The 144,179-nt window shown below is 37.4% G+C and overlaps 3 protein-coding genes and 1 long non-coding RNA gene across 12 annotated transcripts in view; 2 read left to right on the top strand and 2 right to left on the bottom strand.

Annotated features, from left to right (window-relative positions):
• The window catches only part of LOC137008950 (endonuclease G, mitochondrial-like), a 6,013-nt gene extending 588 nt beyond the window's left edge, over positions 1-5,425 (bottom strand). The window contains exons 1-4 of one of the 2 annotated variants that reach the window (XM_067370766.1): positions 5,300-5,425; positions 4,209-4,279; positions 3,454-3,669; positions 1-1,810 (exon numbers count right to left, since the gene is read on the bottom strand). The exon at positions 1-1,810 is cut by the window's left edge and continues 588 nt beyond it. In XM_067370766.1, coding sequence (XP_067226867.1) covers positions 557-1,474 — 918 coding nt within the window. In that variant the 5' untranslated portion in view covers positions 1,475-1,810; positions 3,454-3,669; positions 4,209-4,279; positions 5,300-5,425 and the 3' untranslated portion in view covers positions 1-556. The remainder of the gene's footprint in view (positions 1,811-3,453; positions 3,670-4,208; positions 4,280-5,299) is intronic. The other variant, XM_067370757.1, reaches the window with a different exon arrangement.
• Positions 5,426-34,562: 29,137 nt separating this feature from the next.
• LOC137017189 (uncharacterized) lies at positions 34,563-99,349 on the bottom strand. 8 transcript variants are annotated; one of them, XM_067381181.1, is made up of 7 exons: positions 99,201-99,349; positions 80,698-80,841; positions 80,199-80,600; positions 79,994-80,101; positions 69,290-70,037; positions 38,946-39,163; positions 36,481-38,508 (listed from the first exon to the last, which is right to left on the bottom strand). In XM_067381181.1, exons 5-6 carry the CDS (start codon positions 70,001-70,003, stop codon positions 38,957-38,959), a joined length of 921 nt encoding a protein of 306 aa, XP_067237282.1. In that variant the 5' UTR covers positions 70,004-70,037; positions 79,994-80,101; positions 80,199-80,600; positions 80,698-80,841; positions 99,201-99,349; the 3' UTR covers positions 36,481-38,508; positions 38,946-38,956. The 8 variants fall into 8 exon arrangements, 5 of the variants coding, with proteins under 5 accessions (XP_067237282.1, XP_067237281.1, XP_067237283.1 ...); XM_067381180.1 differs by lacking the exons at positions 80,199-80,600; positions 80,698-80,841; XM_067381182.1 differs by lacking the exons at positions 80,698-80,841; positions 99,201-99,349 and having other exon boundaries at positions 80,199-80,671.
• Positions 99,350-100,881: 1,532 nt separating this feature from the next.
• LOC137003767 (uncharacterized) lies at positions 100,882-104,936 on the top strand. Its single transcript, XM_067364053.1, has 4 exons — positions 100,882-101,043; positions 101,803-101,872; positions 102,559-103,117; positions 104,657-104,936. The coding sequence occupies exons 1-4, from the start codon at positions 100,882-100,884 to the stop codon at positions 104,934-104,936; spliced, it is 1,071 nt and encodes a 356-aa protein (XP_067220154.1).
• A 15,226-nt stretch (positions 104,937-120,162) lies between these two features.
• LOC137008944 (uncharacterized) lies at positions 120,163-122,056 on the top strand. Its single transcript, XR_010892832.1, has 4 exons — positions 120,163-120,245; positions 120,404-120,509; positions 120,827-120,939; positions 121,511-122,056. It is a non-coding gene; the product is annotated as an uncharacterized lncRNA (long non-coding RNA).
• The last annotated feature ends 22,123 nt before the right edge of the window (positions 122,057-144,179 follow it).

The raw sequence follows: 144,179 nt of genomic DNA, 5'->3' as shown, positions 1-144,179 counted from the left end.
TATGTACAGTATATGGGATTATTAGTGATTCAACTGCAATCTTAGTCAAACTTTCCCTCTTCTGATCTTCAGATGGTCCATTCATCTAAACTCACTCATAACGGAAGATCAAACACAACTGTTCCAGCATCATCAGGATAATAGAGTAATTTACTGAACACATCAGATATATGTACAAGCAAACCATCTGGTGGTTCCCAAGGGTGATAACGACAGGGGGAACCACAGGACCAGATTTGTGCTTTGGAGAGTGTCAATAAGCTTGTTGACAAGTGAATTAAAGACATGTTGATCTGTTGAGTTTTGTTCAACACTGATTTCTGCTCACTTGCGTTTTGCAAACCGTCTCATTTGAACAAACAAAACATCCATTTAGTACTTTAGTTTCACATAACAAAGTTGACAAACTAAAAATGTAGTTGTTGACAACATGTTCTGTCAGATTAATTTAAACTCTGCTTACATCATGACACGATTATGATACATCACCATAAAGCGTTAATTATAACAACCGAGTTAATAACAAGGATATTAGACGGGGCCGGTCCTGGTATCATCATATTTTTTCACTTATTCTGACTTTAATGTTAGCACTACTTGACTCTCCTGTTTCACCTTCTCCTGTAATTGTCTTTATACAGTCCTTCGTTACCACATTGGGGTTTTCTTCTGTGAATTTCAGCCCAGAGAGTTTCTCTATTGTCTTAATATACTCACGATGCTTGATTTTTACAACGTTTTTTTTGTCATTTTTTTCATCAGCTACATCGTCTTTATTCACTTTGGGCATCACATAGCATTCCGGCTCTTCTACTGTCCCATCCTTATTCTCCACAATTATCACCTTAAAGAAGTGAGTTGGCGTTACTTTCCCTGCCTGCTTTTTCAGTGTACTGAGGTCAGCACGATCATAGAAATCCTCCACCTTAGTAACATATTTTTTCTTTGTTTCTTTCAGGTAAAGTGGTCCAGAGTACACATGGACATTACAGACTTCATCATTCATAGCTTTTTCTCGACAGTAATTCTCAATAGTTTTCCAAATGCCATTGTTTAAGTCTTTTTTCTGTGGTACCATGTTGCTCATCAAAAAAGTGTCATTATAGGCTTCCTGACACCACCTGTGATTGGCCGCTGCAGCAAGATGACCTTGTACATAGTCTTTCTCCTCAAATTCATTCTTTCCAAAGCTCCCGTGCTCCTTACAATTTTCCTTCAGAGTGTCTTTGTTCAGTATCTCATAGACCCATTCAGCGTTCTTGGTTTTATCGTTGTATGACATGACATACGATTTTCTTATCCTTACTTCAGAATACGAAGGACATCCGTTGACTAATTTATAGGATGACTCGTCAGTTGAATTTGGATCAACATCAGAGTCAGAATAATCACCAGACATTTCAAAGAAAGGGATCAGAATGAATTTGCTCAAACACTCTTCAGAGCTCTCGTCACTCATCATAACTCTCTTCATCTTAACCCCTGCAACGTCTTCTGCTTGAATCTAAATCAGTTTCTTGTGTTGCTTGTTTGATATCAGCTGCTGGCCAACAACTACTGTGATTTTTAAATAACAAATCTCTTTCCAATCTTTCTTTTAGTTTTCTCTAAACGGTCAACACCATAAAAACAACAACAAATCCTTACTTATATAATCTAAAGGGTTTCTCCCCACTTTTTTACCATTTCCATCAGAAGGCTGGTTTTGTACACAGTTCAAACTTCAAACAAAAGTTTAAACAAATCTCTCTTGACTCTGGTTTTATTGCTTCTTCAAGAGCTTTAGCGAAGGATCCTCTCTTCTTCCTGGCTAAAGCAATCAAACAAACAAACAAAAGTGTCAAAATTCTTCTTAATTCAGAACTTATTCTAACTTATTCCCCCAGTTTCACAGACAAGGCTTAACCCATTTTAGCCCACCGGCAACTATAGTTGCCACAGTGTATGGTTGTCATTTTCCTTTTGTAAGTTTTTTTCTAGATGTTTTCCATGTTTTATTTCTCAATGACATGCAAGAAAACATCCAAATAAAGGATTTCAAGAACAAAAAAAAGGTATTCACTTCCTTCCTGTGACATGAGGCTGTCAACTTCCTACCCCTACTTCCAGGAAGCATAGTGAAGGCAAACCCTCCCAAAGAAAAGTAATTTTCATGTTAATATAAAAAAATGTTTGTTGACATATATATATATATCTACGTAATCATGAGGGTCTCTAGAATAATCCAAACAAAACAAATCTTACAAAAGATCTATAGTTTTTTGTATACTTAGTCAAAAGTCCAAGCGGCAACTATAGTTGCCGGTGGGCAAATGACTTGTAAGTACATACATTATGGGGAAATGGGGTATACTGTGTTTAGTGGGTTAATAAATCAAGGTTATTGGTCTTGTTTAGTGCTTTTTGCTTTCATAATATTTTATATTGTTATATATTATATATTGTTATTTGTTAATTAATTTATTTTTTAATTTATTTATTTTTTGTTTGTTTGTTATATGTGACCCTGGACTACAAAACCAGTCATAAGGGTCATTTTTTTGAAATTAAGATTTATACATCATCTGAAAGGTGAATATATATATATATATATAAGCTTTCCATTGATGTATGGTTTGTTATGATATGACATTTGGCCGAGACTCAACTATTTGAAAATCTGTAATCTGAAGGTGCAAAAAAATTGAAATATTGAGATAATTGCCTTAAAGTTGACCAAATGAAGTCCTTAACCATGTATATCCATTTACAAAAAGAATTTTTTATATATTTACAGTGGAAAATGTACAAAATATTTTAATTGAACATGATCTTTACTTAATATCCTAATGATTTTTGGCATTAAAGAAAAAAAAATCAATAATTTTGACCTATACAATGTATTGTTTGCTATTGCCACAAATATACCTGTGTGAATTATGACTGGGATTGTGGTCCAGGGTCACATATAGATGTCATTTTTTCTAATGAATAATGTAATTTAACATTTTAATTCACAATGCTCTGTTGTAGCAACTTAACGGCTACGCTTTTTTCTGCACTATGTTCCACCACTTTAAGACTAATGGATTTGTTGTTTGTTGTGTTTTCATATTCAAGAGATTATAAGCTAGATGCAGCTTTTTTGTGTTCGCATTGAATGTTCTTCGACTTTGATTGATCTGTTGAAAGCAGCTAATTTGAGTTAGATGCATAAATGTTGTCCTCCTATACAAATTTTACATTGAGGGGTGCATACAACATATTTGCCCACCGGCAACTATAGTTGCCGCACTTTCAAACACGTTTTTTAAGAAAAAAAAACAAAAACCTGGGAAAAATAAATGCAGAACATGTTCACATAGGACACTATTAACAGGACTATATGCATGAAACCATTCAGAAAAATTTGGGCACAAATGGGTTAAAGGATTAGTTCACTTTTAAATAAACTTTTCCTGATAATCTACTCACACTCATGTCATCCAAGATGTCCATGTCTTTCTTTCTTCAGTTGAAAAGAAATTAAAGTTTTTGATGAAAACATTCCAGGATTTTTCTCCTTATAGTGGACTTGAATGGGCACCAAACAGTTGAAGGTCAAAATTTGTTTCACTGCAGCTTCAAATTGTTCAAAACGATCCCAGATGAGAAATAAGGGTCTTATCTAGTGAAACCATCACTCTTTTTCTGAAAAAAAATTAAATTAGTTTTAACCAGAAATGCTCATCTTGAACTAGCTCTCTTCTTCAGGGTTTCTGATCCACACATAGGCAGCGACGTCATTACGTCTTTTGAGGTCCAGAAAAGTTTTAAAGACATTGATAAAATAATCGATGTGACTGCAGTGGTTCAACCTCAATGTCATAAAGTGACGAGAATACTTTTTGTGCGCAAAAACAAAACAAAAATAACAACTTTATTCAACAATATCTTCTCTTCTGAGTCATTCTCCTTCTATGTCAGAACACCGACTCAGTGTTGTCCGACGCTGAACACGTGAGGAGCAGCACGACGCATGCGTGTGATTCTGACACAGGAGCCGGATAATAATGGATTACTGGTAATGGCATTGTTTTGTCTCAAGATGTAAAAGAGTTATGTTTTTTTTTAAGGCATTTTTATAAAAGGTGCTTAAATATCCAAAATTAATGAAGGCCTAGTCTGGCTTAAGCTAAGCACTGTCTGTGAAACCGGGCCATTAAACAGAAACAGAAAGATTTACTCACTTTAATGGGTTTGTTGGGATCTGTCAGATAGACAGTAACTTCTGTGGCTCTGATTTTACCTCAATTATGTTCTACAACAAACACAAACAGAAAAAAAAAACATATTTCATAATGTACATAATGCTTCTTTTCTTTGATCATCTCTTTCTGATTTTTTTTGCAATAAAGTATGTGTTTTGGTAAACACTGTTAAAAAGACAGTGAGTCAAAATGAGTCAAACTGCCCAATGAAATGAAACACAGATCACCATTATAATGACCAAACTTTTCAATAAAACTTCACCATCTAAACCTCTGTTAATTCTGAACTGTAGACAAATGACAGAAATATAGTCAGTCTGGTTTATAATAAGAGAGATTTAATGTCTTTCAGTTGATTTTGTCTAAGGCTGTGGCAGGAAGTTTTAGTTCTTGTGTTTCTCTTTTCTTCAGTGATTGTGCTCATTATCATCAGGTGTCTTCAATAATCAAACATCCATCACTCAATCAATCATTTATGAACATGTGAACACTGAACTGTGTTAATTTAACACCAGGGAATTTACTTTACAAATAGCACCATTTCATTTCACATTTTATTAAGAGTAATATTTACTATTTGACAGCTGCTTTTATCTCACAAATGTTTCTTTGGTATTGCATTGTATTTGTTTATTTTTATTTTTGAATTAATTTATATTGTGTTTTTTTTAACATTACTATCAGCTTTTAGAAACCAAAACATTTTAATAACAAGCATTACATTTGAACTGCGTGTTCATAGTAAATCTTAAACAATATTCCATGTGAAACTGTTAAGCCACCATTTAATATATAAAATGTGGATTAAAAGAATAAAAGTAGCAGTAGAAATTATGAACTTTCACTTTCAAGATTAAAGGGGTGGAGCAGAATCAGATATTTCTATTTTTAGAGCATCCGTAATTCACCCATAACAAGTGCAAGACATAAAACAAAACATTCTGACTAAACCAAGATTCGTATGTTCCAATAGAACTAACATTCCAAGAATGTTCCATAAATCAGAAATGATTAGTTAGGTTTTAATAAAAGTCAAATAACAAATACATGCACATGTAAAAAAGTCAAACCTGATGAAATCTGTGTTCCAAACAGCAAACCAAGTTTTCTGCTGGATGTTAAATAAGAGATGTGTTTTGATTTCTTGAATTCTTCTTTGTTCTTTTGCCACTGCAGTGTGAGCTTAAATAGCCTACTGACGTTACACAGCATTCATGTTAGCCAATCAGAAAAGATCTATATGTTACAGTCATCAGACTTCTGCTCTATCTTTCTGGTAAATCACATGACTTTCAATACAGAGATCACAGTGGAGGGGTGGGGGGACCAATGAATGCTCACTGCATGCATAACTGTTTGTTCCTCTTTCCTATAGTGATTTTATTCTTTAATATCGGGTGTTCATCTTCAGTATTTCTCAATCATCATTTAATAACCTCATGAACTCCAGCACTGCTTCGCTGTTTTTTTAACCCTCTGGTATTGCTCAAAACTGACCGAACACCTGAAATGTAAGTTTTTTATTTTCAGTAAAATTAGTGTAGTATATATTTGTTCAATAATATTTTATCTTTTTATTTTGTATTTTGAGAGCATATCATGGTATTAATATATGTAATAATTATGATAATTTTTTTGTTATTATTTTATATTACTTTTCTATTAAAGGAGTATTTATATAAACAATGCATTTAAAATCCAATTTTTGAAGGCAGATTAGTGCAATCTGGTGGGGAAAAAAAAACAAAAAAACATCTGCAATTCCAATGGTGTAACCACTAGATTCCTATATAACTCTATATAACAAGGCTTATAAACTCTGTTGTTTTAGACATAAATACTTATTTGTATAAATACAGTTACAACAGCCAGAGAAAGACAGCAAGAGAATATAACACACACGGTGTTACTTTTACCATAATTTCAGTTATTTAATCAAGATATTAATTGTTAATTAATAAACTGATGAAACAGAAAATACTCAGTTTGCCTGTTTAAAGTTTGTTGCTGTCCCAGTGAGCAGCGGAGAGATCGAGGTGGCTTTACTGACATCTAGTGGTGAAAATGTGGTTACAAATTATGTCAAAATAATTTCCAAGCAGCTTTAGAATGATAAACAGAAAATAATGATTAAATGAAGCAAATAATATTGGTGAGGGGCCATATTTTACACCAGGGTTTCACCTCTAATATTTCTGAGAAAGACTCTGGGGTTTATATGAATCATGTATACAGTACAGTTTATGGCATTAACATAGATGGGAATGTCTGGGTGAAACAGAATGCAAGGCTGGTGCCAAGATCCTGGACACAGATGATCTCTAAGAAAACAAATGACTTTCTGGAAATTAACATTTGACATAATGCTTGTTGCACATCATGACACATGACACATATTCAAGTTTGCTGAGGCCCACTAATCTGATTTATTTTGAATTTACTGAATTAATTGGGTGTAATAATTTCTTCAGTTAAATTAATAAGTTCAATTTTACTTGGGGCCCACAAAACACCCCTGGATGTTGGAGGTGATTTGGGAAATAGAAAGGAGACAGCAGTGCAGGATGTAAACAGAGTTTATTTCAGCTGATCTTGTTCTAGTACAGGATATGGTGACATTTTTATATTCTGGTTTCATTTTCATTCTAAAATTGTACAAACATTCACGGACCCAGTTTCAACCTGCTAATTGCAAAACAGTTAAAATACAGAATGAGTACAAGCACTGTTACGTCCCCAGCTAGTCTAGGGTTTAGGGGACAAGTAACAGAATAAATATGGTGTGATGTGTGGAGGCAGCAAGGTGCAATTCCCAACACCAGGGCTTTAACAAAAGACCAAAGGCAACTCAATATCAAAAACAAGTTCCTTTATTATACAAGTGTGGGAGGATTAAAGCTTCAAGAGGGGGCAAGGCCAAAATAAACATAAACCCTCTAACTATCTACAAAGGAAAAGAAACCAAAATACAATAATACGCTAACTCCCTAACTAGCTTAAACAAGAGAAAACAAGTTATAAAGAAAATGGCACCCACCTCTCTACTAACCCTTTCCCAAATAATTAACAAAATAAACTTAGATAAAGGAAAACAATAACAAGAGTATATACAAAAAAAGATAACTTACAAAACATAAGGGTTTTCTGTTAGCACCAAGATACAACAAAAAGTGTCAACCCAATGACACTAAAGGGAAAAAAAAAAACAATTCAATCAAGATATAAATCAAAAACAACTAATAAGGCTTTCTGGGTTGGAAAAAGAAGCCTCACGATGCAGCCTCCACACACACACACCCAGCTCTGTGCAATGGTGCTACTTAACCCTTTGATGCACAAGCTATGAAAACCCCTTCTAATGCGCAACATGGGTCAAAAATGACCCGTATTCATTTCCTATGTAATTTCAATCATGGTTGAGTGTTTCTTTGCTGAATCTTTGAAAGAAATGTATTTTATCATTAATTTATTCCAGGTATTCCTTAAATATCTTGTTTTTGATTGACAAAAATTATGTTCATTTTTTCTTTCTTACTTTATAAACAAACACAGTTTTTGTCTGTCTACATCAATTTTACACACATGGGTCAAAAATGACCCGTATTCATTTCCTATGTAATTTCAGTCATGACTGAGTGTTTCTTTGCTGAATCTTTAAAAGAAATTTATTTTATCATTTATTTATTTCAGGTATTACTTAAATGGGTCAAATGGGTCAAAAATTACCCATATAGAAACCTTTGCAAATTTTCGCAAGAAGGAACATATTTACTGCAGACAACTGTTCATCCGCCACACATTTCATGTCTCAACATGGCTGCTTTTGTATATTTGATGGATGAAAGACATATTATATTTCATATAATAGGCTGTATATTATATTTCATAATTTGTATTTTTTGTCATAAACCAATGCTACTGGTCACCTTTTACATCTATCAGTGTTCCTGAAAAGTAACAGTTTTGAACAAGGTTTCTGTCCAACAGTGAAAATATATAATAAGTGAATCGATCAACAGTGATTTTGAATTTCTTTATCTAGAGTGTTAGTATGGCTGGTCCTCAACAGAACTGAGGTAGATGATGACATCACTGTAAAAAAAAGCTGAAAGTGTACTTTGCGAACAGTCAAACGCAATTTAAATGTGTATGTGCAGGGTTGCACATACACAGTTACAGAAATCCGGCGGAAATTATAAAAAGTTACAAAAATCTGTATGCTGACCCTCACGTACACATAAAAAGTGAAGTATACTTTGGCCTTTAGAAAGGTAATGACACACACATTCAAAAAAATTCATTCAAAAAGAAAGGAAAAATTAAAATAAGGATTTGGTTATTGAGTAATAGATGGAATAATGAATGATAAAATTAATTTATTGTAATATATGCGATATAGAAAATAACTAATTCGGGTCACTTTTGACTCATGTTGTATTTGTCCAAAACTGTTACATTTCAGGAACGCTGACAGACATAAAGGATGACCAATTGCATTGATTTATGACAAAAAATTAAAAATTATGAAATATATAGCTTAATATATTAAATATAATAAGACTTACATCCATCAAATATACAAAAGTAGCCTTGTTAAGATGTAAAATGTGTGGCAGATGAACAGTTGTCTGCAGTAAATATGTTCCTACTTGCAAAAATTTGCAAATCTTAAAGATTTCTATATGGGTCATTTTTGACCCATGTGTGTAAAATTGATGTAGAAACTGTGTTTGTTTATAAAGTAAGAAAGAAAAATAAACATAATTATTTGTAGAAAATCAAAAACAAGATATTTAAGTAATACCTGAAATAAATAAATGATAAAATAAATTTCTTTTAAAGATTCAGCAAAGAAACACTCAGTCATGACTGAAATTACATAGGAAATGAATACGGGTCATTTTTGACCCATGTGTGTAAAATTGATGTAGACAGACAAAAACTGTGTTTGTTTATAAAGTAAGAAAGAAAAAATGAACATAATGATTTTTTACAATCAAAAACAAGATATTTAAGGAATACCTGGAATAAATGAATGATAAAATACATTTCTTTTAAAGATTCAGCAAAGAAACACTCAACCATGATTGAAATTACATAGGAAATGAATACGGGTCATTTTTGACCCATGTTGCGCATTAGAAGGGTAGTGATACAAAAATGATTTTTATTAAAAAAGTAAGAAAGAAAAAATTAAAATGAGGATTTGTGATGATCAAAAACAAGTTAATTGAGGAATACCTGGAATACTGAATGATTAAAATAATTTCTTGCAAAGATATAGAAAATAAAAACTCAGCCGGGTCATTTTTGACCCATGTTGTGCATCAAAGGGTTAAATCCCCACAGCTTCCTCTCCTCCTCCAATCACATCGGATAACCAATTATTGATCATTGGAGTCAGGTGGCAGCCATTACTTCCTGCTTATGGAAGGAGAGAGAGAGAAAGAGAGAGAACAGGAAGAAAAATAAAAACAAAACAAAAACATACGTCCTTGGACGTAACACCCTCACCACAAAAGATTACAGCCAACAGGTTGTAATCAAGTTTACAGTTATACAACTGAACAAGTCTTAATTTCCCAGAACATAAGTTCTAGACAAAGCGTCTGCAACAACATTATCAACTCCCTTTTTATGACGGATATCAATGTTGTATTCTTGCATAATAAGAGACCAGCGCATAAGACGTTGGTTGGAATTGGACATTCTCAAAAGAAACACCAGGGGGTTATGATCAGTGTAAACTGTAATGGGGTCATTACTTCCACCCAAATACACCTCAAAATGTTGGAGTGCTAACAATAAAGCCAATGCCTCCTTCTCGATCGTACTGTAATTCTGTTGACTCTTAGAAAACTTCTTAGAGAAAAAAGATACAGGATGTTCAATGCCCGCTTGATCTTCCTGGAGCAGAACTGCACCGGCTCCGGTAGCGCTGGCATCCACCTGTAACTTGAAAGGTGATGAAAAGTTGGGAGCAGAGAGAACAGGAGCAGTACAAAGAAGGTCTTTAGCAGCATTAAAAGCACTTATACACTCTGATGTCCACACAAATTTCTTAGATGTACTTAAGAGGTCAGTAAGTGGTGAAACAATGGCAGCAAAGTTTCTGCAGAAGCCACGATAGTATCCGGCCATCCCCAAGAAACGCCTCAACTCACGCTTGTTAGTTGGTGTAGGAAACTCAACAATTGCAGAGACTTTAGCTTCTACTGGTCGCACTTGACCCTGTCCCACACACTTTCCAAGGTATACAACTACAGCTTTGGCAAATTCACATTTTGCTAAATTTAAGGTTAGTGAAGCATCAGCTAACCGTCCAAACACTTTGTCCAACTTGATCAAGTGATCTTCCCATGAGTTGGAGTACACCACAACATCATCCAAATAGACTTCAGTATTCTGCAGTCCTGACAATACTCTGTTCATGAGTCTTTGAAAGGTGGAAGGTGCATTTCGCATGCCAAAAGCCATGACAGAGTATTGCAGGAAGTTATCAGGGGTGACAAATGCTGATATCTCTGAAGCACGAGGTGTTAAGGGAACTTGCCAGTACCCTTTTAGCAAGTCTAATTTTGTGACGTAACGGGCACTACCAACTCGATCTACACAATCTTCCATTCTTGGAAGAGGGAAGGAATCTGGCTTGGTCACAGCATTAAGTTTACGATAATCGGTACAAAACCTAAATCTGATTCCACCTTTAGGTACCAATATACATGGGGAACTCCATGGACTTTGACTAGGCACAGCCAGATCATGATCAAGTAGATATTGAACCTCAGATTTCATAAGGTCACTCGGTAAGGATGTTGCTTAATTGGTTGACTGTTACCGACGTCAATGTCATGACATAGTACAGTAGTTTGAGAAGGCACATCAGCATAAAGGCTGGGATATTTACCAATCAAGTGGCTGATGGCTTCAAACTCACTTGCAGACAAATGGGAAAGGCATGTATTCAAGTTAGCCAACACAGCAGAATTCTGTAAACGGGCACACAAAGTTTGAGCATCTTTTGCCAGCAATCCATCTTCCTCGGGGCAATATGCTGAGGGCAAAACAACCGTAGACACAGGCACTGGCTTAGGAAAACTCACTTCACTCACATCCCGTGCAACATAAGCCTTCAACATGTTCACATGACATACCCTGCTTTTACGCCTCCGGTCAGGAGTAGAGATGACATAGTTGGTATTACTTATCTTCCTCTCTACCGTGTAAGGTCCAGAGAACCTAGCCTGCAATGCTGAACCAGGGACAGGAAGCAGGATGAGCACAGACTCGCCAGGCTGGAAAGTACGCGTCACACTCTTACGATCATACTGCACCTTCATCCTAGTCTGGGAGTTGGAAAGATGAGCTTTAGCAATCTCACAGGCTTTGTGAAGTCGTTCACGGAAAGAACTGACGTAGTCTAGAATAGACATGGGTGAAGAACTCTGTGAAAGCAACTGCTCACTGATCAACCTGAGAGGACCTCTTACAGTGTGTCCAAACACCAGCTCTGCTGGACTGAAACCCAGCGACTCCTAGACACTCTCTCTTGCAGCAAACATAATCAACGGTAGACCTTCAACCCATTCTCAATACAACCTACCGGTACATCCCTACCAGTCTCAATACAAAATTTTCGGAGCATCGACTTAAGAGTCTGGTGAAATCGTTCCAATGCACCTTGGGATTCCGGGTGGTAGGCACTGGCCAATTGATGCTTAATACTCTTGAACTACGGTCCTTGCTTTAAGAGTGCGAAGAGGAACCGCTTCTGGGTAACGCGTCGCCGCACACATAATGGTCAGGACATACTGATAACCTGACTTTGACCTAGGCAAGGGCCCTACGCAGTCAATGATTAATCGCTCAAAAGGCTCACCAAGAACTGGAATCGGATTAAGTGGAGCAGGCTGAACGATTTGGTTTGGATTCCCTGCCAATTGACAAGTAGGACAGGAACGCACAAATTTGGACACAGATGACTTCAGACCCGGCCAAAAGAAATACTTGGAAATTCGATGAAAAGTTTTAGTCACGCCTAAATGGCCCGATAAAGCATTTTCATGAGCTAATTGCAACACTTGTGAACGATACCCAGAGGGTAGAACAATTTGGTGAACCTCTTGCCAATTCAAATCAGAACACTGAGGCTTCCACCTACGCTTCAGTACACCATCCTCCAAAAAGTAAGCTACACCAGCGTCAGGCACTTGCATAATGTCCACTACAGAATCCCTACAAGAGACTAAGGATGGGTCAGAAGTCTGAGCTGCAATCAAATCCTCCTTACAAACCTTTAAAGAAAGGTCTGGCGATGCACTTGATTCAGTAGGTTCTGGAATAATCTCAGGTACAACTCTCAGCTCACACTTTTCACAGTCAGGCTGAGAGAAGAAAACAGTGTCCGATAAGTCAACAGTATTTTCAAATTTCTTTGACTGTGCACGGGTCACAACACAGGCAGGAAATACAGCAGAGAATTGGGTAGAGAGATCAGGCAACTTATCAACACTAGGTTGGTGTACTACAATGGGTCTAGGGAAAACCTTACCACCAGCCAGCTCGTTTCCCAGAATAAGACTGACACCATCTACAGGTAACTGTGAACACACTCCCAGAATAACTGGTCCTGTGACAAGGTCAGACTCCAAATACACCCTATGGAGAGGAACATTAACACATCCCATTTCACATCCACGGATTAACACATCACTACCTGTATATGACTCTGGTGAAAAAGGTAACATTCCCTCCAGAATTAGTGACTGCATAGCTCCTGTGTCCCGTAAAATTCTGACTTGCTGTGTCTCAGAATCAGGTGAAAGAGAAACTGAGCCAAAGGAAAGAAAAGGCTGGTAAACAATAGCATCATCATTTAACTCTGGTACAGATTGTACTAGTGCTACATTTTTAGGCTTAACACTTTTCTGTTTCCAAGCCTTACACTCCGAGATTAAGTGACTTGGATCGAGACAATAAAAACAGACCCGCTTGTCCCCTGCACGCTTAGGACTAGATTTACGTCTACCTCCAGCAGACATCTCTGATCTAGCAGAACGAACAGAAGCCTGAAAAGGTTCTGAGCCCTCCATAACTGAAGATTGACCTTTAGCCTGACGTACAGAAGAAAACACATTACGATGGGTCAACACAAACTCATCCGCTACAACAGCAGCATCAGATAAGACTTGCACCTTCTGTTCATTCAAGTGAACAACAACATTTTCTGGGACACAAGATTTAAAATCTTCTAACAAGATCAACTCCTGGAGCTGCTCAAAAGTAGTAATCTTGCTAGAAAAGCACCACTTTTCAAAAAGTGCCTTTTTCTCTCGTGCAAATTCAACATAAGTTTGTCTGGCTGTTTTTGCGTGTGCTCTAAACTTTTGCCGATAAGCTTCTGGCACCAGTTCATATGCTCGTAACACAGACATTTTTATAGCGTCATAATCTAAAGATTGTTCAATAGGTAATGCAGCCGTAACTTCCTGTGCCTTACCTGACAGATTGCACTGAAGTAGTAACGCCCACATATCCCTAGGCCACCGCAGTTTAGCAGCAACACGTTCAAACGCTATGAAATAAGAGTCCACTTCAGTCTCTCTAAATGGCGGAACCAGTCTAATATATTTACTAACGTCAAAATCAGATTGTGACTCAGAAGATGAATCAGAGGAACTTTGATTAAGGGTCTGAGCAGAATCGGCTATTGGCATTACCGGTGAAGAAACTGAAGGTCTAGCACGAGGTGATGGAATAGGCCTACTACGTAACTTAAGAGCCTCCATCTCATTCCCATGCCGCTCACTATCCCGCGCTCGCTCAGCTTCTATCACTCGAAGCCTGATGCGTTGAGCCTCACATTCCTGACGTTTTAACTCAAGATCTAATTCTTTCAGCTTAATTGCCAATATAGCATCAGAACCAGAATCTTTTGAGTCTATGTTGAGAACAGAATCAAAGCCAGCAATCTCTGCAGTCTCAGATTCTTTCCCAACAGCCCCATCTGATGCAGCCAAAATGCCAGCTTCTCCCCAAATAATTCCTCTTTGATAACTTGTTTACTCACCTCTTTAGGTATACTAATATTAAAGAAGTCTGCTATGGAGATTAAATCTTTTTTACGACAACGGTTATATACTTCTACAGTGGGAAGTAAAGTAAACGAGATTAAATCAAACTCCATAACCCAAGCATTAACTTCTCCTCCCACGACAAAGAGCAAAAACAGCCAGGCAAAACAAAGAGAAAAAGGACACTTACCAATTAAAGATCCGATCACCCACCAATGGAGTAGTTCAACGCTGTTGCAAACAACAGGATAACAATCTGTTACCACCTGTTAGACGAGCCCCCAAATTCTGTTACGTCCCCAGCTAGTCTAGGGTTTAGGGGACAAGTAACAGAATAAATATGGTGTGATGTGTGGAGGCAGCAAGGTGCAATTCCCAACACCAGGGCTTTAACAAAAGACCAAAGGCAACTCAATATCAAAAACAAGTTCCTTTATTATACAAGTGTGGGAGGATTAAAGCTTCAAGAGGGGGCAAGGCCAAAATAAACATAAACCCTCTAACTATTTAGGAAGAAACTAACTAATCTACAAAAGAAAAGAAACCAAAATACAATAATACGCTAACTCCCTAACTAGCTTAAACAAGAGAAAACAAGTTATAAAGAAAATGGCACCCACCTCTCTACTAACCCTTTCCCAAATAATTAACAAAATAAACTTAGATAAAGGAAAACAATAACAAAAGTATATACAAAAAAAGATAACTTACAAAACATAAGGGTTTTCTGTTAGCACCAAGATACAACAAAAAGTGTCAACCCAATGACACTAAAGGGAAAAAAAAACAATTCAATCAACAAGATATAAATCAAAAACAACTAATAAGGCTTTCTAGGTTGGAAAAAGAAGCCTCACGATGCAGCCTCCACACACACACACCCAGCTCTCTCTCTCTCTCTCTCTCTGTGATTTTATTGGCGTGTCGCAACCAACTTGTTCAGGTGCATACCGCCACCTACTGTACCGGGGTGTGCAACTTCAAGGCTTCATGTACTTAAAGAAGATGAAAAAAAAAAAAAAAAACTGTATTATAATCCTATATTCTGTGCTCTAACCTTGCATCTTTAAGAAAATTAAATAGAGCTTTACTACATTCCCACATTTTCTCATCTGCCCCCAAAATCCCTTTCAAACTCCATTCTTGTTCCAACTTGTATATTTTATCTTGCAAGATCCTCCTTTCTACATTATATTTTTTGCACCTCATAATGATATGCTCCACATTTTCTGTAACATTACAGTCATCACAATTATCTGACATGCATTTTCCCATTAAAAAAAGGGTTGCTTTTAAGCCAGTATGTCCAAGTCGTAATCTTGATAAAATCACTTCTTCTCTTCTGAATTTCCCTTTAAAAACCTTGACATTAATTGATTTCTGAATATTATAATAATGTCGTCCTTTGTTATCTATATCCCACTTTTTCTGCCATGCTTCTCTCACTTTTGTTTTAATTAATGATTTGGCCTCACCTTTACCAAATGGGACTTTCATTATTTCCTCGTCCTTTAATTTCAGTGCATTCTTTGCAATCAAATCTGCAATCTCATTGCCCTCCACACCAGTATGTGCTGGAACCCAACAAAACTGGAGATTAATTCCAATTCTCTCTATATTTAACATAATTGTGGAAATCTCATTATGTAAATCCTCTCTTATGGTTTCATTTGAATTGAAACTATTAAGAGCTGCAACAGAGTCTGAGCAGATAATGACTCTTTGAGGTCTTACTTCTTCTACCCACTGCAATCCTAAAATTATGGCTACTACTTCAGCTGTAAAAACGGATAGATTGTCATTAATTCTTTTGCATATGGTTATATCAAACTCTGGTATGTACACTCCTACTCCTACATGATTATTCCTCAAATCTTTTGAACCATCAGTGAATATTGGTATATACTGATAGTAGTTCTGCTTAACATATTTTTGAACCGAATATCCAATGTTATCAGCATTCCTTTCACTCCATTCTTTCTTTAGCTCTAAAAGTTTAAAATCTACACTGGGAACTGGGAATATCCATGGAGGAACATTACCCCATACCATATTTGGGCCGTATTCAAATGTCTTTAAACTGTATTCTTTCACTACTGTATTAATATTCCAACCAAATCCTTTACCTTTTTGTTCTTGCAAATACTCCCAGCAATCACATAAGACCTCTGTAGCTGGTTGTTCTTTCCCAGATCCTTTTAACTTAACCCAGTATGTCAGTGACAGCTGTATTCTTCGTAAATATAGTGGTAATTCTTTTGCTTCTACAAGTAGCGCATTAGTAGAAGTAGTTTTAATAGCACCAATACTAATTCTAAGAGCTCTGAACTGTATTCTGTCTAGTTTTTCCAGTACACTCTTAGCTGCCGCTCCATATACCATGCACCCATAATCTATACATGATCTTATTAATGCCCTGTATATATCTAGTAATGACTGCTTATCTGCTCCCCAATCATATCCTGAAACTGATCTCATAAGATTAAGTACTTTAATACATTTAGTTTCAATCTGTTTAACATGTGTTCTCCATAGACATTTCTCATCAAACCATAATCCTAAATATTTGAACTTTGATACCCTTTCCATATTTTGACCATATAATTTAAGCTGTATATTTCCTAACTTTCTTTTCCTGGTAAAGCACATGTAACATGATTTAGCAACTGACATCTTAAATCCCCAGTCATATGTCCATCTTTCAATTTTAATTATAGCACTCTGAATACTATTAATCACATGTCTAATATTTTTCCCTCTTTTCCATATAGCCCCATCATCTGCATATAATGCGTACCCAATACCTGTACCAACATTCTCAAAGATGTCATTTATCATGATGTTAAACAGAATTGGGCTAATAGCACTACCTTGTGGAATACCATTCACTATATTAAAATCATTTGAAACATCATCTCCAACTTTAACACAAAATGTCCGATTTGATAAAAAGTCTAAAATCCAGTTATACATCCTTCCACCAATACCCATATTATGTAATTTAATCAGTAGTCCTTCTCTCCACATTGAATCATATGCTTTCTCTATATCAAATTATACTATAACCATGACCTCTTTCATACTAATTGCTTTTTCAGCTTCATTACTAACTTTCACTAGAGCATCTATTGTAGATCTACCTTTACGAAAACCACTTTGTTGCACACAGATCAATCCTTTCTGTTCTAAATAATAGGACAGTCTGCGAACTATTACTTTTTCCATCCATTTACACAAGTGAGATGTTAAAGCTATAGGCCTGTAATTTCCTGCATTGTCTGGGGTTTTACCAGGCTTACTAAAAGGCAATATCAAAGCATTTTTCCAATTATGAGGCAATTTTCCTTCTCTCCATATCTTATTAAAAAGCCTTTGTATAATTTCCATAAACTCGTCTGGTAAATGTCTAAACATAGCATAACACAGTTGGTCTTGCCCTGGAGCAGTATAACCACTTTTCTCTAAGGCCATTTTCAACTCATGCATTGTGAATTCCATGTCAAGAGCTGATCCATCAGAGTCCTTTTTCCTTAATACATCAGAACATTTCCTAATAATATCCTCTTTCCGTTGTTTATGCTCTTCATCTAAGTGACTTCCACTATGAATACTTGCAAACTTCTTACCTAGTAAATCCGCTTTCTCCTTATTTGTTATTGCCAAGTATTCTCCATCTACCAACACAGGGATTTTAACAGATTTCCTTTTTCCAGTCATCTTTTTAATCATTGACCATACGTCATTCAAATCTATTTCTCTACCAATAGCTGAACAGAACTGCCTCCATGCATTCTTCTTTGATGACTTAATTATTTTCCGTGCCTTAGCTTTCTTTCTTTGATAATCAATCAAATTGTCTTGACTCAGATGCTTCCTTAGTACTCTAAATGCACTATTTCTTTCTTTTATTGCATTTTTACATTCATTATTCCACCATGGAACCATTTTTCTTTTTCCCTTCACTATGCTTTTTGGTATACAAGTTGATGCAGCATTAATAATTGAACAGCTCACTGCACTAGTACAGGTATCTACATCTACTTCCATTGCTATAGTTTTAGCATATTCCTTGCAGCACACTCTAAATTTTTCCCATTCCGCTTTAGAAAAACACCATCTCTCTATTCTGTAACCTTCCTGTATATGTAGTTCAAAATTAATTGTGCACAGTATCATATAGTGATCACTCCCTGTGTTAATGTTATTCAATATTTTCCATTCACATGAATTGCTCAAATTTCCAGAGACTAACGTAAGATCTAGACATGATACTAAGTTTCTTGTAGCATCTACCCTAGTACCACTTCCATCATTAATGCAAACAAGTGATCTCTCATCCATTAATTCTTCAACTAATTCTCCATTTTTATCTGTGTGATTACTTCCCCATAGATTATTATGTGCATTAAAATCTCCGCACCATATTTCTCTTCTGTTAACACTTGGAATTATATTTTGAAATATTTGCATCGATAACTTATTGCATGGATTATAAAAATTTACTAGTTTTATGTTTCCTCTGGGACTACATATATCTACAACTACACATTCATATTCATTTTGAACATTTATCCTTCTATATGCTAGAGTATCTTTAATGAATGTTACACATCCTCCACCTTGTGATCCTATTCTATCACATCTAACTGAACCATACCCTGGCAAGACAAATTCCAAGTGTGGTCTTAACCATGACTCTTGAATACAAATAATATCAGGCACAACATCCATATCAGTTATAATCTTCTTAAACTCTTGCCCATTCGCAAGTAAACTCCTGGCATTCCACTGGATGATATGAAATACCATGATTATATTAATCACCTTGAGACAATCCATCATAGTTAGTAGGGTTCAGCATCTCATGAATCATTTCAGCCTTAATATCTTTTATCCCCAGTAGCTCTGCAGCTGCCTGCACTATTGTTTTAATTCTGTCACTTTTTCTTTGCTGCTGCATTGCCACATTCACAATCTTACATATGAACGCCACAAAGCTGATTTTATCTATAACTAGAGTATCCTCGTTAATCTTTTTACAACATGTGATTATTTCTGTTTGCTTTTGTTTTTCTGAATGAGATGGGATCTCAATTGACTGTCTTCCCACAGGCAGGTTTGTGTTACTTGCTACACATGTATCTCTAGATCTCGCTAGTTCACTTTCCTTGACCTTTTTAACTGCATCAGCATATGAAACTTGATTTATTATCTTGTACTTCTGTACTTCTCTAGCTTGTCTTTGAACAGGACAACCACCATAAGCAGCACTATGTTCACCTCCACAGTTACAACATCTGGTTTTTGCATTTTATCACACTTGCCAAATTCATGTTCTCCCCCACATCTAGCACATCTCAATTTTCCTTTGCATTGTCCTGCAGTATGTCCCATTCTCTGGCATTTAAAGCATCTCAGTGGGGCAGGGATATACTCCCTAACATCATAACTCAAGTATCCCATTTTTATTTTCTTGGGCATAACACTATCAAACTCAAGGAGAACTGACAGACTATCCTTTTTCACCCCATTTCTTATCATTTGTAATCTTGTAGCCTTCATCACTTTACCTCCTTTCACTTCCTGTATTATCTCTTCCATTGTCATTGCCATAGGTACATCATAAATAACGCCTTTAAACTTAGCTGCGTTTCCTGGTATATGACCACTGATTCTCTCTCCATTCAACGTTTCTGCACGGAGGAACTTATCTCTTTGCTGCAAAGTCAAACAATATAAAAAAATAATAAAAATGGGAAATATTCGATAACTAAAAGATGTAAAATAAATCAAAACTGTATGGTGCATGTCCACAAAGCAGAGCAGAGCAAGCATTTTCAATTCACTCCTACAGCATATATACACCCCCTAGTGGTAACAACTGGAACTGCTAATTGTATTCAGTCTACAACAGCAAACACTTCCTTAAAACATGTCATAATATTTCCACATGAGAATATTTCTAAACAATATTGATGTTTCTGGCTGTGTGTGCTGGACACTTGCTGGCGCTATTTGGCTCAAGTCGTCCTCTTAAGATCATGAGAAAACATTTTTGAATATTGTGCATCTACATGTAAATTGCTCACACATATAAGATTTTTAACAACTTGTGATATAACTGCACACTTAAGCCGGGCACACAATGTATGATTTATAATAGTGGTTTACGATCTGACATGTTCGTGACTGAGAGCTGCACTTACATGCAGGATTGAAATGGTGTCTAGCAAAGAAAAACAATATTTTATGTTGATCATGGCTTGTCTTGAAAAGAAAAATGGAATAAAATGAAGTCAATGAGTGTGGAGCAAGTGGTGGTTTGTTGTTGTTGCACTAATAACGTCAGCAGGTTCTGCGCTCCTGTTGGTGTTTGATTTGATGGTTAAACATCTGCAGGACTGCGTCTCAAATCTTCTGACACTGCCAGAATTTCATCTGAGGGGAAATCTGATCGCACTGCTCATTAATCATTGGCTATAGGTGAACATGTCAAACTAGAAATCAAAGATTACAGATTTTGGCCTAGGATCAGAAGACTCTTTTAGAATTTTCACAATTTGTCTCCTGCAGCCAAATCATGGCTAACATCGTCCAGTGTGAACCCAGCTTTAGTCTAACTTTGCCTGTTTTCACCTACAGATGGTCAGTTCATCCAAACACACATAGCATTTCGACTCTCCATCATCATTCTCCACAATTATCACCTTAAAGAAGTGAGTTGGCACTAATTTTCTTCTATTCTTCTATAATTCATCTGCTCTAATATACGTCTACAGTAAAGTGGTCCAGAGTACACATGGACATTGCAGACCCCAGGTTGCTCTATGAGATCTCGACACCAATTCTCCAACACTTGGCCCGTGTTTAAGATCATATGCTGTGATGTTATGTTTCTGTTCAAATTAGCATCATTAAGGGCTTCCCAAAACCACCTGTGATTGACAGCAGCACCAAGATGACCTCCTTTAGGGATCTCCAAATGCTCCTTGCACACACATTTGTTAGCTAAAGTTTCCTTGTTCAATATCTCATACACCCATTCAGCATTCCTGGTTATATTGTTGAATGACATGGCGTACAATTTTCTTTTTCTTATATCAGCATCTGAAGGAGCTCCATCTATTAATTTATAGCGAGACCTGACCTTTGGAACGTTTTGTCCTTCTGTTTGTTCACTGCAAATCATTTCTGAGAGTGGGATACGTATGCAGATGGTTTCATCTATAGTTGTATTTTCTGATACTACAGTGTGATGTCTGAAAGCATTAGAGTCTGCAAATGGTGTCTCAGTGCCATATGTTGTGGGGTTTGGTCCAGAATGCTGCTCATCTCCCTCAGCAGGACCCATTGTCTCCATCACATCATTGCTTTGATTTCTTTCCCTTTGGGCTTTGCCACAATCTTGCTCAATATCAACAGTTGACTGACGACCATCTACCCATTTTTAATTCTCTTTATCATCTGCTACACGCAACTTATAGTACCCTTACGAAAAAGAAGTTTACTTCAAGTTCATTTTATCAAGTATACTTAAGTAATGTTAAAGTATATTTTTAAGTATACTTTATGTAGTAAGTATACTAGTATCAATGTACTAGTAGTAAACTTGTAAGTGTACTATTTTAATACCGCTTGGGACTAAATTGGCCCAACTGAAGTATACGTTTAAGTGTACTATAAGTGTAACAGTAGTAAACTTTAAGTACACAACTAGTTCACAGTTTCGTTTCTCATTTGTACTGCATCTGTACTACAAGTGAACTTATAAGAATACTAGTAGTTTACTATTTTAATACTAGTAGTACATTTTAGTATATAAATTTAAATATACTATCAGTAAACTATTAGTTTAGTGTACTTGTAAGTATACTTGTAAGTTTTCTTTAAGTGAACATAACATCACACTTATAGTTTACTTTTTATATATTATTTGTGGCAATTTAAGTATACTACTATGTTCCTATTTGGGTATTATATTTTATACTTGAAATACCTTTAACTGTACTTGAACTCTTTATATTTTAAAAACATTTTATTCTAGCTTCATGAATCCTTTTTTATCAACACTTAAATGTGGGTAAGTTTTTTATCAACACTTAAATGTGGGTAACATTTTAAATAAAAAGCTGAGAAAATTGCATTTTTGTCAAAGACTACGTCCGGATGGGATTCAGAAAGATGATCAAACACAGGTAGAGTAGATCGAGTCCATAAACACCCCCAAAGCTTCATAGTCCTCATAGTCCACAAAACGTTTGCCAGTTTTTATTTACATGCTGTTTAATGTTTATGATCACTTTATTTAATATTTGCATGAGTAATCTTCTATCGCTTGTTTCAGCTTCTTCTTTTCCTGCGTTTTGATCTGGAGATTCTGTACTCTTTCAGAAGATGTAAAACAGCGCCCCCTACCGTTATAAAGCCTGAAAATTTAATCAATGCCTAGGAAAGAGGGAAGTAAATTCCTATGTACACTAGTGGACTAGCCTACACAAAAATTCAGATACTCAGAATTAGGAATTTATCTGTTTCTTTATAAATCAATATTTTCAAACAATGTACTTTTATACTATACTTTTACAAATATACTTTTAAGTATATCTCGATCAAAGACTGAGTCCAAGTATAGGCCAAATATACTTAGGCTTTTCTGTCAGTATAAGTCAAGTATACTTAAGTGCAATTTTAAGTATATTTCTCAGAAGTACATAAAGGATATTTCTGAGAAGTAGACTGAAAGTAGGCCTATACTTTCTTGTTTTTAGTTTAAAAGAAGTATGCTAATAGCACACTTGAATAAACTTCTTTTTCGTAAGGGTAGCCAAAGTTTTTTTGCTGCCCACAATTTTCAACTAAAGCATCCTCGTTCTCATTCACCAAAACATCAAAAAAAAATTCCTCCTAATTCAGATGAAAAAGCTACATCTGTGCTAGGAGTTGAAAGTTGACTTTCCAATGCTGGACCAGATTCCTCTGTGAGTTTGCACTGAGATGGTTTCAGACCTGCTCCAAACAGCCGCTCATCATCTCCTGCTGTCTTCTGTTCAGCATTGCTTTGATATGATCTATCTGCTGGTCTATCAGTTGAGCAAAGACCATCATCTGCTTTAGACTGAACTAGACTCCTTTTTACAATTTGCAATATTATCACAGAAGCCCATTTTTCTCTTTCCATTTTGTTAATTCGTTGTGTTTTCCCCCAAGCTCGTTTGATATCATCATCTGGCCAGCAACCATGCTCTTTTTTAATGTCATATTTTTTTTCAATCTTTTTTTCAGTTTTGTTTAAGTAAACCCTTTAAAACGTAACAAATCCTCAGCTATGTGATCTAAAGTGACATAAATACTATCTACAGTCTAAATCTAAAGTGACATCAGGTGGGTTTCTTCCCCCTTTCTTAAGAGTGGTTTTACCGTTTCCATCAGATTCAGGATTTTGCTGCCTATCATCAAACCAACACATCCTGATGCAACAGAGCGACTTTGGATAAAAGTTAAGGAACAAATCAGCCTTGAATTAATCTGGATCTTCGCTTCAGGACTGGCTAAAATAATGTTGACACTTGTGGGGGGAAAAACCTGTCAAAATTGTGCATAATTCAGGACTTCAGTTCATTAGAGACAGAAAGATGTACTCACATTAACAGGTTGTGAAGATCTGCTGCTCTGATTGACGTCAGATCTGTTCAATGCTGCACAAAACAAGCACAAATAAAGATGTCATACTATACTCTTATTATATTAAAACATTTTAATAATTTAAATTAATACATAAATTAATTAATAATTCATTAATTCATTATTAAATTTATTAAAACTATTACATTTATTAAGAATTATTAAATTAAAACATTTTAAATCATTTTATTAATGTCATTGTGTCAGTACAAAAACAAAAAACAGTTCCTGAGTCTTACATTTCACCCAACTCTTAAAATTCATCAAGGGGGAAATAATTCTAGAAATGTAATAGATATACAAATTCCATAACATCTTGGCCCGTGTACTTTTGCGTTCATTCCTTTTTCTTTTTTTTCTTTTTTTTTAAACCAGAAATGAAATATTGAAAATGCGGTTTCTTCCTTTTTTATTTTAACACGGATGAATAGAATTAGCAGATACAAGTTAAATTTCCTTATGCATGATTATTATTTTATTAAAAATAATATAAATGACATACAACTTGTTTTTTTTTATATGTAAAAATGTTCAATTTAATTTCTAGTGTTTTGTGTCATACACAGATGCTAAAATCGCCCTCTAGTGCCTTTTCCTGTGGCATCAGTAGATTGACTCGCATCAAAACGCCTAAAAAAGATGAAGTAGATCAATTCTAATTCGTTAAATTATTATTGTTATTATTATTTTTACATTTATATTTTAACCTAAACATGACCATTTCTAAACCTAGCTCTTGTTTAGTGTTCCACATTATCAAGTTCCCGCTTGTTGGTCCGGATCCCGTCCCTTTGTTTCTCACTCTGTTTTTTTTTTTTTTTTTTTCCTATGAATAAAGGCCAAAACGACATCTTAATTACTTGTGTGTGTGTGTGTGTGTGTGTGTGTGGCTGTTAGGTGTTTTATATTGGTTTATATCAAGAAATGGTTTAGGATTAGGGTTTGTTTTATAGACTAGCTGATGTCCTGCTGTTCAAATTGAAAATACCCCAACATATGTAATGATGACAAATAATTATTTATAATTATTCCCCAATAATATGTAATTTTTATGAAGACAAAATTTCCATGTTCTTTCACTCAGTTTAGTATGAAATGTTGTGAAATGTTTCTCATTACTGAAAGCAATCCGTAACAGCAGCGTCGCTGGGACATTAGCGCTTTACGTGGTTTAATCCTACTAAAACAACCAGGGAGAAACTATTTTCTCACACATTTTCTTCATCAACAGTGTCTGCTAAGACAAAAACAATGTTAGCAAAGGGGAAAGACAATGTTTTTATGTTTAGCAGGAAAGCGGCGAATGTGAAAGCACATTGCCTTCATGCTTGACCAGCTTGTCTAAAGCTTTATTGTTCGTTTAACGTCAGTGTCTTAATGCATTAAACGTTATAATGGTATTTTATTTTCTAGGAAATGCTTAACATGTAATTAATTGTGTTCATACGTATAGCCTATGCTTTATTTATAAGGTGTGTACTGAATTTGCCTATTAAAACATGTAAATATTAAAGCATCTTTGGCGTTTCCGGAAATCAAGGGTAACACAGGTATTACGCCATTTACAGGCGACTTCTCACACGTCCCGTATCAGAGATTTATTATAATAGGGATTTGGGAGGGTCTGTATTTCTTACCACTGGACAAAGTGTAATGGCTAACTTAATCACCTGCAGCACCTCTCAGCCTATCATGTAATGGTCTCTGGTCTTCTTTCCTTTGTACTGGCAGTCTTCGCCTGGTTATGTCTAGAAGGAATACAGCAACGGCTGGAAGTGAGGCAAAATTTCACAACAAAATAACAGTAAATTAATTTGCTATTTATCAGATTGTGTTTAATTAATGACTAGCTATACCTACCCCAACCCTAAACCGACCCTTACAATAATGCAAATACAGGAATTAAATGACCCAATATCAATGTCCGTAGCTGTATCACTTCTAGTCTTTACCGCAGCTGCAGCTTGCCCTGATCCTTGGTTAAAATTGCAATTTACAAATAGTTGAGATATTGTAAGGACTCAAATGAACAAATAACACTGGCCTAGTGATTTTTGGATATTTTACTGCAAAAATGTTACATATTGCAGCTTTAAGCCATATTTATTAAATTACTTGTGGATTAATGTGACCTTTTTTTTTATAATGTCAACAGAACTGAACAGTGTCCTTACCTTGTTTATCCTCTAGAACAGGGATTCCTAAAGTGTGGTGCGCGCACCCCCAGGGGTACGCGAGCTGCCACCAGGGGCTGCGCGAGAGGAAAAATGTAATGGCGGTCTAAGTGGGATTTTTCCATTCAATAAAAAAACATGAACAGTAAACATTTCCTTTGTAATCGCTTTTATTTTAAATAAAAAAACTATAATGTATTAGTTTTTCATAGAAACGTAGAAGAAGACAGCTGCTGTCTTCTACGCACTGCTCTTCTTTTATACACTGCAGGCTAGCCTATATGTGTGCCAACTCGTTTCATTCATAACCTATTGCTGCAATGTTTCTTTTACGCGGCTGAAAATAACCGCGCTTTCTGTTACTGGCTACGTTTACTTTGACAGCAGTAATCTAATTACTGACCTTATTCTGAATAAGACAACATTATGATTAAGGTGTTTACATGAGTTGCTTTTAGAATATTCCATTCATGTTCCCATTTTACATGTTATAGAAAACGTCATTACGTCCCCACGGCACGCCATCCGACGTTCTCTACAGAATTTCACGTATCATCACCACACAGTTCGTGCCATATACAGTTTTGGGTGTTTTCATTTTTAATCTTACGAAAGCTTCAAGTGCAGTTAATTATTTGACATGCAACACGTGCAAATATATATACGGAGCCCGCACATGACATGCAAGAATAAATAAATAAATCGTGTGCATGATTTACTAATTCGTTCCCTCGATTTATACATAGAGGGAACAAATTAGTAAATCGTTCGCACGATTTAGCCCAGCTAGGCTACTATTTATTTTCTCTCTCATGTGTGGGGCTCTGTAAATAGACAAAGGTGGATACAAATTCTCCAGCAACAGGCCTCCTGTACTTTAATTCGGCAACTTTTATTCATGCCACCGCGACAAACTCAGAGGTACTGGATGAGAGATGAGGTGAGAGGAATTGTGGTTTCTTGCTTGACGCTTGCTCTCTTGTTTGCCGTCAAAACGGTTAACCACTGCCGTGTGTGTATAATGTGTCCTATGGCAAAAATATGTGGCGAAAACTCCCCACATGACGTTAATAGTGTGATTAAGGTGTGTAGCCTACATGTCTACAACGCACTCCAATAATGCGACTAAAATAGGAATACTCCACCTGTCTTAATTAGGGGCCAAGCACCGAAGGTGCGGAGGCACCTATTGTTATTGTTGGCGTTCTTTTTTTTTTTTTTTTTTATTCTTCTTCTTCTTCTTCCGCTCTTGAAGTCTATGGCAGCCCATAGAACCGCTTGCGGAAAAGTTGTGAAATTTGGCACACAGTTAGAGGACAGTCTGACCTTTGTCCATAGCAAATTTGGAACCGTAAGGGTTAGAAACAAAATTCTTTTTTCCTCTGATTCCTTGGGTCAAGACGAATCGGTTGCACCCTCATTTTCCGTCGTGAAAATTTTTCCGCCATTTTGAATTTTCTAATAAAAAACTTCTTTTTCGAACTCCACCTAGGCCGTTACTCCGATTTTCATGAAAATTGAATCAGATCATCTTCAGACCATGCTGACAAAAAGTTATGGAATTCAAGTCGATTCCTCAAACTGTTTTCGAAAAACTTGCAAATGAATTGTATGTAGTGCTTGCGATAACAGAAGTGAGGCTGTATCTCCGCAATGCTTTATCGTATTCAGACCAAACTTGGTACATGGCATCACAAGCATGACCTGAGGTACCATGCAGTGTTTTGGCGCAGCGCCACCTACTGGTGCGGAGATATCAAAAATGGACATTTTTGCTTATAACTTCTGATGGGTTTGTCCAAAAATCATATATTTGGTCTCGTTAGATTCAGGGCATCATGTCGATTCAATTGATATCCAATTTTCCCATATCGGCCATTTAGGCCGTCGGCCATTTTGAATTTTGTGCTAAAATGCTGTATTTTACGAACGCATTAGCGTATCATTACGAAACTCGATATGGGTCATCAGCACTATGCCCTGAAGGAGCCTGAGAAGTTTCGAACCAGCGCCACCTTGTGGTCAAAAGTTATAACAAAATGTACAAAAATGTTAATAACTTTTGACTGTATTCACCAATTGTAATGAAACTGGTCTCAGTAAATTCCTTGGGTCATGCTGAGAACATAGATATCAAATTTGCCATAGTCAGCTAAACTTCCTGTCCGCCATATTGTTTTTCTTTAAAAACCTACTTTTTCGAACTCCTCCTAGACCGTTGCTCCGATTTTCACCAAAATTGAACCGAGTCATCTTCAGACCATGCCGACAAAAAGTTATGGATTTCAAGTCGATATGTCAAACCATTTTCGTATACCAGAGCAAAGAATTTGAGGAATGATGCAAAACACACTCTTGAAGCTGTATCTCTGCAATGCTTTGACATATTGACACCAAACTTTGCAAGTGCCATTGTCACCTCACTCTGACCATACCACAACAATTTGGTCGAAAATTTATTGGTCGAAAGTGATGAACCAGTAAATCCTCATTTTTGATCATTTTTCAGCTCTTTTGCCTAAAATGATCTTAATAAGTCTTTAATTGCTCACTGCTGCTGTTGGTCTGATGCTCCCAGCCATGTTGGTTGGCTTCTTGTGCCATTTTTGTGCTTGGCCCCGTAATTGCTGCTTGCAGCTATATTTCCATTTGTGTTTACTTCGAGTTTGACTTTAGTAGGATTATAAAACAAAAACATCGCTGTTTACATGTTCCTTTCTTAATCAGAGTATTGTCTTAATCGGGTTACTGCTGTCCATGTAAACGTAGTCACTGAGCCTGTGTCTGTCAGTCTTCCTCTTAAAAGTGGAAGCTTGTGCGTAACTTTGTTGCTTTATATTGAAACTTTGTTGATGTTGTTATTGTCATGCCTGTTCTGGTTATTTGCGCATTATTAAACATGAGTCTTTATATGGCGATAAAACAAAGCATTGTTGCGTTTTTTTTTGTTTTGTTTTTTTGAAGTGGGGATTGGGGGAGCGCCAACCCGGTTGGGACATAGAAGGGGGTGCGCAGGAAAAAAAGTTTGGGAACCGCTGCTCTAGAAACACAGAAAATCACTCAAACTTCAGTGTTCAGAACAAGGTCCAGTGAAATCTGCTGAATTTTCATACTCTGTGTTGAAAAAATATCACTGGATTCTCTGTTGTCACTGTTTAACAAAGAGAATTATTCAAGTCTGCTGTCCAGTCAACGATGATAACTGAGGAGTGTTTCAGTTGAGAAACTTTAAAACATAGATACGTTTGGGGCGTCACCGTCAGATTCAGCTCCTCCTCCAGCTATTTAAACAAAACTGTGTCAGTTAAATTTAGATCTTTTTGTAATTATGTTCAGAAACATCTTATGTGTTTCATGTTCACAACCATGACTTGCACCATAACCAACACTGTAACAAATTTCTGTAGTTTTCACAGCATTATTACTGTAAAATGAACAAATCCTTACTGTAGAATCTGTATACCGCATGTTGCTGTAAATCTGCAAGGCATCATGGTTAAATTTTAATGGTGGGTAAATTCTACAGTAAATTTATTTTTTCCTGTGAATCACAATAAAGACATTTTGAGTAGGACTGAAGAGACTCCACAATTTCTTTAGGATTTGACTTCAACAAGGTAACTTTGCTCATATTTTGCAATGTTAGGTTAATTTACCAAGGCGTCCTCATGTAAATTTACTTGTGTTTAGGAGTGTGCCAGGAGAGAGATGCAGAGAGCGGCACTAGTAAGCATATCATTGCAAACAACTGTTTGCTCATGTAAATTTAATAGATTTTTTTCAATATCTGATTACGTCATCAGTTTGGTGGAGTAACATTGCTGGTGTCAAGAGAAATGGAGTGTTCTCTTCCAAACAATTTGATAAAGATTTTAAAAGATATAATAAAAAGCAGAAAATTGACTTAGAGAATCTCTGGGGTCTATGAAGTTTTCATAAGTGAGACAAAACACATGCTGTGAGCTCGAGTGAAATGTATACCACATCCTGTAAAGGTGGCAAATGTTGCATTATGTGTGTAGGTGAACATGGGTTCTGGGGGATAGAAGCATTGTTGTGTGTAACTGATAAAAATGAAGACAGTTAGGAAATAAATGTCTAGCAAGGTAGAAATCTGATAAAACTGTATAATAAAAAAATGTGTGTATTGCTTAAGCCATTGCTGCAAATACAAAATGCATTGACACAAGTAAAAAAAAAAAAAGGTGATAGACAAGTAACCTAGTGATTGACGTAAGTAGAAACCACATGTGCGTAAATGAAGAGAAAAGTGCATCAAAAGAGATTTTAAGAACAGGGGCCTCTATAGCTCTAGTAGTTGTAGAAGAGAGTGGTAGTTGGAGTTGTTGTAGTAGGAGAAGTAGTTGTGTAGAAAGAAAGAGCATACAAGCAAGAGGAAGTCAACGCCAGACCACCACCCTCAGAAGATCAAAGAAGCCACCTGATTTTCTTAGAGAAGAACATATACTGGATAGAGAAGAGGGTAAGCTGTAAAATGTAATTATTTATCTGGCCCATGGATCTTCCAGCTTAGCTGGGATAGAGTGGTGTATTTAGCTTTTGCCTTTGCAAGAAATAATAAAATGAGAATGGGGACTGCCCTCGAACTCTGATAGTATTGTCTCAGTCTGTTTATTGTTGTAGAGTGAGAATCCATTTGGGGTATCAGAAGTTGACTGTCTAAAAAGATAGATTTTCATACAGATGTCCCGACGGACTTTACAAAGTCAGTCAAGGTTGCCAACCAGTCGCAACAGAGTGGGCCGTGGGAGTGCATTAGCAGGCATAGCTGTCCTCTGAGGGCGAAGAGCCAGCTGTGGTGCACTGAACGGGAGGCTAACCCACCCCACCCAGGAAGGCTTGGTTGATATCTGAACCGTAGGCCTAGGAGGTACGGTAGTGATCAGAAGTAGACCCTGAGATAATTTAATCTAAAAAGAAAATACTATATGCCTACCTGACTCCTCCTGAATCTATAAAGGTAAACCTTTTACAGAAGTTGAGTAATATAAATAGAGGAAGTGGCTCGTGACCAAGATAGTGTTACGTGGTCACGGCAGAAACCACCCAGGGGGTGACGCGGCACACTGGATAAAAGTAAACTTGAACTCTATGCACATGCATGTGTGTGAGCAAAGTGTGCTAGCCGTTTCTTGTTGCTTTTCTAGCATGATGAATCAGATAACGCAGCGCGCTGAAGTAAAACGCAGCACCAGGTAAGGATTTTAAACAGCACAACATTTTTCAAAGGATCATGTTTTTCTGAGCTTATTTGCCAGGCAAAATACAACAGCTACATAGAATAGATGCTAACTTTTTTGAGTGAATTCCTGCCTTGTGGAAGCATAATATGCTATTGTATTGTCATTGTGTTTTAATTAAACAATCACGGGACCCTTCAGTTACTGTTTAACCCCTTTCTTTCAGGCTGCATCAAAGAAACCACGACAGTCATTTCAGGTAAGTAATAGCATACAATATGTCGAGTCGTGCTTTCTAGATAATGAGAAGTAGAAATGAGCATTATAATATATGGTGACTGGTTCAACGAGTTTTGTTTGGGAACTTTATCGATATGACACTTCATTGATACAAAATGGATATGACGAACTACATACATCGTTGTGTTGTGGCCAATCGATGTGTTGTCATGACCTCAAGTTCATATGTTTTCAAGGCCACAAGTTTAGAGTTAAATAATCAACATGACCATATAGCAACATGCTTTTCATTTGTTTCTATAGTAATTGTCATTAGTTCATTTGGTTTCAGCTGTGTTTGATTAATTAGTCTTGTTTCCATTAACTACTTAAGTTGTGCCTCATCTCCATTCTCTGTTTGGTGTTACAATTATGTTAAGGTATGTCATTCTGCCCTTTTAGTGGATTGTCTTGTCTTTGGGGGATTTATTAAACTTGGTATTGGATTTATATTCAATGCTGCAATAGTCTTTTTCTGTCTGCTGGCACACACACCCATTGTGTGACAATAATATAGTATAAATGTTACAATGTGTGGTTAGGAAAGTCACAAAGATGAGGAAATATTCAAGGACAGACTTTAATGATGAATGCTTGGAAAAAAGGAATAAAAAGAAATGCTATATGTCACAAGAACCGATGAAGACTAGGGGAAAACTAAGGGCTTATAAGCATGAACAAACAAAGTGTTTGCCGCAAACACGAGACACAACCACACATAGAACCATACCAGACAAAGATGAACTGAAAACACAAGACTTAAATACACTGACAAATGAGGTGGGTAATGGAACACAGCTGATAGTGATGATGAAAGTGATCAGTAACTATGGTGACAAACTAGTGGTGGGAAATGTTGCAAAACAGGAATCCAAACAGGGTGAAATGGTGACAATTAATAATCTCCCTTTATGACTATCCCATGTTGCTAAAGTCATACAGGTTTGTTTACGCATTAAGATGATGTTTCCTCAACACAGGATGTGGCCATGAAATTTTGGGATTGTCAGCTCAGCTCCCTAACTCCTGAGCTTGTGAATCAGTATATGGTGTACATGAATCTGGGCACTTGTAAGAACAGCAAAAAAAAAAAAAAAAAAAAAAAAAAACACTGGCTCACACATTGGGACACAGATGTCTCTATTTCTCTATTTCTAACACAATGTCATTATTTTATAACACAACTACTGGTATTCAGCTGCATTTTCTTGTTACATATACGTGCAACAATTCAGGGATAAAAACGTTAATTAGATTGTTAATTACCTGTCTAGTGATTAATGTTTATGCAGAAATACAATAACATAATGGTGTGTATTGAAAAAAACAAACAAACAAACAAACATCTATCTCATGTTGTTATGTGTAGTGAGTTGGCTCATGTGATCGAAGTTTCATGCTTCAAAACTTCCGTTAAAGGGACATAGTGAGCATTGTTGCTCCCTGATTTTCATGGTGCATCATGGGACTTTTTAGGAAGTGAACATTTTAGTGCACTGGAAGGATTCTGTGACTGAGGCAACCCTTAAAATGGCTGACTCCCTGATCTGTGCTGACTGCTGAACTAGGGAGCTGATTGAGGCCTACTCATTATCATGTCCACACTAGTTAATATGGTCAGCATAGTAATTTTAATGTTGACTGGATTGTTTAATTTAGCCAGACCAACTTGTATACATTGTCATCAAGTCACCAGTCTTGCCTTTAGTCGTCTACATTAATGACTAATTTCTTCCACTGCAGGAAACGACTCCAGCCCAGAAGGAACTTTCCTATTCCGGAATAAAGTTGGTATTAAGGATTTTGAAACTTAAAATTCTACAATTTTTGAATTATATTTACTTTCTGTTTTATCATTTCCAAATGTATCTGGACATTTTAATTCAACTTCAACAAAGATGATGGATTTGTATGTTTAGGAGTGTTGTATACCAAATAATAAAAATGTGTAGCCTATAAATGTGTACATAATGTAAAATATTTTATGCCTATGTATTTTCACATTTAAAATGTTTAAAATAAATGTAATTTTGTGGCAAAAATCATGTCTTCCTTTTACAGTACACAATTAAAGCAGTTTACAGTAATCTTATATTAGCTGTGATAAAAAAAATACAGCAGTAATAATAGAACACTGTAAAATGCACGGTTACTTGCTGGCAGCAATTAGCAAGTAATGATGCAAACTGTGAATGTAATCACAGTAACTATTTTGTTACTGTTTTTATTATTATACAGTAATTTTACTGTAATAAGAAACACAGTAACAAAATAATAACTGTAACTCAAACTGTAAACCTGAACTGTGCAGTGGCATCCATGGACATCAGTACCAATGCACCTTCAATTAATTTAATATTAATTAGGTTTTAATATAAATAGGTTTTCTGTTATTATAACTGCTATTATTATTTGTTATGTAATGTATATTTTAATTAAGAAGTGCTATATAGACACTGTTAGACCTTACCAGGCTTTTAATTATTAACTGTAATCTGCAGTACTGTAAAGGTACCACACAGATAGACTGCCCTAATTTGTCAGACTGATTCCACAAAAATACTTTAAATAAAGAGATTTTCACTGCATCAGCAACTGCAGTCACCACCCGTTAAATAAAGCAACATGCAGCATATCATCAATGTTTTTGGGTCTTCTATTCTCCTGAACTGAAGCACAATAGTGACCCAAAAACATCAATTTTACATGACTACCAGCAAATGTGTCCAGTATATCATTCGGTTTATTGCTATTAAAATACATTTCGTGAGTGTGTCTTTTTTATTTTTTTATTTTGCACCTTTAACCCTTTAAATCCCACAGGTAAGTCATGTAGTGTCCACAAAGAGTAAAAGTAACATTGACATGCTGCAGTAAGATAATTAAGTGAATATGTAAGTGATGATTGAGCATTAATGATGAACACCTGCAGTTAACAAGCGGAATATAACAAACAAACAAAAAAATAAATAAATTAAAAATAAATAAACAAATAACAATATATATCAACATAAAATTTTATGAAAGCAAAAGGCACTAAACAAGACCAATAACCTTGATTTATTAACCCATTAAACACAGTATACCCCATTTCCCCATGATATATGTACTTACAAGTCATTTGCCCACCGGCAACTATAGTTGCCGCTTGGACTTTTGACTAAGTATACAAAAAACTATAGATCTCTTGTAAGATTTGTTTTGTTTGGATGATTCTAGAGACCCTCATGATTATGTATATATATGTCTACAAAAAATTCTTGATATTAACATGAAAATTAATTTTCTTTGGGAGGGTTTGCCTTCATTATGCTTCCTGGAAGTAGGGGTTGGAAGTTGACAGCCTCATGTCACAGGAAGCAAGTGAATACCTTTTTTTTGTTCTTGAAATCCTTTATTTGGTTGTTTTTTTTTGCATGTCATAGAAACATAAAACATGGAAAACATCTTAAAAAAAAAATACTTACAAAAGGAAAATGACAAGCATACACTGCGGCAACTATAGTTGCCGGTGGGCTAAAATGGGTTAATTATGCTATTATCAGTAAATGTATATATTTTATTAAGCAATGAATTAACGCATGAATTGACTGTAAATGGAGATGTATTCACAACAGCTGTATTTGTCTAGTGTGTGTTCATGCACAGCTGTGTCATATGACAAAACATTACATTTTGCTTGTTTTATTAAAGAAGTAAAATGAAAAGTAATATAATTAAGTTTTGGTCAGCATTTATCATCATTATTGTGTGTAAGTGTTGGGGTGTGTTGCAGTTCATTCTGGTGTAATCTTAATTTTAAGTACTTTTTACTACTTTGAGTATAAAATCAGTCTTCTCCAAAGGTGAGATCTTCGAGCAGCTGTCTGATGTCCTCTTTGGCTTCAGACATTGCTAACACTGAGGAAAACCGCTCTAGGTAGGGTTCAGTTACTGGTGCTGTGAGGTGTTGGTGCACCTGTCACTCATATCTTTATTTTTATTGCAGGACCTATAATTACATACAAGATCAGGGAAAATACCATAGTGCATCTTTAACAATGAACAATAATAATGACAAAAAAAATATATATATATGGGTTTGTATACATCATAGTTTGAGATTATATACACAGACATAAAGCATGATGACAAGATTAAATATTTTGAATACATCATAATGCATAAAAGTTATTTAATTTTAATTTATAAGCCTGAGAAATGAAACTAAAGCTAATTCAACAAGAAAAAGAGGAAAACAAATGAGATTTATGCCACCTTTGCTTGTGGATGGACATTTTTGCATATAAAATAAAGAAATTAACAATATATTCACACGAATCTGGGTTTTTGTAACAAAAAAATAAATCACATTAGTAGTTAAAAATATAAGAACTTTAAATTAACCCAAATATATTTATTGTAGGCCTACTACAATTAAAAAATTACTGGCAGCCGTTTCTTCAACAAGACCACAAAATAAGCAAGTTTGATCAATATCAAGATATTTACAGATAGAAGAATTAAACCGGTCACTCATTTCTTTTCAGTTGTTGCGCTTGCGATAACGTCGTAGGTCACATGATAACGTCAACATGGCGGATTATTCTCGGATCTCATTCATACTCAACGAGATTTGGCTGTTAAGTACCTACTCTTTTAGCGCTCGTTAAGTACTTATTGAAATTAAGTACCTACTCATTGAGTAGGCGGTTTCGGACGCAGCCTCCATCACCTGCTTTCAAATGGAGCGGCACTTCATATACAGAGCCGTAGTTCGCGGACAAGCTACGCAATATTGCGTTTATAATCGCAGATGAATCGCATGCGGTTATGAACGCGATATTGCGTAGCTTGTCCGCGAACTACGGCTCTGTATATGAAGTGCCGCTCCATTTGAAAGCAGGTGATGGACATTTACCACTAATCACAGAACCGGCTTTTCTGACGAGACACGCATGACAATCGCATGCGGTTAATCGTGCAGCCCTAATTCTACCCTATATGAAAAACACTTGACATTTGCAAGTATTATATTTCATGTAGCATAAACATTTCAGTATAAAATTGACAATTACAATCTTACACTCATATGATATGATAGCTGACAGGCACACATAGGGGAGAGTGGGGTAAAGTGAGACACTTTTTACATTTGCAAATGATATATCAGTAAAATTTACACATTTCCCATTAATTCAGGATGTTTCCTAGCCATAGAAATTATCAGAATGTATTCAGGACGAAGGTCAGTGAAAATATGATTGTTTTTAAAAAAGTCATCTTGTGTCCAGAGAAATCAAGGGGGTAAACTGATCCACTTTTTTCACTCTGAAACTACCATAACAACACATGTTGTAACAGTTAGAATCCTGACAGCTAGCTTGACAACTACACATTCCAGAACTAATGTCGGACTAGTAACAGAATCATGGGGATTGGTCAATTAAGCACTTTTTTTTCTAAACACTTGAAAGTAACTCAAAATCAAATACAACATAATATAATTCAAAATATTTTAATTAACATTCAAATGACAGATATAACCAGTTAGATTAGAACACAGTCTGGGGGTCAGAACACAGGACCCTTAGGGTGCGTTCACACTTGTCATGTTTGGTTCGATTAAAATGAACCCTGGTGCGATAGCTCAGTTAGTGCGGTTCGTTTGAACATATGTAAACGCTGCCCTAAAAAGAGACCCTAAAAAGGACAGAATCCTCACGCATGTTGGTTTTTCTTGTCATCAGGGATCAGACACGCGTCTCGTTTGTGTGTGTGACGGATGGATTCCTGCCGCTGTTTTGACTACTTTACACATTTGCTACGCACACACAACGAGCACATTTACCTCAGCACACAGCATTGTTTGGGATTTTTGTTAAGTTCCAGTTCAAAATAGGCAATATGTCATAAAATCTGACCAATCACATTGTGAATGTATCCCTATGCCTCAAGGTTCGGTATCTTTTGGTTCGGTGATAAAACTGCCAATCTAAACGCTAATTGGACCGGGACTAAATGTTTTTTCTTCTTCTTTGGTCCGGACCAAATATAACCAAACGAACCGAACTACAAGTGTGAACGCACCCTTAGAGCCAGCTAGTGTCTGGGGGTCAGAGCAAAGCACAATCAGAACCAGCTAGAACAGCCTGGGACTCAGAACACAGGACTAGACCCTCCTGTATTTGAACATCAGCCTACTGTCATACTCTACAACTAGGCCTACTCTACATTCCAGCCCTGAAGGTTACAGGGAAAGATGAGGAGTTGATCTCTCCATCTCTCCAGGCCTTTTAGGTGAGGCAGCTTCTTTACCACATCACTTTTAGGAACATGTGTCACATCATTCTCCTCGAGGGGTGTTTTGCCCCAGAGGTTGTCTTCCTGGTGTTTTGCCTTGGCATGACGGCTTTTCTACAATGTTTATGACATTAAAAATAACATATGTAATGTAATATTACATTAAAATATGTTTAAGACTAAATTTAACTTGTGCCTCATGTCTCACTTTACCCCAAAGCATTTGTCTCACTTTACCCCACCACTACATTTTTGAAAAAAATCTCTCTTAGCAATTCAGGATAATCTTCAGCTAGCATCATCACATGGTTTTATATGTTGATAGTTCATCAACATGTATGATGTAAGTTTTTCTACCCGAATCATTTTGCTTTGGCACAACATATGATTAAGTTGACGGCAAGAAAATTTACTTTTACATGCAAAAAAAATATTTTTGTGAAAAAAAAAAAAAAAAATGCTTAGCACAGCACCATGAGGTCCTCTCCTTCATGGCCAAGAGGAAATGTGAGGGGCTTGAAAACATAATTGTCACATATGTGTTCCGTTGCCGAGATACAGGGGGTGTCTCACATTACCCCACTCTCCCCTACATATAAAAAGATAGGAAAATCCAATATTACAGACACACAGAAACAGCATATCAATTTATTAAAACCAACCAGCAGAAGGATAACATATTTGTAAAGTAAATAAGTAAAATCAAAAGTTTATGTTATGAGACTTAAATATTTGTCCCTTTCATTTCTGCTAAATATACTAATATCTGTGCATTTCAGACAGAAAGGCTAAATGATGACTGAATTTAATTTTTGGGTGAACTTTAACTGAACATGAGATGCAGACATTATGGCATGTATTGGGTCTAATGTGCCAGCTTATGAAGATCCAAATTAAAGATCCTAATTCTTTTCATGTTTTCTTAATTTATGTTTCTTATTTGAATTAGTAGATGCTAACATTACCAACAATTTTGACTGCTCTTTTTTAATTCATGTTTATGAGCCTCTTTCAAACATTCTGTACCTCAACTCCCGCTAATTCGGTGCAGTGCTGAAAGGGGTAGTTTCGAGAGGAATTCCGTCTTCAGAAATTGCTCCACCTCTTGTTCTCACTGGTTGTCTCCAGCATGATAACAGTCGACTTGGACAGCACTCACATTTTTTACTAATGCAGCAGTCATGAATGCCCACAATGAGAATCACCAAGGCACTGAAGACAGAGATCAAGATATAACCTGCATACTGGGAGAAAAAAAATATATCATGTGACACATAAAAACAAATCTCATTTATTCTATCAAACTAGCACATTTGAGCTTCCATTTACCATTTGATGTGCTTAATTGTGTTGTAAATGTGTGAATAAAAGCCTAAATTAAATCTGTTCATCATATAAGCAATAAAATCCTTTCACAAGACTTGGATTAAACCATGTAATTCCTATGGATTACTTTTTTACTATGTTATATTGTATATTTTTGATGTTTTAAAACAGGGGTGCCCAATAGGTTGATCGCAATCTATCTGTCGATTTTCTTTTCTTTTTTTTTTTCTTTTTTTTATTGTCCAGGCATGATTTTTGTTATTTCAGATGCTATAAAAAATATCTAATCTGATCATTCATGCAGTCCGAGAGCTCCAGCCCTTACAAAAAAATAAATAATCCAAGTTCATTTTATTATGTAAAGTTCAGGTATATTTAACAAGGGTTAAAGCAAAAAAAAAAAAAAAATCCTGATCTTAATCCTTTTTTGGGGGGTGTTCACATATGCAGGTTTGTTTGTTTTTTGTGGCCAAAAACAAAACAACAGCAACAACAACGACAAAAACATTTGAAATTTATTTTCCTTCAAACTAACTACATACAAAAGAGGTTAAAAAGGAAAAAATATCTAATGCTGTAAACATGAGCAACAGTTGGTACATCATTATATTATTAAAAGGTTAAAATTTATCGATTTGTAAGCTAAATATAAAAACATTATTTGAAAATGATTTTCCTTCATAAACATTTAACATTTCCTTGACTAAACATTTAAATGGTGGCTGTCTTAAAATAGATTTATTCAAACATTCATGTTAAGTTAAGTACAAATAAGGGATATAGCCTGTAGTGCATATATTTATAAATGCACCTCATGCAGTTCATTTTTGTAGCTAACTAACACATTTTGGACACTGAACGGCTTTTCTGGGGTAAATACTACTGTAAATGTGTTTTTTACAATCTGTTTTATTGATGTATTTCCGCGGTTGAAACACTCATTGAGCAATTACATGAAACATGATACATTTTTTTTTAAGTTGTACTGTATCTTTCAACATACCTTCAGAGGTTCATTCATGTTTATTTCATGTTGTAACCATAGGTTGTAACAATAAAGTGGAAGAGATAATCGGTTTGTGCACTCTGCTTGAACTGATGGCGCTGTCACACGCCACAGAACACCAGGAAAGATCGCGACAGAGATGTGATGTCTATGATCTCACTCCAGTTTATGGGAAAGTAGCCCTTTTTCTATTCTTGTGAGGTTTATTTTGATGCTTGCCTAGATTCAACTTCTCGTGTTGACTGTGCAGATATCAACAGCGCAACAGGGTGAAGTCACAAATAGGTTTGATTTTGTACGATGTGTCGATTGCGCGAGTAGAATGCGTTTCATACAAGATCTGGCAACTGGACAGCCTTGGAATAATATATTTATTTGATTATTCTTATAATGAGGTACAAATTACGAGAGTTTCCCCTGGAGAAATAGCAAAACAGGAGGGGGGAGGGAGATAGGTGTGAAATATGGGATGAGTGTCTATGTTGGTGTCTATGTTGTCTAGGCTATGTGGTCGGTTCATGTGCTCTCTGCGTGAACTTAAGCACCACAGCAATGTCACTGCACAGAGCGCCAAGAAAGATTGCGACAGCTCGAGAGACGTCCATGGTCTCACTTGTGTTTGATGAATAACAGGTGAGCTAAGGGATAGCACAAAATTAAATGAATCTCTAAAATTACTACGCAATAAGCTAATGTGTGTGTGAAATGAATGAGTGTAAACTGAGCACAGCGCAAATCAAATAGCCTCGCTATTAGCGGCATCCAATCGCCACATAGAGGCAAAGTAGTGGGCTCGTGACTCGTTCGCACTTGGTCATCTTGACATCAAAGGAAGACGAAGATTTAACTTGCCTTTTGGTTTTATTTAAGCACATGAAAACATGACTTGACAAGCACAAAACGGTCAACAGAAAGTTGGCTCCCGCTACTCGCCCGTTCCACCAACTAACAATCAATCCCATGGAGGAAATAATAAAGAAAACGGAAGTTATCACCTGTGCCCACATGATTGTAAATAACCAATGAGAAACAAAGAATTAATGCTCTTACATTCCAGCCCCATGATTATTACAAACAGATAATAAAAGATAATAATCATCATCAAAATTAACAATAACAATATATACATATAAATTGTATAACATACAAATCATTTACAAATGTACAAAAAATCGTATGTGTGTGTATGCATTTGTCCATGTAAAAAATGTTTTTCTTAGTCCAATTCTTAAGTCATGTCAGTCAAAAAAGGTCCAAAAAAAGTGTCTTTAAGTCAGTCATCATATCCATGTCAGTATGTCCGTACGTCATTGAGCGCTCAACAAAAAAACAAAACAAAAAAACAATTAGTCTTCTTCGGATTCAAGAAGTAGACAAATCTTGGTGACCGGTCTGTCTAAGCAGTTGTACTTTGTTTTAATCCTAACTTGGTGAATCAATCCCCTTTTATCTGGTGTAGTATGAATAATTTTACCCATAATCCATGAGTTTCGAGGGGCAGCATCATTGACAATAAGTACAACATCCCCTACTTGAAAGTTTCTTCTTTTTACAAGCCATTTCTGCCGTTCCTGTAGCTGAGGTAGATATTCCTTTAGCCATCTCCTCCAAAACAGGTCGGCCATGTACTGTACTTGTCGACATCTACGGTTGGGTTGGGTTGGGTGGTTTTTTGGGTTGGGTGGTTTTTCCAAATGGTTGGGTTTTCAGGAGTAGCAGATGGTTGGGTGTTAGAGCCTCTAGATCATTGGGATCCATGGATGATCTGGTTATAGGACGGCCATTGATAATTGACTTCACTTCGCACAAAAGCGTATGAAGACCCTCTTCATTTATACTCTGCCCTCTAATTCATAATTTTCCTCACCGACTGAATCATCCTCTCCCAGACGCCTCCGTGATGAGATCCTGTTGGAGGATTAAATATCCATTTGATACTCTTCTGGATTAGAACATCATTGATCTTATCATGGTTCCAGTTTTTTATGGCTTCTCTTAATTCTCATTCAGCTCCAACAAAGTTGGTTCCGTTATCTGAACGTAACTCTGATACTTGACCACGTCGTGCTACACACCGTCGCAAAGCGTGAATGAAAGAATCTGTATCTAATGATGCAACCACTTCGATATGTATGGCTCTTATAGTCATACAAGTAAATATGACTCCATATCGCTTCACAGTACTTCGTCTGCGTTTGATCTCAAATGGACCGAAACAATCAATGGACCGAATATTAGAACTAGATACTGGCATACTTTTCTGGGTATATACTTCAGGAAGCAAACAATAACTCGGGTAAATGGTGGTTCGTCCGGTGAGACTCTACTCAAAAGGTAAATTTGCCATCTGCTGGCAACCTATTGTTCCTTGAAATCGTTTGCAGATTACACATCTGGACAGAACTCTACGTATGGCTGAACTTGCTCCTGGTATCCAATATCGTTGACGTAGCTTAGCCAGCATGTAATTTCGTCCACTGTGTCAAACCTCATTGTGGATATGCCTTAAGAGTAGCTCGGAAATATGCAGATCCTTTGACAGTATTATTGGATGCTTCGATTCTTCAGGCATGGCTGCATTATCCAGATGTCCATACATTCTTAGCACACCTTCCTCAAGTATTGGATTGAGAGAATACAGAGGACTGCTCCACTTGACTTCTTCACCTCTCTGTAAAGATTTCAATTCCTCTGGGAACCTCATCCTTTGAGAAAAGCGCACAATCTCCATTTCACTTTGGTCCAGCTCATCTACAGAAAGATAGCCTTCGCACATACTGGATCGTAGTTTACGCATTTTTTCATCAATGATAACCTTCAGTGGTTGATTAAACGTAGTACAATCAAGAGTTTCCTTCAGTTGTTTTCTCTTTTTACTTAGAGCTAAAATAATTCTCTTCAGCCTAAGTATCCAGGCCACAGCCCTCCTCAGATGTGTCCATGATGAGTAATGATTGACAAGCCGGGACACAGCATCATCTCTCTCCTCAGTTTGAACCAGTACTGTGTTAACCACAACTTCTTGCCTGATTTCTGGGTCAAGCATTTGTACCAAACACTTTTCCAAATCGATTGGGTTGTTTGGCCACTCTTCCTGTGATCTAGTAAGAAAGGGAGGGCCAAATGTCCACATCTGCTTCTTGAGTAAAAGATCTACCTTTAACTCCCTTGAAACAAAGTCAGCAGGATTTTTGGAAGAACCTATATACCTCCACTGAGCTGCACTGGATGCTCTCAAGATTTCCGACACTCTGTTGGCAACAAAACATTTAAATCTGGAAGATTCATTTTGAATATATTTCAACACAGCAGTGCTGTCAGACCAAAACATTGAATCTTGTAGCTTCATCCTTAGATCTCTTTTCCATAGCCTGTCCATTCGGCTGGTGAGAGTGGCAGCTGTAAGTTCCATACGGGGAATGGTGATAGATTTTACTGGTGCTACTCGAGCTTTACCAATCAAAAAGGCAGAATGTACAACGTTCTGACTGTTATGTAAAAGCAGGTAGGACACAACACCATAACTTTCTTCACTGACATCAGAGAAGTGATGTAACTGAGCTGACGTAACCTCTCCAAACTCCACAGGTTTCAAACATCTTTTTGTCTCAAATTTCTCCAAGCCATAAAGATCTTCAAGCCAGTCTCTCCATCTCTGTACATATTTGATGGGTATAATACTATCCCATCCAATCCTTTCCCTGCAAAGATCTTGAAGAATCTTATTTGCAGAAAGAACTACTGGAGACAAAAATCCAAGAGGATCATATATAGTACTAATTACAGAAAGCATTCCTCTTCTAGTAAAAGGTCTGTCCTTGATTACTACTTTAAATCTGAAGGTGTCAGATTCGGCACACCACTGTACACCCAGTACTCTTTCCATCGGAAGCACATCATGGTTCAAGTCAAGATCCTTCACTTCTTTCACCCGTTCTTCTTCTGGTATGGCATTCAACACTCCACGACTGTTGCTCATCCATTTGGTCAGATGAAATCCACCTTTAGCACACATTGCATGAAGTTCATTATATAGTTGGATTGCATCTGATTCTGTGGGAACTGAAGTAAGACAATCATCCACATAGAAGTGATTTTGAATAACCTGTCCTGCAATTGAACCCATTTCCATGGTCCTCTGCACATCTCCTGAGTGCATAATTAGAACAACTTGGGGATGAGGAAGCTCCAAACAGATGTACAACCATTCTGAATTCCTCCAGGTCTTTACTCATGTCACCTTTTGACCACCACAGAAACATTAAAAGGTCAGAATCTGCTGCAGGAACCTTTACCTGATAGAACATGGATTCAACATCAGCCATTAAGGCGACAGGCTCCATTCTGAATCCTGTAAGGACACTTATTAAAGTGTTTGTTAGATCTGGTCCCTGAAGTAATTGTCCATTCAATGACACTCCCTGATAGGAGGCACTACAAATCAAAAACAACCTTGATCTTTTTCTTTTTTGAATTGTAAACCCCGTGATGAGGTATATACCAAACCCGGCTATCATGCCTCTCAAGTTTCTCCACAGGTACCTTTTCCGCATATCCTTTGGAAATTAAATCTTCCATGAAAGTAGTGTAATCTGCCTGAAATGTTATGTAATCTGACTGTTGTTTCCAAAGCTCATCCAATTTTGAGACCGAGATCCTGTTTACAGGAGGTTGGTCATTATCGGATGTTCCATTCCTTTCCATTCCTTTAAGCGGTCCATTTACCGTCCACCCAAGTATGGTGCTTACCGCAAATGGTCCATTCTTTTGGCTGCGAACAACCTGCCATGGCTCCAGTGCCTCTGGTACATTTGCTCCAATCAAAAGTTCAACTCCTGTTTCGAGTGAAGGCAAGTGTATGTGATTTAAATAAGGCAATCGAACAAGGTCACTCTGCATAGGAATATTAGAACTAGATACTGGCATACTTTTCTGGGTATATACTTCAGGAAGCAAACAATAATGTGCCTGATCCAATCCAGCAACTTCTAGGTCCTTGAGAACATAACTGGAAACCAGTTTATCTTGATTTTTAAGTTTATCTTGATAGTTTTAAGCAGAATATTCAGTTTTTTGCCAGAAAGGTTAAGCTTATTCATGAGACTTTCTGTACAGAAGGTCGCTGAACTGCCTGGATCTAAAAAGGCATAAGTTTCCACAATCTTGTTTCCATTCTTAGATTTAATGCATACTGGAAGAATGGACAAGACACAAGCATCTTCACCGGCCCCAGTAAGGCTACTAGACTGAACAGAGATCAAAGCACTACCTACTACTTGTTTTGGTTCCTCTGATTTATCTCGCTGGAAGACATGAAGAAGGATGCTGGGATGATTAGATCCACACACTTTACACGTAATCCGCTTCTTACAGTCTCTGCTAATGTGGCCTGTGCATAGACAACCAAAACAGATTCCTTTCTTCTTCAGAAAATCCATCTTTTCATTATGGGTTTTTTTGGTAAGCACATTACAGGAATTCAAGAAATGTTCTTTGCCACAAAAAAGACAGGAAACACCTTTCTTTGTTTTCCTAATGTCTTCCATTCCTGTTACAGAGACAGTGGTAACGTAACTACTTCCCTTAGGCTTAGAACAAATCAAGCTTCGATCTCCACCAAGAGGAGCCTCAACAATGTTTCCAAACACAGGATCAGTAGCAATTTTGACTAGCTTCTCTACAAAATTCACAATGTCTTTAAATGTTACTGGTTCATTACGGTTTTCCTGCAAATCACACGCCACCGCTCTCCATTTGTCTCTGAGCTTAAATGGCAACTTGGAAAGAATAATTTGCATGTTGGTAACCAAGTTTAACTCTTTCATGTAACGAACGTCCTCCATGGCATTACAACAAGCTCTGAGAAAAGATAATAATCTTGTAAGGCCTTTGTATCCTCAGGTCTTATGGACTTCCAAGAGAGCACTTTATCCATGCTGAAGATATTTTGACTTAGTTTCCAAAGTGTTCCTTAAGTAAGGCTTTGGCCTTCAAGTAACCCTGTGTAGAAGCCATATGTTGACAGCTTCTTACAAGCTCTCTTGGTTGACCTCGGGTATACTGCTCAAGAAAATAGAAACAGTCACCATAATCATTTGCCCTTTTTTCCACAATCTCCTCAAATGATCGTATGAAGCACTGGTATTGCAAAGGATCTCCATCAAAAGATACAATATCCCTATGTGGAAGTAATGAAGTATCGCGCTGCTGAACCAACATGATAGTGATTTCATTATATTTCCTTGCTCTCCATCAGTTAATGCTGGTCTTGAAACAAGTGCATCGCTACTACGATTGCAGGGTAGCTGGCCATTCATTGATGCAGTTGACTGTAATGATGTTATGGACCTTGGTTGTTGGATAGGTTGAGGCTGAGAATTACTCTCCTTGTTTCTTGCACCTCTTGTTGAATTGTTAACAGACAGAGACTGTGATTCAACATGCATGTCAGCTTGAACTGATGTCACTGCCATCAAATTTGAGGAACTCATTTCATAGTTTTCCTTTCTTGCTTTCACACGTATACCTTGTTCTGATGCAGCAGACCTGTACACATTAATACATTTTTTCCTTCCTTTTTCTTAAACGCTCTTCCTCTTCTTCCACAGCATGCTTCTGTTGCAGCATTTGCTGACTGGCTAATAAAGCCACCACTTCAGCTTCATCTTGAAGACGAGCTGATGATGTAGATGATCTACTAGATCGTGAACCAGAAGAGGAGCTCTTTCTACTTGATTTTTTGCTGTATACATTTGAGATGCTATCGGTTGGTTTGATCTCATCCATGAAATGCTCAGAAGTCAATGCATTACATTCCTCACCTTGAGTTTTTGAATTTGCATTTGCATCAGAGGTTGCAGCAGCAGACAATGGATCATTTAAAGAAGCTTGCACTTGAGTATCCATGTTTATTGACTGTATTCCATCTATTGCAGAATGAGATGACAGAGGACCTTCCTTACTTTGTTCAGACACTGCTGCTGTAGTTTGAGTCAGTGAAGTTCTCTTAACTTTAAGATCACACAACCATTGCTCCACATCTTCTGTAAACCCTTTGTTGAATCGTAAAATTGAGCCATACCATTCATTTTGCTTTATTTGTTCCTCAACAGGAAGTAAAGGAATCACACTCTCATGCAACACGTTGCTATCATCTCTCAAAAGCTTCAGTGTTTCCAATAAAGAATAAACCTTAGCAAAATTTTCATCATTTTGCATAAGCTCTTTCATTGAAGAAATCACATTTTTTATTTTGTTCACTTTGGATTTACGGTCCCTTTGTAGCGATTCGATCTTTAACTCCCAAGCCTTTTCTGTGAGCTTACACTCCCTTCTGCTCTCCATAACCGCATCTCCCTCATCTTCGTCCATTTCCCTTCATCAAACAAACTCAGCAGCACATACAACTTCCAAAGCAATTCAATTAATCACACACAAGAATTGTGCAAATCCCAGCACTGCATGTAACACATATGACCTTAACTACGCACTTCCAGTCCATCGTAGTTTATCCAAACAAACAGATCCATGCTCCACATCAAGCACAGCCAGCTATCTCCAATCGACCAGCAGCAAGCAGCAAAACAACAAACTGATTCACATACCGGATCAAGTGCTGCGCGTCGCGTGTCCGTTTCCTCTTGCAATCCACAACTGAGTTCCAATGCAGCGCATCAATGGGATATCTTTGAAACTCAGCGCCGTTTTCTGTTGACTAATATTAGCGGCATCCAATCGCCACATAGAGGCAAAGTAGTGGGCTCGTGACTCGTTCGCACTTGGTCATCTTGACATCAAAGGAAGACGAAGATTTAACTTGCCTTTTGGTTTTATTTAAGCACATGAAAACATGACTTGACAAGCACAAAACGGTCAACAGAAAGTTGGCTCATGCTACTCGCCCCTTCCACCAACTAACAATCAATCCCATGGAGGAAATAATAAAGAAAACGGAAGTTATCACCTGTGCCCACGTGATTGTAAATAACCAATGAGAAATAAAGAATTAATGCTGTTTGTCTCTCAGAAATCAGAGCTTGTCAAAATTATTCGAATACATCAATAAAATACTGCATCATAAACATTTTCTATTATTTGATATGTATTTAAAATGTTTAACTTGCAAGATGATGGACGATATAATACAAAAATGGGTGAAAACTCTGAGCAGTGCGTTCATAAATCAAATAGCCTCATTTCTCTTGCGTCTCTCAGAAATCAGCTTTGTTAAAAATAGGCTGCTATCAACAAAAAAACTTAATCACTCACTCTTTCAACAATTCAATATCTATTTAAATGTTTAAAACATTGTACGATATAATTAATTACTTAGTGCAAACTGTATGAATAAAATGAAGCATGATAGCAAGTAAAGACAAATGTAGGACAATATTTTTTTCTGCAGCCAAATGCCGCACGCCGGAGATCTGGCACGGTGCCGGAAAACTTTAAGCCCTGATTTAAGAATAGTTTATGTAGTAAGAATACTAATATCAGTTTACTTGTATACTTGACAGTCCCGGCGCCATGGGCGGGCATTGGGGGGCCTGGCCCGCCCTGTGAGTCACTAGTGCCCGCCCTGGACGAGTCGACAACTCCACGTCCCACCAACCACCAGTCCTTGATTTTGTTTTGTTTTATATCAATAGGCTACTGTTATCAAAAGTTATCGTTTTGTATATACATAACTACTGGATAAAAAAAAAAAAAAAAATGTTGGTCTTATTTAAAAAAAAAATTAACGGATTTGATTGGTTTGTAAATGTTGAGCGCGGAAAGTTTGGTTGCGTGCTAAGCATAGCGCTGCCGCTGTCATTTTTTAAACAACTATGCTGAGCTATCTCGTGTGACAGTGACTGAGGATATACAGCGTTTCTTTAATCAAAGACCACCAAAGTTGGCAGGAGAGATCAGCGAGGTAATGCTAGGCGAAAGCCCGAGTGTTGCTGTGAGACTGACGCGCTTCTGCTGTGATCTTTGTTTTAACTATTTTCGCTGCTAAAACAGAACAAAAACACTCAATATTGCGTCTAAAATGTAGGTAAATCCATATTAATTACTTGTTTATAGAACTGCCATATGAAATCAGTGTCACATTTTCAATCATTATTCGGCACTCTTGGTCGTGTGATGTTGCTTAACTGTATCATATGTCATAAATATAAAAACTCCACATTTTGAATTTTTACTGCAGTATTCAGCCGCGGCTCGTCTGGGTGGGGCATAACGTTAGCCCAACAAAATCTTCATCCAAACATAGACCTCTATACACACTGAATTAATAATATATTATAAATATGTTCATCAATCTGCAACAAATATTTTTCAGATTTTCTAGTCGTAAAGTGAGCAGGTTATATTAAAATGTAGCGCAAGGATTCGGCAGGCATGAATCATGATAAGCGGGGCAGCCTGTCCCAGCTAACCAAAATACGTGACTGTTACGTAACTTCAACGTAATTTGATGACCAAACTTTCGTCGTGGCGACGTAACTAGTTACGTTGTCTCAACCGGAAAAGTGAAATTCCCGGATAAGTTGCCACAACGTAACTTTGTGACGTTGCCAGTTAGTAACTGCGACGTCGTGGCAACGTTGTGTATCATTGGTTGTGTATTGGTAATCAGTTGGTAATTTTTATATTTATTTATTTTTCTATGGGCGGACATGCAGTAGTTTAACCTAATTTATGTCCTCATTTGCCCAAACTAATTTAAAGGCTATTCCAACAGCTGTGAACAATGAATGTAGAGCTCAAAATGAATTCAATTCATTTATTTTGAAAAACATGCAGAACATGAACAAAAATCCAAATAAAAATAATGAAATACACCCAAACTATAAATAAAAACATATCGCCTACAGCGAAACATAAAATAAAAGCATTCAAGACGTTTTGCACTCAGTATCATTAAAAACATATGCTATCGTACCATTTTGCCAACATATATTTCAGACGATCAATCACAGAAGTAAAAATATTAACATAAAGTACTTAAGGTAGACTGTGGGTAATGTTACTTAACCAATCTGACGCAGTTGTTGAACTTTATTGCTATAAAACTGACGAGAAACACGGAGAAACGTCGACGCCGTCCTCTCCAGCAGCTTGAATGTTTTCCCGGTTGCCATGGCAACTCTAACGGCCACCAGCACTAACGTAAACATAACAATAAAAAAAGGTTTTGCGTCTTTCCAAAGTTAACTTTATACATTTTTATAAAAGCCATTTATTCGTTATCACCTCGGAAAAATAAATTCTTCTCTCAGAAAAATTAACTTTACTCTCTTGTCAACATACTGTGCGCGCGGCGCGCACTCCATTTGTGGAGGCGCGCGCTGTATGTCACGTCACTATATATAAAAAGCATTTTTTTTTTCTTAGGGGACATTTCAGTCTTGTGTCTGACGTTTAATTACACATTTTACTTTCTGGTAATGATAACATATAAAGAACGCGTAAATGATGGAAATGAAATTAGCACATGACGTTGCTGTAACGTTGCCAGTAAGTCATGGAATGACCATTATATTACGAATAGAGTACGTATCTGGAACGTCCTTGGTTTTTTTATAACGTTAGGAGATCGTACTGACAACGTTGTGATATGGTAATTTGATGGTAATAATATTACAGGCATACAACGTTGTAGTTACGTTACTAGTAAGTCATGGAATTACCAATATATTATGAATAGAGTACGTATCTGGAACGTCCTTGGTAATCTTATAACGTTAGGGGGTCGTACTGACGACGTTGTGAGATGGTAATCTGAAGGTAATGAAATTACTGGCATGCGATGTCGTAGTTACGTTGTCAGCTAGTAAGTCATGAAATTACCAAAAAGTAAGAATACATTACGTAACTGTTACGTCGTGTGTTAGCTGGGGTCTCAAGAGCCCTCCCCAGCTCTACAGCGCCCCACAAATTTCCAATGTAAACCTGTGGTGAAAAATGGAACTGCAGCACCCTCATAGAGAGGCATTTGAGCAGATTTCTGGCTGGCCCGCTTATTTCCATGTGACGTTACGTCATATTATATTTTTTTACAGTCTATGCGTAAACCTCGCTCCAGGTCAAGACGGTCAGTCCGCTTCACACATGTGTCTGTATCAGGTCAGTAACTAGTTGGCATGTCTGTTCTTCCTACGTGAGGTAGCGTATTAAATTAATGAGTAAACCCTTTAGTTTTAACCGTGCTCACGTGAATATCTTTTATATACAGTAGTTCTGTTGTGTTTGTTTTGTTTTTCTGAGAATAGACATAACTTTTTCCTTCGCTGGAATTACATACCTTATAACATCCTAAAAACGACATTCGGACGCAATAAATAGCCTACTTACTACATAAAGGCAATTCAGATGGCATTTTTATGCGTTTGTCCTGTGCACTAAAGTCTGTTAAACATAATTAGAGCGCCACCCTCAGGATGAATAACGCAAGGACATTAGAATTCTGGCAAAAGATGTGATGATATATGCGAATGCGATTAGGATTATTGGCGTTTATCATAAACTAGCGCTAAAATCCAGAATCTGCCCTACCTAGATTAATACTGCTGCTGGCAGTGTGTTAGCTGAGTTTCTTTGTTTCTGCTGCGCTCATTTGTTTCGATTTCTCCTCGATAGGCAGCGCGAGCGCCTCAACATTATACCCAAGGGCGTAATTTCCACTGGGGACAGGGGGGACATGTCCCCCCCACTTTTCAAAATCCCGTTTGTGTCCCCCCCCCCCCCATGTACATCGTTAACTTTTAAGTTCACGTCGTAAACTCGTCTTCCCTCCGCTGCAGCTGTCAATAATTCTCTGTTCAGCACTCAAACAGCGCGTCGCGTTCGGTAACGACAGTCAGCACGGTAAAACTCTCCAATATGATATATTCCCATTATATATATCCATATAATACTTGATATGTAGATAAAGGGCTGTGGATTGGCATAAACTTACTTGATCTTGCTGGAGTTTATTGCTGTTTATTGCACGATGTCATGACTGTTAGATGCAGATGTACACAGGGATTCTCTTTGTGCCAAACATTTCTAATGCGCAGCACAACTGCGCGCTCTGACTCGATATTGCTTCAAGCGGTTTTTGCTGCTGTTTTGAAGCGTTTCATATTATTAAGGTTTTGCACACTGAAAGATTATTAATAGCATATTTTGTTCTGTCGTGTCTATCATATCTTGTTGCCCCATTAAAAAGCTGCACAATACATTTAAAAATAAATGTCTTTTAATCCTACATTAATATAAATACATATAATTCTATACATATAAATATAATCTATTTTTTTCTTCATTTTATAAGAATACAAATAGTAATTTTAAACTTTTTGTTAACATTTGGATTTTATAAAATTAGTTTGCTGCTGAATTATATACTCACCTAGTTTATTTATTTATTTATTTATTGGTCAGCTTATAATTATATATTTGTATTCATTTGTTGTTTTCTGGATTGTCAAAGAGTGACCATTAGTTGCACTAATACAGATGTATAGATACAGGCCCCTCCTGCTAATAAATGAATTCAACAAAGGTAACCTCTTTTGCTACATATTTTTAATGGTTTAAATGTATACTCTACATGTTTGACCACTTATGAACTATCTTTTAGCCTACTACATGCTGTGTATGTGACTAATGTGCTCTACCATCACCAATAAATAGATACTATTAGAGCACAAAATTGTTTACAAGAGAACAAATTTCTTCATTGATCTAGTCACTTAATTTTGCTCTCAGAATGCACCAGATTTATGCATTTAAATTTAAAATGTACAAAATTTTCCTGCAGGGGGCATGTGAATAATTGTAATGGCGTGATCAGGTTCAGATATCTAAATCAGAGAATATCATCGGGCGTTTGGCAGGTGGATGATTTATTTTTAACAGTGGATTCAGGTACAACTCAATGCACAGACTTTTTCTTTGCTCAATTTGGATGCTCAACATGGGTTGGAGCTCTTTATTTTGAACTCTCAAAGTTCACCAGATTAATGAATTTATCTTTAAAATATACAAAATTTTCTTCCGGGGGGGCATTTTTTTTTTGGCCATTTAATTCATAATTAATGTTATTATGCAATGAGGTTGATCTATTTGTGCCCCCCGGAAAAAAAATTTAATGCCCGTCCGTGAATTTGTGTCTGGCGCCGGGTGTAATTAGTGGTGGAATGAATCAGCACAGGATACAAAAAAAATAATACTTTTTGGGGTTTATTTCTGACTGCTGTCTCTGGGATGGACAGCGATCGGAGGGAGCAAAGATTGAGAGGAAAACTAACATAAAATAAAGTAAGTCAGATTCCTTTGTTGAGCTTATTTGGTATCAAAACAAATGGATTACAATAATCAAGTATAATACTGAAATACGGTAGAGGCTAATAGCCAAATGAAAACAAAACAGTACATTAGTGTAGCACTAAATTTCACAGTTATTTACATACACATTAAATAAAAATAAATCAATACAGTATTCAAAATGTTCAACAGTTCCAACCAAAAATTATATGTTTTAAGAAACACTTGAGAACTACTGTTTTCCTTTTTAAGGAAACAAAAGAAACTCACGTTGCATAAAGAAAACAAAATCAAATCACTATCCACTTCACATACCCCGTCTTTGCACGTGTCCCAAGCGTGATCAAACCCGATTCAGCTCACACATACAATCACGGATGTCCTTAAAAGACGATCTTACATACTCTTTAAACAGGTCTATATGCCCAAACTAGCCCACTTAGCTCTCTAGCAGAGTATTGCTGCTCCCTCTCTTTCATGAAATCAGCGCATGCCCATTACACAAAGTAATGTCGCAAAGCAGCGTCGCAACATAACCTCTTAAAGGGCCCGCAACCAATTTATGCGTCACATCATATTTTGTAGTCATCCCACTTGGCTACACTTGTAAAGGCCAATTCCCTCCACACACAAACAAACGCCAACAAACAAGTTGGCCATTGGATTTAGAATTTTATGTAAAATAACTCATGACACCAACAGACACAAAACAAAAACTGAACATGTTTAGTCAGGTGAAAACAAACCCTGACTAGTGCCAACAGATGTCGACGGGATAATACACTGATCTGACAAAACCCAACAAATGAGTTTGTTGTTTAGGCCAGGACACACTAAGCCAATGGCCGTCCGGCAATGTGGGGCCATTTTTGAGCTTTGGTCAACTTAAGGCCCCAATAAACTCACGACAAAGTTCTTTTTCATTCTTCCTTTAAGGCTAAAAAGTGTGTGACTTATTCATGTTTATTATATTTATTTTTATTATTATTACAAATTTTATTACTTGAACAGAAGCACTGCACAGCAGTTAAAACAGTGTAAGCTTTTTGAAGAATAAGGAAAGCAAAAGCATGTGCAAGGCGACAATTTGTTTATAAAAAGCATATACAGATGTATTTTTTTAGAAAATGACAGGTCGGTTTGCTAGATAAGACCCTTATTCCTCGTCTGGTATCGTTTAAAGCTCTTTGAAGCTGCACTGAAACTGTAATTTTGACCTTCAACCATTTGGAGTCCATTGAAGTCCACTATATGGAGAATAATCCTGGAATATTTTCATCAAAAACCTTAATTTCTTTTTGACTGAAAAAAGAAAGACATGAACATCTTTGATGACATGGGGGAGAGTAAATTATCAGGAAAATTGTATTTGAAAGTGAACTAATCCTTTAATGGGTAACACTTTAGAATACTGATCCTTCATTAATGAATAACTACACAGGAACAAATGAGTAATGCATTATTAACATTCTAGTAACTACTATTAACTATCAAGAAACTCTAATGGATGAATTAATAAGTGATAGTGAACTACCACATTCAACTGAGCACTATTAACTAATCAGTAACTACTGTTTTTTCATACCTCCCAGAGAACTACTAAGAACTACTATATACAGGTTCATAATTAACATGAATGATGCATAATGTATAATTAATTCTAAAATAAAGGTCATGGTAACACACTAGTAATGACTGAAGTGTTACCAAATACTTAAGAAGGATCAGAAATTATTTGGATCAGTATTCTAAAGTGAAAAGCATGATAACTCTCTAGTAACTACTAAAGTCATTGTAAACATTTTATGTTTTTGTATGTTTTTGTACAATAATTCCTTCTGATGTATTTGGTAACACTTAAAGGGGTACTTCACCCCTGGAAAGATGAATGCGTATTTAAAATTGGTCATTTTATGTAGTAGAAATGTGAAATTATTTTTGAATTTGGAGCTTTCTAGACTGAGAAAAGGAAGAAAATGTATTTTTGACTAATGTGGATGAAAGACAACAACTCCCAGAATGCACTTGTTTCGCTGCCCTTGCGAGGCCACGCCCAAACCACGCCTATCGGTTACAATCGTGAGTTAGCTCATACATTTACAGCGAAATGGTGCTAAATTGACACACGGCCTAAGGCTGAAACGAATTCCTGCAAAATCATTTACAAGTAAACAGTGCCGTGGATATTCCGTATCATAGCAACAAAGCGTCTCAACGGAAAAAAAACGCTGCGCTGCAGAAGCGCTCTCACGGCTCACAGCGCGCTCACAGACGGACGTTTTAAGCAGAGCGCCTAGCGTTTTCAGCTGGCTAAAAACACTGTGGTGGACACACGGCCTAAGCGTATTCGCCTAGAGGTAAGACTCGCTGAAACTAGACTCTATTTCTGATAACACAGTAGCCTATATCTAGTGTTGTAGGTAGCAGTGAAACTGCAAACTTAGCAAAGTAACGTTAGATAGACAATTACATATAAGTTGCATATAAGTTGACTGTTATCAAAGTAAAGCCACTGTTCTGTAAAACTGAGTTAGTCTATTTATCTATTTATGCTAACGTTACCACAAAAGCCTGTTGCTGTATTGGTTGAGATGACTGCAGAGACCGATAAATTTGCAAGATGAACCACTGATGTAGTGCAGACTATAACAAAATAATGTTAATTACTGTAAGCTTAAAAAATATAATTGACACCCACTTTTGATAAAATCTTTGATCTATGTCCGTGAGTAACCTCAAACGTGCATATGTTATGGGCGTGGTGAAAAAAATGCGGAACTACCTGTTATTACTGGCTGTAGTTTTAAGCCTCTGGCCAAAAAAGCCTCCGATGACGCAAAATGATGATATTTGCGTCATCGGAGGCTTTTTTACAGAATAAAAATGCATAAATCTCTCATCTCGGGCTGATATGAAGGGGGAAAGCACGGTAATTCGAAAATACTAGTGGTATTCTACTAATACAAAGCTTAATGCTAAATCCTGAAGTATCTCTTTAAGTAATTACAAGTGGGTTACTGTGATCTTCACTTTAGAATACTGATCCAAAAAGAAGTAGTTACTTTAGAGTTATATAGTTGAGTTATTACTACAAAAACCTTCAGGAGGACTTCAGTAGTTTCTAGAGAGTTATCATGTTTCTCACTTTAGAATACTGATCCAAATAATTAGTTATTTCTTCTGAAGGATTTGGTAATACTTCTGTCATTACTAGTCTGTTACCATGACCTTCACTTTAGAATTAATTATACATTATGCATCATTCATGTTTATGAAACTGTATATAGTAGTTCTTAGTAGTTCTCTGGGAGGTAAGAAAAAACAGCAGTTACTGATTAGTTCAGGGGTTCTCAGCCTTTTGCAGTTGGGGCCCCAGTACCCAGCCGAACACAGTTACAACCGCTGTAACACCGGCCCCCGGAGAGCCAGCAAACTTCAGTGTGCAGAAGCAGCTGTTCGTGCCCTGACCCCATCTCCTGGCAGAGGACCCCAAACAAGCGAGAGTTTAGCGGCTGTGATTTGATGAGATTTATCATTTTCATGGATTGGTTCAGCACAGAGTCAAAGAGAACCGGCATTTTTTAGCAGCTAGTGCTTCGCAATGGACCATGCAATGTGTCCATTTCACAAATGGAGCTACTTGCTGAATGTGAGCAGCTAGGCCACGCTCCCGCCCCGTCATTGCCTGTGCACCATCCGTGCACAGGCCAGCGCATCGGTCCCAAGCCAAACCATTTTCATGGATAAAAATATCAAGGACATTGAAAATGGCTTCTCCTGTAGTGTGCGACTGAAGAGGCCGGCAAAACAGGATATCCTCCTCAATCGCTTTGTTAAAGCATCTATTTTCCTCTGTACCTCTCACTGAGAGAAAAGAACATGTTATCAGTATGTTTTGGGGAAAGTTTCCTGCTCAGAGCAGAGCTCAGATCAGCTTCAGCCTTGAAGAAGATGTGAATCATGTGTATCTGTGTATGTGCGCTAAGCGTTCTGTGCCGGTCCTTTGTACTGGACAACTGGCATTCTGCTTGAGACCAGCAGACACCACGTCTTGACCCCAAAAGGACATCTGGTACCTAAATCCAGGGTCCCCCTCGTCATCACAGTGACGAAGGGAGATATGCTTCTTACTATCTGTCCACGTGTGAAAAATTTCTAATCTTGTCTAATTTTCTTAGCCAATCAGAATCGTTTAACCTGAAGTACTGACGCAGTTAGTTGACTATGTTAGAGTATAATTGTTTTGGAAATGTGAAATGTACGCGAAGCGGCCTATAAACTCCTTGTGAGACTTGAAGCTGGCTTCTGCTGATGAAACTGCAAAGGCAGAAACCAGCTCAGACCCATGCGTAGAGACGGGCATCCTGGAGAGCAGAACTCAGCTGAGTGCTATGAACCCTCATATCGAGGGGAGATAATCCACTCAACCTAGGATCTACCCAGTGCTTAATTTACATACTGAGGAGGCTGTGTGCTGAAAACCCTGAAAGGGGAGCTGATTCTAAAGACTGGGCCTGATCAAGGCCTAACCATCATAACCAGCTTAGGGAGCTAAGCACTATTACAAATCCAACCCCAAGGGGGAAGCGCAGAGCTCACCTAACAGGTAGACTATGCCAAGAGCACATACTCATGGAGGCCCAAGAAGGGCTTACAACATGACAAGAGTTTTACATATGAAAAACAGAAGCAAACTTCAGAAAATGGCCTGTTCTTGGTAAAAGCCATTCTGAACGTTTGTCTAAGCCTGCGGCAGACAGATAGCTCCCATGGCAGCAAAAGACAGCTGCACAGTGCTCTTAAGATAATCCACCCAACAAAATCCGACAAGCAGTGTACTCAGTAAAAGCACCTTTTACTCTTTAAGCAAGAGGAGTACAACATACGCCAACACGTATTAAGGAAGGCCTGTAAGGCCTATAACCTCAACAAACACGTGGCATCAGCTCGTGGCAGTGTTTAGGTCCTAAGCCTGGTAAACAACCCGCAAAAAAGGGGGCTGGATCTACCACTTGGGCCCCTGGCCAGCGAAAGTGTATAGAAATAATTCTCAGAGAGAAATACACCTAAACAAACAACAGTGTGTCCACAAAAGGCAACCCACAAGCTTAGCATCCTTCAGGACACATGGCGTAAGTCTCGTGGCCGTTTCCAGGAGCAAAAAGATCCAACCTAAGCGTTAGGTGGCTCTTAGCTCACTAGAATCAGACTCCAAGAGGCAACAATAGGTTAAACCAACTTCAGTAAGGTTTCACTACTGACATCTCAACCGAGCCGCACAGAAAAAACACAATCTGTGCCAACATGTAAACTAAAAAGGAGGCCTGAAGGGGCCTGCCGATTCAATGACACATGGCTGCAGCTCGTGAATTTCCCAGGCATCCGGCCATCAAGTCGACTAAGAAAAGAGGCCTTGAGGGGCCTACCATTCCAGCAACAAGTGGCGTTCAGCCTGTTTGCAAATTAAAAACACTAACTGAGCCAACGTGTGGACTAAAAAGGAGGCCTGAAGGGGCCTGCCGATTCAATGACACATGGCTGCAGCTCGTGAATTTAAAAGGGGACCAAGCTACAGGGAACCAGCTCTAACCCAACCATAACTATGGGAAGCTAACTGCAACCTGCGCTAGGCTACACATTCCAACAGGCAATGTACCCTAAACATGTGACTAAAGGGAACCAAACAAAGCCAACATGGTCTAAGGGAGGCTATAAGGCCTACTAACTCAAACAAACACGTGGCAGGGCCTGTGGTAGTGTACATATGTGAGCAAACCATGATCAGTTAAGCAGCATTGTAAAAAACAATTGCTAACTAGAAGGAGGCTAAATATCATAAAGCCAACAATCTGAGTTATATGCAATATAGCCGCTAACAAGATCACCAGGGAGCTTAAACAGATACCAACTTTCCTCAAAAAGTGGTTCTAACTACCCTGAGTATGCAATCCAACAGGTGATGCACTCAGTGACACAAATACACCTCCTAACTGGGGAATATATAGTCACCATCCTCTCAAATAGAGGCTGCTTTACAGCAAAAAGGGCCTACTATTAAGAGAACAGGTGCTAACCTGTGGCAGCATAAGAAAGCTCATATATAAATGTAGGGCAAAAGTCTAGAACTCAAAGTAATGTAAAACTTTGAAATACATGCTGTTTAAAAGGAAAAACACTCTCATACAGATCCTCAAATCTGTTCTAAGCCTTAGAGGACGAAAAGCTAAAAAACTAGCATCGTCAAGTCAAACTTGATAAATACAGATATCAAGTGGCTCAGAGGAATTAATTTCCTTTAGCATGAAAGTTCTAGGAAGTGGGGCCTAGCAATACTTGCATAACTTATCTATGCAAAGATAAGGGCCTACCACCTGAGAGACAGCATCAGGGAGTCAATAAACAGTCTACAACCTAGCTGTTAAATCTCACAATTGCGCCTACATAAGCAAGGGGATAATGGGCATACGGCCTAACAACTCCCTCGGGAGGAGGCCAGAACTAGGAACTATACCACCTAATAAGGGATAGTATACATAAGGTTATGTGAATGACACACCTAACCTAGCTCTAGCCTAGCCACTAAGCTACGGGCCCTCTTACAGGGCCATAAGCCTAGTGAAGCCTGGGCTTTACTCCCAAATCTCATGGAAGAGAGAAAGAAAGTGAAGCTCACAAGAAAACAATAGCTGTGTCCCAATTCAGGTGCCGCGCACTTCGAAGTGCGTGAAAGGGGTGGGGTTTTGGAGTGGAGGGTTGCCAGGTCTGCGCAACAAAACCATCCCAAATGTAGCGTAATCACAGCACAAGTGTAAAAGTATCACAATCCCTGACGTGGCAACAGTGAGCCGAGCGTCGTTACATGGCTAGTGGCTGTGTGACAGACAGCTGATGTTTGTGTGCATTTATGACTTTATGGGGTTTTGACATGCTTCACTGCCGAAGACAACGGGACACTGGACCAAAATATGTATGGTTAAACTATGTAATGTTAGTGTAGTGGGATGAACGGTGTGCGTTCTTTAAATTGGCCACAAGTCACGAATTGTCCAATCACATACTTTCACGGCTATATAAAAGGGGACTTTTAAAGCACTATTGTGTGTTTGCTCACCGCTGTGCGTCACTGCCCGAGGCCCGCCCATTCCGGTTTTTGGCTCTTTCCGTCTCTCAGGTATGTGTTTGCTAACTAGTGAGCATTAGAATGCGTGTCTGAGGTAACTGGTTTTATTTGGGTTGTAGTTTCCGACGAAAATCATTCATAGTGTTTGGTTAGCGGCTGCCCTCTCACTCAACATGCTCCTGCTGTGATTATATCCTTTTGTGGGTTTGATGTCCGAGTGTGCGTGCGGACTGACTCGTGACTATAGCGACAATATGGAGGTATGTGTAACTATCACTAAGGTCTATACTATTTTTACGTGGTAAGTAATTTAATGTTTACATTTTTAGGAAGAATAGCTGATTTTAGGATCCATTGCACGTCGTGCAGCCTGTGGGGCAACATTCTTTGATGCTGCTGCTTTGTTTACGTTTGTTTCTGTGATCTGTCTCCGACTATTCAAGGTCACCATCGGCGCGATAGTGCGCTGTTCATCGGGCCTTCTCGTTGGGTCAGCGCTCTTGTGTTTGGTTCATTTGTTTTATTTTGTTCTTTGGATTTGATGTTTAGTTGGATGTGTTGTAATTGCTCTTCGTGTATTTTGTTGTTTAAGTTTATTTTTCAGTTATTCATTTGTTTATTTTGTTTATTTTGTTGATTATTTGTGTTATTCATTTGTATGTATTTTTTTGTTTCATTTTGTTGTTTAATATGTATTTTGCTCATGTTTTGTTGATTTATACCAGTATGGAACATCTCCCATTGAGACTGCTCCTAACCTTCATCAGTAGGTCTCGATCTTCTGGTCTCATACTTATAGTCTTATCTGTTTGTATTACTGCAATTAAAGCATTTTTTTTTCTTCTTCTTCTTCTTCTTCTTCTTATTATTATTATTATTATCATTTTCTCTTGTGTTTGAGGTTTTGGGTTAATTTTTTGCTTCTTGTTGTAGGAACCGAGGCTTCAGGCAGGTCGCTGGTTGGCCCTCGTGTGCGGTGGTGGGACTCTGTCACGGAGTGCTGTGTGTTCATGCTTGACGTGAGTGTGTGTGTGTGTGTAGTGAGATCTGTGCACCTGGTGGTAAGATCTTTTGCGATATTGTAGCCGTGTGCTCATCACACTAGTTACCTGCCTTAGGTAAGCCTCGGTTTCCTTTTGGTTGTTTTTGTTTTCTTGTTTTCTTTCTTTTTTTTCATCCATCTCCATATAAAATATGCCCAGCCTGCAGGAATGTTTTAAGATTTGTGCTTGATTATTGTTGAAATAAAGTTTTGTATTTTGTTATCCACGTCTCAGGCCTCCATTATTTGAAACCACGTTCTTGTGTGCCCATTTAAAGGTGATCAATTCATAAATATCTTTCCCTGGTTGACAGGGTGGCGTAGTCAGTTTATTGAGAGTTTTTGTTGAAATACCAAACCGCCACATTAGTTTTATATCGTTAGCAACTAGTTAACCTTGTTTGTTGTTATGTTAAATGAAATGTTCAGTTGTTTTAACTAAAATAAACTTGCACTGACATCTTAAAATATACCTGCTGAGCATGACTATTTGTAACAGGCGAGAATTTTAAAGCTATGATCACCAAGCCAAAATTTGAATGGACCATAGATCTGTTTTAGTATGTTCAAATATTTCTGATTTTTATGTATTTATATAATACGCTCCACCAGCGTCTGCCTTCTCAGCTAAATGAAAGTGTACACAAATGTTATATGTTTTGTTCTGTTTTATATACTGATGATTTAAAATGTGATGCTATTTTTCTGAAATTAAATCTAAGTTCTGTTGTAATGTAGCTTTAGATCGATGTATTTAATGTAAAAACATTTAATTTACATGATGAAAAAAATATTATATAGGCCTACGTAAAATTTTTCATTTAAAATTACATTTTTGCATCAAGTTGCATAAAAGAAATAAACAATGAACAATTCTCTTTTATTTACACAAAAAAAATGTTTAACAGAAATGACTCTGACTCATTTATATGAATAAATAAATTAATAAATTACATTACAAATACATGTATACAACTTATGCATTTGCTAACTTAACTTAAAAAAAACTGTACAGAAATTTCATTGACAAAGTGACATTTAAATAATATTTATATCGACACATTTTTATCCACTGTATTCTGTTCTTGAGAAAACGGGGGGGAAAGCGTCCTTTGAAGTGCGATTCACCGCGGCGCGAGGAGGGATGACGTAATTCGAGAGCGACTTCAAGTGCACCCTCTCGTTTCCCAGTGGACTGAAGCACCGATCTCAGGACACTTCGCGGTCTACACTATCCCACAGTTCATTGCGCGCCAGTGACGACAGGAGTTCAGGTGTGAATTCAAATAAATGTAAGCAATGCCCCGGTTTCACCAATCAAACTGTAATATCCGTGATGTTCAAGTCAGTTCATAAATGCAATATCTGTCTCTGAGATGGAGTGCAGTTGAATAAAATCCTAAACTACTGTACTTTAAATTCAGACTTAAATACAGAGTAAATGTACAAATATTAATGTATATATTTTCCAAATTAACATTTCATATGACATAAAAAACATACAAACAAGGTTAACTTGCTAAAGATATAAAACTAACATTACATAGTTTAACCATACATATTTTGGTCCAGTGTCCCGTCGTCGTTGACAGTGAACGTGTCAAAACCCAATAGAAAGTCATAAAACTTTAAAATGCACACAAACATCAACTGTCAGCTGTCTGTCACACAGCCGCTAGCCATGTAATGACGCTCGGCTCACTGTTGCCAGGTCTGGGATTGGGATACTTTTACACTTTTGCTGCATTTGGGATGGTTTTGTTGCGCAGACCTGGCAACCCTCCACTCCAAAACCCCACCCCTTTCATGCACTTCGAAGTGCGCGGCCCCTGAATTGGGACACAGCTTAAGTCAGGCGGCCGATTAAGGCCGACCTAAACATTTACATATTAACTGAAGTAATGATGAACTTCAGTTTGCCCAAAAACCCCCTAATTTTCCTGACTACATGCTCAGAAAACTATACAGGAAAATAAGGTCTTATTTTAAACGAATAAAATATAGACCCTCCTGCGGCTCAAAAACCAAAAAACTCCTATTTACATGAAAGGATGGAATCTAAGGTTTTTTTAAGCCTAAAAGATCCTCTTACTATCAAACAGAAACAGCGGGCTGATAGAAATAATGACTATGGACCCAGCCATCAGTCTGAGCATGATATGTTTATATATATATATATATATATATATATATATATATATATATTATATATATATATACACACATATACAAACATGCATATTATTATATAAGAGGAGAGGGTAGATATAAATCACCCTATATAGCTGGGGGATCGATTACAACACAACAGTGTTTACAATCGATCACCCATCTCACTCTCGCTTCCTCCTCCTCCCGTCTGTCTGGGTTCAGATACAAATCTGAATGGCTAGGGATTTTTCCATGCCCTCCCGATCTCAAACGCAGAGATCAGAAAGGAATGGAAAGTATGGAAGCTGCCGTATAAATGGAAAGAAAGGAACTGCTCGTCGAGCCGTCCGCGCGCGGTCCCTTTCCTAACGCGCTTGCCGAGAAGCACGTCCCAAACACACAGCAGCTCGCATACACCAGCCAGAGGAGTGCTCGCCGCCGGACGCAATGACGTCAAACACAATCGTCATCGACATCCAGTTGCTCTCGCCAGCCCCAGGGAAGTTGAGAGAGATAAGACTTTCTCAAACTTCCCAACGAGCTCATCTGCGAGCCCTATGATTGCAGCCACCGTTAAGCCTCAGCACAAACAGGGGCCAAAACCACCAGGCAGAGATGCAGACAGCTCTTCCCTCGGGAAGAGTGCCAAACGAGAACAGCGTAAACAACAGACAAACACACAGCAGTGCCCTCAAGCACTGTGTATGCATGCTCCTCTCCAGACAGAGAACGCTCAGAAAGATATGCATATCAAGTGTCAAACTCGGGGACACGGATAAACACACTCTCATGAACGTTTGTAAGGCATATATAAAAAACCCTACCGGAGTTGTTTGTATAGATGCAATCAGACAGAACAGGACCGAAAGACGATGAGATGAAGACTGTCTCTCCAGGCGCTCCTTTATACTTCCGGGTGGCGCCGTATGACGTCATAGGCTGTCGCCGGCCAATAGGAATTGGAGTTATTGGATAGTGCTTTCAGACACCTGGGTCACGTGATGTTCCCCATAGCGTTTATGGCAAATGCAGAGCGAGTTCCCTTTCGAAAGGGAACTACATTTTCTTTAATGGCTACCAACAGGTATTGTAGAGTACAGCGAAATTTCATAAGCAAGAGCGGATCGTGAGTCACGAGTCGGATCAAGAATAATTTATTCTTAGACTTATATTTAATATTGGGGGCATTCAAGTTTTTTGACATATATATATATTTTTTTTAAGTAACGCAATAGTTACTTTCCCTGGTAATAAGTTACTTTTATAATTATGTAACTCAGTTACTAACTCTGTTACTATTTGTGATAAGTAACTAGTAACTATAACTAATTACTTTTTTAAAGTAACGTGCCCAACACTGCCTCTTGGTAGCTAATGCCCTACACAGACCACATATTTCTGCATATATGGAACAGTGGTAGTGGAATCGTTGTAGTAAAAGTTTTACATGAAGCTTTTACTGAAATTAAAACATGAAATTCCTGCCATTGATCAACAACAAATTCAACATACATGGCCTTTGGTTACTGTTGAAGCTTTTTTTCTGCCACTTTTTAATCTCACAATTCTATTTCTTTTTTCTTTTTCTTTTTTTTTTTTTTGCAATTGTGAGTATACATCTTACAATTCTGACTTTTTTTCCTCAGAATTGTGAGATATAAATGATAGGAATTGAGTTTAAAAAGTCAGAATTGTGAGATAAATAGACATAATTACCTTTTTTTTTTATTTTATTTTCTTCCCCATGATTGTGTAGCCTACAGAACTACACTCACCTAAAGGATTATTAGGAACACCAGTTCAATTTCTCATTAATGCAATTATTTAATCAACCAATCACATGGCAGTTGATTTAAGCAATTATGAGCGTGGCATGGTTGTTGGTGCCAGACGGGCCGGTCTGAGTATTTCACAATCTGCTCAGTTACTGGGATTTTCACGCACAACCATTTCTAGGGTTTACAAAGAATGGAGTGAAAAGGGAAAAACATCCAGTATGCGCCAGTCCTGTGGGCGAAAATGCCTTGTTGATGCTAGAGGTCAGAGGAGAATGGGCCGACTGATTCAAGCTGATAGAAGAGCAACTTTGACTGAAATAACCACTCATTACAACCGAGGTATGCAGCAAAGCATTTGTGAAGCCACAACACGCACAACCTTGAGGCGGATGGGCTACAACAGCAGAAGACCCCACCGGGTACCACTCATCTCCACTACAAATAGGAAAAAGAGGCTACAATTTGCACGAGCTCACCAAAATTGGACAGTTGAAGACTGGAAAAATGTTGCCTGGTCTGATGAGTCTCGATTTCTGTTGAGACATTCAGATGGTAGAGTCATAATTTGGTGTAAACAGAATGAGAACATGGATCCATCATGCCTTGTTACCACTGTGCAGGCTGGTGGTGGTGGTGTAATGGTGTGAGGGATGTTTTCTTGGCACACTTTAGGCCCCTTAGTGCCAATTGGGCATCGTTTAAATGCCACGGCCTACCTGAGCATTGTTTCTGACCATGTCCATCCCTTTATGACCACCATGTACCCATCCTCTGATGGCTACTTCCAGCAGGATAATGCACCATGTCACAAAGCTCCAATCATTTCAAATTGGTTTCTTGAACATGACAATGAGTTCACTGTACTAAAATGGCCCCCACAGTCACCAGATCTCAACCGAATAGAGCATCTTTGGGATGTGGTGGAACGGGAGCTTCGTGCCCTGGATGTGCATCTCACAAATCTCCAACTGCAAGATCCTATCCTATCAATATGGGCCAACATTTCTAAAGAATGCTTTCAGCACCTTGTTGAATCAATGCCACGTAGAATTAAGGCAGTTCTGAAGGCGAAAGGGGGTCAAACACAGTATTAAGCCCTATTCGGACGGGACTAGTTTCACAGGGGGACGTTAGAGAAATTTCTGTTTCACAGACGTACTTTGAGATTTTAATCCCGTCCGAATCTGCCATGTCTGTCTTTTTCTCACACAACCTCTGTAAAAATTCCAGAGCAAATTACCTACTGTTTTTCGTCAAACTCGGCAGTCCTCGGAGAAATCTAATCCCGTCCGAATGCAAATGTCTGTGATTTCAGAAATTTTTTTTTCCGAAACGCTTTTTCTTGTGTGTTTTGGTCAACGTGAACTACCGTACAATCTCTCGCTATCGCGCCAGTATTCAAGTTTCTGCTTTTTGTGCACCGATAATGGATGTAGATGTGTTTGGTACACTGCGAAGAAATAAAAAAAATAAATCAACAAGAAGAGCCAAATCACGTAAACTGTTAAGACTGGCTACTGTAATATCAGTTTCGGGTAAGATTACTTTAATTTCTGCACTTAATTACATAACGTGTAAATTATAAGTTAAATTTTATTCCAGTGGGTTTATTATAAGAACCCAGTTCTATTAAATCATGATGATAAATGTATGTTTAGTTTTTTTCACACTACAATTTTTATAAAATGTTTACAAAACACTAAATGTGTTAGGACATTTTACTTTATATTTCATTGATCGGTCATATGACCATACGCAATCCACGCATTCTGAACACGTGATCTTCTGAAATGCCCACATGTAAAACACAGACACTCCTACCTCGGTAATAAACACGGAGATGTTAGTCCCGTCCGAATCTGTACATAAAATCACAGACGTAGGTTGAAAAGAATTGTTACTCAAACGTCGTTTGGAAAACTAGTCCCGTCCGAATAGGGCTTTAGTATGGTGTTCCTAATAATCCTTTAGGTGAGTGTAGACTGAGAGACCATTTAAAGGCCTTTGCAGGTGTTTTGAGTTAATTAGCTGATTAGAGTGTGGCACCAGGTGTCTTCAATATTGAACCTTTTCACAATATTCTAATTTTCTGAGATGCTGAATTTGGGATTTTCCTTAGTTGTCAGTTATAATCATCAAAATTAAAAGAAATAAACATGTAAAATATATCAGTCTGTGTGTAATGAATGAATATAATATACAAGTTTCACTTTTGGAATGGAATTAGTGAAATAAATAAACTTTTTGATGATATTCTAATTATATGACCAGCACCTGTATTGGCAAAACAGATTTGGCAAAAACTCTCCAGTGCATATTTGTGTTTGCGCTCTGGAGAACATCAGATGGATCTATTTAGGATGTGTTTTTACAGAATGAACTGTAATGTGAATGTCCACACTGAAACCCATTTAAAAAATCTTTTAAAAAAATGTCCCCACTTAAACTTATTAAAAAATGTTAATCAATTAATGCAAGGCTATAATTAGATGTGCCACAGCTGCATCTGCAGATATTTTGTCTGAAGAGCAGTCCTGGGACATCCCAGTGTGGCAATGAAGCGCAGCTTCTCGTTCCCGGTTTTCCAGGGAACAGGGTTACGGTGAAGTAACCCGGGGCGTTCCCTTTCAAAAGCTCACCTGCACCTCAAGGACACCTGCCTTTTTGTGCACTTTAACTTTAATGACATCCCATTCTTAATTTGTAGGGTTTAATATGGAGTTGGCTCACCCTTTGCAGCTATACATTTATTACAGCATATAACATTTATTTTGCCTGTTGGTTAACACTGAGTTTGCATTTTTCTTTATTATCTTTATTACTATCTTCATTTTTAATGTAGAGTAGAGATTTAAACTACACTGAACAAAATTATAAATGCAACACTTGTTTTTGCCCCCATTTTTCATGAGCTGAACCCAAAAAGCTAAGACTCGATGTACACAAAAGGCCTATTTCTCTCAAATATTGATACTGTATATTTTCATAGCATTCAGCTGGCACATTTTTTTTTAAGTACATTGGGCAGGATGTGCAATAGTGTATTTTTTTTGTCAATAAAATAATTAAAATTAGGATTTTTATCCGATTAATCGAAAAAATAACCGGCCAACTAATCGATTATCAAAATAATTGTTAGTTGTAGCCCTAGTTATGATACCACTAACAGTTGACTGTGGAATATTTAGTAGTGAGGAAATTTTACGAATGGACTTATGCAGATGGCAACCTATCACAGCACCACGCTTGAATTCACTGAGCTCCTGAGAGCGACCCATTCTTTCACAAATGTTTGTAGAAGCAGTCTGCATGCCTAGGTGCTTGATTTTATACACCTGTGGCGACGGAAAGTGTCCCAATACTTTTGGCAATATAGTGTATATATGTGTGTGTGCATAGGCCAACATGGCTTGACAAACGATATTATATACATGTACGTGTTTGTCAGATTACATATAACAAATTGTGTCTGTTTTCTCAAAGATGTGAACAAGCATTCTTCCAGTAACATTAAGATAATGTTTGTTCAAAGTTATTATCTTTAGTGATGTTCTCAAAATATTAGCACAGATCTATAATGTTAATATACTTAATCATTTAAATGATGATAATAAGATATCAGGAAATGTTTATACAGATACTTACCTGAGAATTGTAAATATATTTGCGAGTCGAATCTCGTAGCTCTGTTTCGTTTTGTATCTTTTCAGTAGGTTTACACCAGAACATGTTGAGCTCCTCATCAAGCACATAAACTCCATTCCAGTGTGTCATGGCACATGCAACATATTTACCATCAAGTAACAAGATGCAGATCCATATGACAGGTGGAATCAGGCAAGATGCAAAAGCATTAGGACAGTTCTGCTTAGCATCAGACGGGTTCTGCTGAGCATCAGAAGGGTTCTGCTGAGCATGAGAAGGGTTCTGCTGATCATCAGAAGGGTTCTGCTGAGCATCAGATGGATTCTGCTGAGAATTCGAAGGGTTCTGCTGAGCATCAGAAGGGTTCTGCTGATCATCAGAAGGGTTCTGCTGAGCATCAGATGGATTCTGCTGAGAATTCGAAGGGTTCTGCTGAGCATCAGAAGGGTTCGGCTGAGCACAGCAACCACTGTATTTATGTTTAAAAGGCCTTACAAGGAGGAATATTAAAGTAAAAGTAAGAAGAGCAGGTCCAATGAAGATGGACGCCGTTAGCAGTGCATTTATCTTGAATATGCATGGGCATAAAAAAAATTCTACTTCAACCAGCTTCTCCAATCCAATTAACAAAAGAGTCAATGGTAAAGATGTAAAAACAGCAGTTCCTTTCAGATATTCCAGTAAGTTCTTTAAAAAATCAGGTTGCGGTGACATCTTCTCAGAGGGAGCTCACAATTTGTACAGATTCCTTTAACAAAAAAGAAAACATTATTCACATCATTAAATATAAACTTCTAGTCTCTAATCAGTATAAACAAAGGTACATGAGTTTATAAGTTAACACAAAAAGTTACCTCAGGTTTTTAAACTCTTTGTACAGGTGATAATATGGTGTTGTATATTGTGTCAGAATGTGTTGTTTTTTGTTTGTCCTTCTCTTTATTCTATTTACAGTTTAATGTGTGACTATACTTGCCATTGATCAGCTCTGTTAATTTAAATAAGCAACAATAGGTTTCACATTTCCATATAAACCAGTGGTTCCCAAACACATTCTGTAGCCTCTCCAGCATTTTGCAGGTCTCTGTTGTCTGACACACCCATTTCAGGTCTTGCAGACTGGACTAATGAGCTGATTTTCTGAATCAGGTGTGTTTTTATCAAGGAGACATGAAGAACATGCAGCTTTGGGTAGGCTCCAGAAATGTGGGAACCCCCCAGTGTGCTAAACCCCTGAACTAAACAAATTAGGCTATGGCTGACAGCCACCCAGTGTATCTTGATATTCTCATAATTTGGAGAAAAAAAAAAAAAAAAATGTATTTGTGCTGTTTCATAATAACATGTTACTATGTAAAAATATTTACATTTTTCAAAATATAATAGGGTGTGATGCATGTGTAATGCATTATAAAGGTATTCATAATGTACAATATACTGTGCTTTATACTGTATCTTTTCATAAATAATTGTAATCAAAGTGAAAATTTAATTTATTAGACAAGATTTAAAATACAATGTACAAGGATTGTTCCCTTTCGAAAGGGAACTTCAACTTTGTGTTGATTATGCAATGGGGAACGTCCACGTCACTCGGTGTTCGAAAGCTAACTATCCAATAACTCCAATCCATGGGGTTCACAGGTGAAGATCGCCACAGAGTTTGAGAGAGGTGTTAATGTCTCTCAGCCTCCGGCAGGGATGAGCTCCTGTATGATGATGATGTTCTGTCTTTGACATCATCGGATCCAGGAGTGAGTGTTCTTCTGGCAGCTAGCCCCCCGAGAGCAGCTGCCGTGGGTGCGTGAGAGGAATGAGACCGTATGTGGAAGGTTTGATGAACGGTTTCTTTAACAAACCAGTGAGCCTTCCATTCCTTCCGGATCTCCACGTAGAGATCGAGAAGGCATGGAAGAGCCCGTACTCGCCGAGAATACATCCACATCAGCGGGGAAATTTCGCTGATGTGGAGGGATTACGCCAGCACAGGTATGTGCCGATGCCACCTATTGACGAGACGTTCGCAAACTATCTCATCACTGGCAGTACACCAACACTGAAAGGGTTTGTCCCCTGATGCGGTAGCTGAGCTGCGCCGCACCACAGATCTCGCTCTCCGGGCCACCAAGCAGAGGTGGATCAATGGCGGCCATGGTGACCACGGAGAGGCATCTGTGGCTGAACATGGCGGACATCGGGGAGAAGGAGAAGGGCTTTCTCCTCGATGCCCCAGTCTCGCCTTCTGAGCTTTTCAGAGGTTCCGTTGAGATGATCGTTGGAAAGTTCAGAGAGGCGAGGGCACGCTCAGCAGCTTATAAGAACTGTATACCACTCAGATCCAATTCTGGGCCCAGACAGCCGGGAGTCGAGGCTCAGAGACAGAGCCAGCGATCCAGTGTCGCCGCTCGAGTGCCTCCTCCTCCGCGGAGTAAGTCGCAAAAGCGGTGGGATACGAGGAACGGGAAGAGGAAGAAAGACCTGAGGGAGGTGATTGAGCACAGGTGCCAGCAGCGCCGGTAATCGATCTTCTCTCTGGCGGGGGTATATTACATCTACCCTCGCTCCTCTTCCTCGGCCTCGCGGGAGTTTTTGATAATTTCTGCATGTTCAGGAGACACCTTTGAATGGTCAGGCTGATGGCTGGGCCCATGATGAATATTTCTCTGACATCCCACCTTCTGGCTTGATAGTGAAAGGGTTCTTTGGCTTAGAAACTGGATTTTATCCTTCCATCAAAATCAGAAGGAAGAGTCCTTGGTCTTCGAGCCGCAGGAAGGTAATACAAGGTCCGATTTATCATTTAAATGTTTGACCTTGTTTTTTTCCTGTGTATATGATATTTTCCTGAACATGTAGCAGTAAAATATGTTAAAGGGGTTTTAGGCAAAACTAAAGTGGTTTCAAGGAGACTGAGCAGGCCACAAAATGGCTGCCGTTTAGTCTTCTTTGAGCTTCTCTGCTATTTTTCAGTATAGTCTGAATTGTCACTCACTACTTCAGTTTACATGTGTTGGTGGCCTTAATCAGCCGCCTGACATTACTGCTTGTGAACTTCACTTTCTTTCTCTTTCCATGAGATTTGGGAGAGAATAACAGGCTTTATTAGGCTGTTTGGTGCCTGTTGTTATTTCTAGGCCCGTAGCTTAGTGGCTAGGCTAGAGCTAGGTTATTGTGTTATTTGTTGAATAACCCTTTATATATATATATATATATTATCCCTGTCTGGATATATATTCCTAGTTCTGGCCTCCTCCTGAGGGAGTTGTTAGGCCGTATGCCCATTATCCCCTTGCTTTGTAGGTGCAATGACTGAGTTTAACAGCTAGGTTGTAGACTGTTTTTAGACTTCCTGATGCTGTTATCGCAGGTGGTAGGCCCTTTGCATAGATAAGCTATGCAGTTGTGCTAGGCCCCACTTTCATGAGCTTTTATGCTATGGAAAATGTGTTTTTTCCTCTGAGCTGCTTGGTTTCTTTAATCAAGTTTAAGTTGACGTTGCTAGAATCTAGCTTCCATCCTCTATGGCTCAGTACAGATTTGAGAATCTGTATGGAGAAAATTATTTTCCTCTTTGAAAATAGCATATACATCAAGGCATTGTTTGTTTTGAGGTTCTAGACCATTGCCCTACATTGTATGTGAGCTTACTTATGCTACCACATAATAGCAGGCTTTTCCATGTAGCTGCTATTAGAGACATTGGTGACCTAATATTCCCAATTAGTAGGTTTATTGGTGTTACTGAGTGCATCACCTGTTGGATTGCATACTCAGGGTAGTAGTACCACTTTCTGAGGAAAGGTGGTTGCTATTAGCTCCCCTTTTGTGATCTCTTAACGGCTATATTGCATATAACTCAGATTGTAGGCCTGTTCATCTAGCCTCCTTCTAGTTAGCATTGTTTTCTGTGTGCTGTTAGTTGATCAGTGTTTGCTCACATATCTTGGCCAGGGGGCCAGATGATAATTTAACCTCCTTTGAGTCGGTTATTTATTGTTTTTGGTGCCTAAAAACACTGCCACGATCTGATGCCATGTGTCTGTTGAGGTCAAAGGCCTGGTTAGGCCTTCCTTGATGCATGTTGGCATACGTTGTACTCTTCTTGCTTTAAAGAGTAAAAAGGTGCTTTTATTGAGTGCACTGCTCATTGGATTATGTTAGGTGGATTGTCATGCGGGCATTTTCTGCAGCTTTTTCTTGCTGCAGTTGAAGTTCCTGTCTGCCCCAAGCGGCAAGACACAAGCTGCTTCCCAATTTGCATACTATCCGTCATAAATAGTATTCGAAAAAAGAATTAATATGTCCCAAATCATTGTATGTTGAAATGAGTATTCCAAAGATACCCGGATGGTCTACTTTTTCCGGTTAGAATTCGAAGTGCAGATCCTTGCACACTTCTAACGGCTAATATTGCCCATAACTGTGGACGAGGATTCGATTAGAACTACAGATACGAGTAAAAAGTGTCAAAAAACTACAAACATGGCGGATGTCCGAGACCGACGGTTAAGCCCTATGGGTTAAGCAGAGCGGTTAAGATAAAGGGGCTTGAATGATTAATAATCAGTATCTAACCTGACGAAAAAGATATTTGTTAAATGTTATCCACATTATATTTCATCTGCAACAGCATTGTGAACTTTTATAACGATGCGTTTGGTAATTAACTTTTAAATGCATCATTATGCAAAGATGAGGAGAGTTATTGCATGAAAGACCCATGACTAGCAGGTCAACGTGCGACTACATTTCTCTCCGAAACGGTAGGAAATTAAATTTAATTGAATGTGGAGGATTTTAACTGTGACCAGATGATTGACAGGGTAACGTTAGTTTAAACAGTTACAGGCTGCGTAACTAAGCGACAGAACGTTCGCTAAAGACGCAATTATGACGAGGTAGTATGTCCCAAAGCTTGCATACTCTTCTGCTACACACTCAGAAGTATGTACTTTTTCTCTACAAAAACAGTACATACTTTTAGGACGTAGTATAAGTAGGCGAATTGGGACGCAGCAAGATATTCAGAGTGGCCCCTCATGGCCACTTTCTGAGTGTACGTCTGTTTCTCATTTAAGCTACTATAATGCTGTAGGCCCCTCTTCAGCCTCCATGATTATGTGCCCATTGCATGGTCTACCTGTTAGGTGAGCTTTGTACTTCCCTTTTTTGGGTTATGTATGTAATAGTGCTTAGCTCCCTAAGCTGATCATGGTGGTAGGCCTTTATCAGGACTCCTCCTAAGATTCAGCCCTAGGCTGGTTTTTGCTCTCCTGAAGGGCCAGGTGTTTAGTGCACAGCCTCCTCAGTGCGTTAATTAAACACTGAGCAGATCCTAGGTTGAGCGGATTATACTCCCCTCGATATGAGGGTTCATATCACTCAGCTGAGTTCTGCTCTCCAGCATGCCCGTCTCTACGTGCAGGTTTGAGTTGCTCCTGCCTTTCTGCAGTCACTCTTAGCTGCTTTCTTCTTTGAAGAATGCGTTTTTGGAGATTCTGTATTCAGACAGGTTTGGCCAAGAGCGTGCTTGTCCTATGATAGGCCAGGTCATTGTTGATAGTTGTTCTGTCAAAACGTAGTTCTAGTTTTCTATACAACATGAACATATAGTCAATCAAAATAAATCAAAACAGTTGATGGCATTTTGAAAGCTGCATTACTTGTTTCAGTTCTACCTGCAGAAAATATGAATGCAGTAAAGTAAATGCTTACATGTAAGCCATTCTACACTTTATAGAATGTGCAGTAGAAAAAAAAGAAGCAGAAAGTAACAGAATTGCTCAGGGCAGCTACTGGTCAAATGAGTCCCCTATGCAGAACTTCAGTTGCCCCCTTGGTTGAAATCTCTTTCTGGGGGTGGGTGTGTGGTGTAAGTTTACATCTCACAATTCTGACTTTTTTCCCTCAGAGCTATGAGATATAAACTAGGAATTGAGAGAGAAAAAAAAGTCACAATTACCTTTTTTATTTTCTATTCATGGCAGAAATAAGCTTTCATAGGTTCTACATGTGTAGGGGGGAAAACTGCACAATCCAGCACACATTCTTCCTCCTCTTCCATAACTCTTCTGCTCCCTAAACCTGCCTTATATAAGTCTTATATGAAGGCTGTAAGTGTATATTAGCTATATTAGCCTACTATCAAAATGACTAAGTAGGCTACAAATACATAATGAGGTATTCCCGAGGTAACTTATATATTTAAAAACTGCTGAAAGCTACAGAAAAAAAGAAGCAAATGGATCGGTGCAATTCACAGAATCAGCTGGACTCCAGGCAGAGAAACATGGATTTGCAGTTATCATTTTGTGTCAAATTGTTGGATTTTGAGGTAAAATCATTCCATATATATTGTATTGTTATATATTATGTTGACAAATCACCAATTAAATATTTCCCATCTTATATTCTGCATAATTGTGTTTTAAAATAAACACTGACAAAAACTATAAAACTATGGGCCCTATAATACACCCGGCGCAATGTGATGCAAGGCGCAGCGCAAGTGTGTTTGCTAGTTTGCATCCGGCGCTGTTCGCGTTTTCCCGTTCAGCGCCATGTCCTTAAATTAGTAATGCATTTGCGCCAGTTAGTGCACCCATGGGTCTAAAAAAGAGGTGTGTTCAGGCGCATTGCCGGTGCATTGCTATTTTAAGGAGCTGAAAATGAACTCAAACCTGGTCTAAAGTCTAAAGTCAATGGCGCAATATTTTTTTTGTTGGTAGAAACTGCGCCTCTGGGCGCGTCCACAGTGCGCATTGACTTTGCTTATTACACACAGGGATGCGCATCACACAAACATGCCAAATATTAAAAACAAAAGGATTACAGTGTAAAAGAATATTATTGTGTAGGCTACATAAATATAAAAATGTAATGATGAATAGTCATTGCATGTATTAGAATTAGGCTACCTATTTTCATTTCAGCCTATTACTACTTATAATGATGAACGAAATTGGCTAATTAATTGAACAATCGTGCCAATACACACACACACATATATATATATATTAACTGACTCATTGCGCGATATAAGCTTTGGTGGATTCCTGCTTGTCCCGTAGATGATCGGTTTCTTCGCTTGAAAAGCGTTCAGCTTTTCCGCCAACAAATTCCGCCATGTAAATATCAATCCGCCATGGTGCGAGTGCATCTCGCTCTTAAAGGGAATGGGAGATGACACTCTGATTGGTTTATTGAACGTTACGCCCATTACTCATTAAGAGAATAGGGACAACCCATTTCAAAATGGGTTTTTCAGTCGTTAAAACCGCAAAAGTGGATTTGGACACGCCCTGAGTGCACCTGCGCCGTGCGCTTTACACTTTGCTTTTGGTTCGTTAAAATAGGGCCCTATATATGTTTTAGGGCTGAACAATATGATGATATATATAACATTGATATAAGTGATTATGCGGTTTTAAACCTACCTACATTGCAGTTATATAACATATTCACAGGAAGATTTGCTTTATGTGTTTCCCCGGCGTCAAATCAGGCACATGTAAATCCAAACCTAGTGTGTACTTACCCTTAGAGAAGGGTTACACAGTAAAACGTGGCGAGCTAGCCCGGAGTCGAACCTAGAATCTTCTGATACCTTTGAAGGATTCAGGTTTCCAAAATACCTTCTAGATCCTGTAAATAGTACCAAATTGAAGTTACTGAACTGAATGCTGAAACTCAAGCAGTCTAAAGGAAGCAATTATTCATCTTATTGATCAATAACCTTGCTAATTCATTTTGTGAGCAGGGAACACGTATATAGTAATTAATGAGAATTTAAAGGTTCCAAACTGCGTTCTTGTAAGTGGGTTATCAGATACTGCTGTGGATGAAGAAGTTACTCAATTTTTGCAGAACTATGGGAAAATTTCAAGAACTGTAAGAATACCAGATGGTCAGTCTGAAGACAGATAATAATTGAATTTGAACATGGCTCTGCAATAGAGGCTCTGAGCTCTCTTGGCCTACCTTTTCACAGATCGTGTCTTGGTGATCCTATCACATTCAGAGCTATACAGACAAGTCTCTATAGCAAAACCCTGTGGTACTACCACCACTACTGAACTGAAGGAATTAGCTAAATTGAGTGGCAGACAATTTGAATATGTTCTGCATGAAGAGCTTAGTAGAATAAGTGATTTTGTTACCGCTCAGTCTGTGCGGGATGATAGTGATCCACAGATGGAACCTGAAGGGCCTCTTCTGCCCTATGGCCCAGCAATATCGACCAGTGAGGGTATTCAAACAGATTTTTAATGCTTGAATACTCTCGGATTATGTCCTGGGACCCAGTACTAATATGGATCTTTACAGGAATGACCCCATGATTTCAGATGCATTGGTGGTGAGGAGAATTTATGGAAGCCTTGTATCACCAGCTTCCAACATAGTCAAACTGTTAGACCCCTTGGCATCATCTAAAGCCTATCTTGACTTACTTGATTCTGCTTTTGCTGCTGTTGCAGATGGCGATGAGCTCTTTGCTTCATTCTTAAACCAAAACCAAAATGCAGGAGAAAAGCCATCTGATTACCTTTATCAGCTTCATACAGCACTGAGCTCTAATGGTGTTCCAGGAAAATTCTTCCGAAATTCGTTTATGTCTTATCATCATCACACCTAATCATTTCACACCGGACTGCTTAGTGAACGAATATCAATACAAAGGGATAATACAAAACAGAAGTTGTGCTTAAAGGGTCATGAAACCCCCCTGTTTTACCCTGGTCATTCACAACTCAAAGCTCAAAAAACTCTGTTAAAATGGGTGTGCGAAACTCTGGAAAAGTGGGAGTGTAGAGTGGGAGAAGAGGGGAGAGAACAACCAATGAAGCACAGACATACAACACACTCATTATACAGTATAATGAATATTAATATATGAGCATGGTAGAAAATGACAACAAACTACCAAGCACAAGGGAGAAATGCGAAATAGTATTTAATAATAGGCTACTTTGATTATGTTTACGAGCACTGCAGTCTCAAAATCAGTCTTTTGTCTATTAGAATAATCATGTTGTCACATTCAGATACACCACTACACCACTGTATCAGTGTCCAGTTTGCACATATAATTCATTTGAAGAACACTTGATGAAATATGTGTGCATAACTACACCATGCTGGTTAATGTTTGGTGCAGGAGAATGTGTGAAATAAAAACGTTAAACAAAGATACTTTATTCTGTATGAGCTATGTGTCACGTGGCTAGTGTTATTAAACTCACCACGGAGCTCTGTGCGTAAACCGATCATATGCACGCTCCGTATGCTGGTAGATTACAGCAAAACAATCCACATGCACCCAAACTTTTGCTCTGGTCACGTCTCAGAAAAACACATTGTGTTGTAGCACTGAGGAAATGAACAGCAACAATATGTCTCTGAATGACAAGAGACCGAGGCAAGAAAAGTGATACTTCTTTGTGCATAATATCGCCGTTATAATTGTATGCATACTACAGCACAGTGATTGGATTAAATGTGCTTTATGTCATGAATATATGTCGAGAATTGCTCGAAGCGGTCTACGTCAGCCTATTCGACCATGCCCATACTTGGGCTGAAAGTACACGATTACGTCAGATTTGTGACGTTGCTCGGACTCAGCTTTGCAAACCAGAAAACAGTCTGAAATCACTCTGAAAAATGCAAAAATAACTATTTTTCACTTATGAATAACATTAATGAGTTCCTTTAGTGTTTTCAATGATGTGCAGCCTATACATATCTGTTTACATAAAAAAAAAAAGTGTTTTGGGGTTTCATGACCCTTTAAAATGTGCTACTCAAGGATATACAAGTAAAAACTGTTTGTGATCCAGCTTACAGTCTCCAGAGTGATACTGGATACGACAGTATTAAAGGTAAGAGCACTTTCTAAGTTGACTTACAGATATAAAATGTATCAGGTTTATGCCTTTCGGGGTGGTGCTTAATAAGGTCTTCATATTTTTGTTTACTGTTAGTTGTAACGAGTGTTTCTGTTTACTTCACTATGTTGGTCACAATTCAAGGGAGAGAGAGAGAGTTTATGGATAATATTTTAATGCACACTTGCATTGTGTTTTATTAAGCTCTTACAGAGATTTTATAGAGTGAAAACGGACGCTTCATCTTTCGTATGAAGTACAATAAACGTCATAAAACTCATCTGTAAAGTTTTGGCCATCATTCGAATGGTTCAACAGGCTTGTAGTAATATAGTGGATAAAAAAAGAAGACAATATACAGCTCTGGAAAAAATTAAGAGACCACTCCAAGTTCAGAAATCAATGTTAAGTGGTCTTATTTTTTTCCAGAGCTGTAAGTTATAACCGTAATTTAACTGAACTATACTTGTTCTATCTCCATGCAGCATATATTCGGAGTTTCTGACATTATAGCGCGTCCTGACTGAATCCTGACTGGGGAGAATGAGCTTGTAAAGCTCTGCCCTCTTAGGCCGAGCACAGCAGCTCATTTGCATTTAAAGGGCCCACGCTGAAACAGCTCGTTTTTGCTCAACCACTAAAAGTGGCAATTTTAACATGCTATAAAAAAAATCTGTGGGGTATTTTGAGCTAAAACTTCACATACACACTCTGGGGACAACAGAGACTTATGGGGCATAATAGGTCCCCTTTAAAGCAATGATTCCATCCAGTGTGCAGGCTACATGTAATCCTTGTTTTACCCAATTTGACTTACCTGTGGAAGACGATTACAGCCCCTCTGCAGTTGAACGACCTCTGCAAAAGCACATTGCTGAATTGCAAGCACAAATAGCAAGTCTCATGGCTTCCAGAGAAGAGAAAACTGTTCAAGAGGAAAAAAACAAAGGGGTCAAAACAAATTATTAAGCGAGAAAAGAAACAAGTTAAACAAACTCCTGCAATCCATTCAAAGCCTAGACCTTGGTACTGCTTCAGATGTGGTGAGGATGGCCATATCATCTCCTCCTGTAGCAATCCACCAAACTCAACATTAGTGCACGCTATGAAAAGAGAACTTAGAGAAAAGCAAAAAGCTTTTGATATGCAAAATGGTGCTGCAGGGATGCAGGATTTAAACGAGTAGAGGCTTCTGTTGGGGGACACAGGTGCCATATGTAACTTATGTCCCCATACCTGAGAGAGTATTGAAATGTGCAATTAAGACACAGACTGTCCAAGAAGGCAAGAAACTGCCAAGGTGACTTATTGGAGAGAAGTGCACTGCTGTAGTTGATACAGGGTCTCAGGTAATGACTGTAGCACAATCCTCTACAGTCATTGTCTTTCTGATCAGCCTGTTCAGCCCATTGATAAATTACTAACTGTGGAAGGAGCAAATGGTCAGTCAGTGCCATATTTAGGATATATTGAAATTTGCATTAAGTTCCCAAAGGACTTCCTTCAGCCTGAGATACCTACCCTTGCCTTAGTAGTCCCAGACATTAGGTCGAGTGGTGAAGTTTCTCTGATAATTGGCACCAACACTTTGGATGCTGTGTACGAACGGTGAAGTGATGAATCTCCAACTCTAAGCAGGTGCCCCCGCTGTGGCTACATTCAGGTCTGGAGAACATTAAATAAAAGACAAAAACAGGCCACTAGTGGTAGACTTAGCTTTGTGAAATTCAAAGGACAGACTCAAGAAGTTCTCTCAGCAGGCCAAAAGACTTTGCTTGAGGGGTACATAGTTCAAGCTGCCTCAACAAAGGATGAAGCATGGGCTTTACTTAAACAGCCCACAGGATCGGTCCTTCCTAGCAGGGTGTTTGTTGATTATTGCCTCATTACTCTTCCTAAACGCAGCCCTTTTAAGGTACCTGTTTCCTTGAGGAATGAGACTGACTATGATATCGTCCTTCCTCTTAATTGTATCTTGGCTGAACTTAGTGTTCCTCAGAGGAGAATTTCAGATTCTTGTAAGAATGAACAGGAATTGACTGCCGCAAGTTGTTCCAGTCTGCAAAGACAAACTTCCGACCGCGATTTGCAGTTCGACTTTGGGGAATCCCCACTACCACAACAGTGGAGGGACCACATAACACAAAGGTTGAATTCCTTTTCTGATGTATTTTCCCATTACGAACTTGACTTTGGCCATGCAACCAAAATAAAACATTGCATAAAGCTGATGGATCCTACTCCCTTTAAGCAGCGACCATGACCCATCCACCATCCGGACTTTGAGGCAGTAAAGAAACACTTGCAAACCTTGACCAAGGCAGGCATGATTAGAGAATCTTAGTCCCCATTCGCATCCCCAAAAGTCGTTGTTCGCAAAAAGAATGGTGATGTACATCTGTGCATGGACTATTGAAAAATTGAACATGCAAACCATACGAGATGCCTATACACTGCCAAATCTTGAAGAGTAATTTTCTGCTCTTGCTGGATCACAGTGGATTTCTGTGATGGATTTAAAGTCTGGATACTATCAAGTCGAGATGGAGGAAGAAGACAAAGTTAAGACAACCTTTGATATTACAGCTGGATATCCTCCTCAGCGGAAAGGGTAACAACTAGAGACAACACATATTTTTAACACAAAAGAAGCTTTTGCAGAACACTGGAGCCCAGAGTGTCAGACAGCATTCAAGGAGATAATAAGTTAGTCTCTGCTCCTGTTCTTGGCTTTGCTGATCCTAAGCTGTCATATATATTACATACGGACGCCAGCACGACAGGGTTGGACGCAGCCCTGTACCAACAGCAAAACGGGCAACCTCAGGTCATTGCTTATGTGAGTCGAGGGCTGACTCGAAGTGAATCTAAATACCCTGCTTACAAGCTTGAATTTCTAGCCCTTTAATGGGCCAAGTAAAAACAAAATGTTGTGTGATCTCTTGCCTCCCTCTGAACGAAGTCCAATCTGATTGTTCTCAGAAAATGAAGTGTAACTTAGTGAATACTAATCACAAAAAAAATAGACTTATGTCTAAAGAAATGTTGAAATGTCAGTTTTCAAATCATGTAAGTCAAATCGAAAACAAAAATTCTCTGTTTATGTAATCTGTATGAAAAAAGACACATCAGACGCCCGTGATTCAGCTCATTATCCACTAATGCGGCCAAGCCCACATAGCGAGCGCTATTCAGATGCAAATTCTGAGTCAACACATGTATACATCATCGCAATCATGTATTTATTGTCTTCAAAAGTGTTTATCTGTATGTTAAAGCGGAATCTGGAAGCCTGTTATTTCCTGGAATGTCACATGATATGCCTCTTCTTTTACTGAGATACGTGTGGACTAAAGGTGTACAGAGCTCCCTCATAAACATATGAGAGTCCATCAATATTTCTCCAAATGTGCATGCTTTTAAGCATATTAAGAAATTACGGTCAATATAAGATTTTTAGAGTCAAAATGTGAAGCTTGAGTTTTAGATCTTTTTAATGATTTATAGTTTGTCAACTGCACATTAACATTTAGGCTATATAATATAACAACTATATTAGCCTACATGAAATGCCATAGAGATAGGAATGTTCAGACACTTTGCATCACAAAAATACATTATATTTTAAAGTATAGCCTATTAAAATTGAAAACCATTATTTGGTTAGAGACTTAAGACTTCTTTTTAAAAAAAATGTGTGCAATCTTTTGACTGGTACTGTAATTTAACATAGGCCTATACAACATTTTCTTCACATGATGTGCAATAATACATGCATGCATGAGATCACAAAAATCATGTTTTTTTTGTCAAGAGTTGACATTAATTCTGTTATCAGCATGATCACAGAGGGTTTTTTCCACAGCCTACCTGACTGAAAGAGCTCATTAATATGCAGGTCATTACAGCTCATTATGCGGATCTTTTGTCTTCTCAGGTGTGAATCACTGCATAATACACGGTAATACATGATGATTTACGCCTCCACGCATACTGTGTTTCTTGACAAAAAGTGTCTTAGAAAATTTAAATCTCTCTATTGTTTTATATTAACGAGGAGGCAGGATAATTTTTACATCATTTTGAAGCAAAAACTCTAGTCTGAAACTTCCAATACACAGAAGTCTTGTGAACACAGATTTAATATTTTTTTTTTTATTTCAGTGACTTAAGTTTTTTTTATTTTTATTTTTTTATAACACACATAAATGTTATTCCTTCAAAAACACAAGCATGTACATACTGTACATGTTCCTCACATATTATTGTAGCCTAGTTTGTGCTGAATACAGTGTTATGACACTTTTGTCATTAATATGTTTATGAACAAATGAAAAAAGCACAAATGTCAGGGCATGTCAAAACTTCTTCAGGTCCCAAAAATCCTCAGACCCCAGAGGGTTAAGTCACTTTACTCTGGGAAACCTGATATTAGAAAATCTTCCTGGTAACTAGAGTGTGTTAGCAGATGAAAATTTTCTATTGGTGGCGATGCAAGCTAGTATTGGCAGAGAGTGATGAAATGGTCGTTCAGATGCAGGGAAGTTGAATTGATATTAACTAAAAAGATGATTGAGATCATCATGAACACTTGAACCATTGGATTTGAAGCTGCATTTCTGCAGGTGTGAACTTGAATCTTGGCCAGGTTTTTTTGTATGCATTTTAATTCTTCTGGAGGGAAGATGGCGAGACAACCACCCTTGATCGTTGGATCCATGGAGTCATCAATTGCTGTGGGATGTCTCATGTGATAACACTGTGCGGTAGGATCTCACTGAACCCTTGAATGCATTATTTCCTTCCCCTAAATTCCAGATTGGGATTGGATTAGACAATTTTTTGTTGAATTCTTTTTTATTATTATTTTGCTTCACTCGTTTTTTTTTTTTTTTTTTTTGGAATCCAAAAGACAGAAGTGATTTCCACTAAAGGAAACTTCTTTTTTTTTTTAAATCTGAAAAATCTGAAAGACTGGACTGAGGAACTTTTAAAGAAAAAAGATAGACATATACACTGATAGCGCACCACACTTTATTGATGTTCTGTTAATAAAAAAATTGTTTTATATTTGTTACTTCAATACAGTTCGAGTGGAATGGTAATTTGTGGAGTTATCAATAACTTCTGTTGCCATTCACTAAACTAGAATTCAATGAGCATCCGAATGCTACGTCCTACACCTTCCCTTTTCAACTTACAGGAAAAAAGTAACTGACATGACGCCAGTTTACACTTTCTTGTAACATCAATACGGAAGGTCTGGGGGAAGCTAGATATTTTACTTCATAACTTGTTAAATGTGGTTACTTTTTAACACAAACACATCGCTTTACGTCAGAAGGCCTTTATTAACCCTTTAGAGCCATGTGGAGTATGTTTAGGATGAATGGGTGTAGATGGAAGCACTTTCTTCAGCTCATACTCATTGATCCTCACTCACTGCCATTATAAAGCTTGGATGCATCAGGATATTTATTAATATTTCTTCAATTATGTTCATCAGAAAGAAGAAAGTCATATACACCTAGGATGGCTTGAGGTAAAACACGCTTTATGAGTATGAAAATATTCTTGTTGCAAAATTAATATTTAATCAAATATGCATATAACAAAATTTTCATCAAATTTGAAAGAGTTTGTAAGCTTTCATTTCATTCATTTTTTATTCATTTTTCATTTGGCAGACGCTTTTATCCAAAGCGACTTACAAGTGAGGAATACAACAAGCGAGTCGTCATGACGAGGCAAATAGACAAGAAGTTCTCACAATAAAAGTTATCGGCAGTTCTCAGAGTATCATAAGCTACAATAGAGAGAAAGTGAAAGGATAGGTATAAGATTTTTTTTTTTTAAGATGAGGTTAAGTGCTCATGAAAGAGATGAGTTTTCAGCTGTCTTTTGAATGTTGCCAAGGATTCAGCATTCCGGAGGAAGGCAGGAAGATCGAAGCAGCGCAGTCAATGGAGATGGATCATTAGGCGAAGACAGAGAGACAAAGGAGCGTAATGTTGCCGATGGCCTTGGAGACCGCGACAGAGTCACAGCGACGGCCCCCCGAGGCGGCAGCAGGGTACCGGAGGGCTGAGGTGGAGCTGGAATGACTGAGGGCCGAGGCAGAACCTGAGGCAAGGTGGAGCCAATCGGAGCCATAGGGGTGGAGGGTCGGAGAAACTCGAATGACCCGTAGGTCCGTGGCAATGTGATGCCAATGTCTGACCCAAGTGGAGTTGAAGAACCAAGGGAGTCCAGTGGAGCCGAACACATCAGCTGGATCACCTGGGGGTGGAGTCCAAGGAGTACTGCTAGCAACTTGAGGCAGTTGATGTGCCAGTGGCGCTGGGGTCCTGTTCAGGAACCCGACGCTGACTGACCACTGCATATGGCACCCCAGCCGGTGGTGGAGGCATCTGTTGTGACAACAACATGCCTGGACACTTGTACTAGGGGCACCCCGGCCCGTAGAAAAGCAAGGTCCGACCACGGGCTGAATGTGCGGCGACAACTCAGTGTGATGACCACGCGGAGTGAGCCACGGTGCCATGCCCACCTCGGGACTTGGTCGTGAAGCCAGTACTGAAGCGGTCTCATATGAAGCAATCCGAGCGGCGTGACCGCGGATGCCATATGCCCCAGGAGCCTCTGAAATTGTTTCAGTGGGACCGATGTTTTCCGTGAGAACGAATTCAGGCAGTTCAGCACTGACTGTGCACGCTCGTTGGTGAAACGTGCTGTCATGTTGACCAGGTCCAGCTCCACACTGAGAAAAGAGATGCTCTGCATGGGGCAAAGCTTGCTCTTTTCCCAGTTGACCCGAAGCCTCAACTGGCTGAGGTGACTGAGCACTTTTTTTTTCTCTCAATTCATATCACAATTCTGAGAAAAAAGTCAGAATTGTGAGATGTAAACTCACAATTGCAAAATAAAAAAAAAAAATAGTGAGATTTTCTGAGATTAAAAAGTCACAATTACCTTTTATACCTTTTTATTCTGAGGTGAAAAAAAACTTCCATAATAACCAAAGACCATATACGTTGGACTTGTTGTTGATCAAAGGCAGAAAGTTAATGTTTTCATTTCAGTAAAAGCTTCATACTACAACGATTTTACTACATTGATTCCACTACCACTGTTGCGTATATGCAGAATAGTCTGTGTAGGGCACTAGCTAGCAAGGGGACACCATCTCACCCTCTATATGGGGGCAACATCAATACCACACATCCAACCTCAGAAAGAGATTTCAACCAAGGGGGCAACTGAAGTTTTGCATAGGGGACACATTTGACCAGTAGCTGCCCTGAGCAATTCTATTACTTTCTATTTTTTTTTCTACTGCATATTCTATAAAGTACTGACTCAGTCACTTTTAGATAGTTGCCATGTTCTCAAGATTGCACACATTCAACACTCAAACCAAAAATGAAGAATGGCTTGCATGTAAGCATTCTACTTTTACTGCAGTAAAAGGAAACTGAATTATAAAAAAACCTATGGATTTCATATTTTCTGCAGGTAGAATTGAAGCATGACAAGTAATACAGTTTTCATAATGCCATCAACTGTTAGTAATTTGACAGTCATTGCGCTTTGATTATATGTTCATGTAGGTTCATGTTGGATAGAAAACTAGTGCTATGTTTTGACAGAACGACTCGATTTTAAATCAGGTTTTCTGTGTTTTGATAGTATTAGTATGTGTTTAAAAAGGTTTTTAGCATCTTGAAATGTAGAGTTTGTGTTTATTTAACAAAATATGGTTTTGGCCAGAAAATTAACTATTTGGTTAGAAAAAGTACTTTAAGTATTGGTAAACACTTGTTAGCAACTTAAAAACAAAACAAAACCACTGTAAAACAGAATATTTAAAAAAAAAATATTGAGTAGAATGAGTAGAAAAACACCATAAACACAAACGACAACCAATAAAGACTAAGGGAAAACAGGGTATATATACAAGGTATATATACAAGGCAAACAAAGGGAAAAACTAACAAGACACACCTGAAACAAGGACACTAATCAAATTAGAAACCATGACAACTAAATAATGGTGGAAAAACTAAACAAAGGAAGACATGTGACTAATAGAAGAAAACAGACAGTCATGTGACACTTACAGTACATCCAACTCTTAAAATTTGATAGGGGGGAAATAATTCTAGAAATTTAATAGATCTACAAATTCCATAACATCTTGCTAATATCGTTTTTTGATTTGACAACAGTGTGTAGATGCACTTCCTCAGTGGTCTGAAATGTAACAATAGCATGGGAGAGGTTTTAGACCAAAAAATCAGGCTTATGAAGAGTTTTTGTGTTGAGGACGTGATGGGGGGATATAAACACACATATTTTAATATGGAAGTAAATTAATGCCAAATGTGTTTGAAATAAAAAGCTTGTTGAATTGCACTATTTGAAAAAAAAAATGCATTACATTAGCTGTACTAGCATTTTGATGCACTGTATTTTTAAGGCTTGCATTTTTATGGGCTGAAATTCAACATGGTCGTATATTTAAGCTGTGAATATTTAAATTAAATATATTTTACACACATTTTCTTTATTAAAAATTCAAATATTCATATTCACCTTTCAGATTTCACTTCCAAAATATTCATTCTGTTTAAAAATACAACCTATAAAATTCGATTAGGAATTTTCAGTCCATTTTATTTCGCTTTTCAAACTCGCTTCCACAAATTCAGTGGTTCAAATTCGGCAAAAAAAAATCAACATTTCACACCCGGAAACTGCAGGAAAAGCAGTAGAGTGCCGATGCATGATCGCTATCTGCTGTTAGTCTTCTTCACCAGCAGGTGCCGCTATAGCGGCTGTATAAGACCAGAGCAACGGCTAGTAAGTCATCATTCATTCATAAAAACAGACAGAATTAGAGCAAGCGGTAAGTGAATGTGTGATGATTATCAGGGCCAGTATACATGCAGAAAAGCTGATAAAGACACAAAAGCTGCATTTATGTTTAATTCAGTGACTTTACGGTTAGTTTCCCTGTGTAGGCTACAGCTTTCTCTACAGTGAACAAGATAACGTTATTGCCCGATGCTGGTGCACAGATCAAACGTTAAATCTTAAGTAGACATATATTTCTCTCGGTTGTTTAGTTTCCTTAACTTTATATCGCGGCGCTTTGTTCCCTCATTCGTCATAGGATTCCCCTGCCAGGACATGTAAAACTCTTAACACGGCTTAATGGACTCGAACAGTGATATAAAAGACCAAATTCGCACCTCATTTGTGATGTAAGTTGTACTATATGCTCCAAGAAAGCAGATACTGGCATAGTTAGTTTGGCTGAACATTTGATATTCGCAAATTTAGGGATCGTCTCTAAAGTTACAAGATTGGTATTCGCGTTTCTACCTTCAATAGCGTTTAAAGGGGTGGTTAAATGCGATTTTTTACTTTTTTAACTTTAGTTAGTGTGTAATGTTGCTGCTTGAGCATAAACAGGATCTGCAATGTTACAGTGCTGAAACTTAAATGCAAACGGAGATATTGTCTTTTAAAGTTATGGCAGTTTAATGCCTACAAAAAATGACCGGTTTGGACTACAATGGGTTGGTGACATCATAAACCCTGCAAAACACACCCCCAGGAACACACAACAAAGTGGGTGAAGCCATGTGGTGCAACATGTGGAAGCAGAAGAGTTGTGTACACCGAGTGACGCGACGCGTCAAAAGATAATAGAACCCATTATAATCAGTGATATTTTCTACACTGGATGCGGCGCTGAAGACAGCTTCCAGAATCTACACAAGTTCAATGCTGGATTTGCACAAAGGCTTTTACTGAAAGATGAAGCAGTTCCTACTTTAAAAGCAGAAGCTGCTGTTTATTGGCTTTAAACTGTAAGTACATTTTATTGTTTGTACATGTTTTTCAAACCAATAGTTCTGTTGCTATTTTTGGTTGCATCAAGGACATATACAAAGAGCAACTCATTTTTGCTTCGCTAACCAGTTAGCTAAATTCTACAAACACCAACAAACGTCTATGTTCATCAAACGGTTGTTCATGCTATAAATTAAAAGCTACCTTTACAAAAATGAGACTACTCAGTCATGTATTCGGCTACAGTAAAGCTTTAATCAGGATAAAACTGTATTGAAAGCTAACAAACAGCAGTGACAGAATATCTAAACACTTTGACACAAATACAAAATGAAATACCATTAATAAACGTCCTTTTAAAAGCTGCGATTACGATTAACCCTCTTCATCTGGGTCTGATTCGGGCTCAATTTGATACAGCAATATAGACGCCATTATTTACATTTTAACTGAAGCAACGGATGGTAGGGGGCATGTCGTTTCATCTAGGTGTCCGGTATAATGCAAACCTTTTCGATTTTTGATGTTTATTAAAATAAAAGGTAACACTTTATATTAACTAGTTAATATGAACTAACAATGAACTGCACTTCTACAGCACTTATTAAACTTTGTTAATGTTAATTCCTGCATTTACTAATAATTTATTAAAATCAAGAGTTGTATTTGTTAACATTACCCTTTAACTGCCCGCTCGACCAAATGGTAGAGCACATTTTGAGTCACTATATTTCACTGAGAGGAGTACCTAACTTAACTCAAGCTGATTGAGCCATCTCTACCATCTGGTTGAGGTATGTTATGCCAAAAAAATCCACTAGATGTCAGAGTGTCAATCAACAGCACTTGTCATAACACTTCCTCTAACATGGATGTCAGAAACAAAGAAATCACTCCTGCCATGTGAACTGTTCTTGGTGAAAATTTGCAAGGTAAGCAATTTTTTTTGACATATTACACTGTAAGAGCCCTAACTTTACAAAATTATGTTACTTGGTGCCATTAAAACACTTTAGTATGTTTCAAATAATTTTTCAAAAACATGCTCAACCAAACGGTTGATTTGACACTTAAAGGTAAATGCAGAAAAGCTAAGGTAATGTTTTCAGATCATCCATTTCTGCAGTCAGAATGGACTATTTGCTGAGAAATATAAACTTCTGATCATTATTAGCTATGAATATGACAGCTATTGTTATTTCCTCATGAATATGCTGACATAATTTCTTAAATATGTATTTTTTGCCACTTTTGCATATTTTTTGATGTAAATACAATGAATTCATTGAATTAATGTGTGGAAATCATAATTATCAGAGGCAATTACTTCTTAAATGACATGCTGGTGAACTAACATTACTAAAATTGTAAGAGATTGTTATTTATTTGTTTGTTGTTGCTTTTTTTTACAGTTACTAGATGGATGTCAACAGTTCTATGGTACAAGAACATGCACTCTTTCAGGCCCTTGTCCCAGAAAACCCCCAAGATTCTGATGCTGATCTCAGTGATGTTGACGACCCAATAGAGGATCCAAATTATCACCCTGTCTGAGAAGAGAAATGTTCTTATGTCTAAAAAAAGAGAAAAATCCTGTTGCACTACCACACGTGGTGGCGTTTCTTGAATCATAAAAGCCTAAAATGCCATTATATTACTATCTTTTGCTATTTTGTTTTTAGTTTTTGAATGCAGAAAGAATGTAATGACTTTAGTTTTGTTACTTTTAGTTATTTGTGTTATTTATTTTTGTTTATTGTTAAAAAAACAAGAAAACGTAATTTTCTGTCATAAAATGAAAATCTGAAATATTTTATAGAATATTTCAATAAATAAACAAGATTCAATATATAAAACTATTTTATTTTGATTGTTTTAAATAAATTAGTATTATAGTTCATATTTTCTGAATTTCATAGTATTTTTATGATTTTTTTTATTTTACCTTTAAGTGCCATCTCAACCATTTGGTAGAGGCCGATATTTTAAAAATTATGGGATGTATTGAAAAAAAATACAGTGAGTGTGATAACTAGTGACATAATGAGATAAAAAATGCAAACAAAAATTTTTTCAAATGCTTTTTTCTTGGTGGGGCAGTTAAAGGGTTAATGCACAGTGAACTAACATGAACAATGAACTGCTGTATTTTTATTAACGTTAACAAAGATTAACAAATACAGTAACAAATGTATTGCTCATGGATAGTTCACGTTAGTTAATACATTATGAACCTTATTGTAAAGTGTTTCCAAATAAACTGTCAAGTAATATATTGCTATGTATTTTTCACTACTGTATGGGATCACACAAAAAATGCCATAATTTAAATCTCAATACCATTTGACGAGAAAGATTTACAATCACAAAACTACCTGTAAAGTGTTCATATAGGTGTAAGGTTGAACAGTGATGCGCCTTACTCTCTCACAAACACACGCACACACACACATATTCAAACACACACAACTCAAAGTACATACACATATACTTTTTCCTTTTCTTTTTTTACACATTCATCACACAATTAGTTCTGCTTAGTTAATATTATTTTTCCTGCTCATATAAATGCTTTGGCAACACAATGTAAAATTTGTATAAGCAGGATAATATATGATCAGGTAAAATAAAAAATGAAGTAGAAAGAATTGTGTGATGAACATGTAAAAAAAAAAAAAAAAAAAAAAAGAGAGAAATAGTATATATGGATATACTTTGAGTGAGGTGTGTATGAATATGTATATGTGCATGTATGTCTAAAAGAGTTTGGTAGAATGTAGAAACGTGAATACCAAATGTTGTAACTTTAGAGACGGTCCCTAAATTTGCAAATATCAAATGTTCAGTGTCAACAGCGCCTCAATATAAAGTTAAGGAAACTAAACAACAGAGAGAAATATATGTCTACCTCAGATTTTTTTTTTGTGATTTATTTTTTTTATTGCAGAATAGAACATGGTCAACATGTGTGACACAGCTTATCTATATACAAAACCAGGGTTTGCATATGTGTGTACCTCAGTCATCAGATTTAAAGTTTGATCTGAGGGCTGTTTCATAAAACAAGATTATAAAACAAGCCAGGCTTATTTTACTTAGTCAGATTTGTTGTCAGCGAATTCTGTTTCATAAAACAAACAAATTAGTTCAAACTCAGTTACTCTGGCAACTTATGCTGGGAAACTAGCCTGAGGGCTGTTTCATAAAAGATGCTAAGAAAAGCGAGGATTAAACTCCAAAACCTGACTTGAATTAACCTAACAAATGAGTTTGGGCTAAAGCGGTTTCATAAAAGGTAATTGAAGTTCACGCAGTCTCACTAATTCGATCCAGGTTTACCTAGTCAAGATAATTCGGGTGCACGGTCTTTTTAAGCAGCCCTAGAGGTCGATCATGGATCAAATCGATCCACCATAGGAAACGGCATACATTTTGTGCTATTTTATGCGTTTGAGACATCCTCAGTGCATAACTTACTTTTCACAAGTTTATTCTCCATCTGTAAATGTTAGAAAGTCATGCAAATATTTCCATTTTGCTGCTAAACTTCACAGTGAACGAGCGCTGCTGCGCGCACGCGCGCTAAACAGACGGAACGCAATAGAAGCGCAATAATTCTAAAATATACATTTCGCTAAAATATTTGATGTTGGACATTAAATGTGCCTTATGTAAAATTTTAAATCTACAAGTAAATGTATTTTTATGATAGTAATTGTAAATGGACTATTGTAATGGGGTAAAACAATATACTTTGGGCCAATTACTGAGTTTAGATTCATCTTACCAATTAAAATTTAGTCTGTGCATATTTATTTAAATTTTTAATTTTGTGATTTTAATTTCTGCTCTTCTAATAACCACAGAGGTAATACAGCTTCCAAACAAAACCAGAGAGAAATGTATTATGTATTATTTTATATATATATATATATATATATATATATATATATATATATATATATATATATATATATATATATAATTCAGTTGATTGAGACACTTTTTGCTATTGAAATGACTGGGAAAAAGTGTCCCAATTAACCAGAATTATATTATATTATATTATATATATATATATATATATATATATATATATATGACCAGAGTATAGATTAAATATGGGCCTTGGAAAAGGCTAGCTGACTTTATTGTGCTTTGACTACAGTGGGTAGTTCCAGTGAGATCAACAACCATACATGTCACTTCTGCAGGCTGCATCTTACTCTGTCACTCTTTTCATAACTTTTGCTGGCTTTGAAACACTCACTTGGTATTTCTCCTGCTCTTTGTCTAGCAAAAAAATCCCTCATCACTTAATGAAAGATGGAAAATGAAGGCCTGATTGTTTCAGGGGCCTTGTCTATTGATTTTGAATTTCTGTGTTACTTTTGCTATATTTTCACACTTAAAACAATGATTTGGTAATCCTCTTGTACTGTTCTGTGCTAAGAAATAAGTCTCCTGACAGTTCTCTCCCAAGTGCTTCCATTGTTGTCAGCATCAAGTCTGATAATGATTCAGTGGGCTATATGAAATTTTTTTTTTTTTTTTTTTTAGAAATTACTTCTCTTTAAATGTTTTGGTTCATCATACTTACCTTTTAATAAAAAAAATGCCTTAATTAAAACATTTTTTTTATTTTTTTTATTTATATGTTAATAAAGTCAAATAATTGTATGTGAGAGAGTCAGCTGTAATATCATTGCGTTCCTATTGGTCAGTGTTAGAGGAGCTCAGCTTAGCCTGACAGTTAGCCTGCTCCAGACCAGGCTAGCTGCAAAGTGTAAATCTCCATAGTAACTTAATGTAGATTAATTTAGCCTCCCTTCATGCAACTGAGTCAGGGCTAAATTCAGCCAGGATAACTGGAAAATCCCAGCTTAATCCCTTATCTTGCTTTTGTGCAATACCCCCCTGGTCTGGAGCAGGCTAACTGTCAGGCTAAGCTGAGCTCCTCTAACACTGACCAATAGGAACGCAATGATATTACAGCTGACTCTCTCACATACAATTATTTGACTTTATTAACATAAATAAATAAATTTAAAAAAATGGTGTAAGTTTAAGGCATTTTTTTATTAAAAGGTAAGTATGATGAACCAAAACATTTAAAGAGAAGTCATTTCTTAAAAAGATATTATATATTTTATATAGCCCACTGAATCATTCTCATACTTGATGCTGACAATGGAAGCACTTGGGAGAGAACTGTCAGGAGACTTATTTCTTTGCACAGAACAGTACAAGAGGATTATAAAATCATTGTTTTAAGTGTGAGAATATAGCAAAAGTAACACAGAAATTCAAAATCAATAGACCTGTGACAAAATGAAGATGTTGAAGTGAAGATGAAGCCTGCAGAAGTGACATGTATGGTTGTTGATCTCACTGAAACTACCCACTGTAGTCAAAGCACAATAAAGTCAGCTAGCCTTTTCCAAGGCCCATATTTAATCTATATTCTGGTCTTTATATATATATATATATATATATATATATATATATATATATATATATATATATATATATATATAAGACTATATATAGGCCTATATATTAGTGAATTCTAAATGTTTTGTGCCCAATATTTAATTAGATTGTTTTAAAATATATGAATACATTTCTCTCTGATTTTGTTTGGCAGCTGTAGTACCTTTATGCTTATTAGAAGAGCAGAAATTAAAATCACAAAATTAAAAATTAAAATAAATATGCACCGACTAAATTTTAATTGGTAAGATGAATCTAAACTCAGTAGCCTAATTGGCCCAAAGTATATATGTTTTAACCCATTACAATAGTCGATTTACAGTTACTATCATAAAAATACACTTACTTGTAGATTTAAAATTGTACATAAGGCACATTTAATGTCCAACATCAAATATTTTAGCGAAATGTATATTTTAGAATTATTGCGCTTCTATTGCGTTCCGTCTGTTTAGCGCGCGTGCGCGCAGCAGCGCTCGTTCACTGTGAAGTTTAGCAGCAAAATGGAAATATTTGCATGACTTTCTAACATTTACAGATGGAGAATAAACTTGTGAAAAGTAAGTTATGCACTGAGGATGTCTCAAACGCATAAAATAGCACAAAATGTATGCCGTTTCCTATGGTGGATCGATTTGATCCATGATCGACCTCTAGGGCTGCTTAAAAAGACCGTGCACGCGAATTATCTTGACTAGGTAAACCTGGATCGAATTAGTGAGACTGCGTGAACTTCAATTATCTTTTATGAAACCGTTTTAGCCCAAACTCATTTGTTAGGTTAATTCAAGTCAGGTTTTGGAGTTTAATCCTCGCTTTTCTTAGCATCTTTTATGAAACAGCCCTCTATACACCAGCATCGGACAATAACGTTATCTTGTTCACTGTAGTATTTTTGTATTTTTTAAACAGAATGAATATTTTGGAAGTGAAATCTGAAAGGTGAATATAAATAATTGAATTTTTAATAATGAAAATGTGTGTGAAATATTTTTCATTGAAATATTCACAGCTTAAATATACGACCATGTTGAATTTCAGCCCATAAAAATGCAAGCCTTAAAAATACAATGCATCAAAATGCAAGCATAGTTAATAAAATGCATATTTTTTTTCAATTAGTGCAATTCAACAAGCTTTTTATTTCAAAAACATTTGTCATTAATTTACTTTAAAAATATATGCTATACTACAAAGTTTTATATTTTTTATAGTGTTTTATTTAGCATTGTATCTCAGATTTTGGAAACCAAAACATTTTAACAAGCATATGAACTGCGCCTTCATAGTATAACATATATTTTTAAAATCTTTAACAGTATTCCATGAGAAACTGTTGAGCCATATTCATTAAATTATTTATTTATCAAATTATTAAATTGTGGATTAATGTCCCTAGTGAAAAATAAATATACTAAAATCTATTTTAAATACATTTATTTTATGCTAAGTGTACTACAATTGCATTTACATTTGCATACTTAATGTAAATACACTGTAATTGTACTTTTATTATACTAAATTGGTATACTTAAAGTCTGCTAAACTGGAACAAGTATTTTTGTGTTGAGGTCCAACTAAAGATATACTTAAGTATATTTGACTGTGCTAAAGTGAAACTATTGCAAGTATACTTTAGTACAAGTATATATATATATATATATATATATATATATATATATATATATATACATATATATATATATATAAATTCAAATTATACATAGAAGGGCTGGGCGATATATCGCATGCGATTCTCACGCGCATTTCGTCAGTAAAGCCGGTTCCCTGATTACCGCTAAATCGCCATCACCTGCTTTCAAATGGAGCGGCATTTAATAGACAGAACCGTAGTTCACTGACAAGCCACGCAATATCGCGTTCATTATCGCAGATATCGACTTCGATAATGAACCCGATTTTGCGTGGCTTGTCTGTGATCTACGGCTCTGTCTGTTAAAGGCGCTCCATTTGAAAGCAGGTGATGGCGATTTAGCGGCGTGAGAATCGCATGCGATATATCGCCCAGCCCTAATCATAATATCCTTACTAATAGTGATATTAAACACATTTTATGCTTAATATTTAGAAATAAATGAATAAATGTAAATATGCATTGTGCATTATTGTGCAATAAAGAAGAACTGCAAATAAAGTTTAATTAAAATACTTTTGTCAGTATGTTTCTAAATAGTCAACATCTGAAGTGGATCAAAACCCTTCATCAAAGTTGTCCTAAAATCTTCTTCTAAGGACAACTTTGATGAACTTTTTTGATGCACTTCAAATGCTGACTACTGTATATTAATGGGTTTTTAGTTAGAGTGAAATTAATGTAGGCCTATTTTAAATACATTTTGGTAGGGTTTTTTTCTCTAGCAGACTCTGCCTCCATTGCCATTGCCTGTTTTCTCACCATCACATACTTAACTCGGAAAAGAAAAACATAATTATGAGTTGTGCTGATGTTCATGTGCATGACTTGAAAACACTAACTACTGAAGCTAAACTAGAAAGAGTCTAGAAAGTCATTGTAAGACACAAGTCTCACCATGTATTTCATATCCGAGAATGATCAAATTATTTTTAGATGATGCTATATAATTTTTTAGATGAGACTTTCTTTTTGTGAAAACCATAGAAAACATGAGATATGAACTGAAACATAGTTTGTTTCTGCTAATTTTCTGTAAGGGCAGAATTTTCAAACCCAACTTTTGCCCACAGCTCAGACGTAACCATGAGAAATTTGCAAATAAAAATTATTTATTTGTTACATTTTTACTTCAGTAATTTATTTTTGTTGAATACTGTGTTGCCCTGTTATGAATAAATACAATTCAGTGAACAGTATGTGGGTTCTACTTGTTTAGTATAAAAACAGTATTGGCCTTGATAAAAGTTGACAGGAATTGTGTTTTGAGTTGCAAAAAAAATAATCATAAGTAAGTTTTATAATTATGACCTTTACCTTTTTTAATAATTTGCTCACACTTTGAATATCAGGTATATTGTTTAATTTAATTCAGTGCCACTTCTCACAATTTTGCATGGTTGCAAACAGATATAGCCTACATACATATAGAAAGTATTATTTGTAATTATGACAAATAAAGAAAACAACATATAGTCAGTTTGAAATGGTGAAAGAAATTCACATACCTGATCAGAAGTTTTATTACATTTGTGTATTCCTAATGCACTTCAATGCAATACACTTTTCCCATTAATGCTACTTTAAATGCCCTTATTTGCACTTTGAAATATGGACTGCAGCCCTTCGGGCTGTCAAAATATTATGAATTATTAAATTAATTAATTATATTTATTAAACTGATCCTGAGGAAAAAAAAAAAAAAACGCAGAAAGGTAAAAAGTCAAATAAATCCAGAAACGTTTACTGCGTGAAAAGTAAATCATTTTAATTTATGCGCCACGTATAAATCCGCCAAATCATTTAATTGTATTTTTGTCAGGAGCAGTTGTGGTGCATTGAGAGTTGAAGCGCGCAGAGATCGGCAGAGGAATGTTACAGATGATAATATTTAATCCGTACATACGGAAACACAAGCAGTTCAGCACGATCACTTTTTTCCACCAATGAAACTGTCTTTGTTTTAGAACGTGCACAACAATAAAACTAATGTGCCAGTTTATGCAATTGCTTCATGTTGCGTTAATGACAGATCATGTCAGGTAAAAGGAAAGCAAAACATTCTTGATATTTAATGTTGCGTCTAATGGTTTTATTTATTTCTTCAACAGCTTAAAGTTTATAAAGTATAGCAACAGGCAGTTTCACGCTTATTTTCATGCACTGTGTCTATATTAATAATTTTGTCGGCGATTCAGTCTTTTAGTCCATATAATTTGTTGTCATTAATAATGTCTGCGCGCTTATAGCTGTACTTGTAACAATTACAGAACACAACAGAACACAAAGTAACCCCAGTTTAACGTAGCTGTATGTAGGTGGTGGCGCAACAGGTAAGCCGAACGCTCTTGTGCGACAGCGGCCCGCGTGACTCGGGTTCGATTCCAGCCTGTACTGGTTCCTGCATTCAATATACATATAAATCTGTTCCCATTGTCTCACTGATGTTCACTGGACAAGTAAGTTACTGGTATACTGTGGCTGTCTGTAAAAGGCATATTCTAAACCTGTATCTTTATTTATAAAGATTACTTTATTGTAGCCTATTTGAAGCACACTATAATGATGCCATCAGCACACTACAAGTTCACTTGGAATGCCATTGCAATGTGTTTTAAAATCACTAAAAGTCTGTTTTCAGTATAATATGTATGTTCAACACTCTTACAATGTAATTGAATTGCAGTTCTAATGTCAAAATACATTTGAAGCTTATGCTGAGTGAATTCTGCATTTCAAATCTTAAACACAAGAGTGTTCAAGTATACTTGGAATAGTTCCACTTTAGCACAAACAAGTATATTTAATACAACTTTAGTTGAACTTCAGCACTGCTTTTGGACAACTAAAATGCATTTAGTACAAAATTAGTTGTTCCAATTTAGCAGACTTTAAGTATACCAATTTATAGCATGCCACAAGTACATTTAGTTATACTAAAGTACATATGAATTAATTGTGCTTAAGTATACTATTTTTTTCACTAGGGGTGACTATGTTTTTATAGAGTCCTTACCTTGTTTATTCTCTAGAAACAGAAAATCATGAAAACTTCAGTGTTCAAGGTCCAATGAAATTTGCTGAATTTTCTTTGTGTTGGAAAAATATCACAAGATTCACTGTTGTCGCTGTTCAACAAAGAGAATTACTCAGGTCTGCTGTCCAGTCATCGATGATGACTGAGGAGTGTTTCAGTTGAGAAACTTTAAACATAGTAAAGTTTAGGGCGTCACTGTCAGATTCAGCTCCTCCTCCAGCTATTAAACAAAACTGTGGGATGTCAGTTAAATTTAGATCTATGTAGTTTCTGTGGACATGTATGTTTAATTTTAACAAAATTTTGAACTAATTATTTTATTACAGTTTTTTTCAACTGCTTACACACAAAAAAATTACTTGTCTGAAACCTGACATTTAAACACCTGAACCACACACCAAATCTGCAAAACCATACACTAAGTCTCAGCCTTTGACTTTTTGCAAAACACAATACACACACACAAATCTAACAGGATGTATCTTGATTTCCTTTTTCAAACACAACCATTGTTTCTGTCCAACTACACATGGTTGATGTATTTCTTTTCTTTCATACTCTGTACTGTAAAAAATAAATAGTTTGGTTTTGATCTTGATTTTATGTTTACTATGAATTTTTCAACATCTCTCTGCCAATTACTTTCAATCTTGTGCAGAAATGGAGCTCATGAAAGAAGAGCTTCGTGTTTTGAATAACTGTGTATATGATATCCAAAAATAGAATATTATAAGGTGTTTACAACGTAAGACAAATGTTTGCTTTTGAGATGTGTTTGTGATAAATGGAAAGCAGTGCTTCATTTTGCAAGAGATGTGAGGCATTTTGCATTTTGTGTGCAATTCTTGGATTTGTGTGTAAAGTTTAGAAAAAAAGAGGCAAAGTTTTGAAAATGTGTGTAAGCAGTTGAAAAAAAAAATGTATTCTAGATTACAATATTTAATATCATCTTATTGTAATTATGTTCAGAAACATCTTATGTGTTTCATGATCCCAGCCATGACTGACACCATAACCAAGCTTTTAGACATAATCATTGCACAAGTCAGTCTTTACTCACGTACAAGTCTTTTACAAATCATTCTGGAAAGTTGAATGATGTTCATTACAACCTATTTATAGTCTTGCACTTTATTCTCAGACAAGAACTATGAATTGTGAATTGTGAATTGTGTATTGTGCTTCACGTGCCTCGTTCCATGTCAGAAAATCATTTTTTTTTTTTTTTTTTTTTGGTAATGTTGATAGTATCTTTTTTTGTATCTATTTGTACTGCCTGATGCTCTTTGCACATTTGCACAAATGCACTTTCTGCAGTTTTGTGTAGGACAAAGTGGCTTTTGAGAAACTGCAGGGTTGCAAATGCTGATCTGAACTTGAAACAAACAGGAAACTGTGGTCAGAAACTTCACTTGTACATTTTATGTTGACTTCCGCTACCATTTAACTCATTTTCACTTTTGAAGATGTGTTTATATTTAATTGGATGTTTAAAATGACAAGAAAAATTATAATTGTTGTAGTGTTTATATCTTCTGCACATTGTGTTTTATCTATACTTTTGACTTGTGATTTTGATGATAAATTTCTTTAAGATTCTGTACCATTGTTGCACAACATTGCCTTGAGGCAAGGAAAAAATATTTTCCAGGGTCCAGGGATGGCTCCAGCCCCTAAATCTGCTGCACAGTCTGCTCCAGCACCTGAATCTACAGCTAAGGAGGCCATCCCTGCATGGCCAGCTCCTCCCTGGCCCCCTGAACAGTCAGATACGTCCTGGTCCCTTGAACTGCCAGATCCACCTTGGTTCCCTGAGTTACTGGTACCACCCTGCTCACCTGAGTTGCCAGATCTGAGTTCCCTGGCCCCTTGAACTGCTGGTTGCGTCCTGAAGGCTTCCTGTCTTAGCAATTACTCTAACTAGTCAGCCTCCAGGGAGCCCACTCTCCCACCCTAGTTTGTGGTGTGAGGACAAGCCTTTTGGGGATGGGGGAGAAATGTTAAATGTTTGGTTTACTTTGTTCATGTTCATAGTTTTTTATTTATTTATTTTTTATCAGTTTTCACATCCTTTTTGTCTTTAGTTTTTAGTCAGCTTTCTTGTCTGTTAATTTGTTGAGTTCTCCTCATTTGCCTGTCTGTTTTTATTCTCACTAATTTGATTGATGTCCTCTGTTCAAGTGTGTGTTGTTAATTAGTCGTGTTTGCTCCTCTGTTTCTGTAATGAAGCCGGACTCAGGCAGGGATCCATTTACAAGCTTTATTAGAGTGAGCGTAGTCGTACAGGCAGGGTCAGACAGGAGCAAACAGGAATAGCAAAGAACAGGCAGAATCGTGGTCAAGATACAGGCAGTAGATCAGGGCTGGCAGATATCATTCACAGAACAGCAGACAAGGCAAGGGTCAGGACAGGCAGCAACGGGTCGATAATGGGTAACAGGCAGGAATGGTAACAACAGACAGGTAGACAGGATATAAACGCTCAGAATTGCACACAAGGTAAACAAGACTTCGCAAAGTGGAGGTGAGTGTGTGAGTCTTTTATAGTCCGGGTAATGTGCTAAGCTGTATGTGGCAACAGGTGATTGGTGTGGAGTGTGTGCATGTGACTGGCAGAGAGGATTATGGGAAATGGAGTCCAGGAACTGACGGTGAACATGACAGTTTCCTTTGTATGTAAGCCCTTAGTTTCTGTCTGTTCCTTGTCTTGCATTGATGTTATTCTACGGTATGTTTGATTGTTAATTTATTCTGTTCAAGTTCTTCTCTGTATTAAATGTTCTATGCAAAGATTTCCTTTGTCGTGTGATCCTTATTAACCACAGGCCTGTCTGCCTCGCTGCTGGTGTTTGCGTCTCAGTATAGCTTTGTTTTCTCTTACTTTTATTGAATCTCTTACTTTTATTCATTGTTGCTTGTATTACTATTATTGCCTACCACATTAATCTGACGTTGTTAGCTTGTAATCTTTGAATCTAAATCGCTGTTACAACGCGTTTGCATCTCGCTTGTTAACTTGTTATCAGTCTCGCGCACTCCTTTTTCAACGCGTTCATCAAACAGCTGGTGTTTGCGTCTCCGTATAGCTTTGTTTTCTCTTACTTTTATTAATTTTTGCTTATATTATTATTACCAACCACATTAATCTGACGTCGCTAGCTTGTAATCTTTGAATCTAAATCGCTGTAACGCGTTTGGATCTCGCTGGTTAACTTGTTACCAGTCTCGCGTGCTCCTTTTTTAACGCATTCATCAAACAGCTGTGGTAACCCGGATCGGATCAGTCTACAAACACGGTGAGTCATGTCATCCTCTCCCTCTGTAATCTTGTGCTCAGTCTGTCACATGTTCAGTGTAGCTCTCTCTGTCAGCGACGAGGGATTTACATGTCATAAATGTAGGGAAATAGTCAGGCTGACAGAGAGAATCTCAGAATTAGAGACACGCATCCAAACTTTAATCGAGGATAGTAAGAATGTAGGGCCCTCAGATACTGTTTTGGATGCAGTGAACTCTGTACATTGTTCGGTTCCGGCTGTAGAGCCCGCGCAGCAGGGCACTTGGGTAACGGTGAGGCGGCCTAGCCGTGGAAAACACCACTCTTCCGTTCCAGTAAGAACATCAAATAGGTTCTCCCCACTCAGTGACGCACCCACTGAGAATTCTGTTGAAAGTGCCCTAGTCATTGGCGATTCTATTACACGGAACGTGAAAATAGTGACACCAGCCACCATAGTCACATGTTTGCCGGGAGCCAGAGCACCTGACATCAAAGCAAATTTAAAAGTGCTGGCTAATGCTAATCGTAAATACTCTAAAATTATTATTCACGTCGGCACAAATGATGTTCGACTTCGCCAGTCGGAGATCACTAAAATTAACATTAACCCTCTGAAGTCTGAGGCTGATTTGGGGCCTGGAGAAGTTTTGACATGCCCTGACATTTGTGCTTTTTTCAGTTGTTCATAAACATATTAATGACAAAAGTGTCATTACACTGTATTCAGCACAAACTAGGCTACCATAATATGTGAGGAACATGTATGTATGTTTTTGAAGGAATAACGTTTATGCGTGGTTATTGAAAAAACAAAAAACTTAAGTCACTGAAATAAAGACAAAAAAAGTATATTAAATCTGTGTTTACAATACTTTAGGGTATTGGAGGTTGTAGAGTAGAGTTTTTGCTTCAAAATTATGTAGAAAATTATGCTGACTACTCTTTCATTTATAACAATATATTGATTTAGTTTTTGTAAGACACTTTTTGCCAAGAAACACGGTATGCGTAGAGGTGTGAATCACCATGAATAATGGGTCATTCTCACCTGAGAAGACAAAAGAATTGCATAGTAAAGAGCTGAAATGACTTGCATATTAATGAGGCATTTCAGTCAGGTAGGCTGTGAAAAAAAACATTCTGTGATGTCTCAAGCTCATCATGGTATATGAAACATACAGAAAAATATTATTACAACATAAAATAATGGTTTTATATTATACTTTAAAATCTAATGTATTTCTGTTATGCAAAGAGTCTGAATATAGGCTTTTAGTTTAAAAGCATGCACATTTGGAGAAATATTGGATTCTCATATGTTTATGTCAATTTTCTATACAGAAGTGTTATTTTTTTAATATTCATTGTCATCACTATGAGCGCTGGTGTTTTCAATTCATACTGCAGCCGGAGGGCGCTCTCTGTGCATTTTTAGTCCACAAATTCATCTAAAGAAGAAGAGGCTATTCCATAAAGGGTTTTTTTTCTAATTCATACTGCAGCCAGAGTGCGCTAAAGAAACAAAAACTCATTTAAAGTTCATCTATAGAAGAAAAAAAAAACAGGAACTAAGTGCATGTCTTCCAGAGGTCGCTAACCATGGCTTTTACATCCAGATAAACACTTTTTAAGACAATAAATACACGATTGAGACGATGTATGCATGTGTTGCCTCTGAATTTGCCTCTGAATAGCGCTGGCTGCGTGGGCGTGGCCGCATTAGTGGGTAATGAGCTGAATCAAGGGTGTCTGACATGGCTCTCTTTTCATACAGATTACATAAACACAGAAGGTTTGTTTTCGATTTGTCTTACATGATTTAAAACCTGACATCTTAACGTTTTTTAGACATAAGTGTAATTTTGTTGTGATTAGTATTCACTAAGTTAAAGTTCATTTTCTGAGAACTATCAGATTGGACTTTGTTCAGAGGGAGACGAGAGATCACGCATCCTTTTAGTTTTCTTTATTTTACAAAAAGCACAACATTTTGTTTTTACTCTGAGTGTACACAAATAAAAGAAGATATTCCACAGATTAAAATGGTGTATAACTCTTAATTGTATGTGCAACATTGATGGAGTATTTTGAGTCTCTTTCACACTGGTAAGAAAAAAAAGCGGTGGTATCGCCCGCGATACCTCAGACCTCAGAGTGTTAAAAAGGTGTGTGAACTCGCAAGTACAATGTCAGGAGAAGTAATTTGTTCTGGCCCTCTTCCTGTTCGTCGGAGTGATGAGATGGTTAGCAGATTATCATCACTCAATGGCTGGCTGTCTAAGTGGTGTCCACAGAATAATATAGGTTTCATAGACAATTGGAAAAGCTTTTGGGGCAGACCTGACCTGTTGAAAAGAAATGGTATTCATCCGTCCCGGGATGGTGCTGCTCTTCTCTCTAGTAATATGGCACATAGTCTTAGAACTAAAACATGACAAACTGGGGCCCAGGACAGGAAGCAGACAGACTGGCTAAACCGACCGTCTGCTAGCTGCCTCACGTTACAGAAGTCAGATAATTCCCAACACATAGAAACTCTCGCACCTAGATATTATCACATAGAGACTGTGTCAGTACCCTGAATTAATAAAAACAAAAAACTTCTAAACCCATTTAATAGTAAAAATTTAATTGATGTTCAACAAATAAAAAATAGAGATAATAATGATAAACAAATTGTAAAGCTTGGGTTGTTAAATATTAGATCACTTTCTTCAAAAGCACTTATTGTAAACGATATTATCACAGACAATAATCTAGATGTGCTGTGTTTGACAGAAACCTGGCTAAAACCGGATGATTACATTACTTTAAATGAGTCTAGTCCTCAAGGTTATGATTATCGACACAATCCTCGTCAGAAAGGCAAAGGGGGAGGTGTTGCTGTAATTTATAGTAATATTTACAGTATCAGCCAGAAGTCTTTCAAATATAATTCCTTCGAAGTGATGGTGCTTTACGTAACATTATGTAAGTTGACATTTGTGTTGGCTACTGTATACAGGCCACCAGGGCACAATACAGAGTTTATCAAAGAGATTGCCGAATTTCTATCAGAATTAGTACTAGCTGCAGATAAATTCCTTGTTGTTGGTGATTTTAATATCCACATAGATAATAAAAAAGATTCATTAGGATTGGCATTTACAGACATTCTAAACTCTATTGGTGAAAGCGGCTAAACTGCCTCCCTGCCATAAATATGGTAGAACCATCACTTCTACCACTAAAGATAGCTTTATAAATAATCTTCCTGATCAGTTTCATCGCCTTAGCATACCAGACAGCTTAGAAGACCTCGATGTTGCAACAGAAACTATTGCCTCTGTCTTTTCCAGCACATTAGACTCAGTTGCTCCTTTGCGTTTAAAAAAGATTAAAGAAATTAATCCAACACCATGGTACAATGGCCAGCTGATAATACCAGCTGATAATACCTAGAATAACAAAATCAACCGCAGGTGGTAGATCCTTCTCCTATTTGGCACCTAAACTCTGGAACAATCTTCCTAGCATTGTTCGAGATGCAGACACACTCTGTCAGTTTAAATCTAGACTAAAAGCGCATCTCTTTAACCTGGCATACACATAACACATTATCAATTTATATTTTCAAATCCGTTAAAGGATTATTAGGCTGCATAATTTAGGTCAGCTGGAACCAGGAACACTTCCTATAACACCAGATGTACTCGTTACTGTCACGGGTGCACACAAGAACAAGATGGTAGATCCAAGCGCAGCATTAGTGTTTATTGGGCAATCCAAAATCGTAGTCCAGAGAACAGGCAAGGGTCAAAATCCAAATAACAGTCCACAAGAAACAACAAGCCAGGAGTACAAAAGTGCACGTAACAAATACAACAAACCACAAACAAAGGCAGAAACAACAGAGACTAAATAGACAGAACTAATGAGCAAACACAAAACAGCTGAGTGCAATGAATTTAGGATAATGAGTCCAGGGAAGTGAGTTATGGGTAATGTAGTCCAAGGGGTGAAAACAAGAGTCCAGGATGGAGTGCCCTCTAGTGGCTGACTAGGGCACTCTCACTAGTGATCATGACATTACCCCTCCTCAAAGGAGCGGCTACCAGACGCTCCACCAGACAACAAAAACGAAAAACACAAAAAACTCAGGAGGGAGGTAGACAGGAGGAGGATCGGGGGAGGGATGGTGGGCCAGGACCAGAGCCCCCAACCGAAGGCCAGGGGGGAGCCGGTGGAACAGACCACGGGGGCTCTAAGAGGGTCGGGGTCCTGGCTAAATGCCAGGGCAGCACTGGAGGAACTGACCAGGTGGGTTCCCTGGGGTCTGGAGTCCTGGCTGGTTGCCAGGGCGGCGCTGGAGGAACAGCGGTTCCAACGGCCGGGGCAGTGGCAGCAGGGCAGGAAGCCTGGACGACGGTGGCAGGACAGACGGCTTGGTTGACGGCGGCACGACAGAAGGCTTGGTTGACGGTGGCAGGGCAGACGACCTGGGCGGCGGCGGCGGCAGGGCCAGGCGCTTCGTTGGCGACGGCAGGGCCAGGCGCTTCGTTGGCAACGGCAGGGCCAGGCGCTTCGTTGGCGCCGGCAGGGCAAGGCGCTTCGTGAACCCACGAACAACCCCTAGAGTGGTCTCCAGGCCTTGTAGGACGGAGGAAGCCCTCTTCCTCCTCCTCCGCTTACGAGGGTGAGGCAGTGGCTCACCCAAAATGGACTCGCTGGCTGGAGCGGACTCGCTGGCTGGAGCGGACTCGCTGGCTGGAGCGGACTCTGTAGTGGACTCGCTGGCTGGAGCGGGCTCTGTAGTGGACTCGCTGGCTGGAGCAAGCTCTGTAGTGGACTCGCTGGCTGGAGCGGGCTCACTGGCTGGAGCGGGCTCTGTAGTGGACTCACTGGCTGGAGCGGACTCTGTAGTGGACTCACTGGCCTGACCGGGCTCTGTAGTGGACTCACTGGCTGGAGCGGGCTCTGTAGTGGACTCACTGGCTGGAGCGGACTCTGTAGTGGACTCACTGGCTGGAGCGGGCTCTGGAGCGGACTCGCTGGCTGGAGCGGACTCGGGCTGGGCATGTGTTGCACAATGGCTTCTGTGGGAGAGATACCAGACAAAGTCCCAAAGATCCAGGGTCTGGAGCCCCTCCAACTCACACTGAGGAAGAGGGTCATCAAGGCATCCATTGAATATCCCTTTTTGCGCCTCATCATTATAGCGCAGCCCTCTTGCCATTGTCCAGAAAAACTGGGCAAAACATCCTACCTCTCTCCCCTCCTGACGCAGCGCCACCACTGCCCGAACTAGAGCCATCCGCTCTCCAATGGAGACTGGGGAACTAATCCGAACACTCATGCTGCTGGATCCTTTGTGTGGTGGTTTGTTCTGTCACGGGTGCACACAAGAACAAGATGGTAGATCCAAGCGCAGCATTAGTGTTTATTGGGCAATCCAAAATCGTAGTCCAGAGAACAGGCAAGGGTCAAAATCCAAATAACAGTCCACAAGAAACAACAAGCCAGGAGTACAAAAGTGCGCGTAACAAATACAACAAACCACAAACAAAGGCAGAAACAACAGAGACTAAATAGACAGAACTAATGAGCAAACACAAAACAGCTGAGTGCAATGAATTTAGGATAATGAGTCCAGGGAAGTGAGTTATGGGTAATGTAGTCCAAGAGGTGAAAACAAGAGTCCAGGATGGAGTGCCCTCTAGTGGCTGACTAGGGCACTCTCACTAGTGATCATGACAGTTACATCAGAAGAAGAATGGCATCTACGCTAATATTAGTCTTTCTGTTTTTCCCGAGGTTTACCGTAGTCAACCGGATCCGGGCCGTATCCAGCTGAGACCAAGGACCGGTGCCATGACACGACCACAACGCAGCCCTGAAGTATCAGCAGACATCGAGTCAACTAGATCATCCTTTGTGAAGACATCAACACGACAGCCAGTGCCACAGTTCCTCAACAGACCGTCCATACCGGCGTGATGAATACGATCCTCAACTGGACACGACCACAACGCAGCCCTGAAGTATCAGCAGAGATCGAGTCAACTGGATCATCCATTGTGAAGGCCTCATCGACAGGACAGCCAGTGCCACAGTTCCTCAACAGACCGTCCATACTGGCACGATGAATACGATCCTCAACTGGATGGAACTTAAATAAATACTTTGATTGTTGTGATCCTATCAGACTTATGATAGCAACCTGAATTGTAACAAAGCACTGTTTGCCAGAGGAGAACTGGCCCCCCGACTAAGTCTGGTTTCTCCCAAGGTTTTTTTCTCCATATTAACAACTATTTGCCACTTGTTTGCAACCTGATGTCACCTGATGGAGTTTGGGTTCCTTGCCGCTGTCACCTTTGGCTTGCTTAGTTGGGGACACTTGACTTGACATTTGATATTCAATAGTATCCCTGACATTTATTCAACAGTGCTTCTGATCTGCCTGCATTGACACTATTCTTTAAGAGCTGCTGTGCAGCCAAATTATGTACCAGTTATAAATGTAAAGCTGCTTTGACACAATCTGCATTGTAAAAAGCGCTATATAAATAAAGGTGACTTGACTTGACTTGACAAGGGGTTTCTGAAAGACAGGGGAACTCTTCCTCACATAGCATGAATTCTGCAGAGTTAGTATCTTGGTACACATAATCATGCATGTTCTCCATCAGAAGTTCTTTTCGGGCTTGGCTTGTTTCATTGGCAGTTTTGTTAGCATTAGCAGCAGCTTGAGTTCCATTCCTACTTTTTCTTTTCTCAGACTTTCTCATTTTGATAGCTACTACAAATTTAACATTGGTTACATGTGACCTGGTACAAATTATGACAACAAAAACCTTTTTAACTGCATTTTAAGACAAAAAAAAAAAAAAACAGCTGAGATTGCAGAGCTCATCAACATGCGTCTAATCAGAGCGCCATCTTGGATCACCCCCGACAGCGCAGTTTCTCAAGAGGAGCTGCACGAGCGCTCATGACGACACAGCTGTTTCACGATTGGCCAGATTCACTGCATAACATCGATCACGCGTGTTTTGTGTTTATTGTCACGCCTTCAGCTCCACTAATGCTCAAAAATCTGTTTTTATAACAGTTAAAGCTCTTTTCATGTAGTCGCGATGTTGTATTGTGTCATGTTTATCAAAATAAAAAACGTAGACCCCACTACATTGTTATTTAAATAACATATGCTTATGTTGAACTTTATTCTTGTAAAAACATACGCTGTAAGCAGTACATAAAGTGACATTCCATCTCATGCCCTTCCAGCTCAGGCAGCAATCTATATCCCTCAAGCCCAGCCTCCCGAACTAGAGATGGTAGCTGCTTCTGCCTATGGTGTCCCAAAACCCGTCATACCAACCTTTGAATCTGGGCGTGAAAGTGACTTTGCTCTGCTCAAAATGGCATTGGACAATTTAATGAATAGCCAACAGCACTTAAGTGAACAGTACAAGTATCAAGTTCTCCTAGGTCACTTAAAGCTTCCCAGTGCTCTTCAGCTTGCCAAGGCGTATATGCACGATCCCCGGCCGTACACAGCTGCACTACAAGCACTGCAAGATAAATATGGTCAACCACGCCAACTAGTCCAATGTGAGTTAGGTGCCATACTGAATGCTCCTGCTGTTAAGTTCGGAGATGCTGAAGCCTTTGATGACTTTGCCCTATCCATCCATTCATTGATAGGGATGCTCAGAACACTAGAGGGTCCAAATGGCTATGAGTTAAGGTGTGGATCTCATGTTGATCGCCTACTGAGCAAAATGCCACCATCATACCGTGACAGTTTTGTTGAGTACTGCTTTAGCCATGGTATTCTCCAAACTGGCACAGACCGTACTTACACCCTGCCTGATTTCTCTGCCTGGCTACAGTTGAAATCTCAGGCTAAGCGTATTTCAAACAGGGCAGCAGCACTCTATCAAAGTGAGGTAACCAGGACTACCAAGAAAGATTCACGCCCACCTTCTCGCCCTAAGGACAGATCCACTTCAATCCTTTACTCCACTAACAGTACTCACCTGTTCAAGGACAAGCAGGAGTGAAGACACCCAAGTTTCAACTATATTGTTCTTATTGCAATAATAAGGACCATTTCCTGAACTGAATTTAAGTTACTAACCACAGAGCAAATAATGAAGTGGATAACGGAAGGAAAGCGGTGTTGGAAATGTGGGAGAGCACATGCTATCTGCAGTCTGAAGCGAGGATGCAAAACTTGCAAAGAGCTTCACCTTACCGCTCTCCATGAAGTGGCCTTGCAGACACATAAGAGTGTTCTTCTGGTCAATGTTCCCCCTTCCCAGGTGTACTTAGATCGTCCCAACCGATCTCCAAAGGTGATGCTAAAGGTAGTTAAGGTCCTGCTTCATCACAGAGATAAAGCCATGGAGACATATGCCGTGTTAGACGATGGCTCTGAACGAAGCACCGTACTGCCACAGGTTGTGGAACAGTTAAACCTTACCACAGTGCCTGAAACACTCACCTTACGTACAATACGTCAGGATGTACTTCACTTGAATGGAGCATCTGTTTCCCTCTCTGTGTCAAGGCCCTGTTGGGTACAATCAAACTGCTCCTTGTGACCAAGAATGTCTGAACATTTCTATAGATACTCAGAATGCTGAGCTACTCAAGAACGTTGAGCGTCTTTGGCAGATTGACACTCTACCTTACATTAACGAAACAACAGCCACTCGTTCCAAAGAGGACCAGCACGCTCTCGCACTACTCCAATCCCGCATTATGAGGGTAGAGGTAGATGGCACTCTACGATATGCCACTCCTTTGCTCAGATGACCAAATGCTGTCACCCTTAAAGCCCCAAAGGAAGCAGTACTGGCATCCCTTCGCAGCACTGAACGGAGACTCGCCAAAGACCCAAACCTCTCTGAAGCATACTGTACTGAGATGTTCTTTCCAGTATCGGGTCAGTCATTAAATGAACACCTTATTTCTGGTCCCATACTTGGTCCATCTTTGCTTGGAGTTTTGCTTCGATTCAGACAGCATACCGTGGCTGTAAGCGGAGATGTGAAAGGTATGTTTCACCAAGTCCGGCTACTGCCAGATGACAAGGCGATCTTGCGCTTCCTCTGGGGAAACATGCAAAGGACTGAGCCGCCAAAGATCTATGAGTGGCAAGTGTTACCGTTCGGCACGACGTGCAGTCCTTGTTGTGCTATATATGCACTGCAACAAGTAGCCCATGACAACAGCAAAATCGATCCCATTCTAGTCGAATCAGTGACACAGTCATTCTACGTAGACAATTGTCTTCAAAGTACACAATCTATTGAAAAGGCCAGAGCTCTTGTAGATGGTCTACGCCAATTGCTGCTTAATGGAGGGTTCGATCTTCGACAACAAACCAGAAGTCATTGAGCACCTTCCATCAGAAGCAAGGTCACAGAGCAGTGAGCTATGGTTATCCCAAAAGAGTCCAGATCTTTTAGAGGGCACACTTGGATTGCGATGGAACTGTCTCAATGATTCCTTAGGATACAAACCTCGCCAAGTGGAATGTTTCAAACCAACCTTGAGAAATATCTACAAGGTACTGGCATCGCAGTATGACCCTCTCGGTTTCCTGATTCCATTCACCACCAAAGCCAAGATACTCATTCAGGATCTGTGGAAAATTCATATGGGATGGGATGACCTCATTGAGTCTGACAGCTTACGAAATAGATGGCAAACCTGGGTACAGGAACTGCCTGATTTGGAGCATCTAGAGGTTCCCAGATGCTACACTCCATCTCAGGTACTTGATGAGGCATGTACCAGAGACCTGCATGTTTTCTGTGATGCCTCAGAGAGAGCCTATGGCTCAGTATCATATATGCGCACAGAAGACAAAGATGGCCATGTACACATTTCATTTGTGCTGGCTCGTTCACGTGTAGCACCCAGGAAACAAATGACGATGCCACGACTTGAACTGAGTGCAGCACTTACTGGTGCACAAATAGCTAAAGTCCTCCAAACAGAACTCACTGTCACCATCAGGCAAGTCGTTCTCTGGTCAGATTCCACCACTGTCCTTCGCTGGCTGTTGTCTGACTCCTGCAGGTATAAAGTCTTTGTAGGAACTCGAGTCGCTGAAATTCAGTCCCTCACTTACATTAATTCCTGGAGGTATGTGGATTCAGGGAATAACCCAGCAGACGACATAATGCGTGGAAAGTCTGTAAAGGAGTTGATTCAATCATACCGTTGGGCTGATGGACCAGACTTCTTGTATCAATCTGAAGCCTCCTGGCCAACCATGCCGGCTGCTGACCCTGAACCAGATGCTGAATTAAAGAAGTCAGCACTCTGCCTCCACCTGTGTACCAGTCCTGATTTACAACTCCCAGATGCAAATCAGTATGACACCTGGAAGGACTTGGTAAAGGCCACAGTGGCGTGCTTACACGGGGCGGTTAAATTTCCCGCACAAATGGATGAAGCTGAGCATTATGTTACAGCAGAGAAGCTCCTCCTCCAACGAGCCCAAAGAGATTCCTTTCCAGAAGATGTTAACACTAGAACTGCCATGACGGTCAAAATGACCGTTTTGAAATGTATATGTACAATAACTTTGCTGAATAAAAAAATACAATCTTGCTGGTTTGTGACTTTTCCTAAAAGTGTTTCTATTTTTACTTACAATAGATTTTATTTAAATTATATAAAAGGCAAAAAAAAATATGAGCATTTCTACCTATTAAAGCCATAACGGTCATATTGACCGCTCTAAATCTCGCGCGATTCTATCGTTCTTTGCCGCGGTTTATCGTCTCTGTCAGCGTCTCCAGTACTATTAGCATATGCTCATTTGATTATAAATATTAATTCTTGGACTACAAATTATTATTGCCAAATTATTATTATTATAAAATAGATTTATAAAGAGTTTATAGCGAGCGTTTAGAAAATGTCTAATACAAATAATAGAATGAAGAGAAATATGACTTTTGCCGAGGCCTTGGAAATGCTTCACAATCTGGACAGTGATGACTCTGATGCAGGGGCGCTGTCTGAGGTGGAAAGTGACAGCGACCTTTCCTGGGTGCAAGACAACAGTTCATCCTCATCAGAGAGTGAGTCAGAGTCCGTAAAAAGGAAAAAGAGGCGGCTATCTTCCTCGGAGATTAGGGAACCAGATGTTCCATTCACAGCTGACGTTCCAGGTAAACTTGGAAAAAACCATATTTACTAGTTCTGCTGTTCATGTCATTATTATTTTATTATATTATAATATTATAAAATTATTATTATTATTATTATTATTATTATTAGAATATTACTATCATTCTTAGGCTATGTAATTGTTATTGTTATTATTATTAGAATATTATTATTATTGTGATATTATTATTATTATTATTATTATTATTATTATATTATTATTGTTATTATTATTATTATTAGTGTTATATTGTTGTCCTAGGCCTTCCCGAACCAGTACCTGCACTTGAGCCAGCTGGAGTGCTCAGCCCGCCCTTAGAGTCATCTCGGCCGGAAGTGGCTGTGGAAAAGGGAAAGGATGGGACGGTGTGGACCATCCTTCAGTCAACTGAACGTCCAGGGAGAAGGCAGAGCCAAAATGTTCTGACTGAAGCTGCCGGTCCCACCGCGCACGCGAAGCGCAACATCGAGGATGCGCTCACTGCCTTTCTGTGTTTGTTTGACGATGGCATGTTGAAACACATCAGGGACTGCACTGTGGCTGAGGCACATCAGCACCGTGGTGACAGCTCATGGGACCTGACAGTGGCGGAACTGAAAGCCTTCATAGCTCTGTTATATGTCCGTGGAGCACAGGGTGCGAAGAACATGGATTTGGGGAGCCTTTGGTCGGAGAAATGGGGCTTCCCGTTTTTCAAAGAAACCATAGCCAGAAATCGCTTCAGGGAGATAATGAGATTCCTGCGGTTCGATAAAAAAGAAACCCGACGTGTGCGTCTGCAGGATGACAGGTTTGCCCTGGTATCGGCCACTTGGAACAAGTTTATTCAGAACAGCATAGCCTGTTACAAGCCCGGTGCTGACATAACCATAGATGAGCAGCTGTTCCCCACCAAGGCCCGGTGCAGATTTCTTCAGTACATGGGGAATTAGCCTGATAAATTTGGCATCAAATTTTGGCTGGCTGCTGATGTCCGTTCGAAATACATGCTGAACGGGGCTCCGTTTCTGGGTAAAGAAGAGGCACGGAGCAGACGTCAGCTCGTGGGAGAGAGTGTGGTGCTGAAACTGGCGGAGCCATTCTTGGGTAAGGGAAGAAATATTACAACGGATAATTTCTTCATTTCACTGAAACTGGCCACCGCCTTACAGGCCAAGAAGACCAGCCTGGTTGGCACTATGGGAAAAAGTAAGCGCGAGTTGCCCCCCTCCGCAAAAGAGCAAGCGGAGTTGTATAGCACAAAAGTGCTAACATGTGCGGATGCGACGCTCACAATATACCAGGGAAAGCCGAGGAAGAATGTGTGCATTTTGAGCTCCGTGCACACAAGCGTGGGCATCACCGATGGGCCGAAAGCAAAGCCGGAGTCTGTGACCTATTACAACAACACCAAGTATGGGGTGGATGTCCTAGATCAGATGGCACGGGCATACTCTGTGAAAGGCGGTACGCGTAGATGGCCAGTGGCTGTATTTTACAACATCCTCGACCTCGCTGGAATCAATGCCCACATCCTCTTCAAGGAGTGCACCAGCAGCAATATTGCCCGGAGGAAGTTCCTGCTGCGACTGGCAGAGGAGCTGAGAGCGGAGTTCATGGAGGGAAAAAGGGCAGCATCGCAGTTGACACAAGGTCCCAACCTAAAGCAAAATCAACCCCCGCTACTGACACCAAAACGGAGACAGTGCCAGGTGCGGAGAATCTGCAAACAAAATAAAACGCACGACACCTGCTGCAAATGCCACAAACCCGTGTGTGGAAATTGTGCGAGAAGAACAGAAGTAACTTGTGTTGACTGTGAATCTTAAATAGCCGAGCACGAATTGTAGCGTAATTGTTTTATGGTTCCAAACTTCGTTCGTGACTCTTTTTAACTTTAGAGCTGCTTGTTTCTAGCTTATGTTCTGTGTTATAATGTATCATAAATGTTGTAACACTTTTTTTCATAATCAAATAGATCATTTTAAATGTTATTTTGTTGTTCTGAGTTATGTAAATAAATACAGTGAAATACTGAATATGCAATAATTACATTTTACTATGAAATGATGCGAATATTTCTAAATTTATAATTATCATTTTTAACTAAATAAAAAATGTACATAGCCTATTGGTGTTATTTTTTTATTTATTTATTTTTTAAAAAAAGATATCCTAACACAGTTAATACATTAATCTCTCATTTGGGCAATTTATTTAGAGATTATAGAGTTTATAATATAGCGGTCAAAATGACCGCTCACGGCTGTTCTAGTAGTTTTGGAATTCTGGCGCTTCTAGTGTTAAGGCTCTCTCAGCAAACCGACCCTTACCATCTAATAGCCGGTTAGTGTCCCTGTCTCCTGAATATGATGAAGATGCTGGGCTAATAAGGGTTGGAGGGAGAATGCGTCATGCTGAAAATATAGACATGAATGCCCTACATCCTATAGTTCTTGAGCCCCATCAACATCTACCTAAACTCCTTATTAAGGAATATGATGCCAATCTACTTCACCCCGGACCAGAAAGAGTGCTTGCAGAGCTCAGACGTCACTATTGGATTTTGCGAGGCAGAGCGGCCATCAAAAAACATCAACTTGCCTGTAATGAATGTCAAAAGTGGCATGCTCAACCTAACATCCCCATGATGGCAGATCTCCCACCAGCTCGTCTTAGGCTTTATAAGCCCCCCTTCTATTCCACTGGAATGGACTGTTTTGGCCCATTTACAGTAAAAAAAGGACGACGAACTGAAAAGAGATGGGGAGTAGTGTTCAAATGTATGACCACCTGATGCCTCCATCTGGACCTACTTGAAAGTCTCGACACTGATGCCTTCTTAATGTCATTACAGAGATTTATACGTAATAATTTGACACTTCACATAACAATAAGTCAAAACCTGATGAAATCTGTGTTCCAAACAGCAAACTGAGTTCTGCTGGATGTTATATAAGAGATGCGTCTTGATTTCTTGAATTCTTCTTTGTTCTTTTGCCACTGCAGTGTGAGCTTAAATAGCAGCCTATGACATTACACATCATGCATGTCAACCAATCAGAAAAGATCTATGTTACGGAGACATCAGATGTCTGCTCTATCTTTCTGGTAAATCACATGACTTTCAATACAGAGACCACAGTGGAGGGGTGGGGGGACCAATGACTTGCAAATCATAATCTCTGTGTGATCAGTGACTGCTCACTGCATGTATAACTGTTTGTTTCTCTTTCCTACAGTGATTTTATTCTTTATTATCGGGTGTTCATCTTCACTAATTCTCAATCATCATTTAATAACCTCATGAACTCCAGCACTGCTTCGGTGTTATTTTAACCCTCTGGTATTGCTCAAAACTGACCGAATATGAAACATTTTTTTTTTATTTTCAGTAAAATTAGTGTAATATATTTTTGTTCAATAATATTTTATCTATTTATTTTGTATTTGGAGAGAATATCATGGTATTAATTAATATTTATGGAATATGAATTAATGATATTTTATGATCATGATATTAATGATCATTTCCAAGAAGCTTTAGAGGGATAAATAGGAAATAATGACTAAATGAAGCAAATAATATTAGTGAGGGGCCCATATTTTAGACCAGGGTTGAGTTTCACCCCTAATCTTCGAATCTGAGAATATGAATCCTTTACAGTACAGTTTATGGTGACTGCACTAGGGATTTAGGAAGACGAGCAGCGCCCCCTGCTGGCCTCATTGACACCTCTTGCAGCAGCAACTTAAGCAGCACTCGCGAACTTCCCTAAACACTTCCCTCGGGGGAATCCCTGCCGCCATTTTGAAGTGCGTTCCACTTCTTGAAGTGGACGAGGGACGTTTATATGGACAGACCCTCGCTCCATCAATTTTGACCAAGGGAGCGAGTCTTCTTCATATGTACACTTCAGGCAGCTCCATAACCCACAATGCAACACGATTATGACGTCACCGCATATCGCGTTTAAATTAACACACCACAAACAACTATATGATGAATTATTTAAACATTTAAAACACACATCTATACATATAGAATGCTGTATTAAACAATTTTGTAAGGGGAAAAAATAAATGATAAATCAGCTCCATTGATCAAGGGCTTAGGACGTTCCAGTTCAGCCCATTGCAAAGGTTCCGACAGTAGTGGGCACTCGTGCAACGTAAGCAATGACGTACATCCGAGTCAATGAGACCAAGGGAAGTTAGCAAGGGAAGGGCATTTAAAAAACGAACTGGAATGCAGCCCTAGTCTCCCAGGAGGTCTCCGAAAGTGAAAGCTGCAGGTTGATCGCTGCTGGCTCGTGCTGCAGGACTTCTCAAGCATCTGAACCAACCCAGTCTCATATGAAAACGTATCCTGACTACGTTGGTCCAAAGTGCAAAACGTAGAGGGGTTACAATAATGGCCCTTAAATTGTATGACTGTTACATTTTTTTTTGCCTATTGTTTTGCGTCCAAGTCACGTGACTTTAGAGAGCCCGGCCGTGAGAACAAAAAACATGGCGGACGTTTCTCTACTTTTTAGTGAAAAAAACAATATTTTGAGTTAGTTTCTGCATAAAAATAAGTTTTGATTACATTTTTAGCGAGAAATATATATTCTATTTTCATAATATTCACTCAGTGAATGTACATAATCACTCGCTTGCGCGTTGTTGCAAAGATTTATCTGATCTCGCCAGAATAATGTGAAACTGCTACGTTTTGGTTGCTATGAACAATATTTTATTTTCTGCATCAAAATAAGGTTTGATTACATTTTAAGCAAAAAATATATATTATTTATTTTCATAATATTCATTCAGTGAATGTACATAATCACTCGCTTGCGCGTTGTTGCAAAGATTTATCTGATCTCGCTAATGTGAAACTGCTACGTTTTGGTTGCTATGAACAATATTTTATTTTCTGCATCAAAATAAGGTTTGATTACATTTTAAGCAAAAAATATATATTATTTATTTTCATAATATTCACTCAGTGAATGTACATAATCACTCGCTTGCGCGTTGTTGCAAAGATTTATCTGATCTCGCCAGAATAATGTGAAACTGCTACGTTTTGGTTGCTATGAACAATATTTTATTTTCTGCATCAAAATAAGGTTTGATTACATTTTAAGCAAAAAATATATATTATTTATTTTCATAATATTCACTCAGTGAATGTACATAATCACTCGCTTGCGCGTTGTTGCAAAGATTTATCTGATCTCGCCAGAATAATGTGAAACTGCTACGTTTTGGTTGCTATGAACAATATTTTTGAGTTAGTTTCTGCATAAAAATAAGGTTTGATTACATATTTAGCGAGAAATATATATTCTATTTTCATAATATTCACTCAGTGAATGTCAACCCGTTCTCACTCCTGACCGTTCTCACGCTGAAGAAGTCTCCTTCAGAACACATCGCGATATTTGGCATCAGTTCGCGTGTGCTGGATGTTGGTAAGTAGTCGTAAATACGCTGTTCTAATGTTTGATATAATGTCTTTTCTGTTTGCAGATATTAATCAGATTAACGTTAGCTCCCTCATGTTTAGTCACTGCATTATATCTGTCACCTCCGCTGAGGTTTTGCTTTTCATTGCTTTCTATATTAAATACTAAACTAGGGTGATTAAACACTGTCACGTGACGTGCAATATATTGCACAATATATATAACATATTCATATCAGGTTCAAAGTAGTACAAGTGTAGTTTCAAAATGGTATTTGTTGTAGAAGCACGGTAAAAAACAACACTTACCATGCTTTTTACCACAGTATTGGTCGTTTTAATGTGATTTTTGTTGTAAATACAGAGTGACCACAACACTTATCATGCTTTTAATGCCTAATAATGTTAAATCCAAAACTGTAAGGTCAATAAGAACTTCTTTCCTATATATATTTATATATAAACCTATATATTATAAATAATGATATTTTCTTTTCTCTTGTTTTAGCTGAAAAGACAAAAAGGGCCTTTCGGAAATGGATGAAGGAGACAGAAAGCTGCAAAGGCAAATAATTGCAATGGTATGTATGTGTTGCTTTTAACCCTTTATCAAACATTTTATCAAGCATTTGTTAAATAGTCTCACAGTAAATTAAAATTAAAGTCAAATCCTGTACATATTTATCACCTTATTTTGTCATATTCAAAATAATTGAATATCTGATGTCTATTCAATATCTAATCAGTTACACTGCTGATAATGTCCTGCTTGCATGTGAAACATGTTATTTTTTTATTTATTCTTTTAAATATAAATATAGCTTGCTATTAAAGACATATGTTTAATCATGGAAATGCCCACATATCAGTGAACTTATTACATAAATGCATTTAACATTTAATTATGCAACACTCTTTACAGAAGGAAATCCTACAGTTATGTGTAAATTGACAACTTGAATGTGATGTTTTAAATTTACCTTCCTTTCTGTCTTGCAGGATTACTTGCAGATTACTTAGTCCTTCTTTTAGGATCTCTACAACATCAAACTCAACAGCTCTTTTAAGAGCCGACCCTCACAAGAGCTACTAGTGAGTCGCTGCAAACCTGCCGTGATCAGCCCTTTCCAGGTAAAGTTTCTAGATATTTAAATCAGTATTTACTCATCAAATGCTCTCCTGGATGGTATGGTAAATTAACTTATTTATAACTGTCTCAATTTGTATGTTTTAAGAACAAGAGTAATTGCACACAGAGTAAGTAGAGACTTTCTTGTTTTTCTGTGCAGAGAAGGAAGACCAGTCCTTATATTAAAGCAAGCTCATCGAAGTCCTTTGTTTAGGGTGAGGAAGGAACATGACCATCTCATGCCCAAAGAAGACAGAAGTCCATTGGTATGTCTTGTGTTGAGGCAATGCTGTAATATGTAGTACAGAATTTAATGTTGTTCTCTCAAAGGACTATTAAGTTCTTAAAAGGTTCTTAAAACTGTTCCTTCTGTTTTTTTTTTGTTTGTTTGTTTGTTTGTTTTTTTAGATAAAAGCAGACAGGGAAGCTTTGGAAGATAATGAGTTAATATAATATAATATAGTATAATAGGAATTAAATAGTAAATGTTCTTTAAATTATGTGTAATACCTAGTTTTTTTGGCTTGAAATAAGGCCTTATACTGCACAGACCTAAAAACATTGTATTTGTGTTTTAAAACAGATAGCAAGTGAAGTCACTAACAGAAGATCCTAGAGGAAAAACGACTGATGTGCAGCTACGGAGGAACACAAGAGGCAGAAACTATGCATGGCCATGGCTTCTTCATGAGTACAGTAAGTCCTGTGCCTATTCTTAATTCTTGCCTTAAAGTTTTTATTGCAGTATTTTAACAATTTTACATTGTACAGGTTATCACTTGGTTTTTGACCAAATTATGCTCTTGAAACAAGAAACAGAAGAGTATGTTGTCCTGAAAGAAATCAAGGCTCAAAAGAGAGCATGCCTTTCTAAAAGATCTTTTAAAACAGGTTGCTGTTAATATGGGTAAAACAGTTTTTGTTCAGTACTTAGCTTACAGTCTGTGCTGCATTATATTATGTACTGCTGTTTTGTAAAGTTAAATCAGGAACAGGCAACTCTAGCCCTTTTGCTGTCTCCTTTTTGAGGTGGAGAGTTTACCTCCAACCATAATTGAGCACACCTGAAAATTTTAACCAAAGTCTTCAGGTGTACTTATAGACAGTTACAGGCAGTTGGGTTTGAGGTTGGAGCTAAATCTGCAGGACCGTGGACGCTGAGGGCCAGAGTAGCCCACCACTGTTTAAATCATGCAGAACATAAGCTGACCTGGCTGTCCATTAAACTACTTAACTTGAATTGTGTGTTTTTTTGTTTTACTTTTAGACCAGGACTGAAGAACGCCTGACAATGGGATGTTAAGACTTCTTCCTCTGGTTGAGAAAAAGCTACAGCACATCAGTGATCACATCTTCTGGTCATCAGTTGTACTGTAGAGTACAACTGAACAAACTGTTTAGAAGAAGAAGAACATGAACATGATAGAGACATGTACAGGGAAGAGCAAGAACCCAGTTCAGCTGTGATAATGAATCTTTATTTTAAACTCAATATCAAATCTGTTTTCTGGATCATAGTTGACTGGATGGGATTCTGTGGCGCTCATTTGTGCAATAGGAGTAAAGTCTGTGAATGGATTATTATGACGTTAACGTATTTTTGAAGACACGTTTTTATTTATCTTGAATCTCATTTGTCTTTATGCAAATTTCAACCTTATGCTGTATCCTCCAATAAAGTGTTGTGTAATAAATTATGGTGAACGTGGTGTTTGGTAGAGTAAATACAATTTAACTAAGCTGAGTTTATTTCATAATTTAAAAAAATGACATATAATTTCCATGATTGTTTGGGACAACAATGCACCAAAAGTTGCATATACTTTCATGTTGTGACAAGGATGGCAGTTTCCAGATAAATAAAGGGAAGGAATGTGAATAAAGAGAGGCTGCAGTGGGTTATACTGACACAAACACTTCAAGCAGAACTGAAGAAGATGGATGTTGATCATTCTGGTACATCTACTACTGCATTCAAAATGACAGCTGGACATTACTGATGTCAGGCATGTGAGGAGCAAGAAGAGGGGGTGATAATGACATTTTGGCACAGTTTCTTATTTTACTGAATAGTGCATTATCCTTGTGTAAGTAATAGTGAAGTGTAAATATAAATAGTTTTTAGTTTACTGCCAACACTGGCAGCTGGATAATGGCAAGTTGTTGTGGGTTCATCCATTATATTTATTGGTGTTCATAAAAAAAAAAGCAAAGAAATAATCAACTACTATTCAATTAATCAATTATTATTATTATTATTATTGTATTACAACATTTTGTTATAATATTTCCATATTTCATCAGATGGTCTCACAATACCCATCAAAAACCTATACAAGCATGATGTTAGAATGGAAAATGAGGAAATGATAAAATACTGCAATATTTAAATGTGATTCAACAATGTTTGTTATCCATGATGAGGAGTACACACCTGTGTAGATTTTAATGCCCTTCCACTCCCCAAGGGGCCAGTACCGGCCCCTGGAAGAGCAAAAAAAAATGCACATTTCAAATGGCTGTAACACAAAGTCCGGTTAGCGTATCAAAGAGAAAATCAACAGGACAACTGCTTATGCTATGATTACTAAATAATGTTGGGCACAGTTTTCAGACATACATGGAAAGCTGGCATAAAGGTTTTTTAATAGTGATTACAGTAAAATATTAAATTTCAGCCTGTCCCTCATATATGTAATAAATGTTTGCAAAATAAACATATTTAGATATCGAGTTGTCCATTAAAGATCTTATTATTTTAACATTTATCATTTCTTTACTAAACGTTTTAAACTACATTACCCATAAGTCTCTGTCATTCTATCAATGAACGGGAAACATGGCGCTGTAGTTCATTGAGAAGCTAGGGTTAGGGTTGGGATCTCGGTAAAGGAGTAATTTCTCACAACATGGAAACACTTTATAGTTAACTTAATGTATGAGTAACGTAATATTCACACTAAAACAAACTTTGTAAGATAAAGCGCCGTTTTATATGGGTTGAAAGGTAGTCCAATCACAGCGAGTTCTGCGATAGAGTCACAGCCAATCACAACACGGCTGAACAGATGCGTCACGCTTACTTGTCCATTTATGGTAAATGACGACAGATCTCCTTCGGTTCCGGCTGACGAGAAAGATTCCTTAAATATATAATTAATCTAATTAAATATAATAAAAATCACATTTTACAACGAAAGACTCCTTTGTGTTTTAAACTGATGCATAAATATATTTGAAAGAGATATAATTGCATCTACTAAAGTGCTTCTAACATTTACAGTAGATATGTAGTATATTAAAGGTATACATTTAATCACTTATTTATACCATTCTTCACCATTTGAACTCTTGGAATTAAAATAAATATAAATAAAAGCATAATGAATGTACTCGATTTTGTAATCATATTCCAATATTTAGTGTCAAAGACAAATGTAGTCCCAAAACTACTGCACAACAGTATAAAAATCAGTTAATTAAAAATATCCAGATACAGGGGCAATCTATTATAGTGAAATATAACTACACAAATCGATATGATGAAGTATTATTTTTACAAACCAAGAGATGAGATAAAATTCCATGTGAAAATAAGTTTCTTTAAAGTATAGGGGGAAAAATAACATTTTACATTCTCAACTTTAATACAATACAATATTGTGTTTATTGTTCACTTTTACTGTAACTAAATGAAAGGCAAATTCAAATAGTTAATGCATTTTATAAATGTTAAATATTTTCAGCAATAAAATGCTTCTATAAAATACATTCATGGGTATGTTACATTTACATTATCCAGGTACTGATATATTGATACCATAGATGTAGTTAAGGTGGACATTTACTATAGTGACACTGTAATAAAAGGTTTAATGAAACAAAATGCAAGACATTTTCAAGTCCATCTAAATGAAGAGGTAACAAACTCACAGAATAATGTCCAGAATGTCAATGTGTCATTTCTGTAATACTCTATATCAGCACCAAACAGAATTAAATAAATATTGATTGTTCTCAGAGGGTTTTCCTGAACACTCTCACTAACTTCAATTGTTCGGACAAACAGCTGCTATACACACATGCAGAAATACATATTTGACTATAGTCGCAGCATTACTAGAACTTTTACCAAAACTCCGGATGAGCACTGGTGCTTCTTTGGTAAAGGCAAGAATATGGAAAAAGATAAATTACTATTTTCAATATTGGTTCTGCACGTTTCAAGGAGATCATAAGGAGGAGTCCACGTGAAGACTTTTAAAAACTGTGACAGAGTGAAGGGTGCACCTCCCCTGGACACACCCTAAGCCTGACCAAACAACAACACCCAAAGACAGATATGAAGTGGACACCACCAGGAGAATGCAGGGGAAGACATGGAAACGAAGGCCTGAAGAATGTTGGTGTCCCATGGGAAGATGTGGAGAATGTGGTCACAGATTGGATACGTTGGAGGACACTTGTTACCCAATGTGCCCAGCACAGCACTTGATGATGATGTTGTGAGTTCATACATAACCGTAGGATTTCCTTCTGTAAAGAGTGTTGCACAATTAAATGTTAAATGCATTTATGTAATAAGTTCACTGATGTGTGGGCATTTCCATGATTAAAAGTATAGCAAGCTATATTCATATTTTAAAAAATAAATAATAAAAATAAATAAATAACATGTTTCACATGCAAGCAGGACATTATCAGCAGTGTAAATGATCATGACAAAATAATTGAATATCTGATGTCATGTGACAGGTCAAATGATAATTTCCACTCTTGCAAACAGAGGTAGTTATGAGGTGCGGAGAGACATCATGTATCATTGGAACATTTTGGGCCCAATCTGTAATCATTTTAAAGAATTCAATGGAATTAATATAAACTTTTATGTGTGGGACGTCCAACTGTCCAAGAAGGGGCACAACTGATTTACAAATAAGGTGATAAATATGTACAGGATTTGACTTTAATTTTAATTTACTGTGAGACTATTTAACAAATGCTTGATAAAATGTTTGATAAAGGGTTAAAAGCAACACATACATACCATTGCAATTATTTGCCTTTGCAGCTTTCTGTCTCCTTCATCCATTTCCAAAAGGCCCTTTTTGTCTTTTCAGCTAAAACAAGAGAAAAGAAAATATCATTATTTATAATATATAGGTTTATATATAAATATATATAGGAAAGAAGTTCTTATTGACCTTAAAGTTTTTGGATTTAACACTATTAGGCATTAAAAGCATGATAAGTGTTGTGGTTACTCTGTATTTACAACAAAAATCACATTAAAACGACCAATACTGTGGTAAAAAGCATGGTAAGTGTTGTTTTTTACCGTGCTTCTACAACAAATACCATTTTGAAACTACACTTGTACTACTTTGAACCTGATATGAATATGTTATATATATTGTGCAATATATTGCACGTCACGTGACAGTGAGTGTTTAATCACCCTAGTTTAGTATTTAATATAGAAAGCAATGAAAAGCAAAACCTCAGCGGAGGTGACAGATATAATGCAGTGACTAAACATGAGGGAGCTAACGTTAATCTGATTAATATCTGCAAACAGAAAAGACATTATATCAAACATTAGAACAGCGTATTTACGACTACTTACCAACATCCAGCACACGCGAACTGATGCCAAATATCGCGATGTGTTCTGAAGGAGACTTCTTCAGCGTGAGAACGGTCAGGAGTGAGAACGGGTTGACATTCACTGAGTGAATATTATGAAAATAGAATATATATTTCTCGCTAAAAATGTAATCAAACCTTATTTTTATGCAGAAACTAACTCAAAATATTGTTCATAGCAACCAAAACGTAGCAGTTTCACATTATTCTGGCGAGATCAGATAAATCTTTGCAACAACGCGCAAGCGAGTGATTATGTACATTCACTGAATGAATATTATGAAAATAAATAATATATATTTTTTGCTTAAAATGTAATCAAACCTTATTTTGATGCAGAAAATAAAATATTGTTCATAGCAACCAAAACGTAGCAGTTTCACATTATTCTGGCGAGATCAGAAAAATCTTTGCAACAACGCACAAGCGAGTGATTATGTACATTCACTGAGTGAATATTATGAAAATAGAATATATATTTCTCGCTAAAAATGTAATCAAATTATTTTTATGCAGAAACTAACTCAAAATATTGTCCATAGCAACCAAAACGTAGCAGTTTCACATTATTCTGGCGAGATCAGAAAAATCTTTGCAACAACGCGCAAGCGAGTGATTATGTACATTCACTGAGTGAATATTATGAAAATAGAATATATATTTCTCGCTAAAAATGTAATCAAAACTTATTTTTATGCAGAAACTAACTCAAAATATTGTTTTTTTCACTAAAAAGTAGAGAAATGTCCGCCATGTTTTTTGTTCTCACGGCCGGGCTCTCTAAAGTCACGTGACTTGGACGCAAAACAATAGGCAAAAAAAAAAATGTAACAGTCATACAATTTAAGGGCCATTATTGTAACCCCTCTACGTTTTGCACTTTGGACCAACGTAGTCAGGATACGTTTTCATATGAGACTGGGTTGTCTGAACCAGAGCTTTCCAGATATAGACCAGCATGACTGTCTCTTACATGTTTAGTGGCACAGTTGCTCACCTCAACTATGTTGCGCATAAACATGGAAGCATTGTTTCTGCCATGAAAAAAAATGCTAATTGTGACTTTTAATTTCACAAATCTGACTTTTTCCTTAAGAACTGGGCTTTATAACTAACATAAGTCATATGGATTCATGCATGTGTAATGGAGGCCAGCTAGTAGTCGCTGTGCGAGTAAACCTCAGCGCAGATTGTTTACACATGTAGCTCGTCGCCATGAGAAAAATATGTTGTTCCCTCACCATATGATCTCGAGGCCACGAATTTACACTGCATGGCCACAAGGTTGTTTTGTCGAGGTAACAACATCCTTATGTCGTGGCCACACAATGTAAAGTCGTGGCCTCGAGATCATATGGTGAGGGAATGACATATTATCACGTTCCCACGAGTAGCCACGGCAAAACTAAGTGAACCAAACATGTCCCCTCCCGGTCACCGTAGGCTGCTATGTTGGTCGGGCAATGTATTTGGTTTTTGCAATGTATTTTCAGGTTATTTTGAACGAGCTATAAAACGGGGACATTTCCAGGGACAGCTCCAGTCAGGGACGGAACTCAGTCCTCTCAGCGCTCAAAACGGCAGTTTTTTTGTTCAGTTATATGCTGCTCTATGTTGGGGGCGGGGTTTGGTAGTCAGCAGAATGAGGGAAAGATAGATTTAGAATAACTAATCGGGTGATAACTTTTTGATATAAGTGAAATTATTCCAAACAAATGTCCCAAAAATTAATTAATTAACTTAAAAACTAAATCCCTCTCCCTTTTGCCGCCCTCACTGTGCTGCCACTCTAGTTCGCCTATAGGCACGCGCCGGCCCTTTATTAAGCATATAATCAGACATAATTTAATGTAGCTCAGTTGATGTTTTAATATTTTAACACAATAAATTGATAAAAGAAAAAATATGGTATGACCCTATGCTCTCCACAGTTTGGCTTTAAAGCCAATGATTCCACTGAAACTGCTACTTGCTTCTTTACTGAAAACATCAGAGCTTTGTTGGATTGAGGTGGGGTTGTTGGAGCTGTGTTTCTGGATCTCAAGAAGGTTTTCGACACTGTCAATCATAAAGTCTTGCTGACAAAAGTATGCAGTTTTAATTTTTTTTCAGTTGCACTTAAATGGATTGAGTCTTACCTCACTGACCATTCCCAACATGTCAGAATCCAGTCATTTAAATCAGCGGCTCTCAGTCTGTCTATCGGTCTTCCTCAAGGATCAATTTTAGGACCTTTGTTGTTCTCACTTTATATAAATGACCTACCAGTTGTCTGTCCAGATGTTTCTGTGCAGATGTAAGCTGATGACACTGTAGTCAACTCCATGTTTAATATTACAGCTTGGTTGAAACATTCTTGCCTGCAGTTGAACACATCAAAAACAGTAGCAATGTTTTTCACGTCTAACAATAACTTCAGTGTTGAGCCAGATGTTTTAGTGTCAGGTGAAATGCTGCAGATCATGTCAGAATACAAATATTTGGGGGTTTTAATTGACTTAAAGTTGTCTTTTTAATCACACTTAAAAAGGTCTGTAATAGAATCAAATTCAACCTCCATCAAATGTCTACACAGGCAGCAAAAATATATACGCACTCTATGATTTTTTCACATATCACTTACTGTTTACCTATTTGGTCACATCCTAGTGTTACATCTCTGAAACCTCTGCAATCACTTTACAAACGAACTGTAAAAATTCTGGAAAAGAAATCAAACATTTCTCATTATTGTCCATTACAAAAGTATAGATTACTCAGCTGGGAAAACATAGTAAAATTCTTAAATCTATGACTTGTTTATAAAATTATTCATGGTTTATCATCACCTCCCCTATTTAAGATCCAGTTAAAGAAATGGTTCGTTGATAATCAGAGCTGTCAACATTAGCTTACTACTAGACCTGGGTGGGGCCTGTACCATGACGGTAGTTGAACAAACTCAGGGTTATAGGATTAGTTTCGAGCTGACAAAACCAAACCACTCCAATCTGGCTTTGTTTACCATGACGCTGATCATCAACTTTCTCTGTCAACTCAGGCTTTGATCCTGAGTTTGTGGAGCGCGTGCACACGAATGAGTGACATCAGTGGCAAACAGCCAATCACATGCCTTGCAACAGAGAGAAACAATGATTCACTTCTCGCGAGAGAGCCAGCGCGATTCAAAACTCTTTTGCTGAATATTAAGAGATTAAAGAAAATGAAGAATTTAAAATAATTTACACTGAAGAAAATAAAATAAATTATCTTGCTCTATCAGTGCAAGTGAAACTTGTGAAGTTAGGTTATTTAGTCGATAATATATAGTGACAGAGACATGTAAGGTCATATTTAAAGTTAATATACAGCTTATTTATATGACATATTATCTGTATATATTAAAGGGATAGTTCACCCAAAAATGAAAATTTGATGTTTATCTGCTTACCCTCAGCGAATCCAAGATGTAGGTGATTTTGTTTCTTCAGTAGAACACAAAATAATGATTTTTAACTCCAAATACTGCTGTCTGTCAGTCAAATAATGGGAGTGGATGGGAACTTGAACAATAAGAGTCAAAAAAACATGCACAGACACTTCCAAATTAAACCCTGCAGCACGTGACGACACATTGATGTCCTAAGACACGAAACGATCAGTATTTATAAAATTTTTTACCTCTAAAACACCACAACTGTGTTCAGCATTCGCTTAGTAAGGTCTTATCGCGCTCTTGTTGCCCCCTGTTGGTTTCTTGTGTATGTGTTCATGTATTTGTCAGATGTTTGTCTAATTGTTGGTTTGTTGTGTTTCCAATGTACATCATAGCTTAATTGTACTTTTTTACTAAATGTATTCTAATTGTTTTATTGTTATTTAAATATATAATTTTACTCTCCTTTAGGGTGGCTATTACCATCTGTCTAGGGACTACAGGTGAAAAATAGCCTTCTGGCTAACTCTGGCATATCGACAGAAATGTTTATTAATATGAAAAAAAAAAAAAAAAATGATATATATATATATATATATATATATATATATATATATAATATATATATATTTCATAGAATTATTTCCTGTTTGACCCATGCCTTTGCCCAGCATATATTAGTGAAGAGGGAGAGTTTATGGACATTCACCTATTATCCCACATGAGTCAGCTGTTGGAAAACCTCCCTACAGACCCAGGTTTGACGTTTTTACATTTATTTAGTAGATGCTTTTATCAAAATCCAACTAAACATGTTTGGTTCCTAGGACATTTTAGGAATGTAAACCTAATGTTATCAGAACATTCCAAGAACAGAGCAAAGAGATTATTTTTTGTTAGCCGATAATGTAAAGACAGTAAAAGCCATCTTCGCACTGCAGAAGTGGGACGTACATTTCACCATTTCCAACTTTCATATTTCTATATTCAAAATGTTATATGTAAATGCAAAGATGACTTATGTTGATACTGGTTTTATTTTACTGCTAACAGCCCTAGCCTTATTATTTTGATTGAATTCATTGATTAAATTTAAGAACTTGACATATACATGATGACGCATAGCCTGCAAGATAAGAAAAAAAATTGCCCATAGAAATCAGTTTATTTAAAGGAGGAAAGACCACCCCAATGGAAAAGTTTGTTTCTGTCGCTGTCAATGTTGTGTTTTAGAAGTTACGTTAAAAACGCAGTTGGCTCAGAAAACTGAGGGGGCACGACAGGTATGGCGCGGGATCAGTGCCAAAATCAAGCTTCCGAACGACCGACCGACCGATCGAACGTCAAACCGAACGTCTATCCAAACGTCTTGTACTTTGAGCGTCTAACTGAACGTGTCGACCCACGTGACGACCTGACGTGACGCCAGCGTCTTGAAATTAACTGGTTTTTAACCATGTAAGGTGCCAAGCTGATGTGTAAAGACTATAAATGTACATTACAGGCATGAAAGTGTGTGTTTTACTAGCATATAACTGTAAAAAACATCCTAGTCTTAATTTGATCCGTACAATCATGTTAACTGTGAGCTTTATTGCCTACTGTACAATATAGCCTATACCAGTCCATCAGACCTCTTTATCCTACTTCCCAGGAAATCTACAGAATACCAATCAGGTGATGTGCTCCAGGACAGCCTTTAGTGTGGGCTGTTAAACTAAACTCTGCTGGTCGTGTCCCTGCAGGAACTAAATTGTATAGCCTTGCTTTATACACCTTTTTCCACCAGTTACTTTAAAAAATAATAATTAGTTATAGTAGTTACTTCTCACAAATAGTAGCTGAGTTAGTAACTAAGTTACTTCATTCTCAATTACCAGGGAAAGTAACTATTGGGTTACTTTTTAATTTTCTTTTTTCAAATATGTCAAATAACTTGGATGCCCTAATATTAAATATGTTAAATGGATGAAATGGACACTAAATAGAATAAAATATTTTTATAAAACATTGTACCTAATCTACACTATTTTAATGTTGCTGTGGGGCAACATGAGAGACAACTATCAAATTCAATATATTATTGTAAATATTATCATTACTATGGAACAATAAAACACAATAGATGGTTTAGAACTTTTAATATTTATTGCACAGGCTACAACTGGCCAACAAATAAGTCTAAAAATAAATTATGCTTGATCCTTCTTGACTTATGATCCGCTCTTATTCACGACATGAAATTTATCTGTACTGTAGGCTACTGTTGGTAGCCATTAAAGAAAACGTATTTAGTTTCACATTTATGTTTAAATAGGCCTATTATAATGTTATTTTTTAATTTCATCTATTTGATAATGAAAAGTGAACAGCATGAGTAAGATGCATCATATGATGCCAATATATCGGGAGTCATGGAGTGGGTCAGACATGATTTTGACCACTTCTTTAAGTTTTGTTTTGTAGAAAGCCTTTCTTAAAGTGAATTTCATTTTGTAAAAAATGTATCGTAATTTAAATCAATGTTTCATCAACCAATTGCCTAGATTTAATAAGTAAGAAGCAAATAAAGTAGACAATATAATCATGGCAGGCGCGGGCTTGATCACTGGCGCGTGAACTGGAGCGCGACTTATAGGCTAAATGAACCGAGACTCAGTATAGTCTGCTTGACTCACAGACATGAGAAATATATCTATAGAAAGCTTGACATGTCTACTTTTATGTAGTCAAATTGGTGTGGTTCTAAAAACAAAGTATGGTCACATCAAATAGGCCTACTGATTAAAAAAAAAAGAAAGAAGAAATTGTTGTTGTTGCAGGGGCAGTATTTTATAATTAATTTATAATTGTTTTATAGGCCTAATTATAAATAAATAGGGTTAGGGTCTCAATAATTTGATAATAAGCATTAAGGAATCTTGCAGCTATTCTATTTCTATAAGTTAAATAATATGATCAAGTCACTGCTCTGTAACAAATTAGAATGAAAAAAAAATAAATTGTAAAAGTTTTTGGCCAATCAAATCAAACTTTAGGCTACTGTTTACAAAAGAGGAGGTCGAATTCCGATGTGTGTAGATGTAAGAAGTAGATGTAAGTAAAAGTATATGTCTGATTTAAATGGTCAGGATATTTTATGCAATATATCAATAGCTTATTTAATTTAGGCGTAGCTTATAAAAAGCAGATAGGCTATTTAGGTTGCAGATTTCGCTACTTTTGGTAAAGCATAGGCTATTTCTCATTTGAAACATTTCGAAATTAGAAGTCTGTTCCTAAAACTTTTAATGGGAGATGGAGAAAATGTTCGTGGAATGTCTCGTTCTTTTCCAAATTAGCCGTCCAAGCATGTGGAAAAGGATACAATCGAATCATGAGTTAAATTAAGGTAAGAAAAGCACAAACGTGTTACAACGTGTCTTTACACATAAACAACACGTTGGGAAGACGATCGGTTACTCACACTTCCGACCGATCACCATAGGAACGCGTTAACAACACGTAAGCACGTGTAGGAACGTGTTACATGAAATAAATATATGATATTTCGCTAGGTGGCGACAAGTGTCTGATAAAATGTATTTTATGTATCATTGTATCATTTATTCAAGAGATCAGTTCAAAAACTCAAGGCTGTGGAAATAAAGTCTGTTGTTTATCCTTTTGATATTTCATTTTAAAAAGTGACTGTCTATCGTGTTCTGATCTAGCCCCTTACATTTCCCTTCATTTGTAAAATTCAAAATTCACCTCTGCAATTCTTCAATTCATGACACATTAAAAAAAAGTCTAATAGAAATGTATAGAAAATATGCTTGACACTTGACAGTTTATGGCAACTAGTTCAACCATTTTGCATTAAATGACTCATGCAAGGAACTAATGTTTTAAGGGGTAAAACTATTCATCAGGGAACAAATATCATATTTAATCTAAATGACAATTGATGAATTAGGAAACAGCAGACACACAATCAATTGCATGACTGTACCAAAGAATTTTCAATTTTTTTTTCAAGAGAATGAGAAATTGCTTTTATGATAGCCTAGTATGTATTTTTCATGTCTGATAATAAAATAAAAACACAGCAACACACTTCTACAGAATGTAAAGTATAAGTTATATAGACAATATATTTTCTAAAAGGCATGCCTCAATATTGACTTTTGAGCTCGGGTAGGCTACATAGCCTACCTTTAATCAACCAAATCAATCCTAGTTTTTATTTGTGTGTGTAGACAGATAATTTTACAGATAATTAAAGATAATTTTGTCACCAAATCTCATTCAACTGAGATGAAGGAAAGAGGGTAAGAGCAACTGTCCACTAAAGGAACTGTAATGTTAAACTTTAATTCAAAAACATTTTAAAGGCTCTCCTGAGGCTTCACATGTTATCAACTGAATATTCTGTTGATTTCATGGGAAAAAGGATAAAGAGACTCTGATGATATACTATATAGGCAATTACAATAATTAACAATTTATTAATTTAGAGTGTCTTGCATGGATTGTGAACATTGCAGCAGGAAATAAAATTAACAATAACAACAAGTTAGAATGATAATATAGGTCAAATTAAGAATATAGAATGTCTGTGGACAGTCTGCTTTTTGAAAGTAAAACAATGGAGGAGCACATGGATTCAGGAAAGAAATATGTTTGTGTTAGTGTTGTTTTAGATGTGTATTGCCTGTAATGTCCAGGATTTAGTATTTAGGTATAAAATATCCTTATTTAGTGCCTATAATGTCCATTTATAGTCTTTATTATCAAATAGATGAAATTAAAAAATAACATTATAATAGGCCTATTTAAACATAAATGTGAAATACGTTTTCTTTAATGGCTACCAACAGTAGCCTACAGTACAGATAAATTTCATGTCGTGAATAAGAGCGGATCATAAGTCAAGAAGGATCAAGCATAATTTATTTTTAGACTTATTTGTTGGCCAGTTGTAGCCTGTGCAATAAATATTAAAAGTTCTAAACCATCTATTGTGTTTTATTGTTCCATAGTAATGATAATATTTACAATAATATATTGAATTTGATAGTTGTCTCTCACGTTGCCCCACAGCAACATTAAAATAGTGTAGATTAGGTACAATGTTTTATAAAAATATTTTATTCTATTTAGTGTCCATTTCATTCATTTAACATATTTAATATTAGGGCATCCAAGTTATTTGACATATTTGAAAAAAGAAAATTAAAAAGTAACCCAATAGTTACTTTCCCTGGTAATTGAGAATGAAGTAACTTAGTTACTAACTCAGCTACTATTTGTGAGAAGTAACTACTATAACTAATTATTATTTTTTTAAAGTAACTGGTGGAAAAAGGTGTATAAAGCAAAGCTAACAGTTAACATGATTGTACGGATCAAATTAAGACTAGGATGTTTTTTTACAGTTATATGCTAGTAAAACACATACTTTCATGCGTGTAATGTACATTTATAGTCTTTACACATCAGCTTGGCACCTTACATGGTTAAAAAACAGTTAATTTCAAGACGCTGGCGTCACGTCAGGTCGTCACGTGGGTCGACACGCTCAGTTAGACGCTCAAAGTACAAGACGTTTGGATAGACGTTCGGTTTGACGTTCGATCGGTCGGTCGTTCGGAAGCTTGATTTTGGCACTGATCCCGCGCCATAGACAGGTGCTGTTTGAATATGCATAATGCTTCTGTGTACAATGTGGCGTGAGATGCACGTTTCACAACTGCGTTTACATGAGCGCTGTTTGTTTGATTTAATCCTGAATAATTCCAACTGATGATTTAGCTTAGAGTGTGATTAATCACAGCATCTTTGAAATATATGCGTTATATTTTTAAACATTTGAAATGTAACATGTTGTGCATGCAAAATTAGGAAATGCCATTGTAAACTGAATTTATATTCGCATTTCAACGCATTGATGATTGTGTAGACTTCAGTGAAATGTGCACTGGTTTCTCTCCACATTCTGAGCTGGTGTGCGAGTTTCATTCGACAGTAAACGCAAGTTCTTATCAGCTCCATTCAGCGCATTTACATGCAATGTGGTTCATAGTGGATCATTTCGTAACGTTGTTTGTCCTGAGCAGTTAAACTGAAAACTGAATCATTTGCAGGTGTAGCAGTTTTACTCTGGTTGTGTTTTGTTGCTCTCAAAGATGACAATACAGGTGGAGCAGGTCTCAGGAAGGTTTATTCTGAAGAAGCAGGTCTGCAGAAATACACAGAGCACAATTAATGTTTTTTGGGATACACGTCTCTCCCCTTCAGTGGTCCATACAGCATGGAGAAAGCAGCACTCTTGTTTGAAGAGCGAGAGAAAACACAACCGACCTCGTCAATAGCAAATGTGCTTCTAAAGATGGCAATTTACTCAATTAACAGTTACAAAACATAAGACAAATAGGATAAATCAAATAAATTAAATAATTAAGATAAAACAAACAAAGTCAGTCACAAAATACATGTCACCATTATATGGCATATGAAATATATATAAAAAAAGAAAATATAGTTCCTCACCGCGTACTCGCATCAGTAAATTAATTAAATGGGGGAAAATGAGAAAAGTTACAGATTTTGCACAATTTAAATTGAAAATATTAAATTTGATAACATCACGTTTGCATACAGACCTCGCTCTTTTTTTTGTATCTATCAAACTCGTATAAACTCGATAGTAAACACATTTCAAACATTTCTCAACATATAATACAATAAACAACGAACATACCTGCAGAAATACACAGAGCACAATTAATGTTTTTTGGGATACACGTCTCTCCCCTTCAGTGGTCCATACAGCATGGAGAAAGCTAGTAAGCAAAACCAATCTCGGTAAAATATTCAAAATACAATTCACTGCGTTACATTTCATGACATCACCGTCTTGCATTACACTTAAACATTATTTATCTCATGAAATTAATCGATGATATTGTTTAGACTTAGAGAAATCTCCTTACCAGCACTCTTGTTTGAAGAGCGAGAGAAAACACAACCGACCTCGTCAATACCAAATGTGCTTCTAAAGATGGCGCTGTTCACACATCGCACGAGGTATTGTGTGCGTCACCATTATGTGCCCCATAAAATATTCTGCATTAACGGTTCCTACTAGAATTAATTATGCATGTTATGCCTCATTATAACTCTGAACACAAACATGAGAATATAAGAAAATAACACAAGTTTTCATGAAGTTCATTAACATTATTCTTTATATATATTGTAATATTTAAACCAGCTACACAGGACCTGGATGATTTTTCTGAAGGACATTGGGCAGTTTAACTGCTCAGAACAAACAAAGGACACATGAACAACCATCATAAAATAAAATAAAATAAAATAAAATAAATAAAATAAAGAAATAAATAGTCGTGTAGATCATCCAGGTAACCACACACACGTGGAAGTGGTCCCCGTAGTTTTACATGAAACTGTACGGTGATATTAAATTACTTAAAGGTGCTCTATATAAGTTTTTGACTGCACTAAAGCATAAAAATACCATAATGTTTGCAGATTAAGACAGGCAACAGGAGCAAGCTCGACTGACATTGGAAGGCGAAGAAACTTACACACTGTAAGATAATTACTTGATTTATTGATTTATGATCCCAGGTGAAAAAAAAATATTATAGTAAATACAATTGTATTTACTATAGTGAACTGATAAACTGTTATAAATACTGTAGGCCTAGTAAACTTTAGTTTTTACTACAGTAAACAGTAGTGCATATTAGTATACCCTAAAGTTGTAGAAAACTTAGTACAGTATTGGTTAAAGTAATTTGTTTATATTACTAGTTGTTATATTATCAGAGCAACTATATAATTCCCACAATAAATTAATTAAACAAAAAAAACAAAAACAAACAAACAAACAAAAACCAGAAATTCCGACACGAAATAACTGGCTGTAGCAATAGTTTCAGAGAAACGAGTAGCCTATGTGAACTCAGCGTGTTTAAAAAAGGCAAAGTGTCGAGTCTGAGGAGGAGGGGTGGGGTGGGGCAAACAATATTTTGAATTTGGACTGCAGTACCCATTTCAACCACTAGCTGTCAGTCTTACATAAAGCACCCTTAAACCGAGATATAATGCACGTCCACACACCTCTTGCATTTTCATTGGTGTCACTGTGGCCTCAGTGCAGCACTGCCACTCTGAGCTCGATTGCTATGTGCGAGGTAAAACATAAATGCATGTATATTACATGTATAAATATGGAAATAAATAAAGGTGGAAATAAAAATAAATAAATAAATAAATATGGAAATAAATAAAGGTTGAAATAAATAATAAAAAAAAATTGTTTTGGTTTTCTTTGTAAATGTATGTATTTTTATTGATTTATTTTGTTTTTGCATTTATTTGTATGTTTATATATTTATTATTTAGGCAGATCTGGCATTCCATACTTACTATGCTTTATTTATTTATTTATATATATATTTTCACAAAATAAACTATGGGGAAATAATGATTGAAGCTGTTGTGTGGAATGTGTATGCTGATAAATAAATTAGATAGACTTAGAGAAGTACATCGTTTTTTTGTGCTTTATAAATATACTAATTAATAACACTGTTCAAGGGTTTGGGAAACATTAATTCTGTGTGGTTATCTGGATGATGTACAATTTTCTTTTTCTTTTCTTTTTTTTCTTTTTTTGATGGTTGTTCATGAGTCACTTGTTTGTCCTGTGCAGTTGAACTGAAAAATGAATAATTTGCAGGACCTGGAGGATTTTTCTGAAGGGCATTTGGCAGTTTAACTGCTCAGAACAAACAAAGGACTCGTGAACAACCATCACAAGAAAGAAAAAAAAATAGTTGTAGATCATCCAGGTAAGTAACCACACACAGTATTAAGAACCAATGATTCTGCAAGTGGTTCCCATAGTTTTCCATGCAACTGTAGGGTGATATTACATGACTTAAAGGTGCTCTATGTAAGTTTTTGACTGCACTCAGTTTTGGATAACATCAATATTTTATATATAACAATGAACACATTTTAAGATGTTATTGTTTCTAGAATGAATAAGACTAAGAGCTATGTTCTTATTCCTTTAATTGTTGTAGGTGGAGGAACAGAAGCAGCCATGGCAGTATCTGCAAATGCAGGAGCAGAAGAAGGCATGGCAAGTCTACAATCACCACTGCCAGCAAAAACATGGAAACAAACACCTTTAAAATTAACAGTACTAATAGCACTGACAGTTGCAGCAGTTGCAGCAGTAATTATGGCAGGAACAATAGCAGTACTTGATGCAGTTGCAGGACCAGTAGCAGGGGCAGCAGCAGGAGCAGGACTATGTATTTAAGATCACTATGGGAAGCAAAGGTGAGAGCAGTAGCAGCAGTAATGGGAGAAGCAGTCATATCAGCAGTAACAGGAGGCTTAGCAGGAACAGCAGCAGCAGCAGCAGCAGCAATATTGCAATCATTAGTAGGAACACAAATGCAAAGAGGATCAGCAGTAGTTGGAGCAGTGGCAGGAGCTGCAATAGTAGCAATAGCAAGACCACAATTACAGTGGTTGATAAATATAAAACAGAGGGCAATATATACAGTAATGTGGGTGGTAGCTCTAAAGAAAGTAAAAGCACCATGGAGAACAGAAGTAGAAGAAATACTATCAACAGTGAAAGTAATTGAAGAATCAGAATTAGCAACAGCAGCAACATTTAAAGGATTACAGGCAGGAGAAGCAGCATCAAGAGCACCAGGATCAGCAGATTCGGGATCAACAGGAGAAGGTGTAGCATCAGGATTAATCGGAGGATCACTAGGAGGACCTGTGGGTCAATCAGGAATTAATGGAACAAAACAGGAAGAGCAATCACTGACACAAGCAGCAGAGATGGTAAGAATGCATATTTTACCAGATTAAAATCTCTCACCATTTTTATGACATTTACAATTAATCTTTAAAAGATTTAATTCTACAATAAATCCTGTTGTAGTTGTAGTTGTAGTTTGTGTGACATTTCAGAAAAGAAGGCAGGTGACATAAAGTGTAAAAAATAAAAATATTAAAAATAAAATAATATTTTTCAATTTTTAATTGTAGTCAAAACTCTGTAAAATTATATCTTAATTAACAACTAAGTATTTAAGATATTAATGACAAATTAGAGTAACTAATTTTTGTTGTACACTGTAAAAACTGCTCAAAGTCTATACTCTAATTCACTCTTCCCTATATTAATTCACTAACATAGTCCATATGAGAGAGTGAATGAAAAGAAGTGAGCACATTCACACACCGATGAACACCTGATTAGCAGAATCACTGAAGGACGGAGAAAAAAGACCAGAAAAAAGAGAAGAAACGAGCAGAAACCAGTTTACAAACCAGTATGATGTTTTTTTCTTTCATAGATGTACAGAAGATCTTGTTAAAAATGAACAGAGGTTTAGATGTTTTATTGAAAATAATAAAGTTCATAGTCACCATTATGGTTTTCAGTTTATGATTCACAAATAAATGCAGGCAGAGTTGTGCTTGAGACATAAAAACATATTTTTTTATTAGAAAATCTAATTTTATTTATTTGTGAATTTAATTGATTTTTGTGAAACTTCTAACATATATTTGTGGATCTCATTCTATTCATTTGTGCATACGATAATTTTTTGTGAATATCTTTACATATTTGTGGATCATTATCTATTTATTTGGAGATTAGCTACAAATCTACCCCCATTTAACTTACTCTGCTTTCTCCGGTTTGACATACCGCCAAACCGCTTTCCGTATTCAAATTACAGAAAAAAACGGAACTGCCATTGTGCCAGTTCATAGGGAAGGCGTAGGACAAACACCATAAGCTTTTTGAAGAATATGGAAGGTGGTCTGGCGGAAGCTGGATATATTACTTTGTAACTTGTTATATATGGTATTTTCTTTTTTCTTTCTTTTTTTTTTTTTTTTACACGAACACATAAATTTGTTTCAGAAGGCCATTATTAACCCTCAGGAGACATGTGGAATATGTTTATGATGTATGGATGTGGATGGAGACATTAATGCATTACTGCAATTATAAAATTTAGATGAATCAGTATATTTATTAATATTTCTCTGATTTGTCTTCGCCAGAAACAAGAAAGTCACAATAGATGAAAAAAAAAGTGCTATATAGCACTAAAAGTGGTTCTTGGCTCGTAATCAGCCACTTTTGCTGCTATTTAGCACCATATCTTTAAAGGTGCTCTACAGTACCCAGTACCAGAACCCATAAGAGGTACCATATCGCATTTTATTTTTATTTTATTTTGCATTTTATTAACAAATATGCTGCTAAACAGCACCAACACTGGTTCTTTTGCTCATAAAGATCCTTTAAAGGGGCTTAACAGGTTATTTGTATGGCAGTGGTGCTATATAGCACCTTAACCACCCCGAAGAACAACTGAAGACCATACAGGGGCTTAACAGGTTCTGTATACTGTAGCAGGGCTATATAGCACCTTAGTCATACCCGAAGAACCGCTGAAGAATCACTGAAGCACCAAGATTTGGTGCTATACATCACTTAAAGTGGTTCCCCTATGATTACAAGCCAAAGAACCACTTTTAGTACTATATAGTACCATTTATTTTTAGAGTGTATGATGGCTTGAGGGTGAGTAAAGCTTGGGGTAATTTTTATTTGAAAGTGGAGTAATCCTTTAATAATGTAACATTATATATATAACAGATCAGAGATCAGTGAATCAAGAGACTACATGATGATTATGTCATCAGTAGATAATAGATATACAAATTTTCAAATTTAAATAATCTGTAATACAATAATAAAACCACACACCTTTACTATAAGAAAAAAATGGCCAAATGACAGGGTGCCAAAACAAAAACCTTAAAGTAAAGGTAAAATCATTTTATTTAAATAAGCTGAAAACACTGTCACGTGACTGGCAGCAACAGAACATTAAACACTAACAGATCTCAGTATCTTCACTTATTACAATCCAGTTTGACTTTATCCAGGTTTAGATGTTGATGTTTTATTGTAAAATAACAAAGTTATTTAACATAGTTATTTTACCCCATAATAGAGGTAAACGTTTGCTTTAGTTGGGCTCTTGACCCTTGACTTTAAAAAATCAGTTTTTCTTTGGTTACTGTAAATTTATGTTTCTTAATCATGTTTGCTGCTGAGTCTGATCTCCGAATGTATTGTTAGATTTGCACTGTTTACAGCAGCCTTGTGATGCTATTAGTCAGATGTTTTTTTGAAGAAAATCATTATAAAGAAAGTGCTTTCAGCGATGTCTTTTAGACTCACAGACATCAAGAATCGGTGTACGAACCTCTACAATGGTGACAATCAATAAAATGTTTTTTTTTTTTGTGACTTTAGTAGCTTGTTTTGTGATGCTCAGAGTTTAATATTTTGTCACTTTTGTTGAGGTTCATACACTGATTCTTGATGTCTGTGTAAGTCTACATGGTCCTGTCCAAATAGTTTCTGCATAATTACTTAAAAACTTTCAAAAAATCAAAGCAGGACAGGATTTTATGCAGTAGTGTACTAGGGCTACAGTAATGCAAAATTAATAAATCTTAATAAAATACTCGAAATAGATTAGACTCTGGATCAGATCAGTAAATCAGGTCACTTTGCACAAAAACCCCTCTTATTTGTTTCTGATTACATACTCAGCAAAAACTATACAGGAACACAAGGTCAACACAAGGCTTTCCTGCGGCTCAAAGACAGAAGATTCCTATTCTCCTTTTTTCTCTGCATGAAAGGATGGAATCTAGGGTTCTTTTAAGCCTAAAAGATCCTCTCATTATCAAACAAAACGGAAAAGCGGGCCATCAGAAAAATAATCACCATGGACCCAGCCATCAGTCTGACCGTAAGAAGCATCTGAGCATGATATATGTTTATAAAATATATATACTTGCATATATATAAAAATACACATATACACTGTCTGGGCTCAGATACAAACCATGCCCTCCCGATCTCAAACGTGTAGATCAGGAAGGAGTGGAAAAGCTTATGGGAGCTGCAGAGCTTATGGACAGAAAGGAACCACTTGTCGAGCCGTCCGCGTACGGCCCCTTTCTTAACGTGCCCTCACGGCAGCCGCAGCCTGCCAGAAGCGTGTCCCACAAACACCAGCAGCTCTGCATATACAGCAGCCAGAAGAGCATTCGCTAACGGATGTGGTCCGTGCCCCGGGGGAGCTGAGAGAGAATACAATTCTCTCAAACTTCCCAACGATCTCACCTGCAAGCCCTATGATTGCAGCCGCCGTTTTGCCTCAGCACAAATGGGGCCACAAACGGGCAGATGCGGACACCTCTTCCCTCCATTTTTCTGGCTGCTCTCTTAAGGGCCTGAGTGTGCGCATTTTTCCAAGGTGTTGGACTAAATTTCCTTAATCTTCTCTAAGTGCAAAAGGGCAACTGAGTCTAATGTGTTGGAAAAAAAAGAGTCAAAAGTTTCTGTTGCAACATTGAGTTCTTTTAAGTTATCTGATATGCTAAGGAAATGAAACTAATCAGGAAGATTATTTATAAAGCAAAATTTAGTGGTAGAAGTGATAGTTCTACCATATATGTGGCAGGGAGGCGGTTTTGCATCCTTGGCTAAATGTAGCATACACAAGACTAGATAATGATCTGAGATGTCATCGTTCTGCTGCAGAATTTCAATGGCATCAATAATGATTCCATGTGACAATATTAGGACGTTAGTCAAGTCCACCTTTTTCGAGTCCAAGACAAGTCCAGTACAGTCGAGACAGAGTTAAGACCAAGTCCAATGAGACAGTCAAGACAGAGACAGAAAAAAAATAACCTTCAAGACCACTTACATAAATATTGATAATTTATGTGATGCAAGAGACAGCTGTAGTAATGTTCGTTGTAAGGAAGGAAGAGGACAGGGTCAGCTTGACTACTGATTGCTTTTATTATAAAGTGACAACAAAACAAAAGATGTGCAGACAGGCACAATGCAGTCATATAAAGCACAAAAAAGTAACGTGTAGCAGCCAGTAGTCCTTCTCTCTCTCACACGCTCCTGTTTCTCCTGGCGTTAAATACTCTCTCCACGCCAATTACTGAAACAAGAGACAGGTGTTTGTTATTTGCGCTTAATCCACTCACTCACCGTGCGTCTCCTGCCTCTCTCTGTCCCGCTGCAGACTTCGCTGAACCACGCCCCCCTTGCCACAACAGCATATCTTATTTTCTAAGATAATCATTTTGCATTATTATTTATAATGATCAAAATAGCATGTGCAGAGTAACAACTCTGTAGGATCAAATTAGGCAATTTTATTTACTATAGATATAGCAATTTCACTGAAGTCACTTATAGCTAGAGTGCAACTTTACATATTCTGTCTGCATATTCTGTCTGCGCGCATTTATATATATATAAATGCGCGCAGACAGATTTGATAAGAAGAGAGCCGGTTCAGGGTTTTCGTAGTTTTTTGTTGTTTGGCTGCAAAGTGCAAATGGGATGATTTTTTTTCCAAACTGAAAAGGAAAGTGGATGAGGAACACTGACAGTTTCAAGAAAGATGGACAATGCAGTATTTTTTTGTGGAGTTTAATGGAAATGCTACCTGTCTGATATGCAAACAAGAAGTCGCTGTTAGGGGGCCATTCACATAATTGCGTCTAAAAACACGTGGAAAGCGCGGCATTCTCTTTTCAAAGTGCTGGCAGTACAGTATTGAATGAAAATGTCTTTGAAACATCGGTGTGTTAGTCAAATATTGCATTTATTTCACTTCAGCTGTGATAAAGTATGTAAATGCAGCGTGAGCGTCACTATGAGAAGCAGAAATTGTCCAACTTCACGTCTCCGTTT

Source organism: Chanodichthys erythropterus, chromosome 3, assembly GCF_024489055.1.
Source record: "Chanodichthys erythropterus isolate Z2021 chromosome 3, ASM2448905v1, whole genome shotgun sequence".
Lineage (NCBI taxonomy): Eukaryota > Metazoa > Chordata > Actinopteri > Cypriniformes > Xenocyprididae > Chanodichthys > Chanodichthys erythropterus.
The sequence above is the reverse complement of the archived record's forward strand: the minus strand, read 5'-3'. Positions and strand labels throughout refer to the sequence as shown.

Bases quoted from the DNA above. Each gene is read 5' to 3' on its own strand.
- LOC137017189 (XM_067381181.1), bottom strand. From the start codon at position 70,003: ATGTCACCGCAACCTGATTTTTTAAAGAACTTACTGGAATATCTGAAA. The intron at 39,164-69,289 runs GTAAGTATCTGT...TTTTTCTCCCAG, and splicing joins AATATATTTACAATTCTCAG to TATGCAGGTTATATCTTGAT.
- LOC137003767 (XM_067364053.1), top strand. From the start codon at position 100,882: ATGGCTCCAGCCCCTAAATCTGCTGCACAGTCTGCTCCAGCACCTGAA. The intron at 101,044-101,802 runs GTACCACCCTGC...ATGTGGCAACAG, and splicing joins CTTGGTTCCCTGAGTTACTG to GTGATTGGTGTGGAGTGTGT. The intron at 101,873-102,558 runs GTGAACATGACA...TCTTGTGCTCAG, and splicing joins ATGGAGTCCAGGAACTGACG to TCTGTCACATGTTCAGTGTA.